The sequence below is a fragment of the Pseudorca crassidens genome, chromosome 8, assembly GCF_039906515.1.
Source record: "Pseudorca crassidens isolate mPseCra1 chromosome 8, mPseCra1.hap1, whole genome shotgun sequence".
In the NCBI taxonomy this organism is placed as follows: domain Eukaryota; kingdom Metazoa; phylum Chordata; class Mammalia; order Artiodactyla; family Delphinidae; genus Pseudorca; species Pseudorca crassidens.
This window is the reverse complement of record NC_090303.1, coordinates 83,806,579-83,914,236: the sequence shown is the minus strand read 5'-3', so window position 1 is coordinate 83,914,236 and position 107,658 is coordinate 83,806,579. Positions and strand designations below refer to the sequence as shown.

Genomic DNA, 107,658 nt, shown 5'->3' with positions numbered 1-107,658 from the left:
CTGCACTGTGCGGCTTGTGGGACCTCAGCTCCCCAACCAGGGACTGAACCCAGGCCATGGCAATGAAAGCCCGGAGTGCCAACCACCTGGCCACCAGGGAACTCCCTTCAGTTTACTGCTGGGACCCTGAGTGATTATTAAGTCATCTCCGAGAGCAAATCCCTCCACAACTCATAAGAACGAAGCCACGAAGGCCCACACGCAGATCTTCTCAGGGCACCCTTCTCACAGTAGACAGATGTGGGCACGAGACCCAAGGGCAGGTCATTTGCCCCCCGGCACACAAGTACGCAGATCATTCCATTTCTCTGTGCTTAGATAAGTTCCTTGAGATTAGGGTTAGTAGGTACAGACCAATCCAGCTGCGATTCGGCTGGCAGCACAAGGAGCCAGCATCATTTCTTTCTTTCTTCTTGTTTTTTCCTCAGCCTCATTTCTGAGGTCATTTGTAGGGTGAGAAATCATACGTAGGAGCCAGGGTCTTAAGTGAGCACCTGGTTAAAGGGGAACTGCTCTGTTCTGGTTGCGCTGTGAGGTAGTTAACAAATAAAAAGCCACAAAGTCTCATGTGATTCAGCTGATGTTTAATTACAAGGAACCCAGGTTCTTACACGAGGCAGGAGATGGGAGCCAGCAGTTCCCCACAACAAGCCTTTCCGGCCTGAGTGGCTGAGGCTAAGGAGATGGGGACACATGGAACACACGGGTGGGGTGGGGGCTCTGGCACAGTGTGTCCTGCCCAAAGCTGAGGGTAGTGGCCACTGCGGATCTGCCTCCTCGGCTGGCCCAGGCCTGCCGTCACTCCACGAGGTAGGACTCTGTCTCCTGCGGTCGCATGTTGGGTAACACATACAGAGCCACAGCTGCAAGGGCCAAGAACACCATAGGCTTCCACATCCCAAACATGTTCTGTGGGGACCAAAGACAAATGGTGAGTGCCCAGCCTTCTGAACTCCTCCCTAAGCTAGAGATCCCCTGCCTTCTGGTGCTGGAGAGATACCTCAGAAACATCATCATGGTCCAGTCTCTCTTATCTCCTGGGTAACCGCTGCAGACAAATGTGGGCTTAGTCCTGGCACCACTAGGTATCTGGAACAACACTACGTGGATGACCTGAGCTGGCTGCCTGTATTCATGCCCCGTGAGGTGAGAAGAACCAGCTCCTGCGTGTAGGAGCAAACTCAGAAGCAGATTTCAGAGAATCCAAACGGTTGCAGCAAAGGATCGGATGCCACGGCAAGAAAAAGAGGGTAAATTTGGGCCCCTGGGAAATGCAGCAGCATCATTAAATGCTTGACGGAGGAAAAGTGAACTCAAGAGGATGATAAGACTGTGGGGGAGCGAAGAAAGTGCACCAGAGTACAGCACACATGACGTTCTTAGGCAGCCCAGACCGTTTGTGGAGAATGATGTCCTTGAAGGAGACTGAAGGAAGTTGGTCACTGGCCCAGGGAGGCAAACACCAGGGTCATTAAAACACCTCCTTGGAGAAAACAGGAGAAGTAAAGAGCAGGCTGATGGCAGCCTGCTGTACAACCATTTGTACGTGACTGATAAGCTGGATGAGGGCCTGGAGAGGAACACTCTAGAGGCTCGCCCTCACCTGTAACCTGGGTGAAGATAAGAAGGTGGCTGGTCACCCCTGAGGATGAGGTGAAGCTGGCTGCAAAAGTGAGTACTTTGAAACCACAGGGTCAAGATTAAAAATAAATGCAAAGCTTCATAGGTGAGAACAGTGGACAATGGACTAGATCTAATAGAGGTGAATGGAACATTCTGCCTTGGATCCAAAAAATCAACTGCAGGCAGAGAAAGGGGAGAGAATGCTTAGCATATGCAATGTGCAAAAGGCTTTTATAAACAATACATGAAATAAGTTAGCAATGTGATATTAGTTATCAGAGAGCTAACATGATCTGAGGCTGCACGAAGAAGCTGCTGTATGGTGTCTTCCTACTTACTTGGGAGCAACCAATGAAGAGAGACGATAAGGGGAAACAGGATTGGAATTTTATCTGATGCTAATATTAAGTCCTTAGAATCTGATTCACAGTTTACTGGCTGTATTACATAACCCCTCTATGCCTTAGTTTTATCACATGTAAAATGATAGCTACCTCAGAGGGTTATTGTGAGAATTAAATGAGTTAATACTTATCAGATGACTAAACAGTGCCTGGCATATAGTATGCATTATGTAAGAGTATGCTCTTTTTATTACTTATGTGGTGTTTTATCATTTATAAAGTACCTTCATATAAATGAACTCATCTGTTCCTCACATGAGGAAGCCAGAGGATTTATCATCCTTTCCTTACATTTGAAGAAACTAATGTTCAGGTTATGCATTTTGCCCACTGGGACTAAGCTCTAAGAAACAGAGACAGACTCACCCAAGGTGTCTGCCCGCTTGTCAGCCACACTTTCTACTCTACTCTGCTGCCTCAGTTTCTGGATGGGAGCTGCATGCTGGGCCGTAGCCAGGCTCTGGGTATAACAGGCTCCTCCAAGAGGACGCTTACCCAGGAGTTCCTTCCTCTCACTCTGGTCAGGCCCGGCTGGGTTTGAGTTGGTGAAAGGTTATGGCTGAATGCTTTGGGTCTCATCCCACACGGACCCAGAAATCTGGGAGTGTACAGGGAGGAACAGGTACAGGGAGAGACCCCTCTCACCAAAGGAGTTAAAGACTGACCGTGGTAACTGGAATGTCTAAAAGAAGAAAGGAGAAGGGTTGAAGAGAAAAAAAAAAAAAAGTGAGGAGGAAAAAAGGCAGGACAGAAAAGGAAATAGTGATAAATGCTACCCACAAATGCTCCAGCGGTCACTCTGAACCTATGCAGTGAGCCAACTACACTCCATTTACAGGGATGTGAGAAGAGAGGGCGGGGGAGTGGGAGTGGCAGGGGGAGCGTGGGAAAGGAGCCAAAACAGGCCAAGAGAGAATAGTTTATGGGTCTGGAAGGGTTCTACCTTGGGCCATGAGACTACATTCTGCCTCCTGAATTTGGTGCCCTGTTGACAGATCAGATTACGTGGACTGGTGCCCAGAATATATCAGTTTGGCTCCCTGAAAACACTGCATTTCTGGTTAGTGGAAACTTCTCACCAATACCACATTCTCTCCAGAAAGCCTAGCTTGGGAAGCCAATTACAATAGAATCAGACCCCCAAAAGGGATGTGGCATTCTTGTTCTGATTTTTTGGAGACTAGAATCCCCAAACCAGAGAACTTCTCAGTAGAAAGTACATAATATGATAAGAGTTTGATGCCAAGGCTGAAGGACGAATCGAGGTTCTCCTCATACAGATGACCTTCGGGGATCACAACTCTCCAGACCTCCTCTCTCACCCAAGTGGGGAGGCAGTGATTCCTTATTCTGCCATCCTGGGTAGTGACCGTAGTGAGAGCTTGGCTCTGGGGCTAAACAAAGACAAAGAGCAGCCAGGCCAGCCTTGTAGTCAGACATCAGCTCATCAGAAGTAGTCGAGGGAGCTTTGAAAGTAGCCACAGTGCTGGGATCATTCAACTTTTTCCCAGCCAGAGTACAGAAACTCAAACTATGTCAATGGCGAGCATTCCAATTCCGTGCAAGTTAGGGAGACATTCTCTGAGATGTTATGGGCTTTGCAGTAGCCCAAGGAAAAGCCAGGGCTAAAACTCAGACCTGACTATCACCTGTTGTAAAATGGCAAAAGCAAGAAGCAAGCGGCTCAGAGAAAAGGGAAAGTGGAGAGGCCAGGGCAACCTGCACCCTCCCTCTATCCCTCAGAAGGAGGGGACGCAATACCAGTACCTGCGTTAGGACGACGTCTCAGCCCACCAGCACCAGAGCAAAGCCGATATGACCACCAGGCCTACGAGAGGCAAGGAGAAGATGGGGGGATTGGGGGCAGGGGATGGCTGCAACATATCAAATGAGAAAGAGGCACGAGGAGAGACCAGAGATGAGAGATGGTATAAAAAGACATAAACACATGAATCCAACAGATAATGAAGATGATAAAACAAAGGGAAAAGGGAAAGAGATCAAGAGGTTAAACAACAGGTAAGCGAGAGCAGCGGTATTTCTTCTCCGCTACTCGGGCCTGGTTCTTCCCGTGGGTCGCCTATGGGAGATGCAAAACTGCAAGGGTTAAGCAGCGGCGTAGGTCCAATTCGGGGCCACATTTTTGGCTTGTCATATCCCTCTTATATCTTGTCAAGCAAGGGTTATCTGCACCTAGACCCTTCTTGTAGGTCAGTAACTGGAAAAGTGAAGCTCCAGAGAGTAAAGCTGGGCCTTCCGGATGAGCAGGATGTCTACTTTGCCTGAGTCACTCTAGGAAGGGCAGCCTCCTGCCAGGCCACCTGTCCCTTTGTTAGCCACGTGTTCTGGCTGTGTTCCACCAAGTCTCAGTGTTCTGGGACATCCCCTAGGAGTCTGATGCTGTCGTTGTGAGACAAAACGCACTAAAACAAGCTAACGATGGAGAAGGGCGAGTTCTTGACTGCAACCACCTTCCAGGGAGAAAATGAATTTGCAGGCGGTAATCCATATGCCAGCAGAGTTGCCTGTAAAAGATGCAGGACCCACTGAGGCAAAGGGACACCTCCACATGCAGACACAAGGAATGTACTTGATTGTGATGTAGAAAAATCCAGTTTCGTGTTTAGAAAGCTGGCACATGAGGCAAGGAAATCTATGAGGCTCTGAACCAGCATGTGGCAGGGTATGAAGAATTCAAAGAAATAGAACACTGGGGAAGGGGCTGTGGTTACTCCTACTTTTCACATCCTAAACAATGGTTCTCTGCCATGAGGTTGACAGAGAACTGTAACTGGGTCCTTAGCCAGTGCTGCAGACTGAACTGACTGAACTGCTGAAAATTCCAGATAACTTCGAGATGACTGGGGCATCCCACCACAAGAGACTTATTTTCTTCCCCTGTGTTTAAAAGGACAGAAAGAACCTGTACTGCAAACTGAGGACTTATTCAGGTTCTACTCAAACCCTTCGGAAATCAGAGCCCCCAGTTAACTTCAACCAGGGCAGAGATTCAGCTAGTTATGTTCCTGTATAGATGTACCAGTTGTTAAAATACAGAAATATTTTTGTACAGTTGGTACATTACCCAGGATACTCCCACCCGACCTCTCCAGATCCGGTAACTAAGGGGTCAGACCTCTGGCTGGTCTCCCAAGACCGGCCAACGGCTCTGCTGTAGAGACGGAAACATTTTATCACTTCCGATCGGCCCTGGCCCCCACTCTCATGCCCTGTAATATTACATAGAGCCCGGCAGGCGACAGCAGCCTCTCCACACCCCTCACGGCAACAGAGGTCAGCCCTAATAGGGCACCTCGGGAAAGCAGGACTGGGTGACTTGCCCAGGCTGACAGAAATGCGTGGTGCGGTGCTAGCGGAGGGTGAAGAACCCTCCTGAAGTGAGTAACGAGGGTTATTACCACATAAATGAAAGGAGGCAGGACTCCGACCGCACGCCCCGGTTCCCAGAGAAGGTGCTTTCTGTGAGACAGTTCCACAGCCTTTCCCGCAGAGACTGCTCTCTCCAATCCCACCTCCACCTCCATTTTCCCCAGTGCGACGCCTCAGAGCTTGCTGGCCTCTACTCCTGTAGAAGTCCATCCAAGGGCTGGGTCACACCTGAACGCTGGGCACCTGCGCCCAAGAGCCCATTCCCCACATGATCCTGCCTTTGGCTGTGGTTACCTTTTTGCTCTCAGAAGGCTTGAGGGGGTTGCTTCCCTCTGAAGCTTCATCATCCTCCTCCCCTTGGTCGTTGCCTTCTTCCTTACCCTCCTGGCTGTGGAACTCTTCATATCTCTCCTCCTGGTCTTCTTTGAATTTAACCTCTCTAGGACCTGATGGCTCAGAAACTAGTTCATCCCAGGACTCCTTTGTTTCGTCCTCAATTGCCTCCGTTTCGTCCTCAATTGCCTCCTTCGTTTCCTCTTCTATTTCCTCTTTCGTTTGATCGTCCAAGGCCACGTGGCTGGCCTTGTAGTACAGCACCACCTCCAGACTCTGTGGGGCGGAGGCAGTACAGGATGGGGGATGCTGTTACCTGGAAAGATGACTACCCTCATGACGATGCTTAACTACCTCAAGAACACGCTGCTTCCCACAGTGCACAGACAGCACCGTGTCCTGGGACTGAACTGATGTCCCACGCACAGTGGGGAGGGTGGCCACACCCAGCCTCTCTGGACCCGTACCACATCTAACTGGCCATTAGCCATTTCCAACCGCTCCCAGAGCTAAAGATTCTGCACCTCAACTGCTGCTTCCTATCCTTGCCTGGTGACCCCCCATTTTATCCAGTCCTCTTCCACCTATATGTACACAACTGCTTTGAGTAAATCCCCCTCTTTCCATCCATTTGGTCCTTCTCTTGGGCATGTGACCCAAGAAGAACAACAGGGGCCCCAGAAAATTGCACTGGTCTAACTGAAACAGTCATCCAGCCTAGGGGCTCCAGGTCTGAGTGGTCTGTATTCCACTCTCCCCTTGACCTCACAGGAAAAGGGAGTACCAAACTGCTATTAAGATAGAACTACTCTAGACACATTAGAGATCCCAGAAGCTTCTCTGCAAATACCTCATCTGGTCGGAATGGTGGTGAAGGTGATTTTCCTTCCTAGGATCCCCTTTAACTTTCTGCTTATCTGGCTACCAAGGTTACTACTCACCTTTCTGGTCTCACAGCTGACCTCAGAACTCTCCAGGCTTGGCTTGGCCACCTTTTTACTTTTAACCCCATTGGCATTCTTATTCATGTTCTTATTGCCATTCGTTCCCTTGGTTTCTTTGGTAACAGAGGACCTCTTCTCTTTGAGCTGGTGAAGCTCTTCCTGGCAGCACTGCAGCTGCCCCTCCAACTGCTCCTGCATGGCCAGGAGCCGCCCCCGCTCATCCACGCTAGCCTGGTACTGTAGCTGCAGCTCCCGCAGCTTGGCCTGCAGTTCTTTGATCTGTTGGTAGTGGAGGCCCAGTTATCCACAGCTGGGCCTACGTGATCAGCCTGGCCCCTGCTTCAGAAATCTCCCTGCTAAAGCCCAGGGGGACGTAGATAATACAGAAAACATTAAACTGTTGAAAATGAGCCTCTAAAGCAGTTTTAGAGGTTCTCCCTAACTTGAGGCACTTGATGACTTACATCTAACATGATCAAAAAAGGATGACTAAAATTATGTTTTTACTGTGAACTGTCAGGGGAATGCCAAAAGGGCTAACCCCTTCTGAACCGTGGGGCTTTATTACGTAGTTGTTTTTGATGGGAACTCCTACTTTGCCCAAGCTATTTCTCTAATAGGTACAATCATTACTATAGGAACTGTGTTGTATACTCCTGAGACTGGACCTGGGCTCCTGCACCTCACCCTGGAAACGGAGGCAAGTGCCAACCCTGCTCCCTACTCCCTGGTTTTGTCTTTCCTGGCTTCTGGCAGCACATCATGGCCTCCTTGGGCAGGTCCCAATACTAAGCAACCTAGGCCCACGTGTTTCTTGCTCTCTGAGCCTCTCCCATGCGTACAGTGACCCCCACTGGACAGAGGACTACTCTTCGTCAGAGACGATGCCCTCCGTCCCATTCCTAGCGGATGCACAACACTCTGCTTGGCATTATGAGAGATCCAGAAGAAGACACAGCCCTGTCCTTTAGGTGCTTACAATCTAGTTGAAGAGAAGAGACAAGGTGGAATACACACAAACTAAAGAAAATTGGAGGTAAAAAAAATACAACTCTATAGAAGTGCTCTAGGACAAAAGAGAACAGATGTGGCAAAGGGGAAAAAAAAATCATTCAAGGAGTCTTGATGATCAGTAAATCCCAGCACAGCAGGCGCCTGAGAAATGTCCATCAGTGGCACAACAGCCTGCCCAGCCTCTTGGGGTTCAGCCCCTGCTCTGTCCCTCTGACCAGGAGGAGGGCAACTGTACAGAGCTGGCAATGAGCTCCTCTCTCTCTCAGCCTCTCTGAAACGGCTCCGACCTCCTCTGGCTCTAGGGACTCCTACCTGAAACCCTGCCTCCCTGGTAGCAGTTACCTCGTGCTCCTCATTTTGGGAGGCAACAGTCTTCTCCAAGCGTTCCACGCGCTCCTTGAATTCCTTCTCGCAGGCATCCAGCTCTTCCTTCGGCCCTTTCTGCTTGTCTAGCAGGTTTCTCATCTGCTGCCGCAGCAGGTCGTGCTCCTCCTGGCTGAGCTGGTACATGGCCTGCACTCCCTGCAGCTTGATCAACACCTTGGCAACCGTGTCCTCAAAGCGCTGTGGAGGGCAGGGGAGCGATGACGGCACCCTGAGGAGCCCCTGCACTCCGCCCACTCTCTTCGCTAGGCCCTTTCTTGGGTACAAAACAATGGCCACAAGGATCTGAAGCTGCCCGGGGGAATCCTGTATTTCTTCCCAGAAAGAGCACCATGACTGTGTTGATGAAAAGTCCTGAATCTTAGACTTCCATCCCGATGGAGCATCTCCGTATGAGGCGGGCAGAGTACCTCATTTATTTCCTGTAAGTTAGTTACCCTGCTCAGCTCTGAGCCCACTGCCCACTTCACCTCTTGTGCCCTTCCCCGTGACTTCTCTCTTAATAAGACAAGAACCTTCTTCCCCTATCTGACCTGACATCTGGTTACTTTTACCTCCATATCTTCAGGATCGGCAAGTTCGTCGTCCATGCTGCTGCTGACGTAACTCTTGTGACAGGTGTCAGAGCTCCTGCTGGTGCCGTAACTCCTCTTATAGGCAATGCTGCTGCTGCTGCTGCGGTAACTCCTCCCACAGGACTCCCCAGTACTGGTGCTCCTGTCATAGCTCTGGAGGACGCTCTCTTCGCTGGCCTGGCTGCTGTTGTAACTCTCGTGACAGCTCTCATTGTCATCAATGTTACAATCTCTGCGACAGTTCTCGTTGCTGGTGGCCGTGGTCCCATAACTCTTCTTGTAGGACTCAAGGCTCATTTTCACAGAAGGGGACTGGACTTGGAGCATGTGCATTTCTTCCAGGCAGAGCTGCAGGTCGGCCTGCAGCCTCTTCCGCTCCTCTAGAAGCCGCTCCTGCTCCTGCTGCCGCAGCTCCTGCTCAGCCTCACTGGCCTCGTACAGCTCCTGCAGAGACTGCATCTGGGCGATGATCACCTTTGACTGCCAGGAGTGGGCGGGGAAACAGCATCGTTACCCTAGACACTGCAGTCCTTCTAGTTGCACCCCTCCTGGTGCAGACATCTGAGAGCACAGGTCAGAGCACTGCACACCTTACCCTCCCGTCTCACCACAGCCTAGATCTTTGACTTTGCCTACAGGTAACTGGCATGTGTCAATTTTTTGCTCACTGGAGAAAATCTCCCTGGGACAGATAGTCCACGATTTCTGGCCTCCCATTTCTGCTGGTTTCCATATGCTCTGGTAACTTCCTATCTCACAGGAAGCAGCACTGAGTGGATCTCAAGGTCACTCGGGCTCCCTCCCCTTCCCTCTTCTCAGTCAGGTGTATCCATTATCCTGACCTCTGGGGCTCAGTCCCCTCCGCCACCCGCAATTCTAAAATCAGCCCTGGCCTTGAATACGAGCATATGAAGAACTTCTTCCTCAGAAGATGCAGACTTGGAATCAAGGTCTCACTACAAGTCCCTGTCGTAGTGAGGGACTCCTCCTGCCTCAATTCTGAATCTGGCCCCTGGGCATGTTTCCCAGGCCCTCGGGGCCTGGCTCATGCCCAGGATGAGATCTGATTGGTTAAGGGAATATTTTATACCTGGTTCCTGGTGTCTGCTATCCGGGCTGAAATCTGACACCCCTGGAATCTGACCAAATCTCAGTTTGGACTTCCGCTATTCCCTACATCTATCTGCCTGTCTAGGCTAATACCTGAACAAATAGATTGAAATTGAATAAACTTCAATTTCAATGAATTGAAACTGTCTACCTGCTCTTCCTTGCCCCCACTGAGGCCTCAGACCAAATGCATCTCCCAACCCTGAACAGACTTGTCTAGAAATCTCCTTCAGTGTGACCTCAGAGGCATGACCACTTGCTGGTGCTTGAGACCCATGGATTCTCTAGTCCAACGCCTCTGACCAGGCTGTTATTGCCACAAAGTTCCAATGAAGACAGTGAGGTCAGTACCAAGAACCCCACATGCTGGGAATTCTTCCCTTGGAAATAAATGGACTCAGATGTGCCTCATGTAGAACGCCAAAAGGTTACAGATTTTGGTCCCTGGAAAGCTTCCTTCTCGATTACCACCGAGTTCATGAGGAAAAGATGGCATGTTTAGAGTCAGTCCTAAGGGATCCAAACAAACGCTAAGTTGATCTACTTCCAAATACGTCTGGAAAATGAGATGCTGAAGAGATTGAGTCAAATCATCAGGAGATCACAAGCTTCCAGGTCCTCTGGTTTCTAAGTGTTCACAGTGCTTCAACTGGGCATCCATCTGAGGGAGCAGCTAAGGCCGTACCTAAAGCCACATCTTAACGAGCCCCTGAGCGGCTGCGAGGGTGGAGCTCTAGCTTCATCCTTGCGCCTGGCAAAACAGGGCTTCGGAACTCTGACCCCTCTGTGGCGCCCCCTTTCCCTAAAATGCTGTTGCCCCCAGAACTATCTCCCTGCCTCTTGCTATAGTTACCTTGTTATGACCACATTTTGAGGACTTAGGCCATTTGGAGTCCTTCGGATTCTCCAACACTTCCCGGAAATCAGACTCCTTGAAACGTTGCAGCGCTCCGTGCAGTTCTAATTGTTCTTTTAATACACTTTCTTGATTCTGTATCAGTTTTTTCTGCTTCTCCTGCATGCCTCGGTAGACCATCTGTAGTTCACCCAGGTCTTGTAACTTTGTAAGGAGCTCCTGACTCTGTGAGGCAGAGTGGAAGGAAGAGGGCTAGAACTGTGGTGGTTACACAGCAAGACCTCTGCCTCCTTCCTGCTTGGGACCCTTCCCTTAGGGGGGCTGGCTCTGCACAGCCCATCTGGGACAGGAGGGGAGTCTCTCTTTGGAGACCTGCTAGTTGAGTAGTAACGACCTCATATGTTTGGATGCATTTTGCAGTTTGCAAAGTGCTTTCAAGTGCATTTTCTCCAGACGGACTGAATATCTAAATATAAAATGCTGGACAGATTCCAGAGTATAGGATGTATTTTAAGATTTAGAGCCCTAATCAGCTATATTGAACAGTTTTGTTTGAGGAGGTTGGTGAGAAAGTAAGGAGTGGTTGGTTAAGAAGAGAAAAAGTTCCATCCCCACCCTTTTACTTCTCCCAAGTACAGTCACATCTGGGCAGCTCCTCACAGCTAGCAGCAGCCCCTGGCTGTGATTACCTTGTGGAAGAGACCAGATCTGGGGAGCGGGAACGTGAGCCTGTGCAGCTCTTCGTGCAGCTGGCCCTGCGCCTCCTGCATCCTCCTCTGCCTCTCCAGGAGCTCGCACTGCTCCATCTGCAGCTGCGCCATATCCTTCTGGCTGGCCTTGTACCTCTCCTGCAATTCTGTCAGTCTGAAGAGCAGTGCGTCACACTGTGGACGGGGCAGGGCGCGCAGGGGTGCTTACTCTGGGAGGCAGGCTCCCTGGCGTTTCTCTGCCCCGTACGGTCAGCAGAGCACTCCGTGTTCTCTTACCTCTTGTGATTCACCAGGGTCTCCCACCCTGTAGTCACCTTAGACTGATCACCCCAAGCCGCACTGCGCCCATACAGGCCTAGATGCTGAATGCGAACCCCAGCAGGCTGCTCAGGACTGAAGTTTGGCTCTGCTCTAAATTTTGCCTACTAGTTCTTTCTGAGGGCAGTTTTCGAGGGAGGTTATCAGCGCCCCTCCCTTCTCATTTCCCCACCTCCATTTCCTCTGGTAGATACTATTTTCCCACCCTGCAGGGAATTCTAGTTCCTGTTACTCTCCAGTTGTTTCTGTAACTATGCTCCTTACCAATAAGGACTTACTTTCATCCTAATTTTCCCCATTTTTGTTTTCATAATCAGCTTTAAGAATCTTTAGAGAAGTATGAGCTGTTGCTGAATTTGGGTTGAGAGGACTAAATCATCCCATGATTCCAAAAACCCAAATCTTCTAGTATCAAACTAATCTCAGTGTTCTTTTAGGAGAGGAGAAGAGGCTGGCTCTGTATGCCAGCATGCTTCTCCCTTCCCATAGTTTCTTCCACTAGGAGAGAAAGTGATGAGCAAGTTATGGACCCCCTGGACCTCTAAATGGAACGGGAGGGGCGGGGCAGGGGTGGGGAAGTGAGCCTGGCTGTAGAAAGGCAGGTGGACTATTGGGGCAGCCCATGTAACGACCCCAGTTCTGTGTCTTCTGAAGGCCTTTCCGGGGATATAGCCTACTGTTGGCTGTGGCAGGAGCTACTGAGTATTCTGGCAGAAGGCGACTAGCTCCACCATCTTTTGGAATCTTGCGCCTCTTTTGCATCATGCTCCAACATTTTTCCATCTCCTGTCAGTGGTCAGGAGCTGAAAGTACTCAACAAGGCTAACTAATAATGACTTGCATTTTACACACTATGGAAAAAAGGGCACGTGAAGAAGGCAGGCCTTATTTATCACTACCAGGATTTTTTTACTAAAAGAAAGTGAGATAAGAATAGTGTTCTGTTCAACTTAAAGAGGGTAAAATTCAAGTTTAACTACTCTGAAGTCACAGAATAAATCCTGAAAAAGCCTAGGTCCTTCTAATACCCAATTAGCACTCTGGGCACAGACCATGCCTTTTGACGAGAGCACCTACTATCTGCCTCAGAAAACTGGACCTTCTCTTTCTAGTTCTAACAATCATAGTTGTGTATATGGGCCTATGTATATGTTCTTTTCCACGAATGACAAGATATCACTACAGTTCTAACAATAAGGTATAAATGTCTACACAAATGAAATCATGTGTGAAATCTTCAGGTGTTCAGACTGGATCCAGAGGTATTGATTCTACTAAGCTGTGGCTTGGGCTCAAAGTCAAGGTCAAGGCAAAGTTTTAAAGTTAACAGCATGGGGCTCTGCCTGTTTTCTGCCTTTCCACATACATCTGTGATTGGACAGGAAGTCCATCAAGCCTCTTGGTTGGATGACTTCATCTTTTGCCTCTATACCTCCTCTCTCCAAGGCTCAGGAGATCTCACCTCTCTTAATTACAATTACCTTATCAGCACACTTTCCCTTGTCCTCTGGGATGGACTGGGTGGTCTTGAGCTGCTGCAGCTCCTGCCGGCAGAGCAAGAAGTCCTGCTCGAGCTGATCATACATGTGCTTTTGCCGCTCCAGCGCATCCTTGCTGGTCTGGTACAGCCGCTTCATCTCCTGCAGCTGGGCGTGCATCTCTGCATTCTGGGGCAGGGGAGGCAGACCCCGCCATCATCCCAGAAGCCCCCGCGGCTGCACTCTCTCCTCTCAGGCAGGGACTAAAGGGTCCTGTCCTTTCCAGTTCCAATTTCATCCCAGCAGGGACCACCTGAGATGGACCAATCCCTAACAGGCTCTACACAGAGACCTGGGACTTCCTCTTTTGGAAGGTGGGGAAGGGAAGCGGCCTCCTTTTTACAGCTCTTTCTGATTTAAAATCGAAGGAAGCTGAGCGCATCGTGACCCTTTGAGATCACGTTTCCATGAAGCACTTTTTTATCTCCCTCATCGACAGCTCCTCCACAGAACTCCACCACCCCACTCCTCCTGTGGACTTGTCCTCTCATGGGAGGCTCTGCCGTGCTACGTTCTCCCTCACCTGAAGCTTCTTTTACCTTCTCTCTGCTCTCTTGGAAGGAGGCCACGATGCCCTTGAGGTGCTGCACCTCTGCCTCGTGGCAGCGCAGGCTGTCTTGCAGCTGCTGCTGCACGGCCAGCAGCTCGTCCTTCTCACACATGATGCTCTGGTACTGCAGCTGCAGCTTCTGTAGCTGGCACTGTAACTCCTGCGGTGGAGGGGGCCTTGGGCAGTACCTCTGGGATCCTTAACCCACTCACGCTTCTGCTTGAGTCATTCTCAGACACAGACAGTGTGAGAATCCACTTCTCCCTGCCCTGCACTTACGGGTGTCCTCTCACCTAACAGAGGACTCGAGGGCGGCTGGAGTTCTGTACCTGTGGTGCCGCACAGGTGGCAGCTAGAGCTATTTCAGCACTCAACTCTTATCCCCCTCCCCCCAAACCTCTGGAACCTAAGTGGCCCCTCACCTTGGGGTCGTTGTTACCTTCTCACTCTGGCTTTCTACGACTGTGGGTTTCATATCTTTGAGCTGCTGGAGCTCAGCCTCAAGTTGTAGCTGTACCTTCAAGAGCTCATTCTGCTCATCCTGGCTAGCATCATACTTTTGCTGCAGGGCACAGAGTCTGGTCCTCAGCTCCTCGCCCTGCGGTGGGGAGGATGTGGGAAGAACGGTTACTCTCGGGAATCAGCAGACCCCTCTCCAGACCAGAGTGGTTCCTTTCCAGACGCAGACATCTTGAGGCACTCCCACAGGCCTATGGTTTAGTTTCTTTTCTGCGGCACACACTCGATAACGACTACCATTTCTAGAATGCAATGCTGTGTGATTTCTCCAATTGCTCTCTGGTTGCAGGGCAGGAGTCAGCAGAGCACAGCCTTCCTCTGCGTTCATCCTCCCCGGAAATGGCGACTCCATGTAGGCCCTTCTGCCCTCCCCGATGCCCTTCCCCTGTCAGTGTTTACCTGAGTGACACTGTGGGAAGTCTGAAACCGAAGCACCTCATCCTGTGCACACTTGAGCTCCCTCTGCAGCCGCCTCTGCTCCTCCTCACTGGTCCGGCGATGGTGCTGTAGCTCTTGCAACTCACAACTCAATTTCTTACACTGTGTGGGAAACGCAACAGGAAGGAGGATTTACAACAGGTACCACAGGCTCTCTGGGAACAGGCTTGGGCAGAGTATGTCATTCCTTTTACCGGAATATTCAGTAAAAGGCAAGCAAGTGAGACCCTGGAGTCCTATCTCTTGCCACAGCACCTGCCTCCTTTGTCAGCCTCGTGTCTAAGGAGATGCTGCAGCCACAGGCCAGGAGAAGGTGGGAGCAAGGCCGTAAAGGGGCCTGCCTTTCCCTACCTCGTTCTGCATGTCATGCATCTGCTCCTCAGCTCCCAGCAGCTGCTGTCGCAACAAATGCATTTCAGGATCAGGCTCCAGGAAATCCTCTTTTGAAGTCTGAGACTCTGCTGACTTCATACTCCCTAGTGCTTGGGACTCCAGGCATCTTTCTGTTGCTCTTAGTGTCCTGTAATCCAGAACCCCAGAGTCACGTTTGGGAGAGAGCTCTGCCCGGCATCACCTGCCAAGTGTGCTTGGTCCTGATGTCTTCATTTTAGGCAAAAGGAGCCTTCTATAGTGATTCACCTCTCAAACACACCTAGGAGATTATAGAAAAAGTCCCCAGCACCTCAGTCTGCAAAGGCATGTCTGGCTCTGGGAGACCCTAAGAGTACTAATCCAGTCGGGCTCGAGGCTGGGCCTGGAGTCACGCCAGCTCCAATCTGGCGGTAATATACCATCAGACTGAATCATGCCTGGGAGGACAACAAAGGAATTGCTTCTTATCTGCTCTAGGGCAGAGCAAACCAGACCTAATGCCTAGAATGGAAGAAAACTAAATTTTAGAACTCACTCAATTCTAGTCCTGAGACATCTGGGTTGGACCCCAAGACCTACTTCTTGGCAGCATCCGTATCCTTTGGATACCAGGGAAAGGACCGGCTCACCAGGACCGGAGGGAGGCTCATTAGCCTGGCATCTGCCTTCACCAGTTCTACTCAGGGAAAAGCCCAGTCCTAAAGAGCCCCGCCAGCCTCCAGGCTGTACCTCTCACTCTCCAGATCCGCAAGCTGTCCTGTGAGGCTACTGTTGTTCTCTCGGAGGACCTGGTACTCCTCGTTCAGGAAGCGGTAGCGGTCCCGCAGTTGCTGCAACTCTTCTGCAGAGGACAGGCAGAGAGGTGAGATCCCAGGGAGGAAGCAATGACGACCAGCCCACAATTTTCCTGCCTAGAAATCTGGCTGCAGAAAGCTGAAGAGTTTCTTTTTCTAAAGACAGATGAGATACCACATGCAGAGGCTTAGAAGGTAGGGCCCGGAAAGTTCCGCACCGCAGTGAGTCTTTATCCTCTTTCAGTTAGCTGCCCTTCTTTTCAACTTCCCAGAAGATTGCCCTGTGTGCCCATCTTCAAAACCCCAACCAAGGGGTTGGGTAGGGGTGGCAGGGGGAAAAACACCAACCAAGACAGCCTTGAGATTTTTAGGAGCTTGCGAGGGTTTCAGTAAGTTTTTGGTTTACTGAATTTAAAGTTTCCATTCAACTGTTTACAGTTAGTTTCCTCTTACACTTTTAGTGCAAAAAGCTGAGAGTGTTAACTGCCAGATGTCATACTGCCAGTGCCGGGCTTTCAGAGACAACCCAGGCATCCTTTTACTTCCTTTATTACCACACCAAATCCATCGGCCTGCACATGGCCAAGAATTCTTTCTAATGATCTTTTATCTCTGACAAAAAAGCCCACCCCGACCAAACCTACAAATCCTCCATCCGCAGGCATCAGCAGAGATCTGGTTGAAATGTCCCAGCACATGTCCCTAAGTTCCAGATACCAATACTTTTTAATGCTGTGATAATAGAAACACCCATATCTGTTTTGTTTCTTCATGATTAAGAATTATTTCTCTCAGAATACTGCTGATATTTAGAGAACACTAGCTTGCTCGAATTAGAATACAAGGCCTATCTTACCTGCTTTGAGATTCAACACCCTGAAATTCACTTCTAATGTTCCCTCTTTAGTCCAATCAAAAGTCCTCGGCATACTCCAGATTATCATAGAAGGAAGGAAGGAAACTAATCTTTAATGAAAACCAACCACGTGCTAAGCATTAGACTTGATGAGTCCAGCCTCGGGTTCAGTTGTATGTGAGTGCCTTCAATACACTAGGCATTTCATTTAATCCCCCAAATAGTCATATAAGGTTTTCTTTCTTTCTTTCTTTTTAAATAAACTTTTAGTTTTAGAAGAGTTTTAGATTTACAGAAAAGTTGCAAAGATAGTGCAGAATTCCCCGGGAGTGTTCTCACCTAGTTTCCCCGACTGTTAACATCTTCCCATGGGTACATTTGTCATGACTAAGGAATGAACGCTGGTACTTTACGGTTAACTAAATTCTATACTTCATTCAGATTTTTCTACATTTTCCCTAAGGTTCTTTTCCTGTTCCAGAATCCCATGCAGCTATAAAGTTTTATTAATCAATTTTTATAGCTATGGAAACTGAGGTCCAGGGAGATAATAACCAGGCTATTTATCCTGCTAATTAGCAGAGCTGAGATTCTGAACTTGGGTCTGTTTAACTCCAGCCCAAGCGTTCCCACTGTGCTGGCCTCCCTCTCCTAGTACACCAGCCCAAAAGCGCTTCTGAGAGGCCTGCTACAGCTGGGAAAACTTGCAGTTCTTTGATTCCTCGTTGATTGCCTCTGCTTGACCTGGCCTAGTACAGGGCCTCGCATTATACCTAGATCATAAATCTAGCCTCAGAATAAAGGCAAACGCTCTGATGTCATGAAACCTAGCAGCTAGCTGGGAGACTGAGCAGAGCTCTAAGCTTTTGAGGACTCACGTATTACTGGAAATAACCTCTGTTCCTCTCCAGCTGTCTTGTGCTCTGGTTTGCTGCCCCCTAAAGCTTCTACTTGGGGAGGACTAAAGGAGGCTAAAAATTAGCATTGTGGGCATTCTGGGACTTGGGAGCAGGACTGGGAACCCCTCACCCCAACCCACACAGAAAGTGACCCAAGCAAAGCACCATGATGCCAGGGCAGTGGGAAGCTTTCCAAGGTGACAGGCCCCTATACGCCCACCCCAGAAATGGAAACTTTTTCAGGAAGGGCTTTAGCATAGGCAAATCAACAAATGCCCAATGGCTCTCTGAGGAAGAATTCTCAGGGTACAGCTCCATGGTGCTATTTCTTACACCATTACAGACTGGTTATATGACATCAAGTTTTTCTCTCTTACAGTCTTGAATCCAACATGGAAGCTTTTTCTAGAGGCTCCCAATTCATGATCTAAGCCCACCTTCCACCATCTTCTTGCGTACTATTTCCCTCTGCTTGATTTGACTGACAGACCAGGAGGAGGGCTGGCTTTCTCATACCTTGCATCTCAGAGAAATCTGAGAGACTTAAACTATTGGATACGTCAGAGTTCTTCATTTCTATTTCTGCACGGAGGGAGGTGATCTCCATCTCATACTCTCCTCGGATGCGCTCCATGTCCTCGAGTTCATTCTGCATCCGGCAGAGATCCTCCTGCAGGGAGGCTATGTCACTCTCATGTTCAGTCGCAGAGTCCTCCGCTGCTTGCCGCAGATTCTGGATCTCAGCCTGGGCCAAATGCAACTCCTGTTCTATTTCCTGAAGTTCACTTTCTTTTTCATGCTCTAACAGGGAAATCTCCTCCCGTAGAGACCGCAGCTCACCTGCAAAGCCCAAAGACGATCTTGAGATGATCAAGAGGACAAGTGAACTAATCTACCATATTCTAGAAGCACAAAGTTAAAGGCAGACTTATTTCTTATCTGGAAACTCCCGACAACCTGCTCTCTACCCCATCAGAGAAGTATAGCTTCACCTGATATGGAATAAAGGGAATACCTAAGAAGAGAACAGAGTGAATCTATGTAGCAAGGTGCAGTAGAAAAGTAGATCTTGAGGTTTGGCATCAAAAACAAATTAGGCTCCTCCAAACAAAAAGTATTAAGTGCTTCTATGAAATCGCCTGACAGTTAAAGACCAAACCTAATTTACAGCATTTTACTGATGCCCTGAGTCTTTCCAAAAAGCCCCTTACTAAAAAAATTTGCACAGACTATTCTCATCTATTCAGTCTGGGAGCTTAGAACTCACAGAGCCTCAGATCTCCCATGAACTGCCTGTGTAAGTACTGGTCCCAAAACAATGTGTATTTAGAGCTCACAGCTGAAATTCAAATATAGGTTCATCTCATGAGAAGCAAACATGGGAAAATAACCTAGATGCCAATCAATAAGGGATAGCTTAAACTGAAGAAGGTAAAATAGAATGCTGGCAGCCATTTAAAAGAAACTGGCAGATCCATAGAGAAGACATGAGAAAGTTTCCATAATATACTAACTAGGAAGAAAAATGAGCTGTAAAATACATGGTATTATCTTATTTTTGCAAAAAATATTCATATGTATAATATATAACACAAATATACAAAGACATAGAAAAAGATCTGGAAAGATATATGTCCTAAACCATACAGCACAGCTGCTTCCGAGGAATGAGACAGCATGTGAGAGGGGCTTTTACTCTCCACATCATATATATCAGTGCTGTCTGACATTTCACAACAAGCCTATATTTTATAATAGGTTTTAATTTACAAAAGAAACGTGTCAGAGCTCTCAGTATCCGTGGAGCATCTCAAGGTTTCTGGACAGACGTACCCATCCAGGATCAGGAGACTAAAAGTGGAGCGAGAGTAAAAGGCACTGCCACCAACAGAGAATTCAAAATTTGGGAGTCAGGATTCAGGAATTAGTGAGGATTGGATTGGGACGGTGAGGACCTTCCCACAAACTCTTTGCAAGGCACACTGTCCCCATCCCTTGCCCCCAACTCCTGTTCATTCTACTCACCCTTCAGATTTCAACTTTCCCTACCCTCACCCCCAACCTCCTCAAAAAATTAAGCAAAGCCCTCCATTAAATGCTCTCATAGCCCCTTGTACTTTTTACAGTGTGTGTGTGTACATAAAACGTTGGTCTCCACTTGTAAGCTTCATGAAGACAGGAAACATGTCTGTTTTTCTCACCATTACAGGTTCAGGATCTGCCAGAGAACCCAGCATAATGCACTCAATAAATATTTGCTGTATTCATGCATAAATGAGGCAGGGATACATCTAGTCCACACACTTTTACTGAGGACCACGGGTACAGAATTACATGTTCGGGGTGGGAGGGAGACTCAAGAGGGAGGAGATATGGGGATATATGTATATGTATAGCTGATTCACTTTGTTATACAGCAGAAAGTAACACACCACTGTAAAGCAATTATACTCCAATAAAGATGTTAAAAAAAAAAGAATTACATGTTTGGGTATTTTTTTAAAAACTAGAACAGAACATGGAGGTTTGAGAATAAAAATTTGGACACACTGCAGACATAAATGCTGAGCGGACCAGGTGTCTCGGAGGCGAGGGTACGGGGTGGGAGTGGCACGGGGGTAGGTCTCCTGCCAACCTTACACGGGCGGCTCCAGCCACATCTTTGCCAGTCTCTCCTTCTCTACAACCATCCTAGCTGTCTCCTCTCTTCAGTCTATTTGACAAGTATTAATTGATCACCCCTGTGCCAAGTCCAAACATCTCCACTTAGATTCTCTGACTTCCTTCCTGTTTGAAGGAAACAAAGCCCTTGCTGTTTCCACTACTGAACGGACACACAAGTCAACCGGCCATAAGGATAAAGGCCTGGGTGGGTTTTCTGTTGGAGGGCTGACCAACCTCTACTTCCCCACTTTGCCCTCAATGTTCGGGTTCAAAACTCCCTTAGGTTCTCCTCTGGGGTCTAGCCCTAAAAAATGACATTCTCAGATGCACTGGGGAACGGAGAAAGGTCGCGCTCTGCCTCAGAAAGCTCTTAACTAGAAACACAGAGGGGCGGAGGGGTGGGGCTTGCAGACAGGCCCCAGGGCGGGTCTTATCGGGAAGATGGACGGGGCGGGCCGGCTGGGAGGTGGAAGGGCCTGACCAGGGTTCTGAAGAACTGGCGCCGGTTGACAGCGAAGCTGGGGCCGTCAGGGCGAGGCCGAAGACCCGGGGAGGGGGACACAGTGAAGTCAGTTCTCACTCACTGGTTATGGCCTCCATCTCGCCGGAATCTCCCTCCTACCCCGCAAGTGGTCTCTCTGAGGGGGCCTCCCGCCGCCAGCCGGTCCCAGCCCCCAAGGGGCTGCGGCGGCCGGAACGGCCTCTCAACACCAGCTACCTCTGAGGCCACGCGCGCCCCCTCTTGGCGGAAACGGGCAACGCACGTGCGCAAGGACTCCGTTTGCTCCAGCGAGGTGGGGTTTGGGCGCCTTCACCAGACCCGCAGCCCCACCCCCATCCCCGCGCTCAGATGAGATCCAATGCTCTACTGGATCCTTTCCTCCATCAGATCAACATGATCTACTGTGACCCATCCCCCCAAAACCCAAACACCAGAAGCTCTCCCTTGACTTCATTTCCCTTATTTCTCTGCTTCTCTTCAAGACATGTCTGCGGGAATTATGGGTACTCACCTTCTCCATTTCACCTCCCCTTTCCTCTTCGATCCCGATACAATCAGGCTTCTATCTTCACTGAAATGTCTCAGAGCCCTCCATCTCGCCAAATCCAATGGCCATCTTACTTGACTTAGCAACTTCTGACACCACTGATCACTGTCTCCTTGAAGCACTTTCTGCTCTTGGCTTTCAGGTCATCAGATGCCTCAGTAGTTCCTCCTACCTCAGTCTCTTGTTCATTTCTCCTCCTCTATTGGACTTTTAAATTCTAGAGTAGCCCTGGGACTAGACCCTTTTCTCTCCTCTTTCTATATCTCTCCATGTGATTTCATGGTGATCTCCCTTGGATTCAAATGTCATCTATATGCCAATGACTCCCAGATTTATATCTCCAGTCCTGATTTCTTCCCTGGTTCTAGATTCATATACCCAGCTGCTTCCTTAATATATTTACTTAGATGTCAATAGCCATTCCAAACTCAACATGTAGAAAACGTGTCTTAAATGGTTCCTCTAGCCCCAAAATTTGTTCCTTGTCAAGCTGTCCTCATTCCAATAAATGACACCACCATCTATTCAGTTTCTCAAGGTAAAGTCATCTTTCATGTCTCTCTTATCCCCCAATCCAAATCAGCAAGTCCTGAGAACTCCAACTTCAAATTACATTCTCAATCATCTCCATTTCTACAGCACTGATCCCTCTAATCCAACCAATCACCATCTCTTGACTATTGCAGTTATTTGCTGACCAGATTCACTGTTTTGACTCCTTTCTCTTCATCCAATTTCCATACAGTAGCTGAAGTGCTCTTTTAAAAAAGTAAAGTGGGGACTGCCCTGGTGGCACAGCGGTTAAGAATCTGCCTGCCAAGGCAGGGGACACAGGTCCGAGCCCTGGTTCGGGAAGATCCCACATGCCGGGGAGCGACTAAGCCCGTGCGCCACAACTATTGAGGCTGCGCTCTAGAGCCTGCGAGCCACAACTACTGAAGCCTGTGTGCCACAACTACTGAAGCCCGTGTGCCACAACTACTGAAGCCCACGCACCTAGAGCCCATGCTCCGCAACAAGAGAAGTCACCGCGATGAGAAGCCCACACACCGCAACGAAGAGTAGCCCCTGCTTGCCACCAGCCCGCGCGCAGCAATGAAGACCCAATGCAGCCAAAATAAATAAATAAATTTATTTTAAAAATAAATTAAAAAAAAAAATTAGCCAGCCTCCAGCCCTGGCTAATACCCTCCCATGTTTTTCCACTATACTTAGAATAAAAGTCAAACCTCTCAGCTGACCTATAAGGCCCTCTGTAATCTGAACTCTGCCTGCTTCTCAGAACTCTCTCTTACCCAAGTCCTCCACATGCATTTTGCTCCAGCCACAACAGCCTTTGTTCTGTCCCTCAAACACATGAAACTCATTCTTGCCTCTGACCTTCTGCAGTTGCTGGTTCATCTGCCTGGTGTGCACGTCCCTCAGATCTTCCTCATTATTCAGGTCTTAGCTCAAATGTCCTCTTCTCAGAGGACTTTTATAACTACCATATAAAAAATAAACTGGGCTTCCCTAGTGGCACAGTGGTTGAGAGTCCGCCTGCCGATGCAGGGGACACGGGTTCGTGCCCCGGTCCGGGAAGATCCCACATGCCGCGGAGCGGCTAGGCCCGTGAGCCAGGGCCGCTGAGCCTGCGCATCCGGAGCCTGTGCTCCACAACGGGAGAGGCCACAACAGTGAGAGGCCCGTGTACCGCAAAAATAAAATAAAATAAAATAAACTTCCATCTTACCCCATCTCTCCATATCATATTGTTATATTTTCTTCATAGCATTTATTGCCACCTGAACTGGTGGTGTTTGTCTATTTTCTGCCTCTCCCCATTAGAATGTACTCTTCATTAGGGGAGGGATCTGGTCTATCTCGTTCATAGCAGTTCCTCCAAGTATACAGACACTCAATAAATGGTTGACAAAACATTTAAATTAGCCCTATTTTACAGTTAAGGAACTGAGTCTCAGAGAGATAAAAGTGACTTGCCCAAGATCACAAAGCTTGTTATGTGGCAGAGTTGGGCTCAAGAATCTAGGTGACCTGAGATCAATGCTCACACTCTTTTCCCTGAGCAACATAGCTCCTGCAGTTTCTCTCCTTCCCCTCCCCTCCCACCTCAGCCTGTTTATTGTCTACTTTTCCTGCATCTACCTTTGCTTACATCTTCTTTCCTTTCTCTTTCCCTCCTCCTCTCCCACCTTGGCTTGCTCCTCTCCAGGCCTGCTTGCCGGCCTCCCTTTTTTTTCCATTTATACTTCTCTTTTGGCTTGATCTCAGTTCTCCCTGGAGAGTCCCTGCAGTTTTCTAGGACAGCTCCCAGGAACCTTCCAAAAGCCCACAGATGTAACAAAACCTGCCTCTTTATTTGGCGGCGCAGTGGAATGTGGGACGACTGCCTTGCTGCTTCCCAGACAAAGGCACGTGGGTGTTAGAAGAAAGGGCTTTTGGGGCCACCAGCTCGGTGTTAGGGAGCAAAAGAAGCATTCTCATCTGCCTCCCTTAAAAGATGCAGAGAGTCCCCTCCAGCCACTTCTCATTGGCTCACTGATCTTCCCATGATGCCCTTGGAGGGACAGGCAAAAGCAATCTGGTTTGGAATTCAACCTTGACTACCTACCTGTGGCACTGACCAGGAGAACAAAGAGAAAAAGGGATGCAGGTGTGAGGGGGAGAGACTGAGGAGAGAAAAAGGAGAGAGCCTCGGAAAGGGGGTGAAATGGGAGGGCAAGAAAGGGAAGGAGGGGGAACAGAAGAGCCAGTTAGAGGTGCAAAAAGAAAGGAAATTAGGTAAAGAGGAGGATGGAGAGGCAAGGAGAACAGGGCAAGAATAGTAGAAGAAAATGAGGAGAAAGTACTGCATTCGGTTCCGATGGTCTGCTATGTCTGCTATGCCTCAGCCAAACCCTCAAGAAAAAAGTACTTGGATGACCACCTGCCCTCCAGTCCAAGCGCTAGGACTTACCTTGGAGCTGCTGAATCTGCTTGGTGAACACCTCTGCCTGCTGGGCGCTGGCCAGCCGCTCATCCTCCAGGAGCCCTGCAGTGACGGGGAAGCTGGCATCAGGCCTGGGATCCAGTGCCTTTGGGCCCAGGCCCTCTGGCCCCATCACAGGCACTCACCCTGCAGCTCCAGCGAGTCGTCCTCATGCTGCCCTGCCAGTTCCCGGGTCTCCTCCAGCTCTGCCACCAGCTGCAGCACCTGAGCCCTCAGCTCCTCCAGCTCTGTCTCCGTGAGGCTCAGGCCCCGGTGCTTGCCAACCGACAGGGAGCCCACGCTGCCACCTTTCTGCACTTGATCATCCTCTTCTTCCACCTCTTCTTCCTCTTCTTCCTCCTCCTCTTCCTCCTCGTAGAGAGCTGGGAGTAACACTTCCCCTAGGAGAGACCCACCCCCCGCCACCAGCGAGTAAGAGCCAACTTCCTTTCCACAGGCCTTAGAGGGCCCTCCAACTCACTCTCCCAGGGCAGAGATGGTATAATAGTGCCACCTGGTGTCCCCCAAAGAGCCCCTGGGCAGGACGTGCATGCATGAGGAGGCTTCAAGTGTGAGAGTCAAGTTTGGAGGAAGCCCATCCCCCTCCCGGGCCCTTTCTGGACCAATGTTGCCCCTGGTGGCCTCCAAGTACTGCCTTCAGGCAGACTGGGCAGCCAGGTGCTGGCTCAGCTATGTGAAGCTGGCACAAGGATACCTGCTTCTTCCATCCTCGTCTCTGGGTAGCAGGACAAGTAGTCAAGAAAGATTCAGACACTGGGTGTATCTTTAAGCCAAATAGGGCAAGAATTATAGTTTGGGGGTTTGTACAAAGTTTACAAATGGTCCAGGTGGCTTGTGAGAAACTAGCCTTTCCATAATAAGTAAGGGTTGCCTGTCAGCAGGTAGAGAAAGAGAACATCTGAATGAAATGACTCTAAATGTTTTATTGGACAAACACTGGGGCCCTTTCAAATATATTCTATCGAATAGTCTTTTTGGAATTTTCTACCAGGTCCACTTTTCTTTTCCCTGCTGAGTGTCAGGAGATCTCCCTGCTGACCACAAGGCAGTTTTAAGGGGGAAGCCATAGGTTGTACTTGGGTGTAAAAGATAGCCTGACATTTTAACGCGTTAAGAAACTGGGGTGTGCGAGTCCTCAGCCTCTGGCTGGCGAGCACGCCCTCCTTTGCTGCAATGCAGTTCCTCTAAATAGAAAATCTTATCTGGATGGCAATAGTTTGCTTTGTTTTAAAATTTGGAATCTCTGATCTTTGTCCAATAACCACAGCCTAAGGTTCATCTGGGACCCCTTGCATCATCTGTCCCCCTTGGGGGAGCAGGATCGTCCATATTGAGTGTGCATAGGGACCCTTCACAGGAGTCCTGGAAACAGGACCAGCATCCTTCCAGGCTCCTGGTGTTGGTGGGGATACATGTGTGTTGGGAGGTTGGTTGGCCTTCTCACCAGCCCTGCTCCCAGGCTCCCTCTTTCAGGCGGTAAGATAGCCTAGAGAACCAAAGCCACAAGGCTTCCATTTGAAATTAGTGGTGGTGGCACCAGAAAGACAATTCACATGCTCACTTCCCTGCTTTTCAAAATAAGAGACAGCTTGGGATCTGGGTCTGGAGGCAGTGAGAACAAACCCCCTGCTGACAGGCTGCTTCAAAGCTCTGTCCAACAAGGCCTCTTTCTCTGTCTGGCAGCTCCCCTGGGACACACAACCTGGTTACCTGGTGATTAGGACTCCAAAGGGATGTACCCTGAACTTCCCTCAAGCCCTGAGCCCTGAGGAGGGGTGGAGGGGGCTGAGCTGAACTGGGGGGAAGGGCTGTGTCCTGGCTCAGAGTTTTGGGGGTCAGAGGGAGGAAGGAGAAGTGAAGGGAAATTGGGTGAGGGGGATGGAAAGAAAGCTTTTTGGGAAAACTCACCCTCCATAGCTTGCATCCCCCGCCGTTCCAGGGACCCCCAGCGTTGGCCTTTCTTCCTCTCACAACCCTCTGATACCTCGTAGGAGCCTGAAGTGGTCACTGTGGGTCCTGTGAGAAGGAAGAGAGGAGGGATTGTGGGATGGTAGGGGCGGCTGGGGAGCAGCTGGTGGGGGGAAGGGACACACCTTCTAGCCCTTTGGAGCCCTGGGTTTTTCATCCCGGTGGAAGTACTTGGCTCACTCTGCCAAGAGCTGCAATTCTCCTCCCCAGGCCGCCCCTCACGCTGGGTCTACGGAGACACCGCCCTGCACTGCCCAACCTCTCCTGCACCCCCGTTCCAGGCTCCTCTCCCTTGCACAGGCATAAAGGGTGTGTGTCTCTTTAGCCCAGAGGGGACGGGGGGGGAGATGGGCAGGGATGGCAGAGGGCGCGACCCAGTACAGAAGAGGCTGAAAGGCTGAGGTGGAAGGGGAAGGGGTTGATGGCGGGCATGGGTCGTGTGGGAAGGGACTCTGCACCGGAGCCGCTCCCCTCCCCTACATTCTCTCCCTGGACTTCGTCCACCCCACCCCCGCCCCGCGCTCAGAATAGTTGGGGGTCCGAGCGGGTGCAGGGTTTGGAGCCCCCAGGGCTGGAAGCACCGTTGGTCTGGAGAGACGAGACTGAGAGGGCTCAGGGGAGAGACTGCCAGGGAGGATGCGGCCGGTGTGAGGAAGACCCAGCCCGGAAAGATGGAGACCGGGCCTGGGTGGGAGGCGGGATGGAGGGGGGAAGACTTAGGACGTAAAGGTGGGGAGCAGCGGAGGGCGGAGAGGACGTGGGGGTCTAGAGGGAGGAGAGATGGAGAAGAGGAAGGAGCGGCGATGGAGTGGTGAGGGAGGGGCGCTCTGACCTGGGCCCGGGCAGCTCCAACCCGCGGCGCCCGCGCCGGCCCCGGCGCCCGCGTCCATGGCCGCTCGCGCCGCCGCCGCTGCCCGGAGCAGACGCCGCCGCCGCCGCCGCCGCCGCCGCGAGGCCGGGGACCGGAGCCGGATGCTCAGGGGAAGGGAGGGCGGGCCGGCCGAGGGGGCGGGGCCTGGCTGGGCCACCTGACACCTCCCCCGCCGCCGCCCGGAAGTCAGCCCACCACCGGAGCTCCCGGACCCCGTGCCGGCGGGAGGGTACCGGGAGGCCGAGCGAGCGTGTCCTCGGACACGCCCCAAGGCCCGCGCCGAGGGAGCGACCAGATGCCCTGGTTTGGCAGTGGGTCCTGCTGGCAGTTGGCTGAGCTGGGAGACCGCTCTGCGCCATGTGTCAGGGTCCCGTCCTGCTCGGTGATGGGGGAGGAAAACCACAAGGATGGACAAATCCTCCCGGCCTGTTTTCTCCAAAAGCACGGATGCTTACACTCCCCTCGCTTCCTACGGAGCAGGTCGGAGCTGCCGCCCAGCTCGGCAGTAAGCGCGGACCCCCGGCCGCCGGCCCCAGCCTCAGAGCTGCGTGAGGGCAGGAGGAGGGAAACCAAGGCCAGGATACTCGAACCTCGGGGCCCTGATCCCTCTGCTGTCCCCGCGCCTCCACCAAGCCAGAAGCAGGGACCCTCTTAAGAGGGGCCGCTCCGTGGCCCTACGCAGTCCTTAGTGTCCGAAGAGCGCTTTTCTCCACCGCCTGCCTTCCCACCTGGCTCCATGCCCGCGGGGCTGCGAGCCATGACCCTCACTCAACCTAGCCCCTGTAGCCAGCTCACAGTGGGCACTGCTGATTTTCACTCTCATGGAAGGGAGATGTGAAAGCTCAGAGGGCTTATTTCACTTACTTCATCATTCATTCAAGGAACGTCTACCGTATGCCAGATCTTGACGAAGCAATTGTTCTCACATCTATGCAGGTCTCAGCCAGGAAGGAAAAAAAAAAAGGGTACACTTGGGAACCGGGGCGCCCCAGCACATCCAGAAAAGCATTGGGAGGTTCCTAAGCCAGGGGCACACACCAATCCCTTCTCTTGTGCATCCACGCACAAGGTCATTGGGCATATATTGTCAGTGTCACCCCCCCAGGCTCCCAGGTTCACAAGCCCTCTATATTCCTCAGAAGGGAGCCCTTCTTTGCCTGGACATCCCCTACTTATCCTTCAGCACTCAGTGGGGAGTCATCTCTAAGCAGCTGTTCCTGACGCCCCACTCTAACCCCATTATATGCCCCTGCTGTGCTCTGCCCCGTCCTTCTTCCCTCTAGGGCAGCGCCAGTCACTCTGGGTTGTCAAGGTCAGGTTTTTAATTTTCTGTCTGCCCAGTTTCTTGAAGACTGGGAAGTTATCTTAGTCATTTTTTGTATCTCCAGCATCTGACAAAGTCCTTTACACGTAGAATAAATGAGTAAAGGTAAATCTCCCAACAGCACAGTCAGTGCTCTGCTTGTTTTAACATATGATCTCACACTTAAGGAGTTCAATGTTGCCTATTAACCATAATGTTGCCTCTAAGCCTCTCTCTGTGTCTCTCTGTCTCTCTCTCCTCACCTTTCTTCTTCCCTCTCATACCCCCAGCCTCGTATGTGGTCTGAGAGATGGTGAGCACAGATCAAGATGTTTCGTTTGCTCCCCAGAGGACAGGTCTCCACTCCAGACCCTGTGGTTAAGGTGATCGAGTTGTGGGGAAAGACTGTTGAGCAAGCCCACCCAGACCCTTTCCAGAGGGTCCGCTGCCGATTTCAGGCCTGTCCAGACTTGGGGAGCAGTGCAACTGTCAGGGATGATGGAAAGGGGTTGGTGTTAGGAGGGTGGAGGGCACAGGGCTCCTGGGAATGACAGAGTCTAATGCTGGAAGCAGAGTGGCTGTTTGTTCTGCCCCAGCACAGCTCCTTCTGGTCCTGACTGAACCAGCAGGGTCAGATAGCAGACCCTGACTGCTGACCTCTTGGCTAATGGAGGGAAGGACAGGGGAGGAAGTTGTCAACTGTAACATCCAGGGGTCCAAGCTCTCCTCAGGGAGCTCTCATCCAGAGTATTAGGACTAATCTCTCCCTGGCTCCAGGGGTGCAGGTCACGATTCACCCTTGATTTGAGGAGCATTCAGAGGAGATCTGAACCAGTCTATTCTCAGGACCCAAATATGAGTAAAACCCAGACCAGTACTGGGTTGAGGGTGAGAATGAAGATAGGAGGCTGGAGGAAAGGGCTTAGCAGGTATGGGGGGGAAGTGGACTGTGGGCCAGGAGTGGTGGGGATGCCAGCCAGGTGATCAGTTTAGGGGGATAATCTGAATTAATCCTTGTAATCCATGGACCCAGGATTCAGCCTCCCTCCTAATCCCATCCCAGCAGATCATCCTCTCTGAGGACTGATGCAGCCATTTATTGATGCACCTTTACCCTTATTTCTAAATGCCTAGATTCTTTCATTAAAAAGAAAAAAAAAGTGAATCTTCTAAAGATGCAAAAAGTACAGCATATTATACACATTCTTCTGCAAACTTTCTTTTTTCCTTAACATGTTTTTCTTTTTACATTTATTCATGCTGTTTCATATAGCTCTAGTTCATGAATTTTAACTGCTAATTTTGTTCCATTGTTTGAATATACCACAATTGATTTATCCATGCTTCTGCTAATGAACATTTGGGAAATTTCCAATATTCCATATTGTAAACAATGCTGTGATGGACAGTGCTGTGCATGCCTCCTTGGCATATATGTAAGCACATCTCTAAGGTAGATACCTAGAAGTAGAATTTCTGGGTCATAGAATATGTGCACCTTAAACTTTACTAGGTATTGCCAAATTGCTCTATAAAGCAGCTGAACTGATTTTTACTTCACTAACAGTGGCTGTCAATGCTTTTTTATTTTTTTTTAATTAAAAAAATTTTTTTAAGATTTTTTTTATGTGGACCATTTTTAAAGTCTTTATTGAATTTGTTACAATATTGCTTCTGTTTTGGTTTTTGGGCCGCGAGGCATATGGAATCGTAGCTCCCTGACCAGGGACCGAACCCGCACCCCCTGTATTGGAAGGCGATGTCTTAACCACTGGACCGCCAGGGAAGTCCCTCAATGCTTTTTTAGATTCACAAACATATTTATAAATTTCTTTGCTCACCATTCCTTCTTGCATTTCATTCCTTCCTTCTTATTTCGGTTTCCTTCTTATGAAGTATATCCTTTGGTAGCATTTCAGTGAAAGTCTTTGAGTGGTAAACATTCTCAGTCTTTGTCTTAAAAGGTCTTTATTTCACAACACTTAAATGGAAATTTAGTGGGCATAAAATTTTAGGTTGACAATTCTTTTAGACTTTTGAAGATATTCTATTTTTTTCTGTAATCTTTTGCTGCTAATAGGAAGTCAGCTGCCAATATAATTGTCTCTCTAGGCAAACAAGTTTTTAAATTTTTTTAATTTTTTGTTGCTTTTAAGATTTTTCTTTTTCTCTTCAGTATTCTCCAGTTTCACCACAATGTGTTTATAAGCTCAGTTCTCAATCTGAGGACTGTGTCTTTCTTTTATTTTGGAAAATTATCAATCATTATCTCTTGGAATATTATTGGGTTGGCCAAAAAGTTCAAATGAACTTTTTGGCCAACCCATACATTTCCCTCATTCTCTCTGTTTCAGGAAACAATATATATATTCAGTGTGACAGTGTAATAGGCATATTCTTTTCCTCATGTCTTTTAACTATTCTTTCATATTTTCTATCTCATTACTTTCCCCTTTCCCCCCATATTTTGAACAATTTTATCAGCTCTATCTTCCACTTCACTAATTCTCTTTCCAGCTGGGTCTAGTCTACTGTTTAATGTCTTGAGTCTTCAATGGTACGTCTTCCATTTCCTAATTTTTTTTCCCTCAATGAGCTGCTTTTTTTTTTCATAATGCAATATTTTCATTATGGTTTACTTTTTTGTCTTTAATCTTTAACACTTTTAAGAATACTTATTACACAGTGCTTGTCATGTTGTTTTATTATGCACAGTTCTTGGAGTGTTAATTGTCCTGTTTGTTGTGTCTGCTGAGTCTTCCTTAGGTGGATTGCTTTCTTGTCTAGTTTATAAGATTTTTATTGTGAGTTCTTCTTCAGTAGGTGTTTTTTTTAAAATTAATTAATTAATTAATTAATTTTTGGCTATGTTGGGTCTTCGTTTCTGTGTGAGGGCTTTCTCTAGTTGTGGCAAGCAGGGGCCACTCTTCATCACGGTGCGCAGGCCTCTCACTATCGCGGCTTCTCTTGTTGCAGAGCACAGGCTCCAGACACGCAGGCTTAGTAGTTGTGGCTCCCGGGCTTAGTTGCTCCGCAGCATATGGGATCTTCCCAGAACAGGGCTAGAACCCATATCCCCTGCATTAGCAGGCAGATTCTCAACCACTGCACCACCAGGGAAGCCCCAGTAGGCGTTTTTGATTTGTCACTTTTTAGTGAGACTCTCATATACCTTGGGGTATGAAAACAGTCTTGGAGAGCTCTTTCTTGCTTCTGTGAGGCTGTGTGGTATTCCTAGGGATTTCAAGTTGTCCTAAACCAGGTTTATATTTAATTTCTCTGCTTAAGGATTCAGCATCATGCAAATAACATAAATCCAGATGCAACACAAGCATTTTCTCAGGTTCAGACTTCAATTTCTCAGGGTTGACTTGGATTTCTAACCCTTTTCTCTGCTTCGTTGAACTGGCGTGTGCCATTTTAGTTTTCTTTCCATGGATAAGGTAGATCTTTGATGTTCTGAGCTTTATGCAGGGGGTTCAGTCCCAGCTCTTTGTCTCTGGTGGGCTGAGGGCACATAGCCTATAACTGAAAGCATTAGAACACATCTCCATGTCCCTGGTATATGTTTGTGATCTGTGTCTGAAATGAACCATGGGCTACTGTGATAGTCCCTCCTCCTTCTCCTCCTTTGTTTAGTTTTATATTCTTTCTTTAATTCTGTTATCTATCTGGGAATTTCCCTTTTTAAACCAATTTTGCAATTGTTCATATGTTAGTTTTTAAATTGTTTTATGTAGTATTTCTGTGTGTGTTTTACGGGACACTGGGTGAAGAGAAACTACATTAGTTCAGTCTGTCATGTTGTCAGAATTTCCTTTCCAGATTCTCTTTATCTTTAGTAGTATTCCTAACAATCCCTATGTCTGTAAGGTGTGTTATAATTTGCAAAGTGTTTTCACATACAGTTTCTGATTTCATCCTCTCAACTTTAAGAAATGAATATTATTGTTCCCATTTTACCAAGAGGAAAGCTGAGACTCCGAATTGTAATTTTATGCCTAGCTTTTGGACTTTGAAGCCAATGCATTTCATAGCTTGGGTTTTACATGGAGAGTTTGCCTCTTCTTGACCTCCAGCTCAGGCCCTGATTGTTCTGACCACCCGCTCTCTATCTGAGGCTCTCTGAGAGGCTTTCTGCCTAACACGAGGGAACCCTTTGGCTCCACCTTCTCAGGTTCAGCTCCTGGAGCTATGCCAATCCCCTTCTGCTCCGCTTAGCCTCAGCGGAAATAATGGGGTATATACAGGCCATGGCTAATGGGGAGACTGACTGGCAGCTTGTCTTCAGGGTCCTTTATTCACTCACCACTGGGTCATCTCTGCTTCAACTTGAGAAAGGGCAGGCAACGTATACTTGTGTGGCGGGGAAAGGGGAACAGAAAAAAAGAAAAATCCAGCAAAAGTAGGACTCATCTGGGATTTGAACCCGGGACCTCGTGCACCCTAAGTGAGAATCATAGCCCTATACCAAAGAGCCACTGAGGGTTACTCTTTGCCAGCTGTGTCTTCTTTGCTACATCAGTAGTAGCCACAGTTTGTGGTTCCTAGAAGGGCCTCTCTCCTCCGTCCAGGCTGGCTCCCAGCCCAGGTCGGCTGCACTCCAGCAGGCCTTGCCCCTCGGCTCTCTCCACTGCTCCCTGGCCCACTGTGGAGCCACACGGTGATTAGGCAAGGTCCCATCTTCCCCGTGACCATCCAGTTCTCCCTCAGGGCTGCCAAGCGGAGTTCGTGGGGTGCTGCTGGGGAAGGGCAGGGAGGGAGCCAGTCTCCAGCCAGCCCCCCTTCCGGGAACCCCAGGGCTGAGGGGGCCTGCCTGGCATCTCCTGCACCCATGAAGAAGCACTCTTCTTTCTTACCTCATGATGAGACCACCAGAAAAAATCCTCCAAACTCATCTGCCTCCTAGGTGGGGACTAAGAAGTCTGTCCCAGATCACCCTTGACTAGGTGATATTTGCTAAATTACTCAGTTTCTTCATCTGTCAGGTGGGGAAGTCACACCTGCCCTGTCTGCCTTACAGGGTAATTTGAGGATCAGCTGAGAAAACGTATGTGAAAGCACTCTGCAAACTGTAAAGTGCTGTACAAAGGAAAGGGGTTATTATGATGGCAACATGAGGGCAAGGAGAAAATACATGAGCGGAAAGCTGCCACTTAATGCTTACCGTGGGCTGAGCAGTGTGATCTGTGCTTTACAGATCTTACTTAACCTCATAACAGCCTTGCGAGATAGCTGTCACCCCACTGTAAGAAAAAGAAACGTGCCCAAATTCGACTTATATGAAGCACATTTATCTGAATCCAAAGCGTGTTTTAAATGCGATACACACTGCTATCCAGACTTTCTAGAAAACCAGAGATGGGAATACATCCTGTAAATACCCACACTTCCTCCTCACCCCAGCCTGCCCTGTTCATCCCACCCAGGAAAGCTTCAGGGAAGAGCCTGCCGATCGGCTAAGGGTGGCCTGCGTGGGGTTCTTCAGGCTGGGATTCCCCAAATGAGAGTGAGGGGAGAGGTCACACATCAGAAACTGGGGCCTTGTAGGAGACCCAGTAGGCTCTGTCTGGCTCTCTCTTTTGTGCTGCCACTGTACCACATCCATCACACCTCCAGGACCCTTGTTTGACCCCCTACAGGGGGGTTCCCTCTAGGAGGCTGGGAGCTTCTGGGGGGACAGAGATCTGTCTTATTGATCTTTGGATCCAGCCTCGTGTCTGGCACTTGGCAATCCTGCTGACGAAACAAACAACTCCCAAGCATTTCTGTGTACCTGGCCTTAGGTAAGCACTCTACCAGATTAATCTCATTTCATCCTCACAGCACAACTGCTGTTGTAGGCATCTCTTAGCAAATGTCTGTGGAATAAATGAATGCGTGAATGAGGGAAAGAAAGCAAGCCAGGAGTGTGCACCAAAAAACCACCAGGGGCAACAGATATTCAGGGGGATCTTCATTACTTGGCTCGAGGTAAAAGCCATAAGCCTAAAGAAACCCTCCCACCATCCATGCAAAAGCAGGCTTCCTAATAAACCAACGCGTCTGTTGGATATGGGGAAGAATGGCCCTCGCTTTAGAGAACATATTGGCTAACATTCCTTTGTACCCAGGGGATGAAGTTTTATTATCCCCATCCAGAGTGTCTGGACCAGACGACTGGCTCCACTAACCAATCATGGCCAGAGAGAAAAGCAACAGCTCATCTATTCTCAAACCAAAGGGACTTTTTTGGGTAGCTGTTCCCCAGCTTTAAACTGGCTTATAAATAAAAGCCACTCAACGCGTCATTCCATTACCTCAGTACACATTTCCTAATTGTTTCTCTCGCTGGGTGTGCCAAGGAGTGAGGTGTCTCCAGGCAAGGGCGCCAGGGGGACTTTGCTGAGAATGTTTCAGGGCTGAGACCGGGACTGGGTCCCAGCCAGTGCTTTTCTCTGGGGGTACTATTGGAATTTGAGGCAGGATCATTCTCAGTGTGGCCTGTACAGAGCAGTGTCCTGCCCACTCAATACCAGTAATCCCCTTCTTTGCCAACAGCCATAAAACACCCCCCTCCCACCCCACATACCTCCAAATGTCTCCAGGGTAACAGGGTGGGGGAGAGGAGTGCCGCCCTGGTGGAAATCCATTGCCATCTACCATGCATTGTTTTCCAGGCTAAAATTACTGTGGCCTTGATCTAGGCTGTAGGAGTTTAGGCCCTCAGTGGTTCATTTGTCTCTGTATTTCAAAGCCAGCAGATGAAATTCTCTAGGAAGAGTCATGGCTCTACCTCGGGGCGGGGTGGGTGGGGGTGGTTTCTCCTCTTTCCTCCCAGGCGTGAGGATGGCTTTCATTCAGGCAAATCCTTGGACGATTCCTCATTTTCACAAGAGCATGTAGAACTTTCTCTCATCTCACCACGTGCCTGGAGAGTCTGACTGGTCAGTATTTAACAGACAACATTGTCATAACACATTTCAAGCTCAACACATCATTTCAACCTACGCATCAAAAACACAGCAAAAAGTGAACACTGGTTGCTTCTGGAGAGGGGAACTGGGAGCCTGGGTGGGAAAGAGATGTATTTTTCACTGTATATTCTTTTGTACTTTTTGAATTTTGAGCCCCAGGCATATACAATCCACTTGAAACAGAAATCCACTTGATAAAAAACTAAGCAGGGAGAAGCAATGATTAGAGAGGTTAGGGAATAATGCCTTTCAAGCCTCTAGAGAGTTGAAATGTCCTCTGGATTAGAGTAGCCTGGCAGAGCTGGTATTTGGCCCCCAGCCGAATGGTTCTGGTTTATGTCCAGTTCTGAATCGTGCTTTGTGTGGAGCCCATATTGAGGGTAATAGTCAGCAGGAGACCCGATCCTGTGAAACTGGTTGCTGTGCTACTCAGGAATGCTGTTGAGGACATTATTATATCACACCGATGTCTCCTTTGTGAAACCCCATTCTTGCCTGTCATAATCTGAAGAACAGTTGGTTTGTGTTGACTTTCTGGACAGTGAATTACGTAATTCATTGGGCAGGTCTTGGATGAGCAGACAGGATGACTGGCAGCTTGGGCACTGCTGAGCTAAGGGCAGGGGCAGGTGTGAACATGGCATGAGAGGGACAGTGAGCAAACTAACCTCGACCTGGCTGGGGGAGGTCTGAGTAGGAAAGGTTCCCTCTCTGGGTAGACTCACCATGAAGAAGCTGGCAGCCTGGGGTGCCTTAGACCTCTAGGCATTGTCGAGCTGCCCCTGAACTGTTCCATGAAGGCTGTTACTAAGGTGCTCCAGGGAACTCTCCATTCCCTGCCTCTTCCTGCAGCCTGAGGCTGCTTCCCAGGCTGGCTGTGAGCCCAAGATCCCTGGAGAGGGACACTTAGGGGGCACCTTCCACAAAGGGGCAGATGGGGTGTAAACACCTACAGGGATGTAGTAGTGCCTGAAGTCAAAGAAGAAGGGTGCCTTCCATAGGTCCACTCAAAGGGAAGAAAAAGTGATGGAGGGTCTTCATTAAACATGGGTCAGCGTCTCCCAGGCCCTAATGAGCCCACTCCTATTCATTACAGCACCTGACCGTTGCATGTCCGGATCCTTTGAGCCCACTCTTATCCTCTGAAGAACATACAATCGGCTTTGGGGTCACAAAAGGTTTAGGTGGGGGCTTAGGGTCTTTAATCCCAAACTTTGTCCTTAGGAAGCTTAGGATCAGCACTGATCTTTCAGGGAGCTCCAAAGTGGCTTTGGAGGAGAGGTTCTTTGGCAGGGTCGGGGAGAAGTGGTGGTGGGAGGATGATCTATAAGGGGAATCAGAGCGGGTGGTGGACATCCCATGAGCAAGATGTCGGAGGAGGAGGAGTTTTTTCTGTTCAAGAACATCTTGGTGGGGCCGTGGGATGGGCCTCAGTACCGCCTCGCCCCCGTCTGGGCCTTCCACCTCCAGGCAGCCTTCACGGGCTTTGTCTTCGTTGTAGGGACGCCACTCGATGCCACAGTGCTGGTGGCCACACTGCGCTACAGAAAGTTGCGGCAGCCACTCAACTACATTCTGGTCAATGTATCCCTGGGGGGCTTCATCTACTGCATCTTCTCTGTCTTTGTCGTCTTCATCACCAGCTGTCATGGATACTTTGTCTTCGGCCGCCATGTTTGTGCTCTGGGGGCCTTCCTGGGCCGTACAGCAGGTATTGCAGGAGAAGGGGGCTGGGGGGAGGCAAAGGACACCGCTCCATGATTGGAACCAGGGGCCAGGCTGTTGGGTGAGAGTGGGCCCCAAAGAGGAGTCTGGGGGATAGAAGTTTGGTGCTCTTTTGCATACTGAGATATAAAGCCACCCAGACTAGAAGTCTGACCGAGTCCCAAACTCTACTTCACTAACCACTCCAACCTTCCCTCCCTGTGCTTTCTCCACCCCATCTGTATTCCACTCTGCCTGCCAGGATGAGTGGGGCTGTTTACCCTCTTACCCTCACATTTCATCACAGGTCTGGTGACAGGCTGGTCACTGGCCTTCTTGGTCTTTGAGCGCTACATCATCATCTGTAAGCCCTTTGGCAACTTCCGCTTCAGCTCCAAGCACGCACTGATGGTGGTCCTGGCCACCTGGACCATTGGTATTGGTGTCTCCATCCCACCCTTCTTTGGCTGGAGCCGGTGAGAGTGCGGGGCCGCTTTGCTGACGTAGCTAGAAGCTCAGGTTGTGAGGGCGGGAAGGGAATTGGGTATAGTCTTTGACCTCTAATTTTTAAAGAGCTGGTGGAATAAATAAGGGAAAGGGCTGTGGGAGACAAGTGCTAAAGTTTACCCTGCAGTTGCAATTGCTAAAGGCTCGCTGGTGAGGACAGAAAATACCCGCTGCCTGAAGTCATTCTGGGTTCTAAGTGGAGAACACAACCCAAGAATCTCATCTCCCTCTCTACTAATTGAGCCTCACAGTGAGTAAGTGCTTGGTCCCTTGCAGGTTTGTCCCCGAGGGTCTTCAGTGTTCCTGCACCGTGGGCACCAAATATTACAGCGAGTACTATACCTGGTTTCTCTTCATTTTCTGCTACACTGTGCCTCTCTCTCTCCCTCATCTGCTTCTCCTACTCTCAGCTGCTGGGGGTCTTCAGAGCTGTGAGTGCCTTTCGTGAGGGTCAGGGAGGAAGGGATCACAAGGCTCTAGGTGAGAGGGAAGAGCGGGTAAGTGCTCTAGAACATAAAACATTCAGAAACGTCCAGTCAGGTAGAGGGGTATCAAAAAGCAGTGAAGGAAGTGGGGACAGGGAGATGATGAAATGAAGAATAAGGCGGAGTCATTCCTGCTCAGGTATGTCAAGAGACGCATGTGATCTTTTTCATCGTCACAGACCAGAGAGCTGCCTCCATCTTGCCTTCCTCAAGGAGGGGGAAACAGAGGGACTAGGCCAAAAGCTGGGACAGCAGAGAGACAATTAGAGTAGATGGCCCCCTAGTTGAAGAGTCCAGAGATCTAGGAGTTCAGGGCCAGGGATAAGAGGGTGTGATGTTTTCTGTGCTCTTTCCAGGTTGCAGCTCAGCAGCAGGAGGCAGCTACAACCCAGAAGGCTGGGCGGGAGGTGAGCCACAAGGTGGTGATGATGGTGGGATCCTTCTGTCTCTGTTACACGCCCTACGCTGCCCTGGCCATGTATATAGTCAACAACCATAACCACGGGGTGGACTTACGGTTTGTCACCATTCCTGCCTTCTTCCCCAAGAGTGCTTGCGTCTACAATCCCATCATCTACTGCTTCATGAATAAGCAGGTAAAGCTCTCTATTTATATTCCTAAGACCTGGTTCTTCTCAACAATGACTTTTAACTCCAAGCACCTGGGACTCCACTCAAAGGGTTTCTAGGGGTCAACAGGGAAGGCATGGAAACCCTTAGCAGGCTAGAAAGCACTTGGTAAGTAAGCCCAGGGATGAAGGCGTGGTCATCCAGACAAGATCACAGAACTCAGGGAAGACAACTTGAGCCATAAAATTCGAGTTGCTCCAAAGGGCAGGATGAGAAGTGAAAAGGCTTTCCGTTTCACTGAAAAACTGATAGATCAGCAGTGCCCCTAAATTTCCATTTCACGAGTTCTTAATCCTTTCCAACTTCTAGTCTGCACGACCATTTATGTGAAACACAGAGATCACAACACATGCGTACGTTTCTAAAACAGCTTATCATCTGAAGGTACCAGGTGGCTTCCTATCCCAAATCCTGAATCTAAGCTAATAACCCAAACTCAGACAAATCAAGGAGGGTTCCTGCCGTGTAGAGCTAACACTCTGCTTTGAGAATTGTTATTTTGTTTCCTCACTTCCAGAGATGGATTCAAAACGAATGCGAAACCTCCTGGACAGAAACAGAATTGGCAGTCCTTCCCCAGTTGGGAGCGCTTTCAAGTAATGGTGGGGTGGGTGGGCGGGGCTATTCTGGGGTCACTTTTGACAGTGCTCTTATGGGGCAGGGTGGTTTGTGAGGTCTCCCAACAGTGAAATTCTACACACTCTCAGAGTTAGCCAGAATGTGTAGGGATCATCACTGTAGACCCAGGAGTAGTGCGTAGTCTTAGCCTGGAATATAGCTAGCTCTCAGTATTGGGAAGATATAATCAAAACCACCTGAGGAGATCCTGTGTATAAGGCATTGTGCAAGGCTTTGAGGATACAAAGAATGAGATCTTTTTTCCCCTATGCTTCCTGATGTTATCTCCTCTGTACCGCTCTACCAAGGGGACTATCTCCAATTCTGCTCTTTCCTCCAGTTCCAAGCTTGCATCATGGAGATGGTGTGTGGAAGGCCCATGACAGATGAGTCTGACATGTCTAGCTCCCAGAAAATGGAAGTTTCTACCGTCTCTTCTAGCCAAGTTGGCCCCATACTGGCCTGTTTGCAGCAACAAGGATTTTACATTTAAGGAAATTTCTACCTTGCCTGTCAAAAACCAAACTACTACAACACAGAAAACGGGAAGGGGAGTGATAGCAATTTGAGGTCAATTTTCCATTTTCCTACTATTTCCTTCCTACCTACACAAAGCTACTGTTCCAGCTGGGTCTACTTCAGACCACCCCAAAGGCCATTTCAACAATCATCAGTTTCTACTCTTTTTTTAATTTTTTTTTATTTTTTGTGGTACACGGGCCTCTCACTGTTGTGGCCTCTCCCGTTGCGGAGCACAGGCTCTGGACGTGCAGGCTCAGCGGCCATGGCTCACGGGCCCAGCCGCTCCGCGGCATGTGGGATCTTCCCGGACCGGGGCACGAACCCATGTCCCCTGCATTGGCAGGCAGACTCCTAACCACTGCGCCACCAGGGAAGCCCAGTTTCTACTCTTAAGTGGCAGAATTTACAGCACTTGGAGAACAGATTTCTACATACACGGCAACTGTAAAGCAGTCTGGCTGATGATTTTTCAGTGTGTACACAACAATTATTTTCCTTTCTAGTAACATTTTTTCCCTACTGGGGATCTGTTCAAAGATGATACATTTTGAATTAAAACAAACTTACGGAAACACTTTAGAAATGGGAGAGACATTAAAAAAAGAACCTTTAGAGTTTCCCTGGTGGCGCAGTGGTTTAAGAATCCGCCTGCCAATGCAGGGGACACGGGTTCGAGTCCTGGTCCGGGAAGATCCCACATGCCGCAGAGCAACTAAGTTCGTGCGCCACAACTACTGAGCCTGAGCTCTAGAGCCTGCGGGCCACAACTACTGAGTGTGCGAGCCTAGAGCCCGTGCTCCACAAGAGAAGCCACCGCAGTGAGAAGCCCACGCACCACAACAAAGAGTAGCCCCCGCTCACCGCAACTAGAGAAAGCCCAAGCAGAGCAACGAAGACCTAATGCAGCCAAAAATAAATAAATAAAATAAAATAAAACAAAACAAAAACCTTAAAAAAACCCTTTAGTAGGTCCCAAATGAGTTTGAAAGAACTTTCTTATGCTGTCACTGCCAGTAATTGCTATCGCTTTGGCTGGGACAGCCATGCCCACAAACCCCTGTACCAGCATGAATATTCCAGGTGCTTCCTTTCCCCCCACACCTCCTATCTGGCTAAACCTATATATCTGTTTTAAGCTGTGTATTTACTAAAGTTAATAGTTTAATTCCCTTCATGTTCTCAAAATGAATTTGCACATCTAATACCATTTATAAACTATACAAAATGTTCAAAAAACTGTTTTACCTTATACTCCCTCTCCCCACCCCCTGAAGAAGAGACTTTTTGAAATAAAAATCAAGATAAATGTGTGTACATTCAGAAATGGCTTGTGTTTGGTATCAGGCAATTATGTAATGAGCAGCTGGGCTCCTCTCCAGTTATATGGCCTAAGGGAAGCAGAGAAGGGTTACAGCTGTAGAAGGATGCTAGAAGATTTCAGGAATAGGAAGAAAAGAGTAACTAATTTGGGAGAAGGCAGTAACTTCTCTGGGTTGGGGTGGGTGGTATGATAAACCTTCCAGGAGAGCTCTTTTTCTGTGCCATTTTATAACACCCATAATTCTAAGCAAGAGTTCCATTTCTTAAGAAAATAAAGGACATTCATAACCCACAGTGAATGTAAACAGTTTTATTTAGAAACAGATAGGTACCTGTTTGCATTATAGAATATAAAACTGGGTTTACACTCTATAAAAAATAACCAATATCCAAATTCAAGAGAGCTAGCATTCACAGAACACACTATGTGGGTGTGCAGCTACTGTTCACCAGCCTCAGGCTTGATTTAAACCAAAAGAAAAAAAAAAAAATCCAGGGGGATCATTAGAGATTAGAGTACAATGCTTACTGATGAGCACCCAGCATCCAGAAGTTGCTGTCTTAGCAGATGGAGGTTTGCTTTCTAGGTGCGTGACTTTAACATAAGGCCTGGGTTCTCTGTACCTAGTGACCTATGAGGATCTCCTGCCGCACAATTCATGACGTGCCCTCTCCAAGCCAGGGTTGGTGGGCATTATTAATTATCCCTGATCTTCTTAACAAGAAAAATGGGGAATCTGGAAGGCAGAGAATTTCCACTCCCTTATACTGGGGTTAAAAGAATGTATCCACTCTCAAGAGCTCAATGCAAAGGCTGGGGTGGAGTTACACGATATCCGGCTTTTTACCAGGCCAAGTAGCCCACCTCAACGTGATTGTGGAAGACCAAAGGATACACCTAGGTTCAGATTATAATAATCACCCAGCACCACCTGAATGTATTATCCAGAAAGATATATGAAATAATAACGGATATATATATATATATTTGTCTTAGTAACCTGAGGGCTAAAAACTTGGAATATAATAATTCTTCTCAAAAGAGGTCCATCTGTATGAAAGGGACCAAAAAGGACAGTTTCCTGTTATGTAAAATATAGGTAAAGTGAGTTGGGAACAGAGGTGGTTTCTTCAGCTCCTTCTACAATGTCCCTCTCTTTGATCAGGGTTGGCCATGTTGATTCATGATAAACTTTTTTTTGGCAGTGGGGAGATGGGAACGTAGGGAGTGATGGGTCGAAGGCAGGAAGGGTGAGCGATGGTCCTCAAACCAAAGAGCCCTCTCATCTTTGAGTCTTAGCTCAAGCTCTCCAGCTGACACAGAAACAGGCCTGGTAGTAAGTGGTTAGCATTCTGAGGTACGAGGATCCCTGGTAAATTCAGCAGCATGTGGTTTTTGGAAACCAGCCCACAAGATAAGAACACTGCAACCAAGCCCCTAACTAATACTGCTATTTAACCACCGTCCAAAGGAGAAAGGAAAGAAAAAAATCCCACCACACTAGGAGGTTCTAAGCTTTCATTTAAGGTGGTCCAAATAATCTTCTCTTTATTTTATCTTCGAGTTTCTTAAGAGAATCCTCATTCAGTGATCATTTCTCTCATTAAAGGCACTTTCAATGACATGATTGGAAAGGAGTACATTTTAACTGCAGTGCAGATTAATTCCTTGGAACACCTGGGGAAATAGGAGCTGAATAGGGGCACTTACAGTGATTCAATAGGCAAGACAGTCTTGAGCACTTCAATAGATGCATACCCAGAAAAAAGCATGTGCCCTAAAAACACTTGTATTTTTCCTTTAGTTTTCCAGCTGTTTCTATGTATAGCTCTGTAAAGAGATCACACTCAGTACTTGACTGATTTTCAAGACAGTGGCCCCAACTCTTCCCACCACAGCTGTGCTTGACAAAATTAGCAAACAGCTAGTCTTACAGGGAAGGAAAAAAAAAGAATGAATGAAATCAAGTTGAGCCAAGCTTTCTTACAGCACAGGGATCGGTCCTTGCCCAGACAATGCCAGGACCTGGACCTGGAGCAGGTGAATGAAATATTCGGCCCCTCCAACTTATGCAGGATACTTTTCAATAGGCAAGTTTAAGTGTTATCTCTCTAAATATGAATTGTGGGGACTATTTCTTCCCTCTTCTCTCTCTTGAACATTTCTTATTGATCTCAGGCTTAAAATTAATTAACTCAGAATTATAAAAATTATATGATAAGGGTTGAGACAGAGTGAAGGGCTAACGTTTGCCTACAAAGTGTGAGCTGAGGATCTTGATCCTTCATATCATACTCCCAACCAGAGAACAAATACAAAAATAAACACACATGTTATACATAATACAAAGTGTAAATCTACAAACACAAGTGTACTAATTAGAGTTTTTCCTCAGAAGCACAGTTTCCCTCCAGTCCCTCAGAGAGGAGGAGGAATGGGGACGGGATTTTTAAGACAGCTTTTCATGTCTTAAAAAGTTTGTAATAACAGTCTCAGTAGCGCAAACAATTTCATGTGAAACCAGAAGCTGTAAAAATAAATTACTTTTGAAGAAATGTAGGTTCCTCTGTCTGCAGCTCAGAACTCGTCATGTCGTACTAAGGCCTCACCAAAATCTGTGGCCTGGCTGCCCACAAATAAATCATACTTGTCAACAATCTCCTCCTTGGTAAGTTTGCCATCCTGAAAGTAGAGAGAACAGTGAATTGATGCAAAATATATTTCTTATTTCAAATTTAGAACACTGTTAACATACAACAGGGGTTAGTCAAGATTTACGATTCTAATTCCCACTAAATTAAATGTGAACTCAATCCTCACTGCCCACCCCCAACACACACACACACACACACACACACACACACACACGCACACACACGCAAAGAGGGAGTAAACAGCAGTTGATACATTTTTCTTATGAAGGAAGTTAAGTGGAAGGATGGAAATAATATAGCTCAATAGCTCAATGCTAGGGATATGGGTTTGTTTTTTGAGAAGAAAACGCTCCCTTTCGAGCAAAATGTGGGACATCTCCTAGATATGGGTAAGAGATAGTCAAGAATAGCAGGAAAAATACTTCAAAGTGAATCAAGTCTTTGTCTAACAGGAACAATGAAATATGCTAATATCAAGCACGGTCTTCAACTCCAAAATGACTTAGTCACCAATCATATTCCAGACAGAACCCCAAATGAAGGCTCAGATACTCATCTCAAGAATTATCTAGGCTAGATTCCCAAGGGATGACTACATCAGTTTCCTTTTCTCACATGTCTCAGGACACAGCACCTGGCTACTGAAGTGACTGAGCAAGAACTCAAAACAGACTGACCCTCAAAAAGGCTCAATAAGAAACTGCATTAGGAGCCTCCCTGGTGGCGCAGTGGTTAAGAATCCGCCTGCCAATGCAGGGGACACGGGTTTGAGCCCTGGTCCGGGAAGATCCCACATGCCGTGGAGCAACTAAGCCCATGCGCCACAACTACTGAGCCTTTACTCTAGAGCCTGCGCGAGCCACAACTACTGAAGCCTGTGCCTACAGCCTGTGCTCCGCAACGAGAGAAGCCACCCAAATGAGAAGCCTGCGCACGACAACGAAGAGTAGCCCCCGCTCACCACAACTAGAGAAAGCCCGCGCGCAGCAACAAAGACTCAACGCAGCCAAAAATAAATAAAATAATTTAAAAAAAGAAAAAAGAAACTACATTAAAACCGAAGATCAGTCTAAATAAAAGAACATTTAGAATTCTAGAATCCCCCAACTTTAGACTGATTTTCAGTTTGCTCTAAGGAGAGCACTCAAATCTCTGAAAAAGGTGACAGGGCTCAGTAGTAACACGACTCTTTTAATGAACTGAATGCCTTCTCAGATAATTGATCAAGGGTAATTTTAACAGGTTTCAGAGAAAAGCTGATTTATAAGCTCCTACAAATGATTTAATTTTAAAAAGCATACTTGATTTAAGAAGGAAACAACCAGCTTTGAGTAGGCAAAATGAGCCTGTAAAAGATAAAAGAACAAAGGAAATAACAACAAAAAAGCAAAGAAGATTTCCTGGGGTTCCAAAGATAGCAGATGATGCATGCTGGGCACAGGCTATATCCAGAGGCTCTTTCTGAGGCCTAAATTTCTCCAATGCTGGGAACATTGGGCAAAGGGATTTCTAAAATGAGATCAGAGAGCTAGCGCTGCCCTGTAAGTTTTCAATCGCCAACTTTAGATCCATAGCAGACTCAAACTAATTAAGACCTTAAATGCTCTATGTACCTTAACAGGAATTTTTTAGGCAATCCCCTAGAAACAGAATTCATCACTGATAGATTATTTGGGCCTGGACAGACTTACCTTGTTTTGGTCGGATTCGTAGACTAGGTGCCTGGCTTCTGCCTCTGCATGATCATAGTCTGAGGGAAGGATCCAGTCTTTGGTCTCTTCCTTATCCATCTTCCCATCTCGGTTCTTATCTCGAAACTCAACAAATTGTTCTCTCTCAGTCTTTACCCATTCTGGCTCATCAGCATTTCCATCATGGCTGTACATGTCACCTGTGTGAATACACATCCATACAGAAGATGAGTTTGTCTTTTCTCAAAGACTGCCCCATGCAAATCTGACCTGACCCTTTTTCCTCATTCATCAGTTTGGAACCTAATAGCAGTTATAAGGGTATTTTAGGTCAGAGAGACCTTAAGAAGCAAGGAGTTTTCCTGATGTGTGATTATTGATCTTGCAACAAGAATATTTCCAGCTGTTGGTCTTGAATGATATGAGAGCAAAGAGAATCCTTTAAAAAAAATGCAGAAACAAAGGGAGATGACTAGCGTCAAGAAAGGTGAAGACCAGGACTTCCCCGGTGGAGCAGTAGTTAAGAATCCGCCTGCCAACGCAGGGGACATGGGTTCAATCCCTGGTCCAGGAAGATCCCACATGCTGTGGAGCAACTAAGCCCATGTGTGCCACAACTACTGAGCCCGCGTGCCACAACTACTGAAGCCCACGTGCCTAGAGCCTGTGCTCCGCAGTGAGAGAAGCCACCACAAGGAGAAGTCTGTGCACCACAACGAAGAGTAGCCCCTGCTCGTTGCAACCAGAGAAAGCCGGCGCAGCAATGAAGACCCAACACAGCCAAGAATAAATAAATAAATAAATTTCTTTTTAAAAAAATAAATAAAAAGAAAGGTAAAGACCAACTTTCATAAGATAGTTGTTCCCTACATTCCATTTCACTACTAATTAACCTGACCACTAGTTTTAGAAAGATGTGGTTTTAAATCCTAAAGAAAACTTGAGAGGTCTATAAGTCAAACTGTCCACCAACCAATTACAGAGTATACTTTTTTTTAAGTATTTAAAAAAAATTTTTTTTTTTTTTTTGGCCGCGTTGGGTCTTTGTTGCTGCGCGTGGGGTTTCTCTAGATGCGGCGAGCGGGGGCCACTCTTTGTTGTGGTGCACGGGCTTCTCATTGCAGTGGCTTCTCTTGATGCAAAGCACAGGCTCTAGGCGCACGGGCTTCAGTAGCTGCAGCAAACAGGCTTAGTAGTTGTGGCTCCCGGGCTCTAGAGTGCAGGCTCAGTAGTTGTGGCACACAGGCTTAGCTACTGTCAAAATTCTTTTAGGAATTACATGAGTGAAAGTCTGAAGACTCCTAAATTACACTATATCAAATTAAGTGTACATGCATTTCATGTAAGGTATGGGAACACACCTAATATAAGTCTAAGTAACTTCTAAACAGTTATTTACCTGTGATAAAAGTAATCTGTATGTTGGGACCCATAAAATGGAGGCTGCCCCAGTGGCCCGGCCCATGCCACAAATCTAAACCTAAGTCAGCCCACACTGCTAAGAAAACCTAACATATATCAATCACAACCCTCCAGCTCAGCTTCAGTCAACTTACCTTACCCTTAGAAAAGATGACCTGTTATCTTAATAAGGAAATCCCTGACCTCCTAGCCAATCATGTCCTGCATCTGAGTTGCCCCTCTAATGTTTTATAAAGCCTGCTCTTGCCCAAAACCCCCTAGGAAGAATGCTCCACTGCTTGTGAGGTACTTTACTCCCCTGATCCATGGATTGTTTTCCCTTGAATAAAGGACATCAAACTTGTTACTAAATTCTACTATTTCCAGCATTTTGCAGTTGGCACTGTCATTTTCCTGAACTTGAGGGTTAAGAGTAGAACTACTCCTTTCTGTCTTAAACACAAATTGGGAGTCTCAGAGCAGGTCTTGCCAATTCTTTTTTCATGTTACAGCACATTCAGAAAACACAGTATTTGTACGATCCACTGGCCAGCACCTTGCCCTAGCTGTCCTGAGGGTCAGGGAGACCTTTCACTGTATACAGATTGGGAAATTCTGAAATAGGGAATACGTGTATTAGGAAACGCACGTTAGGAAAACGTGCGTTTAAAAGACGTATTTTTCTTTCTTTCTTTTTTTTTAATTTGGCCACACCACACGGCATTCGGGATCTTAGTTCCCCAACCAGGGGTCAAACCCGGTCCCTGCAGTGAAAGTGCCAAGTCCTAACCACTGGACCACCAGGGAATTTCCTGAAAGACATGCTTTTAATAGAAGCTAGAATATACAACGTAATGTAAGTGCATCTTAAAGCTAGAAAAGTAAGGATAAGAATTAATACTATTTAATTTTCTATTAAAAAATTCAACCTGGGCTTCCCTGGTGGCACAGCTGTTGACAATCTGCCTGCCAATGCAGGGGACATGGGTTCAAGCCCTGGTCTGGGAAGATCCCACATGCCGCGGAGCAACTAGGCCCATGAGCCACAACTACTGAGCCTGTGCGTCTGAAGCTTGTGCTCCGCAACAAGAGAGGTTGTGAGAGCAAGAGGTCCGCGCACGGTGATGAAGAGTGGCCCCCGCTCGCTGCAACTAGAGAAAGTCCTCACACAGAAACGAAGACCCAACATGGCCATAAATAAACAAACAAACAAACAAATACAATTAAAAAAAATTCAACCTATATAATGATATTAAGGAATTACTAATTTTTTGAGCTTTTATTTAAAAATTTTTAGAGATACATATGTATCTTAAGAGAGATATAACCAAATGTTTACAGATGAAATGAGATGCTGATTAGGATTTACTTCAAAATAATAAAGGAGGTAAGACGTGGATATGGATTTAAAAGGATTGGCCATGGGTTGATGGCTGCTGTGACTGGGCGTAAGTACAGGGGATTCATTATACTATTCTATTTAATTTTGTGTATGCTTGCAATGCTGTGTAATAAATTTAAATGGCTCAACAGTATAACTCTGGGGACTTATTAATGCTAAATGTAAGAGGCAAAGACCCTTTGTTTCTTTTTGATCTTTCCTCTCAACAGGGCAGAAACTAGCATACCCCTAGAAACTGGAAGATACTGTTTGGGAGACTTTTTAGCTTTACAAAGCCCGGCACCCAAGATGTAAAAGCGTTTGCATTAGTTGATGATTTGCAAAACAAAGTCATACACACACAGTTGATAGTTTCAGTAGTTTCAAGAAACAATTGATCTATACGATGGGAGGGAGATAGAAGTATCTCTTTATTTGGCCCCAGTGCTTGGTAAATGATAGTACTTAACTGTTATAAAACTTAATTCCTCTCAAGAGGTTCAAAATGAGTTCCTCCGTTTTAGCAATGGTGATAAAATGGCAAAAACCAAGAATTAAAAGATAAAATATTAAAAAAAAGAAACAGTCGACTTTGAAATGGGCTCAGTAAATGCACCCAGGCATTTATTTCCACTGTGCTGATGAACTCCACTAAAAAAATCATTTTGGAAAAAAATTCCATCTTCCCACTGCTTACCCCTCTCAAAGTACATCATGGAGTCTTAGAAGAAAAGAGTATTCAAGGAGTAATTCAACTGGAATAACTCTAGAAAATAAATAGCAGGTATAATTAGACAAAATTTGAGTAAAGGAGTGACTTGTTCAATGGACTGAAGTGACATACAGGGATAGAGGTAAGGGCTTAAGTCTCCCTTTCACACTTAAAATAAACATTCCAGGTAAAGATCAGAAGCCTAAAAACAAATTGTCTTATGAAACACAAAACCAGTGGTGCACTAGAATTAAGTTACTATGAGTAAAAATAATAATTGGAAATATAAAATTATCTAATATCTTTTAAAATGGAATAACATTTGTAACAAAGACATCTGTAGTATCTTCCATCTCTTCTCCTTTACTTATGCTAATTTCCATCACACTAATTGTGTAACAATTTGCTCAACTACTTGCTAAGAGGCAGCTCCTTTTTTTAAAGCAATGGGAAAATCTTGAAATTATTTTGCACTTCCACTGCAGGGGGCACGGGTTCGATCCCTGGTTGGAGAACTAAGATCCCACATGCTGCACGGCATGGCCAAAAAAGCTTTACTTGAGAGAAAGGTATAGCATCTAAAATAATCAGACAATTTGAAGGTATAGTAGCATCTAAAATAAACAGACAACTGGGAATTCCCTGGCAGGCCAGTGGTTAGGACTCTGAGCTTTCATTGCTGAGAGCAAGGGTTCGATCCTTGGTCAGGGAACTAAGATCCCACAAGCCGAGGTGTGGTCAAAAAAGTAAAAAAAGAAAGAAAAAGGAAAAGAAAAGAAAACAAAACCAGACAACTAAAAGGAAAAATGGCAGAAAGGAGTGATTTTTAAAAAAAAGACGAAAGGAAACAAATTAGAGAATCTAGACAGAAAACATGAATAGAATACAGCGAAAAGGAAAGACTAAGAGGAATCAACAGCTCTTAGTCATCCAACTGTCTCTTTTGTCCTATTTCCGTTTCCTAATGCCAGTCTAGGCTCCCTGCAACTCCTTACTGTCAATTCCACAGGGCATCTGGGATGTACTATTTCAGTGCTGTCCACTACAGTAGCCACTGGCCACATGGGGCTACTGAGGACTTGAAATGTGACTGGTCCAAACTGAAATGTGCTTTAGTGTAAAATAAACTTTTGAAGATTTGTAGGAAAAAAAACCCTCAATGAGTTATATTGATAAAATGTTGAAATTATAGTATTTTGGAATCTTAGGCTAAATAAAATACACTATTGAAATAAATTTCATCTGTTTCCTTTTATTGTTTTTGATGTGGCTATTAGAAAAGTTAAAATTATATATGTGGCTCACATTTACATTCTGATTTGCCAGTGCTGCTACAGACACTTTATCATGACCCCCTATTCCTCACACCGGTCTGACTTAACGATGTGCTGAGAGTTGACCCATGGGGTAAATTGTTTCTGTTGGTGAACATATCTTCCAAAGCTTCTCAGCTTCTTCTAAGAAAAACACTAGAAACAGACTTACCAATATACTCCTCCAGATCAATGAAACCATCAGCATTCTTATCTATATCTTCCATTGTTTCCTAAACAGAAGAGAGTAATTAGACTTAGTATCTGGATGAGTTAGTTTAGGCAATTATTTGTCATTCATTAAAACACACACACACACGTTTATGTAGATGTGTGTGGGTATGGTTAATCCATAGGAAATTGTGGTTTTTCTAGCTGAAAGAATGGTAAAATATTATCAATTTTTTACGCTTCAGCTTAAAATAACTAAGTCTTCTTGAAGGAACACTTAATAGTGAACTACCCCATCAAGCCCATGATGATCTGGTAGCCCTAGTCATGCTTAACTCTAACAGGAGATGTGACCAGTGAGTACATCTACAGCTATAGTCTATGTTTTATCAGTAACTGTCTTCTGTGAAAATTCTTTAGTATCACTGTCATTACCCAGTGCCTGATAGTTTAAAAAATAGGATTTCCCCTCATGCTTACAGTACAAAGCCACCAATGAATCGCAAAATACACAATCTGATGGTACATATTGTCATACTAAACAGAAAGCTTAAAGCACCATCGAGATCACAGAAAAACAGAGTGACAGAGCTTGGACTCAATCTGGCCAGCACTTGTATAGCAAGTCATTCTTCTAAATACAGAGGAAAGGCTAAAGAGGAAAGTGTAAGCAACAAAAAGAGAAAGTTTCCATTGAGAATCCTTGCTCTCACCCCACCCACCTGTACTACTATATCCTTCATGTAGTCATACTCCTCAGGGTGCAGGAAAGCTGTGAATTCCTCCTTTGTGGCAATGAGGTCTCCATCCTTGTCTGCCATTTTAAACCTCCGCTCATCTCTAACCATCATCTGTTTATAGTTAAATCCATCATCAGGGTCTGGATCATCTAGAAAAGAAAAATTTAGGTCAAATCTTAAAAGACTTCCAGAAAACATGAAAATGTATGGGGAATCAATTTCCAAGAAAGATAAACCAAGCACTGAAGAATTAATTCTTGATTACTCAGGTAAAATTGCAGCAGTATAAAGACATTCAGTTTTGGTAATCAAAGACCTCAAAATCAGGTCTGAGTTGAATGCAAATGCTTGCCATTCAACATGGAACCCTGGCTCCTGGACTGTGTAATCCGTTATGTAATGCTTCACTGTCACTGCTCTTGGGGCAACCACAGAGCTTGAGTTTTCTAGATATATCCAAGGGGCAGCGGTGGTTCTAAAGTCATACTGAGTTTGAATCCTAACTCTACCACTTCTTAGCCATGTGACCTTGGGCAAGTAACTTAACTGTACTTCAATTTACTCATCTGTAAAATGGAGATAATAACAGTGCTGGCCTCATAGGATTGTTATGAGGCTAACTAAGCAAATAAATAGAAGTTAAGTGCTAGAACAGTGCCTGGCACAGAGTTGGCTTTTAATGAATGTTAGCCACTGCTATGTCGATTAAACATTAGGGTCTCATTAAAAAGCCAGATATCAGAAATTCCCCGGCAGTCCAGAGGTTAGGACTCTGAGCTCTCACTGCCGGGGGCCTGGGTTCAGTCCCTGGTCAGCAGAACTAAAATCCCACAAGCCGCACAATGCAGCACCCCCCTGCCCCCCACCAAAAGAAGCCAGACATCAAAGGCCTTCTATCCCATTATAGGCCATCTGGATTCAAGTACCAGAACAACACCACTTTGAATGGTCACACTTTAGTTTCTTAAGCCAACTCAGAAATATACCATGAGATACAAATACTGTTCACTACCCCTCCTACCCAATTTTTGTAAAATTCTAGAAAATGCAAATAAATTCGAGTTACAGAAAACAGATCAGTGGTGCCTTGAGGATTATAAAGGGACACAAGGAAACTGTTTGGGGTGATGGAAATGTTCATTTACTTCGATTGCAGTGATGAGCTCACCGATACATACATCTGTCAAAACTCATCAACTGTGCATTTTAAATACGTGCAGTGTATCGTATGTCAGTTATACTTCAATAAAGCTGTTACAAAAGATAAATATTAAATTACAACCAAATTAAATTTGGATTTATCCATCTGTTAGGATGTTGAACTGCACAAGCAGTAGTTAGTCTCTCCGTAAGAATCTAGAAAAATGAAATTTTGTTTCTTTAAGTTGAAAAAATGTGGAGTTAATGGCAGAAAAGGAAAAAAAACCCTTTTCAATCTGAGTTGCTGTATGGACCTAATAAGGTAACATGTGAAGATATTTTGAAAGGAAAAGACACCATATTAAAGGTAAGAAATGATTGTTCCTACAACATATTGGTCAAATTTTAAAAAAGATACAGCACTAGTTTTATAAAAATGACCCACAGGGTCCCTTAATAACATTACACTGCTGACTTTCGATACTGTAGTTCAATCTTTCCATACTTTAAGCACAGTTAAAAACAACAACAATAAACTACTGCTCTATTTTGAGAGGTGAGCAACTTGAAGCTTCATTCTTTGTTGAGTGTCAAAATTTAGTCAGATAGTTGACTGAATCATGAGGCTTTGTGGACCGCATACGTGTATACTCAAAGCCGTAACAGGTTAGAGACAAAGAATTTAAGGAAAGTACGATCTTTCTCAGATACTAAGTCATTTCTTCTAAACAAATAAAGCTTCAGTACAAACTATGTAACATAAATAAGAAAGATAACAGAAGACAACTTATATATTAAGAGTAGATTCTTAGCTAAGAGCCCTTCTCTCCTTAGTTAAACCATGGTGACTGGAATCAAGTAGCCCGATAACATGCACATATATAAGGATGAAAAAGGAAGCTTTAAAACTTTATTTTTATTTTTTTAAACTTTATTTTTAATGACTAAACTCACGTGCCTATCATCACTGCTCAGAGTGCCATTGTCTGTCTTAAGCACCAGTTTACTGGGCTATCTGGCCTGGGTAGGCTCTTGGTCTAGTTCTGGTGGAGGCAGGGTGGATCGTAGTATCTCACATTTTACTTGTGGCAGAGACAGGGTTAATGCTCCTTTTGTGGAAAGCAGACTAAAAGCTAAAGTGATTTATACCCGAACTCAGCTGAACCAAGAACACGCTTTCACAAAAACTCCTCAGCACTTTTGTAAGGCACCTCATTACCCCGAGTACTGTCCAGCCACAGGCCTCCAGGGAAAGATGCCTTATAAAGACATTGTTTCTCCAGCCAGAGCTTCAGCTTATGCAGTCTCAGTCAGTAGAAATACCCACTACATTGAATCATTTGCCCTGTGAGGCAACAAAGCTCTCAACACATAATCATACAAAGAGTTTAAGATTCATTCTGGACAGCAAGTGAGTGACTAGGTCTGAGCTGAGATTATTAACACACCATTCTATTGAGATCACCAATAGCCTGCCCACTGCTTTACATTTATAATTAATTCCAAATAAATCAGAGGGTGTTGGGTCTCAGTCAGAGAGCAAGAAGCATGCATGCCTCTCTATCTGCACTGACTTTTTAATACACGTGTTTTTAATTGGGTGAAGGATATGTTTGGTTCTTGGGTAAGTGTCAAGCGTAGAGAGAGACTGCCACTCTAGTCTTAGGAATGAGAACAAGCCTGATACAGAAATAAAAATCTGTTCAACAGAAACGCATGCAGTCCTGTAATTAACACGGACAGCTGGCTATCCAGCGGGGGGAAACAGACCATCATACACTCACTGCTTGTTAGTTGGTGATGGAGAATGCCTGCTTTAACCCAGAAATTTACTTAATTTCCAGAATAAAGATGCAAGAAGTAACATTTATACATTCTTGCCTCAAACTGTAACCATGTGCAATAGAGGAATCTCACTAACAAAAACACCCTAAGTCATCAACTCAGTAAGATCGCCACCTAGCATTCAACAGCAGGCAAGTATAATAAGTAAAAGAAAATGACTAACAGGTGGCCCAAGCATACAAGCTACCAAATCAACAGAAAGCAATCAAAGTCACATTTATTTGCCTTGAAGCATTTGCAAAGCAGGCTGATAAACTCATGTGCCAGAGAAAACAAATGGGAAATAATTCATTTCTAAACTTCAGTAAGCAGACACACTGAAATAGTTAAATTTCATCAAGGAAAGCTATTATATTTGATCTTTATTTTATTAAGGAAAAACAGTAATTTTCCTTCTATTCTCACCAGTTACAAAGAAATCTAATTTGGTTTGAATTTCAGGTCCAACACTTTAATGTGACCATGTCAGGCTTTGAGACATCTCAAAGCCTCTTGCTTTGCATTGTTGGAACAATGCAGCCTTTTAAACAAGATCTACTACAAAAATGGTCTCTCTGCGGGATGACAGCAAGAAAAAATGGGGAAATATATCTGAAATGCTAACAATGTTAAAAGATGTCAGACCTTAGAAAACCAAAATAAAACAAATTTAAAAAAATACACAATATACAACTTCAAAATTAATAAAGGGAAGGAGAATTAGCTCAGCATCAAACTATCTCAGAAACGCATAATTTCTTCCTTTCCTTTACTGTGTGACCCATTTGTTTCTTTGACTCAAGACCATGGTCTCTGCCAGGCTGACATCTTGCCCCTTACCCAGGTAAGTGCCATAAGTCACGTTTCTGTACTCATCCCAGGAGATTAAGCCGTCTTGATTCAAATCAAACTCCTGCCATTGGTTTTCAACATTGTCATATATGTATTTCTTCTGGGCGTGCTTAATCCAGGATTTCAGCTCCCCCTCCGTCACAAACCCATCTTTATCCGCGTCTATTTTATCTACAATCACTCTACAAGACAAAACAGTTACGTTTCAAAGTGCCGGCTCCACAAAGCTTTTTCCCCCAGATAGTAGGGACCTACCTAAAACGTAGCCGTAGGTGGCATTTTTATACTCTTCCCAGGAAACGAGGCCGTCCTCATTGAGGTCATGCCCCTTCCACTGTCGCTCTACATCCTCGTAAATCCAGCGCTTTTGTGCAAATTTAATCCAGTCTTTGAGCTCATCCACAGTGACAAACCCGTCCTTGTCGCCATCTATTTTACTTACAATCTTTCTGTAGAAAATGCAGAGAAATCCAGCAAGAGGTTAAAAGGACACTAGGCTCTGGACTTAGCCAGGTGTGTGCTGTGGGCACAGGTGTTGCCCAGAGCTAAAGCATGGAAATAAAAATTGTTTCCAAAACAAAACTGCCAGACAGGCCATTGAAAATTTTTCTCTTAAGTGCCCGTTGCTGGTCTGAAATGAGCCATCCAGACAAGGCAAGCACAGTCCATGGCTGGTGTACTTGGATCCAAAAGTGAATCCAGACTATCCCTTTAGAGGTAGGTTTCAGCCGATGGTCAGAATTCAGGAGTGAATGAATATCCATTCCTATCTGGGTTCTCCACTCTTAGCATCAAACAACACGCAAATCTTTGTATTTTTCTTTATTGCTTTTACGAGAATCTCAATTTCTGGGTAAACGATCACAACCACTGACTTGGTTTTCTAAAAATTCAAAAATTTAAACCAGACTTTAAAAAAATTCAGCTGTGTTTTCAAAAAAAAAACAAAAAAAAAACAAAACACTTCTGTTAAAAATACAAAGATATCAAATATAGTTCCAGGATCACTTATACCTAAAGTCAAGATTACTTTTTTTAAAACCCCAAAACAGGTACACAGAGACAGAAGCATGCTTATTTTTAAAAATGGCTAGCAGTTTATTATACACTATTTTGAACTGGATTTTTACACATAACCACAAAACCAGAGAGCTCTGAAGAAGTAATGTGGTAAGAATGTATATCCCTGATTATGAGAATGTTAATAAGCTGAGAGGGTTAGGGTGCAGATGATAAAGCAAAACTACAAAGCTAAAGAATCAATATACTTTGCCCTCCATGAGTTTCTTTCTTCTAGATCTGTTATGTTAATGACAGACATTTTTTAAATGATTTATTTAAGGATTTCAAAATATGTGCATGATATGAAAACTTCTGTTTAAAGATGCAGTCACTTACTTATAGAAGCTAAGACAGCCTATGTAAAGTCACAAGAACTTTAAATCAAAACTTCCAATGGGGGACTTCCCTGGCAGTCCAGTTGTTAAGACACCGTGCTTCCACTGCAGTGGGCACAGGTTCGATCCCTGGTGGGGAACTAAGATCCGGCATGCCGCACAGTGTGGCCAAAAAAACAAAACAAACAAAAAACCCCAACAATTTCTAATGGAATTGATATCTTGGCATACTCCTATGCTCTGTTACTTGTAGGACTGAAAAAGACTGTCATTTGGTAGCAAATAATGTTTTTCCCCAGTTTGTATTCATCTCATGAATACAACACTGGAAAGTGATTAGAATCACAGAATACAAGCAACACAAATTCATCTTGATATTGACATGCTGTTAGCCATGATTGTCTATTACTTAAATCTTGTAATTAACAAGCATTTTCCTTCAGAGAATCTTACAGCTTTTGCTCTAAAATGTTAAAAGGTAAAGCAGTAAGAAGTCACCTCAAATATCCTCCTCTATCTACATGGACACGGGACAAAAATTTTTTGCAACTTGAACCTGTAGAATCTTAACAATATTAATAAGTTAAGTTTTAAGCGCCCCCAAACTTCTGCATTATCTATACTGGGATCCAGTTTGTGTCCGTAAGGTATTGGCTACCAAGATTGCCACTGTACCATTAAGAAAAAAAGGGCAAGGTACTTATTCCCGAAAGAAAATTTTAAGCTATTATAAACAGCCTAAAGAGAAGGAACACTCAGATAAAAAAGGCATCTGACTGTTTAAGATGGGCTTTTCCTAATGAAGTTGGCTAAATGCCATTCTATTCATCCCAACAGAAATATCCCAAATGGTTTAATTCAGAGGTTAGCAAACTTTTTCTGAAAAAGGACAGATAAGGAGAAATTTTCACTTTGTGGGCCACATATGGTCTGTAACATATTTTAAAAACAACAACAAAAATAACCACAAAACCATTTAAAAATAAAAAAGCCATCCCTATCTTGCTAGCTATCCAGCCTGCAGGCAGTTGTGAAAGTACATTGGGAGTGGGCATGTCCTATTTTAGGCATGAAGCTCTAAACTCGGATCTTTGAAAGCCTGTGTAGATTTATGAAGCTAATGGTGTTATATTTCTATGATACTGGAGAACCCTACAGATCCATGACGCCACTAAATAAGCACTCACTCCACGACAGACACAATGTACCTAGTGGATCTTATATTATGTCTAAGAGGTAACATATGCCTCTACATTTCAAAAGGCATCAAACAAATCCTTTGACTTTTTAAGAACCTGGGTCAATAAATGGGCTCCAGGAGGGTTCACAACATTCCAGAAATTTTCAGCAAAATTTTATATATATTCATATGTAGGCGCTTGCCCTTAGCTTTCACTAGACTGCCAAAGGGACTGGGCCTGTGACCCAAGAAAGGATGATGAACTGCTCTAGTTCATTTCTACAGCAAATATATCACGGGTGAAAACTTTATTGAGGACCACCACCTCAAAATAAATAATCATTTGAAGGACACATAAATGAAAATTAAGTATATTTAGACTTCTTGGGGGTGGGGTTGAGAATACATACACAAGAAAAAATCTTCTATTTGTCAACATTCTTCGTAAGAAAAAGGAACTAAAAACTGGATATTAAAATTGTTTTTAAGTGCTTCCTGAAGTCTTTTAGGTATTATAACTAAGGATTTAAAAATAGTAGTGAATTTTTGCAACTAGAGGTATAGACAATGATCTTATCTCCTAATAGTTACTGGCCTCCTAGATAGATGGAAAAGGGGGACTCTTGTTCCCAACCTCTGATGTACAGTCACGTACCAAATAATGTTTAGAAATGCCACAGTAAGTTAAAAGAAAAAAAAAGTTCACCTGGAATTCTTGCTTGCAACAGTACATCACCTTATAAACTGGAAATATTTGCCATTATCTCCATTTTGGGAGAAGAAAATAGTACTTGGTTCATTCATACATTCCATGAAAAACATGATTTTAACCATCTTATTCTAATCAAATATGGAGTCGCTCATGTGTTGAACTTTTGATATTTACTGATGACGAAAAGAAACATTTTCTCTCTACTGAAGACTGTTAGCAGAGCTATTACAGTACCTACACAGAGCCAGAACACCAAACCTAAGGGCCCTTCATTATTTAACAGTAATTCTGCACAGAGACATGTGCAGACCAAAATGTAGGCTGGACATGCACGTTATGCAAGACACGAAGACTGAGAACGCCCTCATGCATCCCTATTTTCAGCCTGGAATGTTAGCACAGTTATAAGATTAAAATTAAAAGTGAGCATGGTCCCTCAAAGTTAGAAAAACAACCTAACAGAAGACTAACTCTTTGATAAATTTCTGTTTTCTCTATCTACTTTCAAATGTTTTAGGAGTTTCTCATTCTACACAGCAAAATCTTTTTATTGTTTCTGTGAGTGTTTAAGAATCAAATATTATATCCTTCAGTTAGCAGAAAACCCGTTGAAAGAATAATTATTTTGAAGTACCACCCAAAGCAAATCCTATAACGTCTTCTAATCACAGCACTATCCATGGGCAAAATATTTTTGGAAATTCCTATGTGGTATAACTTTTCAGACAAATCTCTTGAATATAGTTCAGAAAGTTACACCAATGGTAGCCTTTCATTGAGGAGAAAATGTTCACTGAATTAACCTGCATTTCCTTAAAAAGCAAGGCTTTGAAAGAGCTAAAAAAGACTTTCTCATATCCTCAGAAATAATCAACTGGAATTCTACCAAATCAACTCTTTAAATAAAAAGATGCCTGCTGAGAGAGCCACAGAACCTGACTATGGCCCAGCTGTTACTGAAATAGCAACACATACTCTGACATTAAGACCACTGCTTATTACAACCTTCTAAAAGGCAAGGTTGAGGGACTTCCCTGGCGGTCCAGTGGTTAAGACATTGCCTTCCAATGCAGGGGGTGTGGGTTCGATCCCTGGTCAGGGAGCTAAGATCCCATGTGCCTCACGGCCAAAATACCAAAACATAAACCAGAAGCACTATTTTAACAAATTCAATAAAGGTTTTAAAAATGGTCCACATTAAAAAAAAAAAAAGGCAAGGTTGGTTTGGTTTTGTTTTTGATTAAGCAAATATCTGACAATGAAACCAAAGAGGGTGAAGGACATCCTTGGAAACCATAAACTCTACAGAAATTAGTCAGTCCAGGAGTCTAATTTGCAGTTTATTATCCACTCAAAGACTTGGCATGGTCAGTAATAAATAGGTCACAGATAGTTTTTAAAAATTAAAAGCAACAGGTTTGAGAAAACCCCCATGTAATGTTCCTTTGGGGTCAAGATGATGCAGTTTAAGCTGAGTCCTATAGTATTTGGCAATTTTATGCATAAATGACTTTGCTTTGTAGAACGAGGTAAAAACTATTATTCAATGGAGAAATGCAGGAAAGCGCTTAATTAAATTTTAGTGGTAGCAATTCTGTGGTTAGTTTTCAGAAGATGTAGTTCAATACAGCTTTACTGAGTGACTGAGCCAAAAGAGAAAAAAAGAATGAGTTGATTTATAAAGAAATGTCATTATTCTAACTAGCTCCCTGAGAGCTGGCACCTTACCCAAGTCTTTCCTTGCTCTCTTCTGGTGTCAGCTGATCAAAGGTTTTTGCTTCTTCAGCACCCAAGAAGGCATCATGGTCATAATCAAAACTCTGAGCATCATTGTGAACTTTGTCACTGAGCTGAGGCTCATGGTGTACACGGTCCTTCTTTTCCGTGGGCTTGCTCAAGGCAAAGGCTGTGCACAGGGACAGGCATGTAAGAAACTGTCGCAGGTCCATGATAATCAGATCTTAAAGAAAAAAGAAAGGTAGTTCATTCAGGAAGCAGTATGCTTAATAATGAAACAAGAAATTAAAAGCTCACATCCAGTTACAATATTAATTTGATATTATCCCAAATATTATTACTTAATCCATAAAAAGAAGTGTGGTAGGATATCAGACTTTCCAGTTTTACTCTGAGAAATATTCACCAGTTTTCTTCATCTGATTGTAGGCTGACAAGGAATTACATGAACAAGGAATTACTAGGAACATTCACCTTATAAGTGGTCTCACTTCAAAAACACCAAAGTAGAACTTTAATCCTTTTGCCCAAGTTCCTAAGATTTAAAAGTGAAAGGACCAAGATTTAAATCCAGACCTACTGACTCCAAATACTTTACCTTTGTACTGTATCAGTGGTCTGGTCTTCAAACCTGGCTGGTTATTAGGATCACCTAGGAAGCTTTATTAAAAAAAAAAAAAGTTTCCCCTACTGAATTAGAATCTCTGAGGCTGAACCCAAGCATTTGTAGTTTTAAATGGTTCCCAGGTGATTCTGATGGTTGTCAAATAAGAACCAATGATCACCTTCAAAGATCAAACCACTGAGACGGTACAGCGATGGATAACTGCCTTATCATTCTGTATACTTGTGTTTCCCAAACCTACCCAGGTATAAGGACCACCTGGAATACTGTTCAAAGTACAGATTCCCCAGCTCTACACTGTACGTTCAGAATCTCTGCAGTCACAGGTGATTCTGATGAACAAGCACAAGGCTGGAACACTTTATGGAAAACAGTGACAAAAAATCGCAGAGAAGCTGCAGGCTAGAAACTGTTTAGAACTCTTGACAGACAACCTATAGTACTGTCCAGAAAGGTTAACGTTTTAGAGAAAACTGTAAAATTAAAAATCAAGGTGGGGGGTGGGGCAGGGGAGAATTCCCTGGTGGCACAGTGGTTAAGAATCTGCCTATCAATGCAGGGGACACGGGTTCGAGCCCTGCTCCGGGAAGATCTCATATGCCATGGAGCAACTAAGCCCATACGCCACAACTACTGAGCCCTCGTGCCACAACTACTGAAGCTCGTGCTCCTAGAGCCCGTGCTCCCCAACAAGAGAAGCCACCGCAATGAGAAGCCCGCGCACCACAACGAAAAGTAGTCCCCGCTCGCCACAACTAGAGAAAGCCCGTGCACAGTAACGAAGACGCAACACCGCCAAATATAAATAAATAAATCAAAAAAAAACCCACAAAAAAACAAATCAAGGGGGGACTTCCCTGGCGGTCCAGTGGTTAAGACTCCATGCTGCCACTTGCAGGGGCCATGGGTTCGATCCCTGGTGGGGAACTAAGATCCTGCATGCTGTGCAGTATGGCCAAAAAATAAAAATAAAATAAAATAAAATAAAAAATAAAAAAATCAAGGGGAAAGAGTTTCCCAGGCTTTCATATTTTAACTAGTCCTTTATCAGAACACAGATTCTGAAGGCTTCTCCCCTTGTGGTGAGTATAAACTTCTATAATTTCCTATTATCACTCACTCGTTTCCTCTTATGACCAGTGACTCCCTTACTGGATGGGTAGGTGGTTACTGGGCATGAGGCCTGTTGTAGGTTGAACTGTGTCCCCCCAAAAGATATGCTGAAGTCCTAATCCCTGGTGCCTGTGAATGTGACCTTATTTGGAAATAGGATCTTTGCAGATGTAATCAAGTAGGATGGGCTCTAATACAATGGCTGGTGTCTTTATAAAAGGAGGGAAATTTGGATACAGACACAGAGAAGAGAATGCCACATTATGAAAGAGGCAAAGATTAGAGATCATCTACAAGCCAAGGAATGTCAATGATTGCTGGCAACCACCAGAAGCTAGGAAGAGGCAAGGAAGGATCCTTCCTTAGGGCCTTCAGAGAGCATGCCCCTACTAACACTCTGATTTCTAATTTCTAGCCTCTAGAACTGCAAGAGAATAAACTTCTGTCCTTTTAAGCAACGTAGTTTATGGTAATTTGTTACAGCAGCCCTAGGAAACTAATACAAGGCTACAGTACAGAGGGACACAGCATCACATGAAAGTTAAATGCATTATCTTGTCCTAATCTGCAGATTAAACTAGCCACAGGCTTCACCTTCCCCAGGATGTCACCAGTGGAACTATCTAATCTAAGGCTCATATTTTATATATAAATTTTTTTTAATTATAAAAATTCTTTCAGCATTGCTTGTAACTCAGTGATCTCAACCTAGACTGTACCCTAAAATCACCTGGGGAGTTTTTATAAGTGACCATTGAACCCCACCCTTAACCATAAATATTTTTAAAAGGCAGCCAGGTTGAGAACCAGTATTCTAACCAAATTCTCAAATGGCCATAATGATATCTTAAGAAATGTGACTTGAGAGTACACTTAATACGAAGAAACTGCATGTATCTGATCCTGCCTCAAAGTTTTGGGAATTAGAAGGAAGGAAGTGAATTGTGTCAAGGGATAAAGAAATCAAATACGCCAATAAATTAGCCATATTTTAATGTATCCATCTCCTTGTAACCCCCAAATAGTAACTAAAAGAAGTTACATTGTATTTGCTTGGATTTACAAAGCATTTTGGATTTAATAAACTAAAAAATGCTTAGCGCAGCTAATGGTGAGCACGTTACGTCATATAAAAATTCCTTAAAAGTGGAAGGAAAGCAAATAGAGGAATATGTTTAATGCTAACACAATTTAGCTGATTATACAAAGGCACAACCTGAGGCCTCCTTGAGTAACTTTCAGGCTGTAAAAGGGCATAAGAGGGCACTATTTGTGTTCAATAGGAAAGCAGCTAAGTGGGGAGGTCCAGAAATGGCAGAGAAGGATGTATCAACAGAGAGTAGAAAGTGTTCTAGAGTAACTAGGACAACGCCAAAAAGACAAACAGAAATGTTAGCTAAGGAGATAATGGGAGGCAGTCACTTCCCCAAGAGCCCATTTCAAAAACACACAAAAACGGTAATTTTGCTGGACAGTTGTTAAGACTCATGAAAACCCATCAGAGGAAACAATGTGGCAGCACTGCCCTAAGATCCACAGAGAAAGGGGAAGAAGGTGGTACTATTCTTAAGCTGTTCACCAATGTTAGGACTTGGCTATGCTTCTGAAAGTTTATCAATGTTCTGTTTCGTGCTATCCCATCAAAATACCCAAATTTATATACAAAGACGCTTCAATTCAGATGTTCAATGATAACAGTTTATAATGATTTAAAAAAAAAGGAAAATGAACTAAACAAAAGAAGTGGTAAATACATATTAAATCTATATTGTGGAACACAACACAGTTTAAGAAGAATGAAGCGGACCTATTCACACTGAAACTGACAAGGCACCAAGATATGTTCAGTGAACAAAAACAACAATAAGAAAGCATGTTGTAAAACAATGTCAAGACCTCATTTATATAAAAAGCAAAATCCAACAATCTCCCCAGCTTGTTTATATTTGTATAAAATATAACATATATGCACGAAAATGGTGTGGAAGGATAAACATCTATCTGTAAACAGCAATAAGCCCTACGCTGAAGGGAGAAGAGATGGGGTGGGGAGGTAAGGTTCGTGGGGAGTGAACTTCACTACTGTACTGCTGTGTTGTCTTATTTTTTGTAAATGAGCACACAGTCGTGTATTATCTTTTTATGTGTATTACTTTCTAAACAATAGCATAAAAATTCTTTGCATTTTTAGGTAGCAAAGCAAACATTTTCAAGCCATTTCTCCAGATTGGAAAAGGAGACTGAAGGAAAAACACATATTTATTCTTAAGACACAAATCCTATTTTATAAAGTAAAATAACACTGCCCTAGGAGAATAACCCTCCAGCCCACTCTCCAATAATTGAATCCAATCAATCAGATCAGTGGAACAGTAAAGAGAAAATTATATTCAGTGGCTCTCTCAAACATCACAGTATGCCTTTATTTTAGGACAAAATGAAACTTCCATTTCAAATTACAAATAATTCTTTAGACAAATAAAATCCTTTACAGAGATGAGGAATGAGTTTTATGTTGTTATTTTGTGATATATCCAAATAATATCTATAATGTTAGAGGCTTACAGAATCAAGTAAAATCAAGAGTCACTGCAACAGAGGATTTTCCTTATGTCTATTAACAAGGGGGCTTCCCATTTAGGAAAATTTTATAAATGACTAATTACATCCCGAGAATAATACTCTAACAACTCTTGCATAATACCCTGACAACTTCTGCAAACCCCCAATGTTTTAATATGAATTAATGCTTAAGCCCACTAACACTATCAGGGCCTGGGAAGGATACTGTGTAAAGTTTTGATACTGTGTAACATAAAGAAATGTAACAGATTGACTCACTGATTCTAGAGGGAAAACTACATTTAAGATTGAGGTGTAACATCTTGATACAGTGACAAAAGAAGAATTTCAGAATAAAAGCCAAGTGATTCAGCTTTATCATTTATCCATCTCTCTATCCTTTCCCTTCTCAATTAAACTTTCAATCCTGCCCCTCTACAGGTTCCTCCATTCTGTCAATCAATACTTCTCAGGTCTTCATAATCCAAAATCAGTCTTTCTCAGACCCCGTTATTCCTTCAAGCATGCTCTTCCCTTTCCTTCACCCATACCGTCTCTAGAAACTGCTGTCTCCGCTTCCTCACCACCTACTGTCACCCTGAAATCTAGGTTTCTATCACTACTGATGAAACTGCCTAAAAAGGTCATCAAGGACCACCTGCTGGACAAAGCAATGGTCCTACCTTTCTCTCTCTGCAGTGGGCAATGAAAAATCTGCACTTTAGTAAGTTTTAAAAACTATGCACTTTGTGCCCACATATATCAACTCCTGGCTATTAGAAACTATCAAAAGGCCCCTTGTTTTATGAATACAGACACTAAAAAAAGAGACTACTAAATTTATCTAAATCCATATACACATAAAAATGTCTAAATAGAAACAAAGGATATCTCTCAAGACAAAGGATATATAATGTGGGAAAATGTGAGAAGGAGTATAAAACAACTTCTTACACAAGGCATCTGAAGAACTACATTAGTGCAGTTATTTCTGAAGCATCTTTCTCTTTTCAACCAAATGGAAACCAAATAATAGAAAGCTAAGATCCTTCTCTTTCTCCGTCATGACAGCTATTCATCAATGGATAACAGAACATTAGGAAAACATAATATAATACATAAATGAAGGACTTGGTTGTATGAGTTTTTACCATATGGTCTAGGTGAGTCTGGCCACAGGTTTGTCAATTTTGTTTACCCTTTCAAAGAACCAGCTCTAGGTTTTGCTGACTTTTTCTATTGTTTTTTAAATCTCTATTTCCTCTCTGATCTTTATTATTTCCTCTTTCTGCTGACTTTAGGTTTTGTTTGTTCTTCTAATTCTTTCAGGTGGTAGGGTTAGGTTATTTGAGATTTTTTTTCTTTTTTGAGGAAGGCCTGTGAACTTACCATGTGATCTAAAGGTAAATCAATGGCTGTGAAAAATGCATCTCCCCATCTCCCATTTCTCAAATGACCTATAAGTTTCTCTTCCTCAAATTCTGTCCCTCCCTCACCAAGGGTAACATTTAATATTTTTTCTTGAACAAACAGAAAACTAGACCTGCACTGTCCAGGACAAGAGCTACTAGCTACATGTGGCTACCAAGCAGTTGAAATGTGGCTAGTGTGAATTAACAAGTGGTGTGTTACACTTTATGTCAAAAGAATGGTATTTTTGTGTGTACTGGATTAAATTATTAAAATTAATTTCACATGTTTAAAATATTCACCTGTAAATCTAAAGTTACATACATGGCTTGTATTATACTTCTACTGCATCACACGATGTTAGAGACACAAATAAAGGGCTAGAACAGAAAAGGTATCATGTTACTATCATACTTTTGCAACATGTCACCAATAATGGTCTCCTGCAAAGTTATTTTCATGAATTGTTCCAGTTAATTTATAAGGAAAAAAAGGTAACAGCATAGACTTGAATTTCTTTCAAAAACAATGATAAGCCTTAAGAATTAGTTTTATCCATTCAAAAATTTGCTTGACAGCTCTAAATTCATGCCATTTCTCCCCTCCTTCCCAATCATTTTTTATAAAAATCCACTGGTCACAGAACACTTAAAAGTAAGTTTTTTCAGGGGAATTTAGATGTCTAGATTAAATTCAACTTCTCAAGAACATTAACAGTGGGTGACCCCACAGTTATTCTGGTTGAACAAAGACCCACTGCTCAATGTTAATAGTGGGAGAAATGGGTGTGGTGGTAAAATTCCAGTTCTGTGAGTTGGATATTTAGGGGGGGGAGAAAAAAAGGCATTCCTTTATAGTGCAGCAAAAGCAGAATCTCAATGCTTAAGTGTCTACTTCAATTGGGGATTGAGGGCAAGAGCCTGACAGCAATTTAACTATACTAAGGCTCAGGTTATAAAGTCTGGGAATTAAAGGTATCTGGTTATCTATCTGACATTCTTCACTTTCAGACTTTAGTACAAGTACCACCAATGGACTATCATATTAAAGTAATAATGTCGGGCTTCCCTGGTGGCGCAGTGGTTGAGAGTCCGCCTGTCGATCCATGCAGGGGACGCGGGTTCGTGCCCCGGTCCGGGAAGATCCCACATGCCGCGGAGCGGCTGGGCCCTTGAGCCATGGCCGCTGAGCCTGCGTGTCCGGAGCCTGTGCTCCGCAATGGGAGAGGCCACAACAGTGAGGGGCCCGCGTACCGCAAAAAAAAAAAAAAAAAAAAAAAGTAATAATGTCACCCTTCATGATTTGATAAAAGTTATGATAATGACAAACCATTTATTCAACATTTCTCTAGTGATCGATGGAACAAATTTACATTAATATATTCTAATTCATTCTAGTTCATTAATATATCCTAATTAAATTATTTGTGTAATTGAGGGCATACGTTTATAAGACAGTTGAGTATATAAAAGTGCAAACTTTGGCTGTAGAAGAAAAGCTTTGAAATGACAAACTATTACTCAGGTTTCATTAGTTCTATAACCAAAGCAACCCAGTATAAACTTAAAATTTTTCTTGCTACAGAGTAAAGAAAATTTCCTTTAAGAAATAAGTTCTTAGAAACTCTGGGAGAATCAAAGTTTCCTTTTGGCAGATGAAACTTCAATACATAATTAATTACTGTAGGAATACCATGTAAAATGTAGAGACAAGAGTTTTGGTTTCTAGTTGTAATTTGCTGTGCATGTGTAACATGCATAAAATGCTTGGGAATCCTTGCTTTAGTGCCAAATGTAAATAAATATAATTTAAAAATCCTAGATGAAAAGACCTACCTACTATGATCACTCCAGCTGGAAGTGATCTGCACACATTCCTCTCAACTTTTATAAGACTTGTTCGTACCATTCCACAATAAGGATCATAGGCTATCTTAAGTTGTCTCCTTAGCTCCTCTGTAGATGTACTTTTTTGGAAGGCAGGGATCTCAGCTTAATATAAATTAATATAAATTAATTCCCCTCTATAGTCCTTAACACAGTGTCTTGCACTTTCTGTACACCAAAACATTTTATTGGATTAGTTGGACTGTACTTGGGAGCAACAAAGTTCCTGCCAGCTGCCAGTGCTCCCCAACCCCCAATTCCCCTTACCGGATCTGGCCATCAGCCAGCAACAAGAAAAGTGTTATTTCAGCTGTCTTAACTCTAATACATAAATCACAGCATCAACAACATCCGTATTTAAGAGTTCATAAAGACAGGGAACTAGGACCTTACAACTAGGACCTACAACTAGGCCTAGCAAGCATCTCTAATGGCTATCCCTGGCTATACCATGCGTGTGCCACACACAGAGAAAATGTGTGTTAAAATCAGTGTACTGATCTCCAGTACTGGTGAAATGTACAAAAAATGCCGTATCTTTTGACACATCACTGGATGAATGGAAGCAAACGATTATATTAACAGTGATGATTAAGAGTTGATTTCAAAGCTGTATCTGAGTACTACTATCCACTCAGGCATACTCAATTCATCTTTGTTAGCTCATGTTTCTCCTAGTTGTGATTCTCAAAAGAATCCTATTGGAGACCGCTGAATCCCTGAAAATCTCAGATTAGGCCCAGGTAAGCTCAGATCTCTCGCCACACAAATACAATTTACAGGTTACCTCTGGACCCTCATTTGTAGTACAATACATAAATTCTTCAGTGATGACCACCGTTTGGAACCCGGTTAACTAAATCTACTGAATGAGGTCAAACATGCATTTGTCTTGTGTCAAGTGCCATTCTATGGCAAAGAATAATTTATCAAAAATTCCACGGTTCTCTACCTCCAAGCTACAAAAACAAATTAGAAGCAACCTTATTCCTGACTCATTAACGTAGACTTTATGGTTCATGCCAGGAAGTGAATGTAATTCAACTCTCAAAGACACTATTCTGGGACTTTGTACACTTAGGAATTCAGATCAAAGGCCCTGAAGTTTTAGTAGGAGACCCAGGGAGCTTTTTGCCTTCATGCAAAAGCAGCTTTTGGAACTGCAAATCACTCGACTCTTAATCAGGGCAGCTGTAGGGAATTAAGTTTATTGATGAACACAGTATGCCAAAAATCAGAACTAGGGTGTGGAGCTAGAAGCAACGAAACAAGGTAAAGATACAATCCTTTAATGAAGCTTTTAAAACTACTTTCCTTCGCTGACCGAAGCGTGAGGCCAAACATGGAAGCTCGAAATATTCCGTCTTTTCTTTAAAATTATAGAGAGTTAAAAAAAAAATCACATAGTGTCTTCATGCTTTCTTCCCCCTTGTTTCTACACCCTCAAAGTCAGCGAACACGACCTTCTTGGCAGATGCAGATGTCCTCTCGGGATGTGGCCCTGGGGCGGAGCTGGCGGACACAAGCAGGCCCAAGTGTGGGAAGTGGCAGGGAGCTGTAACAATACCGCTATCTGACTGCACTCCGACCTTCAGGAGGTAAACAAGAGTGACCTTTTCGGACAAGGGGCTTGGTGACTGGCGGGGCCCAGGGCCAGAGAACGTGGCAAGCCAGGCACGAAACTGTACCCCACAGGACGCAAAGCCGGGAGCCGGAGTTCGCAGGGACCCAGGCCCCTTCCCCAAGCGCAAGGGAAGGCGAGCGGCGGCCTCCGACCCAGGCTGCGCACCGAGGGTCGGGCAGTCGCTAGCAGCCTCAGGCCCCGGAACCCCGAGCTGGCAGAAACAGGGGCCCTGAGACAAGGAGGCCCTGCCGCGCCGGGAGCGAGGCCCAGAGGACAAAAAGAAAGTGAACAAGGGGGAGGCGACGGCGAAGGGACGTGCACGGTGGTACTTACCTCTCCCCGTTGCGCCCACTGCCCAGGATGCCGCGGCTGCAACTCACCCACCGGCTCAGCTCTGGCGCGCAAGCACCGCCCAACCGGAAGCGGTTCCGCGCCCCGCCGCTGTCCTCCACGCCGGCAGCCTCCGGACCAATCACCAACAAGCCCGCCGCGGACGCACAGCTTCCCCGGACAGCCATTGGCCCTACGGTCTCGTGGTCCGGATTGGCTGGAAAGCGCCACGTCCCCGCGAGCGCGCCGAGTTACGTGGACAGGATTCCCTCCCAATTCTCGTCCCTGGACTTGTGGGGTTGGCGGGCCACAGCCCCTTACTCCGGGGGGCGTGTGGGCGCGGCTGTCCGACCGCCACGTCCTGGTTCGCAGCGCTTGACTCGGCCTCCATAGGGCTTCTTAAATTATCCTAATTATCTTCATGCCCACGAGAACCCAGGGCCGAATTAATCCGACTAATTAATCTGAATCAGTCGCCAACTATTGATATATTGAATAATCCCATCCCTTCCTTTCCCTTCAGCTCTGACGCCTAAATGGAGTATCGTACAGAACTTCAGTCGCTGGCTCCGGCTTCATCTCCCACCACTTCTCGGGTGTCGCGCTCGGGCCACCACCATCTCGGTGTTTCCTAACTGCCCGCCCTTTCACATCTCCACAGTCTTTCATTATCAACCAGGAGTGAGGGCGTTTTCCAGATTCTCTGCCTTGTGAATGACAATAGAAGTCCCGGTTCACAGAAATCACTGTTTAGATGTTAGCTCTAGAAGCCTTTCCTGACCTCACTAAGCATAGTAATTCCTCCCTTATTTACCTTCATAGCACTTTGCATCTTTGGTACACTTTGCCAAATTTTGCTATATAATGCTGCTTATCCATTTGTCCTCCTCCAGACTAAGCTCCAGGGGAGAGATCTGCCTTTATTCATCTTTGTACCTACAACTTTGAGCTTACTGCCCAGTTCAAAGTAAATGCCTAATAATGTTAAGTGAACTGAATGGGTGGAACCCATAGAATGTCCCTGATTGAAGAGGAACACAGGAAATTATTAACTTATTCATTCATTTTCACGTCATGATATTAAAGTTAAATTAAATAAGGGCTACTATGTTTGCAATGTCAATGGACTATAAACCTGTGTTCTTAGCACATAAAGCCTCTATAGTTTAAAATCCAGTTGAGACACGTAGTATGCTCATGAGAGAGTTAAATACAAAGCAACTTAGTTTACTTTAAACATCAAGATGAGAGGTTGAGGGCTTCCCTGGTGTCGCAGTGGTTGGGAGTCCGCCTGCCGATGCGGGGGACGCGGGTTCGTGCCCCGGTCCAGGAGGATCCCACGTGCTGCGGAGCAGCTGGGCCCGTGGGCCACGGCCGCTGGGCCTGCGCGTCCGGAGCCTGTGCTCCGCAGCGGGAGGGGCCGCGGCAGCGAGAGGCCCGCGTACCGCAAAAAAAAAAAAAAAAAAATATGAGAGGTTGACAACCAGTGGGAATTCAGTTGTGGCCCTGACCCTTGGTGGCAACCAGAGAGGGCTTCCTAAGAAGGTGTGACTCAGGCTAGACTAAGAAATTCCTGAATGCCCTATTCAGCAAAAGGAATAAGAGGAACAAGGGCAAGCAGGGGACAGAGTAGGAGGTAACTTCTTAGGTCAGGTAGGGGATGAGGGATGTAAAAGAAAGGAGGGGAAGGGGGGAGCCTGAGCTCTGAGGAGCCTGAGCTGAAGGCAGTGGGAATTGTGGGTCTTCTTCTGAAGGTTTCTAAGCTTGTACCTTTGTGGCAGATGGAATGAGGTTGAAAGTGTTCTTTCAGGGAGGTGCATCTCCTAATAGGGGTTAACTATAATAGAATAGGTTGCATCAGAAGATATTTAAAAAACTGTTTTGAAAATGCCTCCTTGAAGTCAGGCACTGCACTAGGTGCTGGTGAACCCACAAAGAATAGGACACGGTCCCTGCCCTCAAGGACGTGCAGCCTAGTGGGAGAGCCACCATCCTGGAAGTGTCCTAGAAGAAGCTGGATAAGCTAGTGGGACTCTGCCAGAGATGGGGCCTGTCAGCCCTGATTCCCTGTGGATGAGGGCTTGGCCTAGGCAAAGCAAGAGAAATGCAAATGAACACTTCTATACAAGGGAACTTTTAAAAGTGGGAACAACAATTTCCTGGACTCAGTGACGCCTTGGAAGAAGGAAATGAAGAAGGTGCATTCAAAAATTTAAAGCTGTAGGGCTTCCCTGGTGGCGCAGTGGTTGAGAGTCCGCCTGCTGATGCAGGGGACACGGGTTCGTGCCCCGGTCCAGGAAGATCCCACATGCCGCAGAGCGGCTAGGCCCGTGAGCCATGGCCGCTGAGCCTGCGCGTCCGGAGCCTGCGCTCCGCAACGGGAGAGGCCCCGACAGTGAGAGGCCCGCGTACCGCAAAAAAAAAAAAAAAAAAAAAAAATTAAAGCTGTAATCATAGGAAACTGGGAGAATGAGCTAGATGAGTGGAAGACGGGGGAACTGCGTTGAATTCAAAACATGATGAGTTAAGGTGATGGCAGAACATCGATAAAGAAAGAACCAACAGGTTGGAGGAGATACTTAGGGTCACTGGCCAGGCAGCAGCTGGTGGAGCCATGAGAACACATGAGCTTTCTGAGGAGAGCAAAACAGATCAGGCCTCATGGGAGCCCAAGAGTTAGAAGGAAAGCAGAGGAGGAAAAGGCCATGAGGGCTGACACACATAAGAAGTGTCACCATAGCTGTATCAAAGGCCCATCTAACTGTGGATTCTGTCTATGAGAGAAGCACTGAAGGACTGTTTATGGCAGGTATCGTGATGTCGGCCTCAAAAGGCTGATGGTGTTCTGCAAGCATCCCAACTCTGCTCATGTGGTGCTGCTGAACATTCACTCCACAAATGAATGTACTGTTTCCTGTATGCAAGACACTCTTCTAGGCACTGGGGATACAGCAGTGAACGCAATGGAACAAACTCTCTCATGGTGCTCATATTCTGGTATGTGGCCAATAAACAAGATAAAAAAGCAAAATATATAGAATGAGAAGTGGTGATAGGTACCACGGAATAACATAAGGCAGGAAGGGAGAAAAGTGGGTGTCAGGACTGTCAGCAGTGGCATTGCAGTCTTTGAGAGGGTGGCCAGGGACGGCTTATGGAGAGGATGACATGTGAGTGAACATCTGAAGGTGGTTAAGAACATCCCGGGGAAAGGGAACAGCGAGGGCAAAGGCCCTGAGCTGAAGCCTGCTGGAGTGTTTGAGCAGCAGCAGGAAGTCAGGGTGGCTGGGTACAGTAACTGAGGAGAGTGGAGGACATGAGGTCAGGGAGGTAGTAGCAGGGATGGCGGTAAAGGGGAGAGGGACACCATGCAGGGCCTTTAGGCCATTGTAAGGACTTTAGCTGCTACTATGAGTGAAGTGATGTAGAAGAGACTGGCTAATTATTTACCAAACTGTTTCTTCTTCATCCTGTGACACAGCTAGACATTTCCCAGCCCCCTTACAGCATGGCCACGTGACTGAGCTCTGGCCAAGGGAAGAGAGGCAGAAATGATGTCCACTACTTCCAGTACTGGCCATGCAAACCTGCCACATGCCATTCTCCAAGCTCTTTCTCTTTCTGTGGCAACCCTGGAAACTGTGTAGTGCAGATAGCAAGCCACAAGATAGAAGGAGCCCAGGGTCCTGTTAAAGAGCCACTCCATGAACACCCTTTTTGGACTTTTCTGTGTGTGAGAAATGAACTTCTGTTGGTTATTTTATGCCACTGATATATCGGGGTTTATCTCTTACAGAGGTAGCATTACCTTAACTAATACAGATGGGAAGCCACTGGAAGGTTTCCACTTCTCATTGGAGCAGAGAAGTGACATGACCTAAGATTTTAAAAGGGTCACATTAGATTGAGGAGGTTAAGATTAGAAACAAGCCACCCACTTCGGAGGCTTTTGCAACAATCCAGGTGATGATGGCTTGGTCCAAGGTAGTAACAGTAGAAACAGTGAGGAGTGTCAGATTGTGCATATATCTTGAAAGTATCAATAGTGTAAAAGGGTTTCCTGATGGGTTGGAAATGGGGTGGAGAGAGAGGAGTCAAGGATGACGGCAAGGTTCTGAGCAAGTAAAAAAATGGAGCTGCATTTACTAGGATAGAAAAGACCTTGTGGGGAGCAAGTCTTGAGGGATACTATTGAGAGATTAGTTTTGGACATATTGAGATGCCTATTAGATATTCAAACAGAGATGTCAAGTAGGCAGTTGGAGCTCACAGTGTCTGGACTAGAGATATAAATTTAGGAGTAACTGGTTTATGTGTAGTATAAAACCATGTGTTTTGATTAGAAGAGACCCAAGACTGAGTCCTGGAAATTTCTAGTGTTTGGAGATGGTGGTGGTGGTGGTGGGGTGTTGATGAGAATGAAGTAGCAAAGGAAACTGAGGAGAAAAGCCAGTGAAGGAGGAGGAGAGCATAGTGCTCTAGACGCCAAGTGAAGGAAGTGTTTCCAGGAGAAATCACGTATGTTATGCACTAACAGTGAGCTGAGGAGAGATTGACCATTGGCTTTAGCAATGTGAAGATCAGGTTTGGTGGGGCAGTGGAGGGGTTAGAGAGAGAATGCAAAGCAAGATGTTGGAAACCCTTTCAGGGAGTTTACTATAAAGGGGAGCAGAGTGGGCAGAGGGGCCAAGAGAGGTTTTGTTTTATTTTGTTATGTTTTCAAATGGAAGAAATAACAGTTATGTTTCGGAGAAATACCAGCACATTTGTTACTGAGGGGAAGGACCTAGGAGAGAGAATCAAACTGATGATGTAGGGAGAGGGGAGAGTTGCTGGAGCAATGTCCTTGAGAAGGGGAGATGGGATGGGATCCAGTACAAAAGGGGAAAAGTTGGACTTTGCTTAGAGTGAGACAGTTCTTCTATATTAATACGGAGAGAAACTTGATCTACTGGTCCGATTCCAGATAAGTGGTAGGCATCGTGGTGGGAACTTGGAGTTCTCTTTCAGTTGCTTCTGTGTTCTCAGTGAAATGGGAAGCTGGGTCATCAGGAGGCAGTGGGGGGTTTAAAGAGGGAGAAGATGTGAAATAGCCATTCAACAGAGAGAACATATGAGGGGAACATGGTATGATCTCCAGGCAACATCAAGGACCCTCTTGAGGCCTGAGATGATGACTTTAAGGTGAAAATGGTTAGTATGTCATGTGGTTTTTCTCCAGGCAAGTTTAGTGGCATGGTGCAGTTGGTGGAGAGTTGGACTTGGTCGGTGAGTAGAATAAAGTGGAAGAGACACAAAGGTGCTGAGGGTACTTGAGAGGGAGTGATAATATTCAGGATGGATTCTGGAATCTAGGCTGGAGGGGAAGGGACTGAGGATGTGAGGAGAGTGAGGGATAGTGAAAACCCAGAAGGAGCAAGAGATTGCAGGACTGGTGGGGTTGAAGGATTATTGAACTCAGGGAAATATAGGAGATGGCATAGTTGGAGAGTAGGAATAATGGGGTGGGGTGCAGTTATTAATGACAAACTCTAGGATAAAATCAGGGGGGTCCGTGGCTGAGGAGGGTGAAGGACAGTAACAGCGACCAGGGTAGGGGAAGGATCATCTATGTGGATATTGAAAACACCAAGAATTAGGACATAACTCATCCTTGGCAAGAGTGATGGTGGTCCAGGAACTTACTTTTTAGCCCTCCAACCATTTCAGTCTGAAAACCACTTCAGTGAATGGGGGGAAGGGATAGTTAGGGAGTGTGGGATTGATATGTACAGACTGCTGTATTTAAAATGGATAACCAACAAGGACCTACTGTATAACACAGGGAACTCTGCTCAATAGTATGTAACAGCCTAAATGGGAAAAGAATTTGAAAAATAATAGATATATGTATATGTATAACTGAATCACCTGAAACTATCACAACATTGTTAATCAACTGTACTCCAAAATAAAATAAAAAGTTTAAAAAAAAAGTTATTTTGTCACTGCCCCCCCCCTCAAAAAAAAAACCACTTCAGTGAAGAAAAAGACCCTCCTAGGGTATCCTAAATCAAAGCAAGACATCCAAAAAAGCTTTCCAATTAGAAGGTTGGGTAGCTTTTCTGAAATACTCATAGTCTGGTTTTTATTGAATGTGAAATATTGTGCATTTTAAATAGAGGTCAGTCCATGGGCCGTCTGACAGACCCTCCTTAGTGACTCTCTTGATCTATAATTTGTGAACCGCTGATTTTACCTATACTTCGAGCCTGGAACCTCTGATTTACCTGTGCTTTGAGCCTGTGTCTCTTCTCCTTGGAATCTCTAATAAGCGCTAACAAGATATGTCAACATTTCAAGGGGGTGTCATATGCAAAAGGAAGTGAGCCAGTGTTTGTAGGGCTGAGACAATAGTAAACTTTGAAAGTTTGAACACAAAAGAGAAACTCCGCCTATTTCACAGACCTTGTCTTAACAACCTCCTGCAGGAACCTTTCTGCAGCCTCAAACCCAAACCGCCATTTGGAACAGCAGGGCCAGGCTAGCAAGTTCAAGTTAGGGAATGCACTAAGGAAGAAGGTCTAAAGCTTGAATCAGAAAAGAGGGACTAGCAAGAGAAACTGGCAAAAAGGGACATTTAAGGAGAAGCCTTTGGCTGGAATTCATTTCTGTCTCCTCCTCCTTATCCAGAGGAATCTGAGCGGAGAAGAAAACACATATCGCTTTTGGTATATGGCCTTACTTTCAAGTTTTAAATTAGATAATAGAAGCTCGGTGAGGCCTCTCTCAGAGGTGTACTTCTCTTGTCCTCTCTTCTGTTTCTTTCTGTCACCACTTTTCTGCATCTTCCTTCTTCTCTGATTTCCACCCTCCACATTCCTCTTCACCCCTGTTTTGTTCTCTTCCACCTCTTCTCTGGTCCTGGTTCTCTTTCCTTCCTTCTCTCCATCTCTTGGTCCTGGTCCTTCTGAGCGCACACCTTCTTGTGCTGGAACGGATGTGAGGTGTGGTGATGTGCAGTGGTGAGGACATGAAGTTATGGACTGGAATGATGCTGGAATAATGCTTCTCATCCAGGAGCCATGCTCCCAAGTGGTTCTCCAGGGAAAGGCTATGTTGTCAGCGTGAGATTATTCTAGTTCTTCCTTAGTTACAGCTTTCTCCTCCCTTCCATCCAGATAGAGTCCCTCAGAAAGCTGAATGCTGCAGAGTGGCGTTGGCGAGGGCTGCATAGATTCTCTCCAGTGTGAAAGTGTGGCTCAAATAGAACTTCCTGTAGGAGTAGGAGCGAAAAACTTTCAATAAGATATAACACCTCAAAAGCTCTTCTGTGGGCACCTAGATACTTCTGTTAATTTTTAAAATTGTCAACTATTAATAACAGGTAACTTGTAAGAGTTAGTGGTTTATTGATAATACTTTACTCTGGAAAACATATAACCACTTCTACCTTCTTTAAGGGTGTCTCTCTGGTCAGACAGAGGCACAAAGGAAGTACTTAATGAATAACTGTTAAATGAATACATGGATGGATGAATGAGGGTTGGAGTTTGGGAAGATAAGGGCTGGGCCCCAGCTAGGGCCTCTAGCTCCTTCCCACTCTCCTCAGTGGAAGGTTGGGGCCTCCAAGGAGCTCAGGGAAGGAAAAGGAGCTCCCCCCTCCCCGCTGCAGAGGCAGACCCTCATGCTTCCCACACTGCAGGGAGAAGGCAGCTCTAGTGACGACAGCGTCCTGCTAGTCTCTGTCCCTTCAGAGCCACTTGCAGGAACTCCCAGGGGCCTCTGGTGGCCCTGGAGGTGCCATACTTAGGGTTTCACTCAGGCCTGTTGGAGGTAAAGAAGAACAGGGCAGGAAGAAAGAGGGCTGAGGGCTTCCCTGGTGGCGCAGTGGTTAAGAATCCGCCTGCCAATGCAGGGGACACGGGTTCGAGCCCTGGTCCGGGAAGATCCCACATGCTGCGGAGCAACTAAGCCCGTGTGCCACAACTACTGAGGCTACGCTCTAGAGCCCGCGAGCCACAACTACTGAAGCCTGAGTGCCTAGAGCCCGTGGTCCACGAGAGAAGCCACCGCAATGAGAAGCCCGCGCACCACCACGAAGCATAGCTCCCGCTCACTGCAACTAGAGAAAGCCCGCGCGCAGCAACAAAGACCCAACACAGCCAAAAATAAATAAATTTATTTATTAAAAAATAAAATAATAATTTAAAAAAAAAGAAAGAAAGAGGCCCCCCCACTCCCACCCCACAGCCTCCTGGAATCATCCCCAGGACCCTAGGACCTGAACCCAGGCCTGAGGTAGAATTCCAGGCCTGTCCCAGGATGGCAGCTGGATTAACCCCATCACCGTACCCATGAGTGGTACCAGCTGGGGCCGGCGGAGGCTGCCAGAGTGCTGAGGAGTGAGAGGGGCTGCAGCCCAGTGGCGTTCTCTCTTTCCCACTCTCCATAGGTGAACGACTCCCTCCAACTGAGGTCACGGGTGCAAGGGATGGAGCCTTCGCTGGGACGGTTTTTTTCTAGGTCAAAAAGGGAATGCATTTGTGTACTTTAATTCACAGAGCACTCTCACAGAGGCCAGCCAACATTTGCGAGGTGCTTATTATGGGCCAGGCACTGTTCCAAACAGTTACAGGCGTCAATGCTCTTTTAATACTCACAACAACCCCTGGGAGGTCAGTGCTGCCACAGTCCCCATTTGCTGCATGAGGATTCTGAGGCCCAGCAAGTTTAAGCCACTTACCTGTGGTCACAAAATGACGAGGCAAGGCCAGAATTCAAGGCCAGATAACCAGGCAACAGAGCCCGTGTTTTTACCACTACGTCATGTGAACAAGGCAGTACCAGTAAAAGGAGGCAACCAACGTGCCTTGGAGAGGTTAACCAAGTGAATTTCCCTAGGAGATTCAGCTAGCTGAACTGGCAATGGCCTTGAACCCAGATGGCCTGAAGCCAGAGCCTGTTCCTGGTCCACTTGGCTTCAGCTACTCAAAGCTGCAGCCTAGCAGCCTCGGCATCACCTAGAGCATGTGAAAAATGCAGTCTCAGGTCCACCCAGACCCACTGAATCAGAATCTGCATATTAACAAGATCCTCAGGGGATCATTTGCACGTGAAAGTTTGGGAAGCACTGTGATAGGTCACACCACCCACTGATAGGGAGTTGAAAGATTCAACTACACAGGTAAGCTTGGGGACGCTGGCTTTTCCAAATGTGGCGCCCGCGCTCTCTCGCTCTCTCTCGCTCTCTCTCTGTCTCTCTCTCTCTGTCTCTCTCTCGTCATCCAAAAGTTCCAAGAGGCTGGGGTGTGACTGTCCTTCCAAACTGAAAGGGTACACTACCTCGCCCAAAGAGAAAAGAGGGGTTCCTTCAGCTCCGAGGAAAGAGCAGGGTCCTGAGGACACCCCAGGATGATTAATTGAAATCAGCCTAGGGGCATCTTGGGAATAACAGTTCCCACGACACAGATGGCCTGTGAGTCTGAAATTCTAGCTGTTCTCTCAAATCCTAGAAATAAGTTTGAAATATTCTCTATTTCTGTCTTCTTCAACTCTAATCTCATGCGGTATGTTTTGAGTGTATGTGTATGTGTGTGTATGTGTGTGTGTGTGTGTCTGTGTTTGAATGTATGTGGAAAAACATTAATTAATGAATCACCATTGTATTAGCAGTCACATAATATGAGAAAGCACTTCTAGACTTGGAGAAAACATGGGCCAGCAATCAGCTCTATTTACCATATAGAACAGGGGTTGTGAACTGGCAGCCTCCGGGCTCACTTTGGTCTGTGGATACCTTTTGTTTGCCCACTAAGTGTTGGCCTGTACTGTACTTTAGTATTTTATGAAGTGGGGAGGGGGGGTATGTGATATAAAAATTCAGATTTTTGTTTTTTCTTGAAAAATCAGAGTATCTGGCAACCCCAGGCTTGTGTTGCAGCGTGGCAACAATTAGTTGAAGCTTTAATTGAAACGTTCACTTTTTCATGCCACTGTCCCCACCACTCCCTATTGTCTCCTCAATGCTGAAACCAAGTGTCAGCCCAGCTGTTGTTTTACCAATGACAGAGTTGAGAGCAAACCCAGCCATTTCTTATATCTATGACACTTAGACTCTTTACTCCTCTATACCCCCTGCAGATGTTTGAGCTGCAACCCCTGGTTTGGATAAAAGTTGGCACAGCTCCCCTGGGATCTACACATTCCTCTAAATCTCTAAATATAACATGATATTCTGACTGCCTCCTGAGCCAATTTGGAGGAATAATTTCTTAGTGGTGTGGTGCACAAATATTTATTGAGCTCCTATTGTGTTCCCAGCCCTGTGCTTGCCACTGCAGAAATTCAGAGGCACCAGAAAAATTTAGTATTGGTTGAAGAAACAAGACTTAAGCCTATGAAACAATCAGGGATAGTATGTTGTGTAAGAGAGGTTATGAGCAAGGAGAGATTTGTCTGGGCAGGAAGGTGTCGTGAGTGGACCTGAAAGGTTAGGTAGGGTTTAGGGTGGCATCAGGAGGAAAGGAGGAGAGGGGGATGAATAAGGCATGGGGAAGGGTAGCTGAGGTTTGACCAGAGCAGAAGATTTGGGCTGGAGAACAGGAGGAGTCAGAGGGCTCCCATTTGAGGAGGGGACAGTGACCAGGTGAGATGGGTACGAGGGGAAAGTTCATGCAGGATCATCCATGCCAAAATGAGTGGATCTGGGGTAAACTAGAACCCAGAAATAAATCGGGAACAGGGCTGCTGTTTCCAGAATGGGTCATGCTGTCTCACACAGACTCTGCGTCTCTTCCTGGAAAACCCCGCCTCATCCGCCTTGGCCAGCCCACTCGTACTTATCCTCTCTGACTCAGCTCAGACCCCAGGCCTTCTGGGACAGCTTCCCGGGAGGAGGGAGGGAGGCCTGTCTTTGTGCTCCTGTGGCACCCCAGGCTTGAGCTTTGAATGTTGCCTGGAAGGAGAGGTTATGTAATTTGGGGACTTACCCATCTGACTCCAAAAATTATAAACCCCTTGAAGCGGGTGCTGTGTCTTTCTTCACTGTGATTCCAAAGCCTTCAACAGTGTTAGGCACTTACCAAGTGCTCAGTGCATGCTTTTGAATGAATAAATGAATGAATGAACTAGCAGAAGATCGCTGCCGTGGTCCAGGCAAGAGATGATAAAGTGGACTAGGGTGGGATCTGTGGGAGTAGAAATGAAGTAAAGAATATAAGAAACATTTGAAAGAAAGGAATTAATAGGATTTGATGCCAAATTGACTATGGTGGCCAAAGATCCCGGAGGAACTCAAACTAAGGTACAGGAGGATGACGGCAACCCTGACAGCACCAGGAAAGTTGGGGTGGGGTACTAGAGGCAATCTTACTCCTATATCTGCCGAGCAGAAAATTCTCCGAGACAAGGGTGCCCCGTGCCCTCCGTTACCTGGACTGTCCTTTTTTTTCTCTGTCTTTCTGCTGCTCCTGGAACTCCAGCCATTTCAGGATCAAGAAAATGGAAATCAAAAGGAAAAGAATAGAGCATGAAACTCTCATTTTAAATCTTGTTTCCAGTTATATTTTTCCTGATGCAACAAAAGCTTTAGAGGCAGATATAAATGTGAAAAAGGCCAGCTGTGACTATATTGGGTGGGTGTGACGCATATTAAAGTAGCAGAAGAAAAAATAGGGAAGGGGGAGGCGGGATGGGGTGGAGTTTGGGCAGCAGAACCCAGGCTGCTGATTTTGCTGAGGTGGAGTGGGTGTGACTCCATCTGTTTGGTCCTGCGTCTTGGCCATTTATTTTATTTGCTGTACATTGCATGTTGCTGCCAACGTGCAAAAACTGCTATAACCGCAACCAGACTAGAACCTGCCTAAATGAGGAGAAAAATCATCACTCGGGGCTTCATGCTGAAAAATTAAAGAGAAGAAACTAAATGTCTGTACAAAGCAATTATTGAGACAAGGAAGCAAAAATTCAATGTTCCCTGTTTCTCACATCCCTCTGATCCGTCTTGTACATGACAGCCCAGACTCAGTTGCCGTAGCTCCCTGGCTGGTCCCTCCACACCTAGCCTCCCTCTCTTCAAATCACTGTCACTGCAACAGCCAGCATGACCTTTTTAAAATGTACATGGGATCACGCCGCTTCCCTGTTTAAAATGCTGCTAAGGCTCCCATTACACTTAAAGCCTAAATCCATTCGCATGGCTTCCCAGCCCCTGCCTGGCTTGGTCCCTGCCCACTTCTATGTATGTCGTCCTACCACCATCCCCACTTCCCTACTGGCCTTCCTTCCCTTTCTCTGCACTCACCAAGCTGCTTCCTCAGGGCGAAGCCTCATTTGTTGCCTTACCCTGCACAGCTTTCTCCACCCTTTAACTGGCTCGTGCATGTTTCTCCTTCAGGTCTTTGACTCCTCTGACCTCCTGGAGATATTAAAAGCTGTCTGTGCCAGAGATTGCCAGTAGGTCCCGAGCATGCCCTTTTCCCTTCTCCCTCCGGGGCAGAACATCTAATTTTGTGTTGGGCCCATGGCTATGTGGAATGGAGGCTGCATTTCCCAGCCTCCTTTGCAGCTGGGTGTGGCCATGTGACTGAATTGTGACCAGTGAGGTATAAACAGAAGCCGTCCTTCCCAGAGTAATAAAGAAAATCTGTAAGTTAACATTCTAAGACAGTCAAAATATCTCGCTATTAGATATCAAATATCTTCCTCCATTAGAGTCCAGGGCTCTCCAGCTCAGCAATGTGACATCTTACCATCTTACATCTTCCTTCATTACAGATCTCTGTATGATATACAGAGTGACAACCCCAGTTTAAATTCTTTAACAGCGGGCAACTAACAAGTCTTTTTCTTGTGTTAATAGTTTTTCTACTTCCAGCTCAAGTTAGAATTAATAATACAAGCTAATTTTTTTCTTTTTGTCCGTGCCTCGCAGCTTGCGGGATCTCAGTTCCCCGACCAGGGACTGAACCCGGGCCCTCGGCAGTGAGAGCACAGAGTCCTAACCACAGGACCGCCAGGGAATTTCCTACAAGTTAATATTAATTGAGAGTTTATTACATCCTCCTGTAAATTTGCTGAGGCTGGGCCGAGCACTTGATGCACGTGAGCTCATTTAATCCTGACACGATCTGTTTGAGGTTGGCAGTACCGCAATTTCTACTTTATAGGTGTAAAAACCGAGGCCCAGCAGAGTTAAGCAATATGCCCCCAAGGGCTCATAGTCAGAGTGGTGACTTGGGCCCAGGGTTGTGTGAGCTCTTACCCATTATGAGAGATTGCATCCTCTGAGCTCTCCTGGTTTTCAGTTTATTACTGGCATTCACAAAGAAAACTTTCTTTTTTTAAATTCTGTCTCTGAGTTGCTGGTCCCTGTCAAGACAAAAATCTCCTTCTCTCTGACACCTCGTTTTTCTCTTCTGGTGACATTTACTAATTTTTTTCTGTTCTTCCTTTTCTTTGACACCACAAATCAAGTTCACTAGGACCCCGGTTCCCATTTTATCTTTGCTCTCTGGCCGTGGTGCCCTGTGGTCTAAGTGCTCTCGACCTCTGTCTCTCTCATACCAACCAGTCTTAAGACGCAACCCTTAGTCATCTGTACATGTAAGGACATTTCCTCAGGCATGGAGAAGACAGGCCTGCAGGAGGGAGCTTTCCAGAAAACGTTAAAAAAAAAAAAAGTGACTATGGAAGCTCCATAAAGTTCAAGCAGAGGCCAGGTAAGTAGGTAACGGAACCCAGGGACAGATGATGACATTTTAAACAACGTTTTGATTACTTTTCTGTAGGACTAGAAACGAGTTTAGAAATTAGGTTTTACTTTTCCACCTGTGTTACTAATTTATTCTTAATATTGAAGAAGCTACTTTCCATTTTTTATAAAATTCCTCCTCTGGGGTCAAGCCCACGATGCTTGTGGAGAAGGAGAATTAGGCAAAGAGACCAGGAAAAGGTTGCCCTGAGTCAAGAATACAGACTGGATACTGAGGGGCAATACTTCATGCACCTCCCTGTGCCCATTAACCAAGATAACTTGGTTTCTGGATCTCCCAGCACAGACCATCTGGAACGTCATGCTGGCTGGATTTGAGTCATGTACCTGAACTGGTTGTGCTGGTGCAAGTCGGCAAAAATCTGAGAGAGGGCCTCACTCTCCCCCTTGGCCATCAGCTGCGTGAGGCTCTCGCTGGGCTGGGAGGCTTGGAGTTTCTTCTGCACTAACTAGATGGAGGAAAAAAGCAAAACCAGGTGGTTAAGTTCTCAGCGTCTCTGCATTTTCCTAATATCATGGTCCAGACCCTAAAGGTTAGAACTCAGCTGTCCTATCAGACAGAGCCACGCCAACTGCATAGAGAGGCAATTCTGAGGCCATATCTGTTTGTTTATACCTCCATACTGTTATAATATCCTTTGGTGTCCCAAGAATAACATTGTCCCTGAAAACTTTAAACATAATTTAGTAGATAAGCTATTCTTATTAACATACCTTAATGTTATTGAATAGCCTATTAATATAAACTTTAATAAAGCTTATGCTACTTGGTTTTATATTTAAATGGAAGGGGATTAAATGTTTATTGTAGGAATTTAATGTTTTTCAAATTCATTTCTCTAAGAAATATCCTACGTTGAGCTACTTTTTATGCCAGAGTAAAACTGCCTATTTTCCTGTTGCCTGTGATACCCCAGAGATGCCCCAGTTGTGCACACTGCTCATAGCCATTCAATATTTATTGAATATCAACTACGTGCCAGGCACTGGGGAATCGAAGTGATGAAAACAGATAAAAATCTCGGCCTTCATGGATTTTGTGTTGTAACTCAAGTCAGGCTTCTGTTCATTATACTATAAGGCCTGGGGCAAAAAGGCCCAGGTGGCTTCCCTGAATTCTATCAAATATTTAAAGAAGTAGTAACACCAATCGTCACAAACTCAGAAACAGAGGAGGAGGGAACACTTCCCAAATTACTCAGTAAGGTGAGTATTACCCTGATACCAAAGCCAGGCTATCACAAGAAAACTACAGATCAATATCTCTAATGAACATAGATGCAAAACTCCTTAACAAAATGCTAGTGAACCACATCCAGTAATATATAAAAAGGATCATACACACTGTAACCAAATGGAATTTATTGCAGGAACACAAGGCTGGTTTAACATCTAAAAGTGAATTAATGTAATATACTATATTAATAGAATAAAGGACAAAATATGTGATCATCTCAGAAGATGGAGAAAAAGCATCTGACAAAATTTAATACCCACTCATGATAAAAATTCTCAATAAACAAGGAATAGAAGGGAATTTCCTGAACCTTATAAAGGGCATCTACAAAAATCTCATGGTTAACATCATGCTTAATAAAAGACTGGATGTTTTTCCCCTAATACCAGGAACAAGGCAAGGGTGTCTACTTTTGCTACTTCTGTTAAACATTGTACTGAAGGTTCTAACTAATGCAATAAGGCAATAAACAAATAAATGGATCCAAACTGGAAATGAAGTTAAGCTGTCTTTATTCGCAGATGACATGAATGTATGCACATATGTAGAAAATCCCAAGGAATCCACAAAAACTACTACAACTAATAAACAAGATTAATACACAAAAACCAGTTGTATTCCTGTACATTTTCAATGACTGATGCAAAAATTAAATTAAGAAAACAATTCCATTCACAATAACATCAACAGCAATCAAATACTTAGGAATAGGGCTTCCCTGGTGGCGCAGTGGTTGAGAGTCCGCCTGCCGATGCAGGAGACACGGGTTCGCGCCCCGGTCCGGGAAGATCCCACATGCCGCGGAGCGGCTGGGCCCATGAGCCATAGCCGCTGAGCCTGCGCGTCCGGAGCCTGTGCTCCACAATGGGAGAGGCCACAACAGTGAGAGGCCCGCGTACCGCAAAAAACAAACAAACAAACAAACAAAACCAAATACTTAGGAATATATTGAACAAAAGAAGTGTAGAACTTGTAAACTGAAAGCTACAAAACATTGCTAAGGGAAACTAAATTAGATTGACATAAATGGAAAGACATTCGATATACATGTATTAAAAGACTCAATATTGTCAAGATGGCAATTTCCCCTAAATTGATATATAAATTCCACGTCCTTATCAAAATTCCAGCAGGTGTTTTTTTTTTTTTGTAGAAATAGACAAGTTGATCCTAAAATTTACATGGAAATGCAAAGGATCTGGAATAGCCAAAACAATTTGAAAAAGAGCAAAATTGGAAGATTTACAACACCCAATTTCAAAACTTACTATAAAGCTACATTAATCAAGACATTGTGGGATTGGCACAAGAATAGGCAAACGAATCAATGGAACAGAACTGAGAAGCCAGAAATAGAGCCTTACATTTATGGTCAATTGATTTTTGGCAAAGATGCCAAGACAATTCAATGTGGAAAGGATAGGCTTTTCAACAAATGGTACTAGGACAGTTGTATATCCACAGGCTAAAAAAAAAAAAAGTACTTAAAAAAGTACCCCTACCTCACATCATGCACAAATATTAATTCAAAATGGACCAGAGACCTAAATGTAAGAGCTAAGTCTTCTAGACTTCTAGAAGAAAATATAGGATAACATCTTAGTGACTTTGGGTTGAACAAAGAGTTTTTAGATACAACACCAAAAGCCTGATCCATAAAAGGAAAAATTGATAAACTGCATTTCATCAAAATTTTAAACTTCTGGGCTTCCCTGGTGGTGCAGCGGTTAAGAATCCACCTGCCAATGCAGGGGACACGGGTTCAAGCCCTGGTCCGGGAGTATCCCACAGGCTGCGGAGCAACTAAGCCCGCGCGCTGCAACTACTAAAGCCTGCGCGCCTAGAGCCCGTGCTCTGCAACAAGAGAAGCCACCGCAATGAGAAGCCCGTGCACTGCAATGAAGAGTGGTCCCTGTTCGCCGCAACTAGAGAAAGCCTGTGTGCAGCAACAAAGACCCAACGCAGCCAAAAATAAAAATAAATAAAATAAATAAATAAAATAAAAATTTTAAACTTTTGCTCCTCAAAAGACATCATTAAGAAAATGAAAAGACAACTCACGGACTGGGAGAAAATATTTACAAATCATACATCTGATAAAGGACTTGTATCCAGAATATGCAAAGAACTCTTACAACTCAATAAGAAGAAAAAAATCAATTTAAAAATAGGCAAGGGACATCCCTGGTGGTCCAGTGGTTAAGACTCTGCGCTTCCACTGCAGGGGGCCTGGCTTTGATCCCTGGTCAGGGAAGTAGATCCCACATGCATGCTACAACTAAGAGTTTGCATGCCACAACTAAGAGTTTGCATGCCACAACTAAGGAGCAGGTGAGCTGCAACTAAGAAGCCGGCCTGCCTCAACTAAGACCTGGCACAACCAAATAAATAAATTAAATATATATATATATATTTAAGTTTCAATAAAGATTTGAATAGAAATTTCACCAAGAAGATATATAAATGACTAATAGGCCCATGTAAAGTTGCTCGACAGGAAACCCTAATTAAAAACATAACACATCCACTAAAATGACTTTAATTAAAAAGATAATACTGGGCTTCCCTGGTGGCGCAGTAGTTGAGAGTCCACCTGCCGTTGCAGGGGACACGGGTTCATGCCCCGGTCCTGGAAAATCCCACATGCTGCGGAGCGGCTGGGCCTGTGAGCCATGGCCGCTGAGCCTGCGTCTGGAGCCTGTGCTCCGCCAAGGGAGAGGCCACAACAGTGAGAGGCCCGCATACCGCAAAAAAACAAACAAAAAGATAATACCATTGTTTTGTTTTTGTTTTTTTGGGCCATGTGGCTTGTGGAATTTTAGTTCCCTGACCAGGGATTGAACCCAGGCCCTCAGCAGTGAACAGAGTCCTAACCACTGAACCGCCAGGGAATTTCCAACAATACCATTGCTGGTGAAGATGCGGAGAAACTAAAACCCTCATGCATTACTGGAGGGAATGTAAAATGGTACTGTCACCTTGGAAAACAGTTTGCCGGTTTAAACATAAACTTACCATATGACCCAGCAATTCCAATTCCTTGAAATCTACCCATGACAAATGAAAACATACCCTAACATACATCTATACAAAAACTTGTACACAAATGTCCACAGCAGCATTATTCATAATAGCCCCAGACTGGAAACAATCCAAATGTCCATCAACTGGTGAATAGATAAAACATGGTATGTCTATACAATGGAATACGATTCAGCAACTGAAAGGAATAAGTTATTGATAATCTGTGACTCTACCCTAGAGTTGGCCCCATGCTATGATATGGATGAACTTGAAAAACCTTATGCTAAGTGAAAGAAGCCAGACATGAAAGCCTATATATTATAGGATTCCATTTATATGAAATGTTTCAGAAATATGAGTAGAGATTGAAGACAGATCAATGGCTGCCTAGGGCAGAAAGTAGGAACAGGGAATGGCTGCAAATGGGCATGAGGGAATTTTTTAAGGTGATGGAAATGTTCTAAAACTGGATTGTGGTGATGGTTGCACAACTCTATACATTTACTGAAAAATCTGAACTGTACACTCAGGTGAATTTTAATCAGTAAAGCTGGTTAGAAAAGGCCCAAGGCAAGGCTTCCCAGGGTGCCCCCGTATCAGCTCACTGAAGCTCTACAGCTCAGCTCTGACCTTGGCTGGAGGAGCCAATGGTGCCCACTTACCTGTGAGTCTCCTGAGGGACTGCAGCTGTTCTTGGGTACCAGGCAGTGAGTGACGAGAATCCTAGGGTCTTTGGTGGTGATGGACAGGCCCTTCTGCAGAATTTGAACCAGTCGGATCCAGAAGTGGAAGACAGTCTGAGGATGGTCAGGGTGGAGCCTTAGGTAGTAGATCTTCTCCGTGACTGTCCTCGACCGCAGGACACGTTGAAAGCGGTCACAGACCTGGAGCTCCACAAACTTCAAAGGGAGAATCCTGAAGGCGTGAGGGAAGACACATATTGCTTCTGATCCAACCCTGTCTTCATGAAAATGAGGAGTGTCTCCTTCAGAACTGAGGCTTTGGTGGGTAGGAGAGAGAATGCTTAGCACAGTGGTGCTCAAACTTTGGGGAGATCAGATTCACCTGGGGAGCTTGTTTAAAATGCAGACGCCTCAAGATAACCCCAAAGATTCAGATTCAGTAGGTCTGGGGTGAGCCCCTGGAATCTGCATTCTAACCTCTACCCATCCTGCCATGATTCTCATGCTGGTGTTCCCTGGATCCTGCTTGAGAGGGACAGCCCGGGAGTAAGGTAGCTGGGATCATAGGGCTTTTCAATTTCCTTCTTGAGAGCACAACAGGAGCTGGGTCCCACTGTCCAGCTTGTCCATTCATTGACCTCAATGCCTCCATTACTCCTCCCAAAGGAGTTAAGATTCAAGGAGTTGGCTTTGGATCTAGTATTAGTCAGCTGGGTCTGGGCTGCACTTGCCATAGGTGTACCTAGAACATAATGGAGAGGTCTATCACCGAAGCAACATGGAGCAATGAAGGGTTTGCTTGGGCTTCTGGGAATATCTAGAGATTCCTGAGATATCCTACAGAAGAGGCTCAAACATCTAAAAGGGCCGTTTCATCCCCGACAAGCATAATGTTACAGCTCCAAGTGAGACTTTGTTCCACTCACTTTACCAGTAGGAAGACTGCAATGCAGCAAGTAACCTGTGACTCAAAAATTATTTGTGTCTAGTTAGTTGCATAAGGACTAGAACCTGCATCTCCCAGCCAGTGCTTCATCTGCCAGACTGCCTGGCTTCCTTGCCCCTTGGCCCCAAGTGGAGAGATTTCCTAAGAATTCAGTGCAGTGAATGCAGCGAGAAGGAAAGAGGGCGTGTAGACTGGCCCTCACTCCTGTCCACTTTATGGCCCCCCTTTGCCCCCCTTCAGGATGCTGACCTCTTCAGGATGATCTTGGGGGCTGTAGTTGGTTGGTTCCATGTCTGGCTCTGCCCATGGTGCCATTTGACGTTGGCCATGAAGAGGATGTTGAGAAGAGGCAGGCAGGGCACAGAGGAGGTCACCCCAAGGGCCATGGTGTTGGAGGCTTTGTAGATGTCTATCCAGTTCCTGCTCTTTTTGACCTGCAAAGCAGCACCCCCAGGGCACAGTCTGAGCACTGGCAGAAGCAGCAGTATGTTTTGGGCGAGAGCTTCTCAGACTCAGCACCATTCACAGTTTGGGCTGGATAATTCTTTGCGTGGGGGAGGAGCTGTCCTGTGCACGGTAAGATATTTAGCAGCGTCCATGGCCTCTGCCCAATAGATGCCAGGAGCAATCTCCACCCTCCCCCCATACAAATTGCGATAACCCCAAATGTCTTCGGACATTGCCAAATGCCCCCTGGTGGCAGGGGCAAAATCATCGCTTGTTGGGAACCACAGTTTAACCTATATTGGTTAAACAACTGTACCAGTATTTACTTTACCTACTATTAGCAATTGCCCACAAGGGTTCCTTGACGTGTGTCACACTTCTGTGAATCCTCCCCAGACTGTTTCCTGGATTTTCTTTGAAGAACCTGTCCTTTGGCACTTTCTTGAGGGGCCCTATTATCTCCTGCACCTTCTCTGCACTGTCAGGTCCCTGTAACTTCCAAGTTCTGTTTATTCTGGGTTCCATCTGGCCTGAGGGGAGCCCAGACAAGGAAACAAAAATGCACTGAGTGCCGTTGCACTAAGGCCTTTGCCTCCTGTGTTTCACGGAACAGCCAGGTCAGTCCCACCCTTATTACAATAGAGGAAACTGGGATTCAGGGTGTGCAGGTCACCTTCCTGATGACACCTCCTGATAAGAAAGCAGTGGACTGGACTCTGAGCCCAGATCTCTCTGGGCGTCCAGCTCCTATTCTTTCACCCACCAACATTTCTGTTCTGAACCCTCAAAGGGCAGCTCATTTTACTGCCTCTTTGTTCATCTGCTTTGAGCTGACAGCCTGGAGGAGGAAGTAAATCGAGGGAGGAAGCTACCAAATCCTCCACTCAGAGCAGACAACACTTGACCTCTCTCCCCAGAGTGACTGCAGGAGAAAACCTATCCGGAGCTCTGCAAAGTCAGGGTCAGATGGGGTAGCCTTGCCTCAGGTTCCTCTCTTTGCCTCAGTTGTCACTCCACTCCAGTTCCAGGGACAGACTCTCCGTCACATTGTGGGAACAGATTTAGAGGAATCAAGGAGTGCCATTCTGAGCGGCCCAAGAGTACCTGGACAAAGTTGCTTTCAAACACCACTGATTCAGGAAACAGGTTGAATTCTGGAGAATGAACCATCTGGCAGAGCAGTGCCTCCTCCACACCCAGGCCCACTCCAGGATTTGGTTCCCTATCCACAGGAAAGAGGCCCCTGAATTCTTCCCAGGCATTCAGGGAAGGGAAGGTTGGATAGGATCTTGTGACTTTGGCTGCCTTCTTCGATTTGTTCCAAGTCTTTCTATGTGGAACTGATGACAGCATTTCCGCACATGCTCAGGGGCCTGTTGCGCATTTGTCCTGGGATCTCTCTCTTCCCTTCTGGCCTTGGGCAGCTGGCCAAGGCCTGGGACCACCAATCAGATCACAATGATGAATGGATGACATCATGAAAAACCAGGGCAGGCCTGCAGGAAAAGGAAATGCAGAGGAGCCTCCCTTTTCCTCCAGGGTGCTTTCACAGCTTGTTTAGTGCCCTGACAGGCCCCAGCCCTTCTCAGGACCTGAGCTCCCCCAGAACTTGCTAAGAAAGTACTGAACCAGGCACAAAGCAAAGAAGGAAGGCTGTTAGGAATCTCCTTCTGCTTCTAAAAGGAAAATACCCTCCCTGCCTTTCAACCCTCCCTTACTCTGAATGAGACTACCCCCAAAGAGTTTTCTTATTTATTTATTTATTTATTTTTCCCCAAAGAGTTTTAAAGGCTGTTGTCAATTTAAAACCCAGCCTTCCTGAGCTTTGTACCATGTGGGCCCCACATACCCTGGTTTATCTGCAGTAGCCTTTGCTGTTTCTGGAAGGAGTTGAGGGGCTGTAGGTGCCTGCTCTGCGTTCTCCTACAGCTGGCTGGCTACTTCTGCGGGCCTTATTTCCCTGAGGAAGTCACACTGAAGAACCGTAGAAACAAGTAGTTTCTTACCCAGAGGCTGGCTTGGTGAGGGTACCAGCTGAGAGGAACAGAATCCCAACAAGTAGCTCTGCTGGATCAACAAGCCCTACTTCCTCATCCTTGAGCCAGAGGAAGAAAGAGCCCAGATCTTGGGATGGCTAGATCAGAGGCAAAGAACCAAGCAGCCTGACTGCTATTCAAGTCTATTTCAGGGAGAAATCACATTCTAGTTTGGACAAAATTCCAGAATCTATTAATCATCAAGGAACATTCACCATCAAGGTTAAATACAGTCAATTTAGAAAAGCAATCTGACAACCAACATATGCAAAGTACAAGCATGGAGGTTTATTTTTGTGTTTCATTAACAAGTCAGGGAGAAGGCTGAAAGGTCACGAGGCTTCCCTTATCTGATTCATTCAGCTCCCTCTCTGAGTCGTTTCCATTACGCCCCTGCTCTATCGGCTCCCTCATGGCTAAAGCAACTTCTGCACTCACGTTCCTTGTTTTCTTTTGTTTACCACGTGGGAGAAATGTCCTCTATGGTAACATTCTCTAAGGATGGGGTCAGAGACTGCATCCTGTGGTTTGCATTTCCCTGGAAACAACATACAGTACAAAAGTGATGGCAGTCATACGCGGATATGATGCTTTTCACAGTTAAAGCTTACCTGCAACAGTAAATCTTATTGGCTTAGATACATGGTTTGGATATATTTGGCCATTGAGACATTCAAACATTCCCTTCAATATGGAAGATGACTTTTTCTCTTTACAAGCCTGTTGAGCCCATTTTTGTGGTGTGTAGAGGGTGGCTTTTTAGCACCCAGTCTAAATAGCTAATTGTGAGGAAGCAAGTTTTCAGCTCTAAACAAAATGCTACACAATGATAAAATGGTGCCTTAAGTTCCTATTCCTTCCTACCTGCCCCCATCAAACCTCAAAAACTAGCACACTGAATCTTTAAAAAAACATTTGACAGATACTTAGTTGTCTGTCCCAATATCCATTCTCTCCATTCCTTTAGTAATAGAATGGTTGGGTTTTAGTTGGACACAAGTTTCTGGAATAAATATGTCATTTCCTGGCCTCCCTTATAGCTAGGTAAGCCATAGGACAAAAAAAAAAAAAAAAAAAAAAGAGGTAAACTCAAGTGTTGGGTGAAATTTCTATGAGGAATCATTATGGGAAGGGGATATGCTCTTTTCCACTCCTTGTTTTTCCCTTCTGACTGGAATACAGACTTGACGGCTGGAGCTGGAGCAGCCCTTTTGGGCCATGAAGTGGCATGCCAAGGATGGTAGCATAGCACGATAAAAGGGCTCCAATTCATTGTGAATCATAAAATTATCATATAGTCCTGAACTCTGTACCTCCAGACTTCTTTTAAGTATGAAAGAAATAAAGGTTTTCTGTGACTTTGAGCCAGACTTAAAACAAGCTGATAGAACTATATAAAATGACTATCTACTCTTCTGGGCAAATTTTACAGGAAATTATGGTACTATTTACCAATAATTCTAAGCAATGAAGAAAATGGGGTTAATTTACAATCAAGTTGGACCTTAAGAATGACAAACATAATTTCTGGAAAAAGTTGTATAAATATATATTCCAGTAATATGAGTAATTTATTGGTTTTGTTTTTCTGTGTATACATTGATGTTGATGCTGTCACAATTGTTGACTTTTGCGCATTTACTGATGAGCACTTTGGTTAGAGTCTCCTCGACTATGTTGACTGTCCTTTGGTTTGAGGCTAAAGTCACTTGGGCAGGGTTGGGTATCATTTCAAAAGCTTTCTCAAGAATGACCAGGAAGGACTTCCCTGGTGGTCCCGTGGTTAAGACTTCACCTTCCAATGCAGGGGGTGCGGGTTCAATCCCTGGTCAGGGAGCTAAGATCCCACATGCCTCGCGGCCAAAAAACCAAAACATAAAACAGAAGCAATATTGTAACAAATTCAATAAAGACTTTGAAAATGTCCACATCAAAAAAATCTTAAAAAAAAAAAGAATGATCAGGATATCTGGTTGTCAGTTGAGGCTGGGCCCAGGTTTTGTGGGGTTTAAAGCTTATACAATTTTGGAGACTCTTAAAAATAAAGAAGACTGGAAGGAGGGGTGAGTCAGGCGTTATTGTTTAATGGGTACAGAGTTTCAGTTTGGAAAGATGACCAGGCCTCAGAGATTCGTAGTGGTGTTGTTTGCACAACAATGTGAATGTATGTACTGCCACTGAACTGTAAACCTAAAAATGGTTAAAATAGTAAATTTTACATTGTGTGTCTTTTACCACAATTAAAAAAAATGCTGGAGCATAAAAAATGAAATTTTAAAATCCTACAAAAATATGATACAAAATTGCTGGAGGTCCTCCTAGGGCCTTGGAATAGCCCCTGTGATTAAGGAACCCTGAAGCTTAAGCTTTATTATCTTCATGGTAAATATGTTCCATTTAAATACGTGTCACTATTTTTAAAAAAAACTGGGACTTCCCTGGTGGCGCAGTGGTCAAGAATCCGCCTGCCAATGCAGGGGACATGGGTTTGAGCCCTGGTCCAGGAAGATCCCACATGCAGCAGAGCAACTAAGCCCGTGCGCCACAACTACTGAGCCCACATGCCGCAACTAATGAAGCCCATGCACCTGGAGCCCGTGCTGCACAACAAGAGAAGCCACCACAATGAGAAGCCGGTGCACCGCAACAAAGAGTAGCCCCCACTCACCACAACTAGAGAAACCCCATGTGCAGCAAAGACCCAATGCAGCTGAAGATAATAAATAAATAAATAAATAAAATTTTTTTAAAAAAGGAAGACATAAAACATAAAATTTGAAATAAGAAAACACAAATAAGTACAAGTAATAAGGAAGTACAGGCTCCTGGGTAAAGGTAGTAACATGAAGCTGTATTACTTAGAGTATAATCTAGGTAGTCAAAAGCCCCCAAAATACAGTGAGTCAAACAAAACAGAATTTTGATTCTCTCTTACTTAGTGGTCCAAAGGTAAGCAGTCCATAGCTGGTAAGAGTATCTCTGCTATTCTCAACAGGTGGGTTCCAAGGTGGTTGCTCTGGCTCCTGCCATTATGTTTGCATCCTGGCCAGTGAGAAGGGGAAAGGGGAAGGGGAGTGTACACTCTTTCCTTTTAAGGGCATGGCCTGGAAATGGCATAATCACTTTTGCTCACATCCCATTGGTTGGAATTCTGTCACATGGCCACACCCAGATACAAGGGAAGCTGGGAAATGTAGCTTTTCGCTGGGTGGCCATGAGCCCATGTAGAACTGTAGAGTTCTATTATTTATTATTTAAGGATGAAGGATATTGGTGGATTATCAGCAGACTCTGTAAAGAAGCATGTCACAGAATTACTCCCTCTGACATCCACAGTAAACACATATATTTTTTTTAACAGCAAAATTTTAACTAGTGACACTCTAACCAGGAAAGAGGTTACGTGGTGGCCAAAGGATAGGGAAAACAGAAAACCCAGGTATGGCCTGATAATAAAGAAAGCAAGTTAATATAATTGTGTGTGTTCTCACAAATTACCCACCACCCCCAAAAGGAGACAGGCAGCCAGAGTCATGAGTAATCAGCTCAGGGAAAACAACAGTAAGAAAAATCTTCAAGAGTAGAAGCCCTTATTGATCAGAGCACTGCCTCTGCAGAGGCAGAAAAGCTCAGCTGGGCTCACCGTTTTTCAGATCTCCAGGCTGAATTGACAAAGATTATTCCATGAGAACAGGATGCATCTCCAACTAGAGAAAAGGACATTTAAAGGGCCATAGGAGAGATAGCACAGCCCAAGATCTCACCTGGACAGACAGTCCAAAAGAGATTGGAGATGAGAAGTAAGTTGGAGTGAGGGCAGAACAGGCAGGATGTAGCTGAGGGGCTGGGTGGGAAAGGGCGGGAGAGAGCCTAGGAGGGAGCCATGGCACTCATGGGATTGCACCAGGGCACGAGTGATGCTGTCAGGGACTTGCTTCCCTGAGAGCTACGGAGGTGTGGGACCAGCAGAGCAAAGGAGCAGCCCCAGGGTGAGGTGAGAGCAGGAGAAAGTGGAGACAGCAAAGAAGGCTTAAAGTTGTCTGTTCAAGTATCATCAAGTCAACCAGGAAATATCCAGGAGAAGGTCAATACTCCCATATGATCGTCCGCAACCTTGCCCGACCCAAGTCCCCTTTTCATGGCAAATATTTCGTAACACCTCTTCTGCTGTTCTGAAATAAAATACAGTGATTGTACCATATAGAAATATAAATATATACACATATAGGTTTTCAAAATCGATGTGCTAGCTCAACTGTCATACAAAAGGAAAAACTATAATAAAAATATATATTCTAATATGTAAATGCTTGTGTATGACTCTTAGAAGTCAGAATGAAAGCTAATCAGAGACCTGTACTCAGAATGCAGTAGTTACAAAAAAAAAATACCCTTGAAGGTGTATTGAACTGGCTTCTGAAAAACAGTAAAAGCCCACTATAGTTTGACAAGTGAGGTCCCAAATAGTCAATCAGGCGCTGTGGCGTTATTCTGAAGTTAATAAAGTACCTGGGGTTAGCCTACTCAGCCAGGGGGCTGGGAGGTGCAGATCCAATCCACTGGGGTCCCGCCTGTAGTGTGGCGCCACCTGGCGCCAGTCATTCGCTCTGCTACATCGTTAAGAATCCGGGTCTTGGGGTTGGGCTGGGCCCCTGGTTTAGCAACTAGGCTGGGCTGAGCCTGCAACCAAAGGTCTCAGTGATGACGGCTGACAGAAATGGGCGCAAGAGGGACTGACACTTATGAGAAGAGGCCCAGAGGCCATTGGCCCTACTGCCCTCTGGACTTTGAGACTCACAAGCTGCCCAAAGTTCCTGCCAAGCTGTTCTGGGCTTTACTTTTCTCACCTGTAAGGTATAGTTCAAAATAACAGCTATCTCACACAATTGGGAAAATTACATTAGATTGTAGAAGTGGAGACAATTTGAAAAATTCAAAGCGTTTACAAATGGAATGTCCCGAGTGCGCGTGTGTGATGATCCGATACCACTAGTTGCCACATTCTTCTTGCAACTAGGCATGGCCCTTGAATGGTGGTGAGGGGAGGGATAGATATGACAGAAATTCCTTTCGTTCTTTGTGCAAGGCAGCGTGGAGACTTTAGGGGGCTATAAGACCAACTTAGAATAAATTATGACTACTTCTTTGTTTGTCATGGACACATGGTGTGTTCCCGATTATTGTTGCAACTATTAACATTCAAAAACAGGGTTTTGCTTGGGGGCATAATAAAAAAACGTATCTCTCCAATGGGGAAATGAGTTGATTTATCCTAAGTCAGGCAGGAATCAGAGACAGATTCAAAAACCTGAACAATCCTCTCTCGGTGTATTTCTAGATTGTTGTATTTCTAGATTGTTGTATTTCTGGTTGTTTCCATTCAAGTTATAGCTCCTGAAAGTGAGCTAGATAATAATTCTAGATTTAATAATTCTAGATTTTCATTTATTATTTTTTTAAATTGCCATTGGTAACTTTTAAAATATATGTTTATTTATTTATTTACTTTTGGCTGCATTGGGTCTTCGTTGCTTCGCGCGGACTTTCTCTAGTGGCGAGCAGGGGCTACTCTTCATTGTGGTGCGAGGGCTTCTCATTACAGTGGCTTCTCCTGTTGCAGAGCATGGGCTCTAGGCACGCAAGCTCCAGTAGTTGTGGCACGCGGGCTCAGTAGTTGTGGCTCACCGGCTCTAGAGCACAGGCTCAGTAGTTGTGGCGTAGGTGCTCCGCGGCATGTGGGATCTTCCCAGAGCAGGGATTGAACCCGTGTCCCCTGCACTGGCAGGCGGATTTCTTAACCACTGCGCCACCAGGGAAGCCCCTAGATTTTCATTTAAAATGCTCATTTTATGAAGCTTCACCATTCTCAGTGGTTGTTTTTCTTTTGAAGCCATAGTCTTGGATTTCTCAAGATTGACCCCTTGTGGGCTTTTTTTTTTTTTTAAGCAAGATAAGGAAGACTTTATTTGGGACAAGAGGGGTGGGGGGACTAACACAACAGGTGGAGGGACCACCGCAATGGAATTTTGCAGCTGGGGAGAGAGATCGGGCTCAACTCTGAATGCAAGATGGATAGGTGGCAATTTATAGCCAAGGAGCAGGGTGAGGAGAAGTGGACGGAAAATTACTAAGAGGAAGCATCAGGGGTAAGGAGGATTCTGGCTAAACTGACCGACAGGATTCTTGCTGAAGATGAGACATGTTTTGTTTTGTTTTCTAAATCAATGGCCTGTGGTTCTGAGAGTTCATTAGTGGATCCCTTGGTGGCCCCAGGATGCAGGTCAGGACCTCTCATTTCTACATATTCACTGTCCCCAGGTTCTCTGCTTCCCCTACCTGCTGTCTCATCAATACCACTAGAGTCTTAATAGACCCGCTGTTGATTATTTCTCTTGAGACTTACGAGGGCATTTGTGAAGATTTCATCTCACTTCCATCACACATTTTAAGTGGGTCCATCTTGGTATTATTCCTTGAGGACATTTTCTCTTTTCTCTGAATTCCATTTCAGAAACTTTAAGATGCATTCTTACATTGTTTGGGGGATTGTTTTTTGCAAATGTCGTGTCCTGGTAGGCTCTAAATGACTCTGGATAACAACGTTTTATCCCTTTTCCCTTTTAAATCATGTGTTTATTGGCCATTAAAAGCTTTGCCAATCCCTTATGTTGTGTTATTTTCATCTAAGAAATAGTCTCTGGGAAGTCAATTTCACTAAGTTCATTCAGCAAAGGCTGTAGTTTCTTCCCTCGTTTGCGGGGAGGAACAACATGGGGCAGCCAGAGCTGCCTGTGGCAGAAATGGATTTACTTAACAACCTTTAACTGGGTACCAGGCAGGAACCAGGCACTGGAGGAAACACAAATGAATAAGACACCTGTGGTTGCCATGTTTACATAGCATCCACTTTTCTGGGGATAGCGGCACATCAATTAGACTTCATGGTTGTAGACACAGGAAATGACAGGCCAACCTAAGCCGAAGAGAATTCTTTGGAAGACTATTGGGAGGTCTTGACAACAGCTGAAAGTTAAGGGAACCAGACTCGGGGGATTTTGGGTTCTTGTCAGGAATCAAAAGAGGAGCAATAAGCTGGATGGATGCCCCGCCCCTGTCACATAACCAGCAGTACCTGGTCAGGATGCTGCCCCCACTGCCACACCTTCGTTTGTGGGGATAAGTGACATCCTTGCTCAAGATATAAAATTCAGGAGGGAGCATCCAGTTAGCTAAGTCCATAATGGACCTGAAGGGTGAGGGGAGGGAATAGTAACTGGAACCAGAAAGAGATAGTTGACTGGAAGAGGCTGCCATGAGAGGAGCAGTTTCCTTCTGTTGAGGGACACACAGCCAGCCTTATGCTACTACAAGGGAGGGAATAATTGTCTTGACCCCATCCTCCCCTCTCCCTCTGATCTCCTACCTGGACTTCCCACTGGCCAAACCCACCTCGAGACCACAGGCAATGGGCCCTTTGATGTAGGCTATACAGATCAACTTGTACAACAGGCAGGAACCATAGGCGTTCTGGGGCATGGAGAGGGTGGAGAAGGGAGAGAGTGGGTTTGGAGAGAAAAGGGAAGGTAACTGGCACAGGTAGGTACAAGGCCAAAGCTAGGTTCCTGGGTCATTGAATGTTAAATGGAAAACCACAAGGACAGAAAACATGGCGGAGCCATTAAAGCCAGTGACAGTGTCCCAAACAAAGTGTACATTAAATCCAAGTCCTACATCCTTGGTGCTGCTCTGGGTCTGCATTTTCTAAGCCTGTTTCTCCAACTGTCTCTGATTCTGTGAGTCAGCCTCCAATGGCATGGGGTGGGGGGTACAAAACCCAAGCTTTTTCTGCCGAAGATAGAGTAGTTCCTATTGCTTGCAGCTAAAGGACTCTGATACCGAAATTGGTACTAGAGAGTGGATTGCAGGTTATAGGCCCCCAGGGAGTTGATTACCCTAACAAGATGGAATAGAATGCAGCAAGATTCCAGCAATATTGTGGGAGGGGAAGTTACCTGTCAATGGCCCACAGCTAATTAAATTATAAGTTGTTGATAATGAGGACCATTTGTTGGCTGAGGGCATCTGGAGAACAAGGTGGCTGCTGCCTTAGGACAATATAAAGGGTATGAAGACTTCCAGGACACTGGGGTACAATGGGTGCTTCTGATGACACTGAATAACTCAAAGAAAGAGAAAAAAGTTTCAAAGAACTCAGAATCTGGTTCTTCGGGTTGAATTTTGAAGACTGCCGAAGTCACAGCTTCAATCCAGTCTTTTATGTAAAAGAGAGGCACAATGAAACAGAGTGAATCTCTAACGACTGGAACAGGAATAGCTGACAAGATTTGGAAGACCCAAATCCTCAAATCCTTCTGGAAATTTCCCACTGCCTATCCCTTGTGAGAGGAAGCCTTCCCCTTCTTGCAGGAGGACGCTAAAAATTCCCCTCAGTGTTAGGAGGCTGATAACCGGAATTCGATTCCATGATGTCCAGTGGGTGTTGGGTAGATAAGTGTAGAAATAAATGTAGGGAAGAGAAAGTATTTACCCAGGAAAACATATTGTAGAAATTTGACAATTTGTATCTGTAAAGTCTGGGAATATCTATTAGAATAAAGTTTAAGGCACTCCATCAAAGAGGGAGAACATGATTTTAGATAGGACTGATTTTATTGATATGGGTGCTCTTCCCAGAGATTATGTAATGATTGTGCTATTTCTCACAGCTCTGTATGTTTCTCATAGTTTCCTGTGTTGGTTAAAGTGAGCTTGCATTCAACCCAGTTCACATTAAAGAACAATCAGAGATAACTAGTGAGAACCTGCTGTATAAGAAAATAAAATAAAATTCAAAAATTAAAAAAATGTGTAAAATATACAAGTGATGGCAAATGTCCTTTCAGTGTAAAAATCCCCCATAAAAAAAAAAAAAAGAACAGTGAGAGGCCAGAAATTCCTTGATACGATGTAGAAAGAGGAACTCAAAGGCTCTGGGAGGCAAGAATACTGACTCATCTATCATGTACCTGTCCTCATCCAACTCTGTCCTTTGAGAAGACCCTGAATACTTGTACATCTCCAAGGTTTTGAGAAAGCATTAGAACGTTTAATAGGCTCTCTGCAAGCCAGTAAATGGGCTCCAGTGGAGAGCTCAGTGGGGAAAAGAGGATTCTGGGGAGCGCTCAAGGAGCAGAAGCATAGTCAGGCTTGGTAATCAGAGCTGAGAATGGTTTGACCTTTTGAGATCTGGGTCTGTAGTTAATTAATTAAGGGTGCTTTGGGGACATTTTTCATGGCTTCTGGCTGCTGGTACTTCTATTTGGGGATTTACACTTTGTGAGTTTTACTTCGCTTGGGAGGAAGCCAGACCTTACTTAGCCAGACTCTGTTTCAGCTCAGGTACATCCTGCAACCTGGGTTCTCCCAAGCAGACTCACTTGCTTGGGAGTGAGACTATAAGGAAGCCAGCACTGCACAGAGTCTCGTTTTCTGGGCCAGGTGGCAGTAGAAGTGTCTGATTTGAGAAGACTCCTGGCCCAGGGTCACTGGTGGGAGCTGTAGTGTATGTGCAATAGTGGGGAGTGGGGTCTTTGTTGGAACAGTCCTGCTGTGGTTGGGCCATCATTCTTTGTCCTGGCTGCATAAGCCTTCAAGCCATTTCTCTCTTACCTTTCTGGAGAGTGTGTCAGCTATTGGATAGCCTGTGCAATGTTCATTTTATGCCTGAACTAGTGAGACTTGGTTGTTGACAACTAAAAGCATCAGGGCTGACTTAAGGTCTCTAGGAATAAAATTGATAGGCAGTGACTAAGGTCATTTGCATCATCAAAAGAATGATGATAGCTAGCTCTGAGGAATAGGGTTACAGAATCACGGCTGCTTACCACTTTTCCAGCCTCAGTCAATACTCAGACCCAGAGCTCCTCAAATGAAGGGAAGGCCGGAACCCTTAACCGAGGACCCTGTTATAAACACCATAGAGCACCTACTAGGAATCTTTCTCCTGAGCATCCCTCAAAAGACTTTAGGCCACTGACAAGGATAATGTGCCCTCGTAAAAGGGAAATGCACAAACATTCAGGGACCACGGGGACTCTGAGTTAACACTGAGGGGACCCAAAAGGCTACTGTGTAGTCTGTCAGTCAAAACGGAATGCCTCAGATTCAATGTTGAGTAAGAAAACTGTTTCAGAGGAACATACAGAATATAACGTCATCTGTCTAAACATTTTATCCCTATCTGAAACATGCACGTGGGTAAAACCACCTACAAACCACTCAGAGATAGGTAGGTGGTAGGTAAGTAGGTAGGTAGGTAGATAGATATACAGATATAATATATAGACAGATATAGAGATACCTAATGATATATAGAGATATACATACCTATCTGTTATCTATTGCTGCATAATAGGTTACTCCCAAAACTTCATGTTTATCCCCAAAACACACATTTATTATCTCACAGCTTCTATGGGACAGGAATCCAGGCATGGCTTCGTTGGGGTCTCTGCTTCCGGATCTCTTATGAGGCTGCAATGGAGGTGTTGGCCCAGGGTCTCTCATGAGACTGTAATCAAAGTATTGGCCAGGATCACCGTCACCCTACAGTTCAAGGAGAGCAAGATCCACTCCCAAGCTCACCCCATGATGTTGACAGGATCCAATTTTTTACCATCTGTTGGCCTGAGGGCCTCAATTGAGGGCCTCAATTCCTCGCTGGCTGCTAGTTGGAGGCCACCCTTGTTTCCTGGCCAGGTGGTCTTCCCTATTGGAGCAAGCACATGAGAACAGCCAGAGAGAGAATGCCAGCAAAATGGACATACAGACTTATAATCCAACCTTGAAAGTGACTTGCTATTCATTAGAAGCAAGTCACTAAATCCAGCCTACACTCAAGGGGAGGGAGGATTAGAGGTATTACAAAAGGGCAGGGAGGCTTCTAGAAGGAGATATATATATATATAAATTTTTTTTAAATTGTAAATTATAAGCAGCAAATTCAGGATAATAATCCTCACCTCTGGGGTTCAAGGAACTGAGGACCTAACTGATTAACTGAGGAGGGTGACAGAGGGACCTCAGCTGTACAGCCAATACTTCTGTTCATCAACTGCATAGCAAGATGCAAGTTTCTCCTGCATAATTTCTATTTGATCTTCATTTTTAAATTATTTTCATCAGCATTTTACATGAACATGGTATACAAAGTCAAATCAAGGCCTGTTATCAAAAACAGCAGTCACAGGACTTCCTTGGCAGTCCGGTGGTTAAGACTCCATGCTTCCACTGCAGGGGTGTGGTTTCGAACCCTGGTGGGGGAACTAAGGTCCCACATGTCACACAGCCAAAAAAAAAAAGCAGTCACTTGTCCACATACCCTCCATTGCCTCATTCATTTCTCAGAAATAAATAAACTCTTTTAGGTATTTCTTTGAATAGTTATCCTCGGATCTCTCAAAAACACACTTACATTGTTACTTCTTGATTTTTCAGTTTTGGGGTATTAGCTACTGACTTCCAACTATAAAAGATGAAGATGTCCTCTTTATCACCTCCCTCCTCTCCCACACCTTCCCCCCAACCTCCACACAATTGCCTTTCACCCATCCTCCAAATACAGCTCTTGCTATCTTTGATTAAATCTATATTCTATCTAAATGTACATAGTATTATGAATAGTCACAGACAAAGCATATACTTGAATTATACTTCTTTTCAGTACAATTTTTCTTCTTGGAGTTAATAATTATAGCATCGTTTTGGTTGCTTGGTTTTATATACTATTCTTAATATACCCCTAACCTCTGCCATATGTGTAAACCTCCTCTCATTGCGTTCAAGCACATCAGGTATTCCACCAGTGTGACCTCTGTGGAGACACACTTAGGGACATTTAGTTCCAATAACAACCAACTGCTCTGCTGTCATTCCAGGCTCTCCCTTCATCGACATCTTGGATTTCCTTCACTTCTCTCCCACATTGAACCCAACCCTTACCTGGGTCCATGTTTTCCTCCTTCTGAGGAATTTTAATGGAGTGCATCCTGCGGAAGTTTCCAAAGAAAGAGCTGTATGGAAAATGTTCGTAAGTTTCAGGTCCAAAGTTTGGAGATTTTTATACCTAAGGATGGAAATGATTGCACCAGAGGCACAAAAATCATTCCACTGATTGAAAACTGAGCCTGATGCTGCTATTTTGGGCTCCTCTTGCCATTAGGGGAACATGGCGATTATGTATAAAAGGGGGTTCTGGAGTTGTTTGAGAGCACTGACTCACTATCAAAGGCAAAAAGTGTTGCTTCTACACGATACGGGCAGCAAGGAGTAGGAGTGGAACCCAGATGTTCCTTGAAATGCCTCTTTACAGCACCTGCTCAGTTAACAGAAGAGCACGTGACCCTACACAGCAAGACCAGCGAGGGCTTAGGTTTTTCAGGAATTAAGTTTTTGTGGTCTCCCTACTAAGAGAAGAATCCCGACCGGCTGAGGTGCTCGTTAAAGCGAGATGTACCTGAAATGGAAGGTCATAAATACTAGCTACTGCCTGGTTACCAAGATGCAGAAACAAGAACTTCCACCTGTATTTCTTTCTTTGTGGTGAAATATACAATTTATGTTATTCCTTCTCTCATTATTATACATAGGGTGTATTTGGAGCATTTCAATTTACCATTTGATATAGAATTTTTGGAATATAAAGGCAAGATAGAAACAAACCAGGGGAAGAATAGACATTGCCCAGTGAACCCAAATTCGGAAATGGATGCAGTAATTGAGGAGGCTTTGTGTTTTCCCTATAAAGAGAGATTCCCCCACCCCACCCCAAACACAGGCATTATGTTAGTTGAAGATTATTTTTAATACTGAAAATAATTATAGAATAAGAGTGTATACGAGGGGTTTGGACAGTACCAGAGAAGAACCCAGGTCTCACAGAGGATGGCAAGGAGAAACAAAGAAATGACTCCAAAGAAAACGACTAAGGAAGCAATCAGATGGACTTACCAAAAGCTCAAAGTTGCCCAAAGTAGACAGCAAGAGTCAATAGATCGGGACTCCCTGGTGGCGCAGTGGTTAAGAATCCACCTTCTAATGCAGGGGACAAGGGTTCGATCCCTGGTCCGGGAAGATCCCACATGCTGCACAGCAACCAAGCCACAATTACTGAGCCCACGTGCCACAACTCTGAAGCCTGTGGCTCTAGGGCCCACGTGCCACAATTACTGAGCCCGCGTGCTGCAACTACTGAAGCCTGCTCACCTAGAGCCCGTGCTCCACAACAAGAGAAACCACCACAATGAGAAGCCTGTGCACCGCAACGAAGAGTAGCCCCCGCTCGCCACAACTAGAGAAAGCCCACGCACAGCAACAAAGACCCAATGCAGCCAAAAAAAAAAAAAGGAGTCAATGGACCAAAGCAAGACAGTTTGTTATAACAGCACAGCAAACAGCAGGAGCATCAGCATGGCAGTGCCAGGCCCCCGATCCCCACAGGGCAACATGATGGATCCAGGTGAGGGCTATGCCTGCAGTGGATTACACTGCAGCTGAGGAACCCAGGTCTAAGGGCTCAGCAAACAGTAACTCAACAGTAACCAAACCAGTGTCCTTCCCCAAGAGCAAGTCATCGTAAGGTAGTCATGTGTTAGTCACCTTGATCTATTTAACTGCCTATGTGACTAGCTACACAAATGGCTCAAGGTCAGAGGACAGCTAGGCCTTGAAATCTGGCTTCCTCAGCAAGGATATACAGAGATGCTTGAGGCCATGGCAGAGTGCCTCTCTGAACACAAAGTCACACTGTTGTGGACATTTGTTACTATCAGCCACGAGACATCCATTCCCCTAATTGTTCTTTTCTAACAGCCCCCAATTTCCTTTGGGGAAACCACCCAGCCTGCTGCAGCATTTGATGAAATGTTCAATTAGCCATCCTTACCTGAATCCCCAGAGGTGTTCTGGTGTCAGTGCATTCCAAGACTGACTTTTCAGCTGTCCCTTTGAGGCCGTGAGCCAACTCATATTTTTCCAATAAATTCCTTTTGCTTTAAATTAGAGTCAGCTTCTCTTACTGGCAATCAGAAAACTTTAATATAAAATGGTATCTCTTCTCATAGTCCCACCAAGGAAACAGACAGGCAAGCAACTACAGTAGTGAGAAATGCTGTAAACTGGATACACGCAGGGCACAATGGTAGCATAGAAGAACTCCCTCAGTAAGGACAAGTATCATGAGAGCAACAGGTAGAAAATGCAAGGACAGGTATTTGAATAGAGTGAAGGATGTGCCACATCCTTGCACTATCTAAACACATGGTGTATTATGGAAATCACAAGAAATCTGGCATGGTGGAAGCATGAGGTTCAAGGGCAGCAGTGGCCAGTGGAGAGGCTGGAGAGAGAGGCCTGGCCATTGTGTATCAAAGGGATACAAAAAGCAAGGGATACCCTTGCTTTTATCAAGAGTGAAGTGAGGGATTTATATTTCAGAAAGATGGCTTTTTAGAAGTATAGATGGGAAATGGATTGGGAGTAAATCGAATTCATAAGAGTATGAACTTCAGAGTTAGACGGACTGGGTTCAGGTCCCGGTTCTGCTACTCGCTCCCTATATGACCTTAAGCAAGTTCTTGAACCTTTCTGTGGCTCGGGTTCATCATCTGTAAAATGTGATCATAGATTATCTACATCCTAATGAGTGTGTCGCTTAAGTGTTCTTTGTAAAGTCTTAGCATAGTGTTTGGCATATAGTAAGTTTCTAATGAAATTAGCTATTATTGTTACAATGATGACAGATCTGGGAGATCAGTTGGGGTTACCACAATAATCTAGGTGAGAGTTGATGGAGGCTTAAACCAAGGCAATAGAAATGAGGATGGAGATCACCTGAATGTTTGTAAACATATCATATTAGGGATACTTTTGAGAGCGGAATGCGTACACATTAATAATGATACTAGAACAACAGGCATAAATTGGGAAGGGTGGTCACCCTTCACATTAGTCTTTTCTAAGTTCTGCTTCTAGATGTCCCTCACCAGCACCAACAATGCTCAGCTTGTTTGATTGTAACATGCTGAAAGGAAATTTGTTGTTTTAATTTTTATTGGAGGCAGGAAGAAATCAACAAACACTAGGCATCCTCTCAGCTCAGTCTTTTCTGACCCAGTCTAGCTAGGATTTACCACTCAGCCCAACTGAGCGTGCACGAGGGGCGGGCAGTCGTGTTCCTTCTCCTTCCATCACTGTATTACCCACGTGTGAACTATAGGGAAGCAGGTCCTCCAGCCTTGATTTGCAGACCAGGTGGCTCAAACATCATGTCAACCTAAATGGCTTTCCTGTGTCTCCAAAACAGGGCTCAGTATCTCTCCCATATGCTCCCTACAGGCAAGTATCATATCCATCTGTCTTGTTCTCTCTAATATACCCAGCAACTGGTGCAGTGTCTGGCACCTAGCAGGAGCTGGATAAATGCCTACTGAATGCTGTGGTAGTATTCCTCAAGTCAGTATTCCCCATTTGTCCAGAGGTTGGTCAAGGGTCCTGTTCTATCCCTGATATACACAGACACTGTGTCTTCCACTTGGGTTTCATTAGGTCCTGGGTAGGAAGAGTCAATCAATTAGGACTTCCAGTGATGGGGGGTCACCATCTTCCTTGACAGAAGCCCCATCTTCATTAGCAACCAAAGTTTGCATGGCCAGGATGACCTTTCATAGCTTTACCTTAACACAGGGAATGGGGCAGGAAGACTCACGTTCTTGTTTGAGGTAAGTGGGGCAACACAAAAACATCTCCTAGTTGATCGCCATCATTCTCAGGACTCTTTCACTTTGGGCTTGTAGCAGCCCTGTCTC

The 107,658-nt window shown here is 45.1% G+C and overlaps 4 protein-coding genes across 16 annotated transcripts; 1 reads left to right on the top strand and 3 right to left on the bottom strand.

Annotated features, from left to right (window-relative positions):
• Nucleotides 1-567: 567 nt before the first annotated feature.
• CCDC136 (coiled-coil domain containing 136) lies at nucleotides 568-28,142 on the bottom strand. 11 transcript variants are annotated; one of them, XM_067746942.1, is made up of 19 exons: nucleotides 27,130-27,275; nucleotides 26,238-26,345; nucleotides 24,455-24,709; nucleotides 24,297-24,371; nucleotides 18,144-18,467; nucleotides 15,808-15,919; nucleotides 15,058-15,226; nucleotides 14,668-14,808; nucleotides 14,189-14,347; nucleotides 13,739-13,909; nucleotides 13,143-13,328; nucleotides 11,323-11,517; nucleotides 10,631-10,858; nucleotides 8,647-9,147; nucleotides 8,051-8,272; nucleotides 6,692-6,973; nucleotides 5,712-6,026; nucleotides 3,795-3,901; nucleotides 568-909 (listed from the first exon to the last, which is right to left on the bottom strand). In XM_067746942.1, exons 1-18 carry the CDS (start codon nucleotides 27,185-27,187, stop codon nucleotides 3,800-3,802), a joined length of 3,603 nt encoding a protein of 1,200 aa, XP_067603043.1. In that variant the 5' UTR covers nucleotides 27,188-27,275; the 3' UTR covers nucleotides 568-909; nucleotides 3,795-3,799. The 11 variants fall into 11 exon arrangements, with proteins under 11 accessions (XP_067603043.1, XP_067603036.1, XP_067603035.1 ...); XM_067746935.1 differs by lacking the exons at nucleotides 3,795-3,901; nucleotides 27,130-27,275 and adding an exon at nucleotides 28,033-28,142 and having other exon boundaries at nucleotides 14,189-14,352; nucleotides 14,673-14,808; XM_067746934.1 differs by lacking the exon at nucleotides 3,795-3,901.
• Nucleotides 28,143-36,786: 8,644 nt separating this feature from the next.
• OPN1SW (opsin 1, short wave sensitive) lies at nucleotides 36,787-39,864 on the top strand. Its single transcript, XM_067745603.1, is given in 6 exon segments — nucleotides 36,787-37,138; nucleotides 37,439-37,607; nucleotides 37,915-38,017; nucleotides 38,019-38,069; nucleotides 38,480-38,719; nucleotides 39,712-39,864. Coding segments are annotated over 6 exon segments (1,068 nt in total).
• A 1,644-nt stretch (nucleotides 39,865-41,508) lies between these two features.
• CALU (calumenin) lies at nucleotides 41,509-69,794 on the bottom strand. 2 transcript variants are annotated; one of them, XM_067746931.1, is made up of 7 exons: nucleotides 69,673-69,794; nucleotides 60,111-60,342; nucleotides 55,349-55,542; nucleotides 51,260-51,426; nucleotides 50,539-50,599; nucleotides 45,560-45,759; nucleotides 41,509-43,896 (listed from the first exon to the last, which is right to left on the bottom strand). In XM_067746931.1, exons 2-7 carry the CDS (start codon nucleotides 60,329-60,331, stop codon nucleotides 43,792-43,794), a joined length of 948 nt encoding a protein of 315 aa, XP_067603032.1. In that variant the 5' UTR covers nucleotides 60,332-60,342; nucleotides 69,673-69,794; the 3' UTR covers nucleotides 41,509-43,791. The 2 variants fall into 2 exon arrangements, with proteins under 2 accessions (XP_067603032.1, XP_067603033.1); XM_067746932.1 differs by lacking the exon at nucleotides 55,349-55,542 and adding an exon at nucleotides 55,082-55,275.
• An 8,104-nt stretch (nucleotides 69,795-77,898) lies between these two features.
• Nucleotides 77,899-94,115, bottom strand: GARIN1B (golgi associated RAB2 interactor 1B). Of its 2 annotated transcripts, XM_067746929.1 has the most exons (6): nucleotides 90,864-94,115; nucleotides 89,562-89,746; nucleotides 88,346-88,598; nucleotides 83,750-83,871; nucleotides 81,082-81,119; nucleotides 77,899-78,170 (listed from the first exon to the last, which is right to left on the bottom strand). In XM_067746929.1, exons 1-6 carry the CDS (start codon nucleotides 91,110-91,112, stop codon nucleotides 77,995-77,997), a joined length of 1,023 nt encoding a protein of 340 aa, XP_067603030.1. In that variant the 5' UTR covers nucleotides 91,113-94,115; the 3' UTR covers nucleotides 77,899-77,994. The 2 variants fall into 2 exon arrangements, with proteins under 2 accessions (XP_067603030.1, XP_067603031.1); XM_067746930.1 differs by lacking the exon at nucleotides 90,864-94,115 and having other exon boundaries at nucleotides 88,346-88,573; nucleotides 89,562-90,751.
• Nucleotides 94,116-107,658: the final 13,543 nt, after the last annotated feature.

Coding starts and splice junctions, on each gene's coding strand:
- CALU (XM_067746931.1), bottom strand. CDS start 60,331: ATGGACCTGCGACAGTTTCTTACATGCCTGTCCCTGTGCACAGCCTTT. Junction 51,427..55,348: donor CACCTACGGCTACGTTTTAG/GTAGGTCCCTAC, acceptor TTTCTTTTCTAG/ATGATCCAGACCCTGATGAT. Junction 43,897..45,559: donor ACGAATCCGACCAAAACAAG/GTAAGTCTGTCC, acceptor CTCTACTTTCAG/GATGGCAAACTTACCAAGGA.
- GARIN1B (XM_067746929.1), bottom strand. CDS start 91,112: ATGCTGTCATCAGTTCCACATAGAAAGACTTGGAACAAATCGAAGAAG. Junction 81,120..83,749: donor CACCAGCACAACCAGTTCAG/GTACATGACTCA, acceptor CTGGAGTTCCAG/GAGCAGCAGAAAGACAGAGA. Junction 78,171..81,081: donor GAAAAAAAAGGACAGTCCAG/GTAACGGAGGGC, acceptor TTTTTGACCTAG/AAAAAAACCGTCCCAGCGAA.
- CCDC136 (XM_067746934.1), bottom strand. CDS start 27,187: ATGGACGCGGGCGCCGGGGCCGGCGCGGGCGCCGCGGGTTGGAGCTGC. Junction 24,710..26,237: donor GGGGATGCAAGCTATGGAGG/GTGAGTTTTCCC, acceptor GGTCTCTCCTAG/GGGAAGTGTTACTCCCAGCT. Junction 14,348..14,667: donor CTTCCCACAGTGTCACTCAG/GTAAACACTGAC, acceptor TCCCCACCGCAG/GGCGAGGAGCTGAGGACCAG.